Source organism: Xiphias gladius, chromosome 20 (assembly GCF_016859285.1).
Source record: "Xiphias gladius isolate SHS-SW01 ecotype Sanya breed wild chromosome 20, ASM1685928v1, whole genome shotgun sequence".
Classification (NCBI taxonomy): Eukaryota; Metazoa; Chordata; class Actinopteri; order Istiophoriformes; family Xiphiidae; genus Xiphias; species Xiphias gladius.
The window spans coordinates 10,177,187-10,305,926 of NC_053419.1; the positions used below are offsets into that span (position 1 = coordinate 10,177,187).

Genomic DNA, 128,740 nt, shown 5'->3' on the forward strand with positions numbered 1-128,740 from the left:
ATATTAAACTACCAGAGGAGGGCAGTAGAGGGCTGCAAAACGACCAGGTCTGGGTTTCACTGTTTTCAAATATTGGGATGAAAACAATTTAGAAAAACAAATAATCTTGAATCAATTTGTCATCTTGCCATTCATGCTATCTCACCCTTTGGATATTAGTTTTCCTCAGAAAAATGAACATGGCAGCATTCACACAGGAAATGTAAAATCACTATCGTGGAACAATTATACCTGGAAACATTGGGCAAAGGCCTTCAGGTGTTCACTCTGGTTAGAGAAGAGACTCAATAGGCAGCAGCGTACTTGCAAACTACATTCAAAACTGATGTAAGCTGTCTGTTAAATTAAAATTTAAATGTAATTTTGTAACACACACTACAGTATATGACACATATACAACTTTTGTATCTGCAACCAGACTGACATTCACATACACTAACACAGCTTTTCACACTTACTGTTCGCACGCACACACACACACACACACACACACACACACACACACACACACACACACACACACTCACACACACACACACACACACACACACACATACACACACTCACTACACATTTGCAGGTGTACCGGAACTCATCACGTCCATGCAAGGGCTTAATGACTTGTATTATCAAGGTGCACTGTGTGTGTAATGCATTTTAACAGTAGTGAACCCCACTAATGATAAATCAAGGACAATTATGCACGTGAAAAAGCACATGACTTTAGTTACAGATCAAAAACGACGTTATAATAATGATATAATGTATTGTGTTATAATGTTCTAATATTTTTTACAGTATATTGATATATTCTGTCTTTGGAACGAAATCAATGAAGTGTCCGTTGTGTGTGTGCTATGTGGAGACATTTTACCAGTTCACACAATGACATTGTGGGGACTAAACTCCCCAGGCGTTAGGTAAGGACAAAACCTAGTCTCCACATGAGAGAAGCAACTGTGTGAGAATGTGTGTTTGTGTGTGTGTGTGTGTGTGTGTGTGTGTGTGTGTGTGTGTGTGTGTGTGTGTGTGTGTGTGTGTGTGTGCATGTATGTAGGCCTGAGGGTAGTGTATGTGTATACCTCTTCATCTCGTCATCTAGTCTTTCATTTAAGCCATCTATCAAACTTGCTACTTTGACATTTACCATCTACTTTATTTTAGTTTGCTACGCACATGTTTGAAATAAACAAAACACTTTTTTGTGTTTTTATAGCTGTATTTTGCTGTGCCTCGTCACTGTAAACCACTTTCAGCTTACATACCTTGTTCATTATAAATCACGTTTAATATAAGAAAACTTTACCTCCACCAGCCATCTCTTCCAAGGTCAGCCTTCACTTAGCTAATACCAAGCACTGTGGCATTGTGCCCTGCTCATCTCTTCTGTCTAACATCAATGCATATACTATCCACTCGGTGAAAAAGTTGCACAGCTGAACAGTAGCCAACTTTTTCATGTAGATGGAAAGCTATAAATCTTGCCGTGAAGGTCACTGCTTTTTCAAACCCATCTCCACACTGAAGTGAACTTTCAAGACTTGATCAGCATAATAGTTTTGTCTGCACAATGCATTGCTATGCTCAAGTGTGGGATCCCCACCAATAGGTCATGCCAGATGATTAAACAGAGAAGCTGAGGGAAATTCAATACTCTATATTTCAACTGAGGGAGCCTTGGACTCAGGGGAGACTTTGTTATTCATAGACTGGATGTAAAGCTTTTCTAAAGCATCAAGTAGCTCTAACTCCCCCTGGAAACACAACTCATTAAATGTCTCAGTGCTGACTTCAGTTGTCGTAGATTACAGATCAGTAAAACATTACAGTAGCTGCATGAAGGGACACCATGATAAGTGCTTTCAAAACTGCTGATCGTTCTCCACAACCATTGACCTACTGTATTCTCAGTGACTAAGATGACAGACTCTTTTCATGCATTTATCTTCAATCAGTCTCAATATCCAGCAACTTGAGAATGGAGTTAGGAACGGGGTCAGATTCAACAAGAATTTGGGAGCTTTTATCTTGCCATAAATATGACCAAGTGCTTAATATTATTATTATAATGTCCAGATTATTATAATAATTTCAAGGATAGCAACTTGTATGTGCATGCTTACACACCTCTAAATTATTTAAATACAAACAAGTACACCTTGTTTGCTTTTAGGGCGTTCGAATTGTTACGTGTTGCTTAAATAACGAGAGCAATCAGCTTTAGAATGCCATGTGCTGCTGTTTTTATCTCGACTGGGTGAAGGGCTTTAGGGGCATTCACACAGTCATCACCTGATAAAATGTGTCAGTTTTTTCTGCAGAGAAAGGCCAGACTGATGGTCCAGACAGATCAGGAGTGTCTCTCCTCTAATAAAATCAACCTGAGTATTTTCTTTGCTCTCCTATACAGTGGAACTGTGACAGAATAATGATGAAATTACTGACATTAGGTTTAAGTCAAAAACAAAACTTTAAAAATTCTTTACGTACTGTGTATTCTGAAAGTGTAACTTACGGATTTGAAGCATTTTTTAAATTTGGTGCTATGAGATTTTGGCTTCATACATTGCTTATACACTGTGTCTATTGTTGCTGTTTTAGTCCACACATGTTCCATCAAGGTGAAGTCTCTCATGTCCTGCACTGTTACTTGGTCACGCCAGGCGTCAAGAGTGGAGGCAATGCTTTTGCGCAAACTTTGTACTGCACAGAAACGAACCGTCCTTACTGCCGGATCCCCTGGCTTGAGTGGACAAGAGTTGAGTTCAATATGACCTTGTGTGGAATGTGATGGCAGAGAGCTGCCAGAGACCAGTCTGACAAGTCTGTCAAATGATTCTCTCACCAAGCGAGCTGGCACGGCTCCGTCTGCTGACCCTCCCCTCAGCCTCACCGCCATGTATCAACTCTTGATACCGGGCTCTTGACAGGATCACTTTTCCAGAGTGCAGTGACTGCGAACACTAACTGTTTAACAGAGGACTCCACAGGTCAGTTCTTCTGCACAGGCTATTGGTATTGCATTTTATCTTAGTGTGGTGGTCGAAGTTTGTGAGTGTGGCATCTGTCAGCCAAGGGGCCTCACAAGGAAGATGAAAACTGCTGAGTGATCATGGTTTGAACACTTGACGGAAATTTTCCTTTGTTTGCTCTAGATGCCAATATATCAAACTTCATCCTCAGAGCTGTATCAGTGTTTTTTTTGCATAACATGATGATTACGGCTCATTTTTTCACGAAGCTCTCATGAAAAGTACCAGAATAAAAATAAGAAATATAATTTCTAATACAATGATTGTATGCATTGTGTGTATGTGTATGATACTTGTAAGGCAGCAGCACCAAGAACTCTTCAGGTAGTGATGTATTAATTAAATACAGTGAATGTAGAACTGCTGATAAAAATGAAGGGATTTTTGAAAAAGCCATAACCTTAAATTGAAGAAAAAATACAATTTACAAAATGCTCCTCACACTTCCCTCATCAAATAACAACAGTATACACACAGTTACATTTTTTCTATAAATTTGGTTTGTTTAAAGCAGCAGCTCAAATAGGATCAGTTGGACAAACTGCTGAAAAGTGACCTGTCTTGCTGCATTCGCCCCTGGGAGCGGGTGTTCGCCGAGCCACACCAGTTAATTAACACCACTCAAGTGTGTCAGGAGGAGGCAAGAAAAATTGCTGCTCTTAGTGGTGTCACACCTCGACCTGCGTGGCGTGACAAAAGGGAGATGCTTGTGGAATAACAATGAATTCATCTTAAACTAACCTGAGAACAAATTCTAAGAAATCTGGGAGAAAAGTATATTGAAAAGCAGAACAGTACAACTTATTACAATAAAACACAATTGCAGTCGTGTTTGTGCATATAATCTCAGAATACACTTGCAGGATAGAAAATGCTCTTGTAAATAGAAAACAATTAAGCAAGAGGCTCATCACAGCAGAAATAGGGGTTGATGTGTTTTAAGCCTATTTGACCTGAAAACAGTGAAATTTGGTTGTGCATAATTTGGTGGAGGTCACCTATAACCTCCTAGTTAATTGAACTGCTGTAATTTTGAAGTGAGAGTTAAGTCTCTGACTGACATCGAGTTCTTGCTCTTGTTCAGTGTTCACTTGTGCACTTGTCTGGGTTGCCGCCTACAGCTCACTTTGATCTCCAGCCAATCAGTATTTCAGCTGCTGAATATTTCTGGATCAGGTGACATCACTTCTCTAATGAATTTCCCTGAAAATAACTCTTCAATCCTCTGCCAGCAAATCTGTTCATAGAGCCACCCAGAGTGCGAGTGTGTGGTCTGATTGACATGATGTGGTTTGCATTCCTGATGAACAGCAGTGACCATAACAAGAGAAAACAAGAATAAGAACATCAGAGAGATGGAGAGCATCTCCCAGTTGGTGTCTGCAAGCTGTCATGTTACCTTCATCTGCCTTCAAGTCCAGGCTCTCTTTCTGTCACTAACTAATTACACTCTTGGCCCACACAGCCGAAAGACTGAGTACTCCAAATAATCTGTCCTGATACAAATTTCTGTGTCCACACTGAACCAAAAACGTCATTCAGATTCTTTTATTTTTCTACAAAAATATTTTACATTAGAAAACACAGCTTGAAATATACACAGTCCAATTGGTTTTTGCAGTAACCATGGAACATCTCGACTCAAATATATCTGTGTCTATATTTAAACTGTAGGTAAATATATCAGCAAGTATTAATCCTGTTGCTAAATTGTGAGGTCTAAGAAGGACGTCACTGGTAGAAGCTTGGATTAATGAAGAAAAGGCTCAGTGACCTATAATCTGATCAAAGCAATATGGAATCGCAATCTATCCATACTTATTACAAAAAATACAACAAAACCAATAGCGCTGTGATAATGGCAGGGAATGCTTCTGTACCAGCGGTGAAAATGATAAATTCATCGTGATAAATAAGCAGCAATACCTCAGAAAGCGTGGGAGTACAGGTAAGGGAATTTAAGCGAAGTAAATGACATTAAGCGACATTAAATAAGTCTGGGATCTTTACTTTCTGTATAGCAGGTAATCATTCATTTGTCTTACTCCCCACATCCCAGCCTGCCCTTTCCTCCATGTAGCTGTACTGGATGGTTTTCTGTCTACCTGTTTGGATGCCATTCATCTAGCTGTCCACATCCCAGCATGCCATTCATGTATCTTCCTGTCAACATCCCATGGGGCCATTCATGTGTAAACCTAACTATCAACACTACACCCCAGGGTACTTTTCACTTGTCTGCCTTGATATATGCCAGTGTGGCAGTCATCTGTCTAACTACAGTATCTATATTTATATAAATGTCATTCTTTGCCCTGGTTTAAGTCTTTCAGGCAGCTCCAAATGTCAGACTGAGTTAAAGTCCTGCCTCTTTCTGTGGAATTGGTGGACACAAACCTGTACCATGGCCGTTACAGTAACCTTTACTGTAAACAACCAATTAATTGGTGGAGAATGCTGGGAGGCAGTAAGCAGCTTGGCAGGAAGTTCTGCTTGCCAGGAGATATTCAAAGCAATAGTTTGACATTTTTGGGATTATGCTTATTTATGTCCTCGCCGAAAGTTATATGTCATTTAGATAAAAATAAGGCCACACCCAGGATCTGGTTAACTTGGCTTAACATAAAGAATGGAAACAAGGAGAAAGAGCCTGGCTCTGTCTGAAGGCAGCACCATCTGCCTACCAGCACCTAACTGCCTGTAAAACCACAAAATTTTACACTTCTGTTTGCACGGATTAAACAAACTGATCGTTAATAAGCTTTGATAACTAGTGATCTTTAGAGGTGCTGATAGGTCGACTGAGATACCGTACCTTTGGACAGAGCCAGGCTGGCTGTTTCCCCTTGTTTCCAGTCTTTATGCTAAGCTAAGCTAACCAGCTCTTGACTGTTGCTTCGTATTTAGCGTACAGACATGAGAGTTTTCTTTTCAGCAAGAGTTTTCTCCCAAAATGTGGGACTAGTCCTTTAAGGTAAAAACATAGCTTTTTACCAATGTCTATCTGCTTACATCCCATGATGCCATTCATTATTGCTGCAAACTTGTACATGAAAAAATAATTATCATCGGTACCGTTAGAATACTGTTGCAGTGTATGTGAACATATTATTGATCAGTCCCTCTCATCAGTTAGCTTTCCTTGCAGAGACAGTTTAGTCATTCAAGAGGCAAAAGAACAGAACTTAAAGTACGATACTAGCACTGTCATTGTCAGTGGACTGATGGCTACCAGGGATACCCTAGTATAATAACATAACTGTACGCACTACCCATACTGCAAGGCGCTTTAGATGACCACCGAATGGCATGTGAAATAAATAACAGCAAAATAATAGCAAAAACAGAGCAATTGATATTTATATGAACAAAATTTTAAAGTTTGTATTTAGTGTCCACTGGCCTCAGCTAGTGAGTCTCTTTCTTGCACCCAGCTTAAGAACTTTGTCCCATACTTTGGCATCATAGCAGTTCAGAGCGGAGGGCCAGCGAGAGCGTCCAGAGCGGTGGCAACAGCCAGATCGGAGATGGGGAGGGGCAAGCACCCAAAGGCGAGGCGGTGTCAGAGGTGCAGGAGCACACCTCGTATCCATTCTCTGCGTGGTCTGGGTGAAGGTGCACGTTGACTCTCGTCTCCTTGCTTTTGGGCTCTGTGTCTGGAGAGTCCGACTGCATCTCGGTGCACAGCAGCCAGTCCTTAGCGATGAGGCGGGGGTACCCTGCCTCCGCCTCCATGTCACTGCCCGGCACTCGCCAGTACTCTTCCCCTTGAAGAAATAGGACGAGCCTTAAGAGAGAGGGTTGCTATTAGTGTGTGCTATGAGATAGAGACAGAACACCACAACAATATATAGAAATACTAAACCTTACATTAGGCGGAAACTTGTCTTTGCCCTCAAGGCAGACAAAACCACAACAATGGATCAAATAAAGCATTAAAATACAGAAAACATAAATATATGAGCAGGCTTATAGAGAAAGAGAAATTTATAACTGACAATATGGATGCTCTTTTGCTCCTTCCTTCCAGCACTGTTTTTATCGTGCCAATTCTCTCCTCTCAACATCTTTCTTATCCATCTCTTAGACCTGAGATTTCTCTGTGGCTTCTGTCTCTCAACACTCTTCTTACTCACTGTTAACCATGAGTTTTCACCACGTCTTCTTGACTTCTCTCGCTCTATTTCACTGTTTTCTCTTCATCTTGGCCTTGTGGAAGCAGCCTAAAAGCAGATAAAGGCTTTGATGTGGCTCCAGTTCCTTGGTCCAAAGGTGTGCGTATACAGTATGTGAATTTGTGTGTTTCTTGTTTATATACAGTATATGCATGCATTTTTGTGCACAGACACGGGGATTTTATGGGGGACTGTCCCCTCTTTTGCTTTTGGCTCGCTCTAACTTACAAACACACACACACACACACACACACACACACACACACACACACACACACACACACACACACACACACACGCATCAAAGAGCTTGGAGAAGGACCTGTGAAGCTGGCGAAAGCTCAGTCACAACACAGACCTCTAAGCACCTAACAGGGAAAAGAGCCTCCACACATCCAGCTGGGAGTTGCCGCAGGGTACAGAGGTGATGTTGCTTGCTCCCATTGAGAGTGGCCTGAAATGAGGACTGAGTACCTCTTGCTGATTAGTTGTTTTTGTGCCAGTTTTCAACATCTACAAGTGCTTTATCAAAGCTTAATCTGGATAACTAGTGGAAGCATTCTTCAAAGGGGATTCGCTTGGTAAAGGCTGCCAAAACAATTCAATTTATAATAAACATTATTAATCTATGGGAGACCATGTCCTTAGCATTTGGCCTTTTATGATTGCTTAGGAACAGCAGGCAACATTTCTCCAGCACCTGGTGGACAACTACAGATCTGAGTATCTTATCTTAGTCAAAGGAAATGGCAGGAACATGCTGATGTCATAATTTTTAAGTCTTATTTTCTTAGAAAAAATTATCACAATATATGATATTGTCTCTATAATTGTTCAGCCATAAAATCCATTACATTACCCTAAACCCAAAAACTTTGTTTTTGAAAGTTTTCTATTTATGTGCTCTCATAGTTTGTCAGCAGCTTCAGTTTTGGCTGTATTGTGCATTTTCTTTTTTTTGTGGATGACTGCATTCAAGATTTATGGTAGAATTTAAGTTTGCTGTGAAATACTTCTTTAAAAAATGCATTTATGAAAATGTGTCAAATATGACAGCTCATTACAGAATAGTAGCACAACTAATCAATCTGAGGTCTGTAACTGACTGCAACTATGAGTTTATAAGAGCATTATAACCAATAAATAACAGGCAAAAACAGAAAAAGTACAATAAGAAAGTAGCTTTTACTCTGGTCTTAATCAAGACAAACCACATCACTGACCTTTCAGACTTCATAGGGTCAAGAGTCAACACGCTGACTATTAGTAGTTTACAAAAGCATCATAACCAATAAATAACACCAGCAACTATTTAATGAACTTCTTATGTCCTCATCCCTCACTAAAGAGGATGGATAACAACCTCACTTTAATGTGCACGTCACTTGGATAACCATAACAGCACGCAAGAAGGGGTTACACCCAAGCTTGATAGCTCATTTGACCTTTAACCACCAGAGCTATTGATGCTGACTGCTGGTGAGATACGGCATTTGGTTTGTGTGAGAGCCTCACTTAAAAAGGGGGGCCGGCACTGGTATTCTACTGGGACTGGTAGGGTTCAACCGGATTTATGAAGAACATATGTAAAAAAATGGGTTTAGATATTTAAATTTCAAATTTTAACAAAATATTGTACATCCAAGTAAGTAGTAATCATAAACCTATTGGCCTGTTTGAAAAGGTTAGTTCACACAAATCAATTTAACCCAATAATCTTGCTCGAAGCATTGAAAAAATATGTCCTTGCTGTGAAAATGGCCTTCATTACTTTTAATATTATTTGAAACTTTCAGAGACCAGGATAACAGCTGCCTTATTGATTGATTTCATATTTGGAGACTGATTAAGTATTGTCCTCCACATCCTCCTATGCTGCACAGCTGCACAAATTATGAAACAGGCTCTTGGTTATTGACTATTTAGTCAAACTGTCTGAATCTCAGTGAGCTTATTAATTAACTTTTTAAGTTCTGTGAGAAAAGCATCAAAACAAAAACTCTGCAGATGAGAAATGTACATACGGGTGACAAATTAAAGGAAAAACCTGAATAAATGAGAAGAAACATAATGAATGTACATGCTTCCACGCAGGTGCACTGCATGGTACAGTTATGCAATTAACATCCAGTCATGCTCTGTGCCACACATAAAAATGCTGAGCAGCCCCAGTTGATTCTGCTTTTGTATCAAGATGGCAAGTCGAAAAGATCTAAGTGACTTTGAAACAGTTTTTATTGTTGGGACACAGATGGCAGGAGCTCACAAAGACTGCTCGACTGGCTGGTGTGTCAGTACGAACAGTGACTAAACTGACACCTGCATTTAGATCTCTGGGAAAGACGTCAGTAAATAGGGCCGGATATTGTAGTCGACGGCGCACATTTGATGAACGCGATGCTCGTACATTACTGCGATCTGTAAGAAAAAACAGAAGAGCGACTCTTCCTCAGGTGACTGAGAAAGTCAAAGCAGGGCATGATCAGACTGCTTCAGCAAGAACAGCCCATTGACAATCACATAGGGAGGGATATTAAAGTAGCGTTGTAGTGCATAAACCCCTCATTACAAAGATGAATACACATTTGAGAGTTCAGTGGTTCAAAACCCATAGGCAGTGGTCTACAGAGATTTGGAAAAATGTGATATGGTCAGATGAGTTTACCTTCACCAGAGAACAGTACAGGCCCGACTGCTTGACCCCTACAGTGAGGGGATCCAGTGGCTCTGTTACTTGTCTTGGCCACTTGTCCCCTTAGAAGGAAGAGTCAGTGCAAATCACTTCAAACTTGTGCTGACTGATCACCTTTATCCCTATGATGAAACTCCTCTATCCTGATGGGAGTGGTCTCATCCAGGATGACAATGCCCCGATCCACAAGGCACAAAGTGTCACTGAATGGTTTGACGAGTATGAAAATCATACGAATTAAATGCTACGGCCGTCGCAGTCACCCAATTGAACATCAGTTTTAAAAGCGACGTGTTAGACAACGCTCTCCACCGCCACCATCATCAAAACACCAAATGAGGGCCTATCTTTTGGAAAAATGGCATCGATCCCTCCAGTAGAGTTCCAGACTTGTAGAATCAATGCCAATGCACACTGAAGCTGTTCGGGCGGCTCTTGGTGGCCCAACACCTTACTAAGGCACTTTTCCTTTAATTTGTCACCTGTCTGTACATATTATGTATAAAGTCGGAAAGAAGGAATCTGGAATTAAACGAAAGAAGTTTCCACAAAGAGAAAACATGCATCAAACTTTGTTAACTGGCGCATGCTTCATAAATAGAGCTATTCAATGAAACTTACACTACCTTACATCAACACATTCAACCTCTTGTGCAAAACCTTGTTCATAAAGTATAGTTCTAAGTGGTACATTTTGATGAATTTTTCCTAATATTGCAATTTATTTTCCAGTACACACTAATAATCGCTTCTCATAATGGGTAATGTTATGCTAATGGCACACATAATTATACTGGGCCAGCTGTGAGCTCACACACACACACAAACAAATACATTTTCATGCTGACGGGTATGTGCGTGGGCTTTATAGAAGGTACTACACGTTTTATAGAAGGTAAAAGACCAGAATTTTTTACAGGCAGAGATGCACGTAGCCTGTAAAGATTACAGACAGGGCAGATTCAGGCATGACATGCTCCAGTAATGATCACATTACCTCACTTCCACCTATAAAGCTAGCCACGTTCAGAGAACGAAGAGGAGTAAGAAGCGGGGGGGAGGTTAGGAGATTTAAAAGGTTTAAAGAGAGATGGGAAGGGAGGACAACACACACAACGACACGTACACTAACTGAATAATATAAGATAAATACGCATTCAAACTAAGCATTACGTTCCTGCATCAATTGTTTATTACAAATGTCGTTTGAAAATATCCCCTTTGGCTTTCTTAAATGACTGGTCCAATTTATATTAACTAAACTATTTCACTCAGTTGGACATTGTGGTAAATGTTTGATAGCATCATTTGTACATGGAGGAAATTAAAAAAGCATTATCTTCAATGTAATGTAACTAATATTTTCAAAAAATAAAACAAAGGTGTGTTCAGTACTTCAAAACTCCTGTGAAATATTCAACAAATGCAGGTCACAAACGTGTCATAGCTCTGAGACCTGATATTAATATCATACTGATCTACTCTGTGTCTGGCACAGAGTTGTCTAAGTAGGAAAACCATCTAGATCTTTAATAGCACTGCAAATGTATCACTTACGTCACATAATGTCTATCGAATCAATAATTTGTTTGCCATAGAAGGTTTGTGCTTACTGTGTATAATGTTAACTATGAAGTAGAACTGCACTGATCGCCGATCAAAGATAGTAAGGGACTGATTTCTATTTGAAAAAGGTCATCAGTGTCTGATGAAGACTTTTTCAAGTTACTGTCAATTCAGGTTTAGTGGTCGACTACATCTCACAAAAAGCATGAGCCAATTTGAGGCAGTTAGCAGAGAACAAGACTTGTGTCGTCCATCTGGCACTGACACTTCTTCCCTGATGTGTTTCAGAAATTACAGAGACGATAATCATATTCTGGAACCTGTTTAATTATATAGGAACAGAATGCACTGCCCATGCTGCCACAGTGAAACACCACAAATGTCTACTTTATTGAGATGAAATGTTTGAATGTAAAGTCATTCACAGACTCTAGTTGGCCCCATTTCCAACACATCACCACTTTTTGACTGATGTCATCATTTGTCCATGTCAAAGTTGAGAGCATGAATCGGGGATAACGTTTAAAGTGAAACAAACATAAATCTTAAAGCAGTATTATCTGATTATGTCCACTTGGAAGCAGCTAAACAAGCTATAAAAGCAAAATTAACGTATCATCTTATAAACCAAAACAATGTGGTATGTGTACTGGTGTGTGTATGAGAGAGAAAGCCACTGAGTGAGTGTTGGGGGTGGGCGGCCGAAGGGGGTTGATAGTTGCAAGGAAAGTAATTGATGCTGAGGCAGATAGTGTGAATCTGTATGCCAGAGGGCACACTGTAAAATGCATGGCTACCCAAAAGGGGTAAAACTGGCAGTTTTTTTTCATTGCCTTTTTTCTTGCTCTGGTACCATTCAGGTCAGAAGAAAACTACAAGCTGACTGACTGCTCTGCTGCGCAAATGGCAAATTTCCGTTCTATCTTGGAGCAAGGCAGAGCTTTATCAGGAGATGGATCTGCAGAACCGGATCAGGATCAACTGTGAGACATTGATCGTGCTGAGGTCAATGCAGGAGGAACGTTCTGTGTAGGACCTCCTTGATCAGATTAGTGATCTTGTCATGCTGTTTTAGTGTTATTCAAATGGGATGCCAGTCTTACAACCTCTTTCTGGTAGACTGACTCAGTGCCTATAATCTAAAAGGTCTGTTGTCTGGAAACCTGAGGAGCTGGCATCCAAAGGGTCCCTAAAGGCCCTAAAGGAAATTCTCAATAACCACAGCTCATGTTTTATGGGTCACTTATTATTCTTTATTGTGTAGGCTATGTATACATCATATTTTTCAAGTCTGTATATCTGTGTTTGTGAGTTTGTTGTGGCCATATGTGTGAGTGTGCAGTTAGTGTATAATGTTCACTTGCATGATAAAATACTTAACTGATGCTGTTATTTATGAAACACAACACTTTAAGTGTGTTTTTCAAATAAAAATTGTTGTCTCCAACTCCAAGTTAATATTAACTGAGTGATGCAATGCTTCACAATTCCCGTTAGAACTATAGAAGAATTTATAAAACTGTTCTTCAAATTTTTAGTACTTCTCCAGTGATAAGGAAATTTATCTTTATGACTCTGTTTCAGTTTTGGTTTATTTTAAAACCAATGTCACTCTATAGGTGCAGACCATAAAGGTTAAAATGTTTTTTTTTTAATTTCTCTGTGACTCCATGAATTTGTCTGTTAGAACGAAGGGTTCATTCTTAAGACTACTCACCATCAGACCACCTCATGGCGTCGTCCAGGTGTGGTGGCAACCCCTTCCAAAGCGTGCTGTCTTTAGGGTAGCCCAGGTCCATACGCCTCAGGTGGTCATCGTAGCGCCAGTAGTAGTTGTCCTTGAAGAAATAGGTTTTGTCGTTGTGTAGCCAAACAAAAGCTGCATCCACTCCTTCCGAGGGCAGGCCAAAGTCACTGATCGGACGAGGGTAACCCTCTTCCACATTATTGTCTTTAAATACCCAGTACTTTAGACCTGAGGAGGAAACAGATACAATAATTAAATGGAGAAACAACGCATTTATAGTTTGGAATATATCCACCCAATTATAAAAGAAACACCTAGAAATTAAATAAATGTCATGTCATGCAAAGATATGCCTAGACAGTCAACTAAATCCACACAGACAAATACAAAATATAAGAGAAACTTGAAGTCAGAGGGATATTTACCTTTAAAAAAGACTATTTTGTGGTCCCCTGGCCTCTCATACACAGCATCGACACTGTCTAGACTGGGTGGGAGGCCCCTCCAGAATCGATGGATCTGAGCAGGGCGAAGAGACACCAGGTGCTTCTCTCGAGTTAGTCGCCAAAAGTACTTCCCTGTGACAGACATGAACAGGTCAGAGCTTGGAACTTCTCCACAATATCCTTTAGGAGTCTATTACAAGAAAAGCCATGTTTAGTTTGTACACAATCTGCTGTGTCCGCAGTAATCATATCAAGTCCTACCACTCCTACATGTCAACTGGGCTTTAAAAAAAATAAAGCTCAAAAGTGATTTAAAATTTATATTTAAAAATAATAAATTTTGTTACCTTGTTACTTTTGTTTGGCTACATTTGTCTGCCTGTGAACAAACAATAGGCAATAAGGTTGGAGTTGGGCAGTTGGGTTTATGCTTAGGAGGAGAGTGGTGCCACTGTTTACAAAGAAGGGGAACCTTAGCTGATACACATCGTGTAAGGTTATGTTATTAAAATAAGTTTCCATTTGACTTTACTAAACATGTTGTAGGTAATGAAAGTTCTCTATACTAGCCAGACTCGCCAATGAGCCAAAAAGATCAATTTCAAACTCGGCAGATAATATGTATAGAGCAAGACAGCCTGGCCACTAAAGGAACATTTTGTTTAGACTGCACAATATGTGATGGTGTGTGAGCCTGTGATATGAGCCCTAGGAGCCACAAATGACTTGGCTTTCAATTGATCGCTGGAGCCACGAATCTGTCTCGTGCCCAGCCCTTTACTCCTTTGCTCTTTCACTTTATTTCTTCTCCATTCACCTCCTTTTCTCCCTTCTCTCTCACTGTCACTCTCTAGCTGTCTGTCCGTCTCTCTCTCTTGTTCACTTTCTCCTTTTAGGTTTGAATACCTTTGAAAAAGAAGGCCTCCCCTCGTATTTGGGCCACGGCATCAAAGTGACTGGTGCACCTGTCCGGGGCATCTCGTGCCAGCCTGAGAGAGGAAATTTGAAGGAAGGAGGAAAGAAAAGTTGAATAGAGCAGTATAGAGAAAGAGGAAGGCAGAAAATTTCAATTTGTTCAAAAACCCAGGAAGACATTATGTTCAAATTCATATTCTGAACATTGGGTGTCCAAGGTTAAATGAACACATACCTCATTCTTTTTTACATAAAACACAAAACAACCTCACTTATTGTAAGGTATGCACGAAAAAAGAACAAACCCAGTTAAATCCATTTGCATAAAAATACAAAAAACAACTGTGATAATTGCAGGCACCTACTGAGAGAGTTTGAATGCGTGGATGCATGTGCATCTTTCCTTCAATTTAACAGGCTAAACATTAGGTGAGATGCTCTCAAGCTGACACAGTGAGGTCCCCAAGTGCATTTATCCTCAGGGCTAATAAGTGATTTAAAGCACTGACGTGGTAGGCCTGCCAATGATGAAGGCATTAGCACCACAGGGCTGCTACTGTGAGTGGGAGGCTGCCAACCCTTGTATTATCAACAAAGATCTCCATTGAGAGCTCTATTAACACAACACCGCTGCCTAGTGGTCAGCATTCGTGACCCTTGTCAAGCATAATCCAGCTTTAACACACTTCATGCCCTGACCAAAGTGGTGAAAAATAAGTAATGAGGGCACTGAAAAGCTGAAACTATTGCGGGTAGGTCGATTTTACATGTATATGCCTGTTTAGTTTAGCTGTGTAGTGTCTGCATGTTAGTGTGAGTGTGTGCATGGAGGTCAGCAAGCAATAGGCACTGTTGTCAATGTAGTCTGAAGCTTTAGTTTGATCACACCCCAAGGAAACGGCCCTTTGTTGATTCCATGAATTCAAGAGACCATCAGAGTACAGTTAACTCACTCTGCTTATGTTATATCTTTAAAGTTAGCACAATGGTTAGTTGACAAAAAATACAAAGTTGTTGTTTTCTGTCTGAATAATCAAAAATTTACTGTGCGGGATAAAAAAAGGAGTGATAGTCTTTTTTGTCCCATGAGTTTCACAATAATCACATATTTGAGTCACAGTCCCAGCAATATAAAGACCAAACAAATAAGATATCTCCTCGTGGCTCCTACTGAAAGGAATCATCTGAAATAGCAGACAAAAGACTCCTGAATCCAGGGTCATCCCTCAACATTCACTCATGGTTCATGTGCTGTGTAGTCCTCACTGATGTGTTGCACAGCTCTGCATTTAGGCTGGATCTGTTGGACTGTCCAAGTCTTCGGTCCAGAGTGAAATATCTTTGCAACTACTTAACAGATTGTGATGGATTTTTACATTGACATTCATGATCCTCAGAGGATGAGCCCTAATGATTTTGATGTCTATCCTCTTTTCTGTAGTGCCACCCTCATGTCAAACTGGTCCATGGAGGATGAGCCCTGTGGTGATCTTTCTTCAATCACCTGTCTGTCCTATATATATATCCACTAATCAAATTTATGCTCTTTTGACTATTTTTGATCATTTTGACTATTACATTATCTCTCCTCTGATGCCCAACTGAAGCTGAATAAGTTAATGCCGAGATGATCATGGATTTTTTAGTCATGGTGGCCAGAGGATAAAACCTACTTATTATGGTGACCCTATTGCTTTTAGCACCAGCACACTGCCATGACACTGAGCACACTCATGGCCTCAACTTGAAAAGCTCTTGAATTTGGTGATTTCATGACCCGTGTCTGTGCCAATCTTCATATTACATTTTTAGTTCTCATAGAGTAGTGACTCCCAACTGGGGGTACTTGTACCACAGAGGGTACTTTTGCCGACACAGTGGAATACATGGAAAGATTGTGGAGTTTGAAAACAAATATTTCAACGTTGACCATTATATCTACCTCTATATCATTAATAGTTGAACAATGTGCACTTTAAAATCAGTTCAATTGAACACCTTTGGAAAATGACAGGTTGTGTTGATGAAGGGGACTTTAGTTCAGCTGGGGACCACTGTCCCAGAGGCTCGACACAGTGTGAAGGAAAAGTTGGTTTTTAATTTCTTCACTTTTGGTGATGCTCCTACAGAAGTTTCAAGGTCTCTCCCAGGGGCCTTAGACAGATGTTTTATGAGTCCAGTGGGGCCAACCTATGGAGCAGCCTGTCACCTTACCATAAATGGAAATGAGCCAAGCTATGCCTGTCTAAGGTTTAATTTATGGCCAGCGCATGGGCGGTGCGTGAACATTATATATGTTAATAGCTTATTGGAAGATGTGTTTGGGTTGAAGTAAAGATAACCAATTGGGACTAAGTTCTTTGTCTCAAGAAGCACTACAAAGATAATTGTAAGACTCTTTTTATTGAGAGACTCTCCTTTGAGTTCTTGTGATAATGTTTGTTTGTCTCCTATGTTGTAACTTACAATGTGTTTCACTTCAACCCTATCAGTGTTTTGTGTGTTTAATTGTGTTCAGAGTCTTTTGTAGACAATCTTCCACAACAGCTGCAGCATTTAGGGTCCGTTAGAGGGTCTTTTAATTTTGCCTGTCTGTGTTAATCTATAAGGGAAATATTTGACAGCCTCTGCTCCGACGTTTCTATTAAGGCACTGAACAGGAGCTTGGAAAATAATGAACCATGAGTGTATGTGTTTGAGAAGCCAAGAAAAGAGGAGAAAGAAAAAAGAAGAGGATGAAACATTATTGATAAAGACCCTGAAAAGGATAATTTCATGCGTTTGCCTACCAGAACAGATACACTAAAAAGACACCACATCTTGCACTTACAAGAGAGTCGATCTGTTTTCAGGAAGGTCCAGCAGGACGGGAGGTTCAGCTGTCTGGGAGGGGTTGCCTGGTCGATTGGTGTGGGACACTGAGTCTCTGACACCTAGGGAGGATATGTGATTGAAGATCAAATGAATATACAATTGACAAGACAATCAACTGCATAATTCACATATCAAGAAAACACAGTCTGACACAGTCTGATTCTTCTTTTTTTTCCATTCCAAATAAACAATTCGTCTGTTAATCAAAAAATGAACCAATTTTAATTTTATAGCTTTTTTAGACTCTGGAAAAGTGGCAGAAAATGGATGGATGGAGCTTAGTTACCTCCTCTTTGGCATTATAAACATTCATTGTAACACAGTGTAGCACCTTTGTCCTAGTGTCTCTGTTTAATTCAGTTCAATTTATCTCCCTCCCTTGCAGTCCTGTCCCTCAGCATTCAATCCTGCAAGTCATTCTTGCCTTCACGATCATTACCCACACACTGCTACTCTCTGTACCAGGCAAGGGTGTGATAAGATCATGCGCCATAAAGGTCAAATTAACTCCATCTGTGTTTTCATTAATCAATATCCTTGCTCTACAGAGCTCATCGTTTGCTCTCTCTCTCTCTGTTCCATATACAGCAGTGGATGGATGTTCCCTCGTACCGTAGAGTTGCCAGACGCGGACCTTGTCTTCATACGGCAGGTCATATTTCAGAGGGTCTCCCACAGGACCCTGGTAGTATGGTCTCATGATGGACTCCATGGCTGAGGTGTGGACCAGACCGATGGCATGACCAAACTCATGGACTGCAACTGCGAACAGGTCCATCCCATGGGAGTCTGAAGGAGACAGAGAGAGAGAGAAGTCATCATCAAGCTTTTTAAAACTATACTATAACTTTAATAGCTTTTACTCTGTTCGAGGGGATAGATAAATGGAAGCAACTCAAAATCGATCATAAACACGATTGTTTTTAACTCAAGGTGACACCGTAATTTAAGGACAACCACAGATCTGGTGCCTTTTGTTAGGGATTTATCATGTTTTTGTTATAGTCAAGTCAAGTTTTATTTCTCTAGCACATTTCATACACAAGGCAAAGTGGTGTGCTTTACATAAAATGACAATGCAATCGCAACACAATCATAGAAGTGCAAGTGCCGAAGAAAAAAAATCTATTCAAAAATAAATAAATAAATATATATATATATATATATATACATACATATATATAAAATATACAAAGTACACACACAAATGTCCTCACCTTCCCAAGTGTAACAACTCAAACTGGTCCTCACAAGGACAGAAGTACAAGTGTACACACACACACACACACACACACACACACACACACACACACACACACACACACACACACACACACACACACACACACACTCTCTCTAAAAGAAATTAGAAAAAAAAAAAAATGTTGTGAAGTGTAAGGTTTTGAACCTGCTTTTCAAAGTGTTCAGTATGGTGGACACTAAGTCATCCACTTGGGGCATAAATACAAATGATAGCCTCCCCTACTGTAGAGTACGAGTAATGTTTAAAGACCACTGCCTCTGAACCTGAGAGCTCTTGCTGGTTTGTATCTAATTAACATATATTTTATATACTGAGGTGCAAGGCCATTTAGAGCTTTGTATATCAGTAGCTTTGCCTTCCAATATTACAGTTTGTGTTTAGGATGTTTTTTCCTGTTCAGCAATACTGTATGTGAATGTAAATCTGGCATTAGTTGATATCTAATAATAAACAATCAATAAATAAATAAATTAAACTTTGAATAAATAAATAAAATGCTCTATTATATCCCTTGATTTTGTATGTATATTAACCGTTCATGTACATACACCATATTTGAACTTGAGGAAGACTCATCCTCCACTTTTAAACTTGAGTTACTTAGGAGAGCAGTCAATTCAATTAAAGAAGCAGCTACAGAATGCTGCACAAAGCATCACTGTCTTCCCTACAATCGTTGCTGTCCTACATGGTAGTAAATTACATTACTCAAAATCTAAGACACAGCTTCTCTTCCCTTGCTCGCAACATTTCAAAATGAACTCACATCCTTTTGTGCAGGAGGAGGAAAGAAAAAGGTTTTCACTTTGAAAACATGCCACAGCATTATGACCTTTTATATATCAAATATATAACATCAAATACTTTTAGTTTAACCGTTAGTGTCTCAGCTTCAGGTTTGACAGAGATCACCTTGCTGCTTAACTTTTGTAGAACCAACACGACCCCTGTTTGCATGTTTGTCCCTTTTATGAGTGAACTCTATAAGTTGTAAGTTAAGAGGCATGTCAGACAGCTCTGGTGGCCTTGGTTGTTGTTAGGTGTGTAGTGTAGTGAGATAAATGGTAACACTGCCTGAGTCCCTGGGCTGCCAATCAAAACCTGAGTGTGGAAAGACACTTATAGCCTGAAGGCTATTAGAGCACATTCCCCTACATGTTCAACCGAAAAAGAAAAGAAAGAGCCACTAAAACCTCCTTGTCTGGCTCTTCGAAGCAAGACAAAACCTAGGGCTTGGAGATTTATATTGAAAAAATGTGAGTGCTAGGGCGCCATGGATGCGCCAAGTCAAGCTAGCTTAGAGTTCCTCAATGGCAGGGCTCAAGTCTGCATTCTGTTAACCTAATGTTGGCGTCGACCTGGGAACATGTCAGTGCTGTGCTCTGTCAAAGGAAAAAGAACAATTGAAGGCATGCACTTGTGCCTCCAACACCTCGGAGATTCAGAAGCCAAATGCCAACTCTAATCTACAGGAGCACACGGTGCGGAGAGGAAAGGTTGATCAAAGGAGGCATCGAAGGGGACAGAACAAGGATTCAGAAAAAATTAGGTACCGTCACTGTATTTACAGTCCATCTGAGGCTGACAGAAAGAAATCATAATTCGTGTGGACAAAGTCAAAACTGAGAGATTTGGGCAGATGAATGAGACTGATTGAGTCAGACATCCAAGGCAGAAAAAGAGAGAGCAGGAAAGAAAGATAGAGAAAGCCAGAAAGATAGCTTTAGTGTAAACAGAGAAGCATTGTAGAGGGTATGATCAGTAACATATATAAAACCAACAGAACTGTGTTCAGGGTTTTGTAAGGTACTGTATTAAAAAAATGTAGTGAATACAATATATCAAGGGGTACCTCTACTTTGGCTATAGCATGATGTATCCAGAATGCTACAAACATAGCCTGTAGCATTTGGTCAAAAGTTTAATAAGGACGGTGTACCATACGGAGATGGAAAGAAGCAGGAGCACAACTAGCTGAGGGCTATCCTTTTCATTTGATGTGAATCCCTGTAGGATTGTGACCTTGCATTACCTTGTGCTGGAATGGCTCTGGAATCAACATTTTTATCAGAATATTTGAGGTTTATAATTGTTGTTACTATGTTTAAAGCAGGCAACAACTATGGTAAAATTGCTGGGATGAAACAACACACTCACTTAATTTGTTCATGAGCATCTTCAACTGATTGCATTTTGGAATTCATTTAATCTACAACAAACATTGATTTTCAGAGTTCAGCATAGTGCAAATAGCCGAGGATAAACATTAAGGGCTCTTAACTTTTATGGAAGGACTGTTCGATCAGAAGAACTGATGTATTGATTGAGCTTTTTCTTGCGAGACACATGTACAAGAGTGCTGGAAAGTACAGTGAAGTCTTAATTTTTATTCCATGCTCCTGTACAGCTCAGACCCGAACCTTTACTCACATATGGGAAGCTGCTCATGACATTAATTTTCCTGAGGAGAAATGGACCTTTTTCCACATAGAAATACGATGGGGTCCAAAAGTCTGGGACCACCACAGATTGATGTGAAAATTAGATTTCTGAAATATTTATCAAATTTCTTTCAACTCCATCTAGGCTCCAAGTAGTGAAGCATAAATTGAAGTCAGATTCTTGAACTCCCATTCATATGCTATGGAGTTATGGTACCATACATTTGGAAATCAAAGAATTGCAACCAAAATATGTATTGGGCAGGACATTTTATAGTTAAGAAATAAACTTGTCGGTGCTCTCTAGTGGACAAATTATGTAATGGCAACACTGTTTCAAAATGACCTCAATCATATCTTTGGAATCTGCAATTTCTTGTAACAGACAATTGGCCAATAATATCCCCTCTGCCAAAGTTTTGGTCAGGCTCTGTTAAATTAAATGTAACTTTCCCTTTTCACCTGGTCATTTATGTGTTTTGGAGACAACTTCCCTTGTTGTGATTTTGGCCTGCCCAAGGCAAAGTGGATACAAAGAGCTATTATGTCATGTCAAGAATTAATTGAAAGGAATGGAAATCAGCATCAGCTCCTTTTGTGAATATTGAGTGTGTTAAATAAGGCAAGTTGGCAGCTCTAGAAAAATGTGTCCTTCAAGCTATTGAGCAAGCTGAATGGCTGCTATACAAAACAGGAGATGTAGGACTGTCACATCCATGGTCCAGATTTCATTGATACATTGTCAGTTTGTTACAAAGGGCAACAATCAACATGTGGGCACATTTGGCTCAAAATCATCAATGGGCAAACACAGAGGAGGAAGTAAGAATGCAGCGAGTTTTTTTTCCCCTGACCAACAGCCTCTGGAAACATGTCTGTAAGGTACAGTATGTTCTGATAAAGAGAAAAGCTGCAGCAAAAAAAAAACAACAACAACAATTTTTCTTTACTGAAAAAACACTTATTTATAATTCTTTAGAATTGAGTATGAATCAACTGTTCTTCATGGTCCAGTATCATAAAAGTAACCAGAACTCATCATTACTATTTCAATATGAAATTACATTTGAAACATTTTAAATTATCTCTTTAAAGCTGCTAGAATCAATATTTCAATTTACCCATTGGATCATATAACTACTACTTGGACATGTTTTTAGCATTTTTTCTGCTTTTGGTTTCGTTTTAATGGCAGGCAACAGTCTCCCTTTTCTCAACAGCATCATTTTTGGCCGTAGCAGGTACTTGTTTTCAGTGAAAAGTTCTAAAGACTCAATGTACACTACCTGCCCAACACCGAACGGCGCCCAGACAAAGCTAGCGACAATAGCTAGTGACCACAGTGGAGAATTTAGCAAATAGGAGCCGTATATTTCCCTCAGGAGTTAGCGGAGACATGGAACATGGAGACATTAGTCGTATCAACTTTATCATAAGTTGTTGGTGTTGTGTTTATAAGCTTATCTCTGTGCTGCCCCCAAGTGGCCAAAAATCGGTTAATGCAGGTTTAAGAAACAGAGAAGGCAAATTAGTAGATGATTTTCACAGCATAAAAGGCTACACAAATATAGAACTAAAATTCAGAGTTTGTAGGTGCTGCTTGCAGTAGGCCACTTTTCAAACTGCATTCTTGGTGCCTTGAAATTACCTAAACTTCAGGCTGAAACATTTGAACACCACATTGCTTTAGAGTTACACAGTTAATTGCTCTTATCCCCAGCTATTATTTTTTCCAGCACATTGCAAAAAAAGAAGAAATTTGAAACTCTAGAAATAGTTAGGACCTTACTGGCCTCGAGGTAAGTCCCAAATTGCTAAAGGCACTTGAGTAGCCAGTTTCAAGCTGCAAGTATGAGAAAGATCACAAGGGCATATGCAAAAGTTTCAAGGAGAGGATCAATATCTTGCATTGATTGTCCATAGGAAACAGGGGGCTGTAGTGCCTTTACTGAGTACAGCCAAAGATATAGAGGCAGATGCCTGATGTTCAAATGAAAAAGTCTGATATGTTTTTTTTGCTTTAGATTTCACCCTTCATCGTGGTGAGTGAAAGAAGTAGCCTTTAAAGCAGAAACATCTAACAAGGTAAAATGATTAACATTCAGCATCTTTTCACTCCTGCTCAAAGTACTGTTTTTTTGTTTTTTTTGTTTTGAAACACCTTGGTTGTCTTCATCAGACTGTCACCAATGTTGAGTCATTTATGACAAAAAAGCATATTTTATTTGTTTGTTTTTCTCTGTTTAAATCAACATTTTGTCCATGTTGCAAATTATGTTGTTTGAAGAGAGAAATAGATCGGCACCATGAGAATAAGAAATCACCTCCTTCACTGCCCTGCTCCCATTAACCAAACTCCCATCTATGCAGAAATTGCTGTAAACTACTACAGCATCATGCCATCATGTCCTGCCACTGCCGCAGCCTGCTGGGAGATGTAATTGGAGCAGACTGAGCTGCTGTGACATATGGTCCACAGCTTTAACAGAGCAAAAGCAAAGAATGGAAATAAATACAGGACCTGGCTGCATCATAGACTCTGGCACAGTAAGCCTCATCCACACCAATGCTGCAACTGTAGAAATAAGAGCCTGATCTGGGCCATTATGTGATACCTAACCAGTGGTGCAAGAAGTCTTCAGATCCTTTATTTAAAGAAAAAGTTTGACATTTTGGGAAATTCACTTAACAGCTTTCTTGCTTAGAGTTAGATGGGAAGATTGATACCACTCACCAGCCTGTGTGCTACAGACTGCAGCCAACTAACTTAGCTTAGCGTAAAGACTGTAAACTGAAGCAACATCTAGCTTAGCTCAAGATAATGAAATCCACCTCCCAGCACATGTAAAGCTCACTAAATAACAAATTGTATGTTGTTTGTTTAATCCGTATAAGGTCTGCTTCTGTTGCCAGGCTCGCTGTTTCCCTCTGTTTCCAGTCTTTGTACAAAGCTAAGTTAGTATGCTACTGGTGATAGCTTTATATTTACAGTAAATGCTGTGTAAAATTATAGTTATACACTACAGTTTAAAATTAATCCATTACTCTATTTAAAAAATGACTTCAGTAACGTACGAACAGAAGTATTAGAAAAACAAATGTACTTACGCAGAATATATTATAGCATATTAATAGGTTATTTTTACTGACTCATTAATGTATATACAACTTTTTAATACTGTGGCTGCTTGAAGTGGAGGTAATATTAACCATTTTATAGTTTAATCTGAACCATAAATTATATTTTAAAAGATATGTTTTGTGTAAACGTTAACCAGTAACTACAGCTGTTAAAAAAAGAGCGATAGCCTATCTCTCTCTAAAATGTAGTGGGGTGGCAGTAAAAGTAGTACGAAATGGAGATGAGTACTAGTACTTTGAAACCGCACTTGAGGACAGTTCTTGACTACATGACTTTCCACCACTGCTTCTCACTATGAAGACAGACTGATATTTCTGCACAAAACGCTGCGGCCACATCTCTGCAAATCTAATCACTGCCTCTGTGTCCAAATCACTCGCTTATCGATCGTCGCCGTGGCAGCTGTTAGCTGACATCACAGATTATAGTACCGCTTCGAGGTCTTGTAGACACACATTCCCTTTCAGCTTTTTATCACCATAAATCAAACGAAAGACTTTTCTGTCAGGTAGATATACTTTAATCATTCTAAATATTCTGCATTTCTCTGTCCCTTTTCTTCCCAATCATTCATCTGTTAAGAACTTTAAAAGACTCAATTGTTCTGAAAAACCTATGGCATAATTTAACAATCATGTGGGATCAATATAAGTCAACAGTAAAATTAAATTTCTTTTGTTAATTGAGACTTCATGGGTATCAGTGACATATTAGAGTGGATTGTTTATGGCAGTTGGAGGAAATGAAAGGACGCCTTTTATGCCTCCTAATAAGCTTGTGGTAACAATTACCACTGCGCTAGTCACTACTCTGAGTCCTGTATCTGAAGCCACTGTATGTTATATTGATAGTTCGAACGCATTAAATATTAATTACAGAATCTGGAACATGAACAAAGGGTGGAAGCACAGCTTGGCTCCAAAATACAGTCAGTGTTCTAGTTTTGGATAAAGAAACTTTGGCAAGCATGGAAGTTCAAAACTGTGTTCACGCTTTTTTCATTTTCTAGACACTGAATGTTTAAATCTCCTCCTTTAATAGTACTCTGGGACTCTCTGAGAAATCTTTCCGTGAGTTGCTTCCCAGAATATCACTCAATATCCATTTTCCTTCATCACCCTTCCAACTTCTCCCTGGCTTTCAATACTTAATATAATACACACATATTCCACATATTGAAGGTGTACAGCACGTGACATTTACAGGCAAAGTTCCTTACCTGGTGATCTGAAGGTCCACGCCTCATCATCATCGAAGTGTGTATCCCCAGCCGTGAACCTCTCTCCAGGGAAAAATGCGTGTGCCACGGTGCCCCCTGGCCCGTCAAAGGGGTATCCGTCATTGTGGTCGGCCTTAGTGAAGTCGATTTGAATGTCTGCATCACTGCCGGCCACCTCGTGAAAGTTAAGTGGTGCGATGTCGCTCCAGACCTTCAAGGCGTAGTACATCAGGGCTCGAACGGTGTCCCTGCCCAGTAAGGCCGAATCCTTAGGGAAGGTCCTGACTCTGAGAGAAGAAAGAGAAAGAAAAGGAGTTTATCACAGTTAATATATACCAACATGAACCACTTTGTCAGCATGCCCCTATTAAGTGGACAAGTGATGAAGCATATATTACTGAAGCAAATGATTGTATATTATTACTCTACGTAATCCACTGGACTCCACTGACAAGACAAATAAACACAGGAAACCTACCCAACAATGTTTACACCTCATAAGACGTTTTCTCACCCATCTTAAAACCTTGGCTATATTGATGACCTGCTGCTGTTTTTCTCTTTTTTTTTTTTTTTTTTAAAGATATCAAAGTGTTTTACTGATAACTTCTGAGTCACAACAACCCTCGCCACCAGCTACATTTCAGACCTTTCATCCCCACATGAGCTGGAGCAGCACCTGTATCAACGACTCAGCTTGTAGATGAGGGTGACTGGAACTTCACTGTCAGTGTCAAACTTCTGAGGATGTGCCAGAGGAGCTCACACCGGCAAGATCTCTTTATTCTTTTAAATCATTTCTCCAGGTACATTTGTACAGGTAAGCAAGTTCTGCCTTGTTTTATTTCTGTTTTGCTATCATTCATCACTGCTTACTATTCATTTACTTTTCATTGTATTTGGTCATTTATCTTATTACCTCTGCCAGGGGGATATGTGATAACCTGTGTCTATTTATTTGCCAGCAGGATTACGCAAAATCTACTGAACCGATTTCCACCGAACTTGGTGGAGAGATGGGGCATGGGAAGAACCCATTAACTCTTGGGGCAGATCTGGATCATTTGCTATGAATTGGAATTTTTTCCCTTGAAGTCTGGTGTATGTTGTTTGACACTGGCCTTGATGGAGGTCTGTGCTCTACTAAGCGAATTTTCTGGTTTGTTTTGTATTCTGTTATATAATAGTTTTAATTCAATACCACCACATAGATAAATAGATATCTAATATCTTTACTCTCACGCTGTCTTTTTTCCTTTTTCAACCCTTCTGTTCAGTTTCTTCTTTATGTTATTCTTCTCTCCTTCACTCTTCTATATTTTTCTCTCTAGAATTTTGGTTTCCCCTTTCTCCTTTTAAACGGTCACCTCTCAAGATAGGTCTTTTCAGTAAAATGCTTTCAAGGTTTTCTCAGTCGCCTGCTAACATCCACAGTTGCAGCCTACATAAGTTATTTTCACCTGCCCCTCACTGCACTAAACACTTGAGCTGCATGTTGTTCTGCTGTTACCACAATGCCTTTAACAAACCCAGTGATGCGAATGAGTTGTTTAGTGTGGCTAATTAAGGGATTAATTAGCAAATATGTCTATGTCAACATGTTGTCACAAAACACATGGACAGTATTAGCAATGTTAGCTTAAAGCAATGAGGAGGCAGTAGTTAGAAAATGGGATTTCTTCATTAATATGGAAATTTATGCCACAAGTCAAAAACAAAGCAGATTACCTATTCTAAGGGGAGACCTGTGGTATACAGTGAGTATGAATTTTTCTTGTGTTGATTTGCTCACAAAAATTTGTCTAAGCAGTCCACTTATTTATACTGCCTGAATGCATGACCCTCGCTGCTAACCACACTTAGCCAAGGTCACTGAAAATGGCTCAACCTTAGCAGACAATTCTCCCGCTTATTAGTCCTAATTCAGACAGATGAGGGTGGGCAATTGCGTATATCTGTGTGTGTGTGTGTGTGTGTGTGTGTGTGTTAGAATGCTGATGAGGAAGAAAGATGGAGAGGCTGAGTGCATGGTTTGGTCAGTGTGCAAGTATCTACTTGCACCCAAAACGTGCGTGTCAGCTTGTGAGCGTGTGTGTGTGTGTGTGTGTGTGTGTGTGTGTGTCTATGTAACTGTAGGTAAGTCCGCCAAGGTCAGAGCATTCCTGCCCTGCATCTCATATGAACTGAACAGTCCCAGGGAACTGCCTGTGTTTACATAAGGAGATCATGAGTGCATGCAAAATTAAGCAGGTGTCATTGCTCTGTGGTACCTCCTGCAACTTTGATTAACTTTACAGACCGTGGCAGGGATTTCGACAGTTTGTCTTACACCTCCATTTTAACAAACTCATTGCTTATATTTTAATTAAGCGACCAACTGCGGTAACATCTGATGTTTATTAAACAAGTCATCCTCATCAAGTCTATGCCAGTCTATATTTATTATGTTTTTTATGATCTAGTAGTTCTCCTTTAATTTTTTTTCTCTCGACATTGACTATGAAGAAAAATTCTGTCCATTACAATATTAGAACAAATTGTTCTATTCTGTTGTTGACAAAAATAAATTAAGACAGAAAACACTGAGCAGTTGTTCAGTGACACCAGTTCTTGTTTTTTTTCTCATTATTTATGCTTAACCTGTTAAATATTTAGAGTTTCTGAACCAAAACATTTAGTTTTATATATATATATATATATATATATATATATATATATATATATATATATATATATATACAGTTTGAGTTTTGGCATTTCTATGTATTCCAAGGTGAACTGAGCAGATATATCTACCTTATTACCTTATACCTTATTATTTTACTTGACATACTGTGGCTGTGGAGAAGAAGTACTGCCTATACAATACTAACCCTGCCAATATGCTGATAACCTGTTGGTTCCACAGCAAATTTACAAACTACCCACATTTCTTAATACAATTTGATCAATTCTCATGTCAATAAATGCATTTCAGTTATACATGCCGTATATGCAGCTGAAGTTTTCAGCGTCTGATGAAACAAAACCTATGAGTTAGGTCAGGCAGTCAACTCTTGTCCACTGCTACACTCACAATCTCACAGCAACATCTATCAAATGCAACTTTTTAAAATCAAGGCAGTAAATATTTTCATATTTTCGGAATACATTTATTCGTTTTCTTGCAATTCTCTGCTTATTGCTACCTTACGGGGGTGACAAGACTCCAGGAAGACATAATAATGATAATAATGATAATAATGATCTTTATTTATAGAGTACTTTTTTTTTTTAAAACCACCCACATTACAAAGTGCTTCACACAAGGCAACAACTCCAAATCAAGCAATCATAAAAACAAGTTCCAATAGAGTAATAAGCAAATAAAACAAAAACAAAAAAACCCCCAAACTATTACAACGCTGCAGCAACGGTGCAGACAATAAAAATCAAGTAAAGCTCTCCAGGTCACTGATTCTGCTGAACTGATTTCCTCAGGTAGCTCCTTCCATAGCTTCTGGGCTCTGACTGAGAATGCTCTGTCACCTCTCATTTTCAGCCGCACCCCGGGAACAGATAAAAGACCTCAGCCCAAGGATCTCGGGATAAATACTGGCTTGTATGTGACAAAGAGGTCAGATATCTAGTATGGGAAGAAGCCATGAGGAGCCTTAGAAGTCTACAGTAGGAGTTTAAAAATCTATTCTAAAACATACTGGGAACCAGTGGAAAGGCATGGAGGCATGTAAAATGGGCTATGTGTTTCTTTGTGTAGGCTTTGACCTGACTTTAAGGGGAGCTTTTTTATTCAATATGGACACACGGACACAGTTAAAACAGTCTTTCAATTCGTTGGTATGATAGTGTTCAGACAGGAGTGGGCTATGATAACTAAAAAGTGTACAGAACCTTGAGACCCATTGTCCATTAAAAAAGCACGTAGAGTAGGTTTGGGCAGCTAAAAACTATGCATTTATGGTCAGATACACTAGTGATTCCACTGTGGGAACTCTCACACTCTGGGTAAAAACAAGGTCCAAGGTATTGTAACGGTTATGTGTTTGTCCACGAACGTACTGTTTAAGGTTAAAGGATGTAGTGATGTTCAAAAAAAAAAAAATCAGCAATGTGAATGTTTGAGGAGTCATCAACGTGAACATTAAAATCACTAAAAAACAATTCTATCATACTTTAAAACAATGCGGATAAGAATTCAGGGAGTTCTACTAAAAAGCTCCTAACAGAGTTTGGGCGACAAATTAAAGCAAATATGATTGGGTGAAGACCACCTAGTTTACACAGGAGAACTTCAGAGGAAGAAAATTAATTACATGTTAACTGATGGTATTTGAGATGGTTCCTAAAGCCACTCACAAGGCCACCACTGCGACCACTGTTCCTGGGTTTGCTAAAATAATCACAGTGTGGAGGACACAGTTCAACAAGCTGGTAGTGATCCTGAGTTCGTAACCAAGACTCAGTTAAAAACATAACATAACATTCAAGTTGGCAGATAAAATAAAATAATTTAAGTTTTAATGGTAAGAGATCTCACCTTGAAAAGAGCCTTTAGAAGTGTAATTGTTGTGGGAGCCATAAATGATGGAGAAGGTGTTGGTGGTACAGTGGTACATTTTTTTTACTGGAGCTATTTTTAACCTGCTTAGTGGACGAGTAACCCTACTCGTTACAACAGTCTTAATAGGGAGATGAACTGTCGAAGGTGTTGGGGACAGGGATGGACAATAGGATGTGTTGGCACCCAGGTCAGTAGACTGAGGTGGAATCATAGAGGAAGAAGAGGGGGTTTCTGATGGGAGTGAAATGTAATCACGTGGAGGAGAAAGCACCGTGTGCTGTATGTTAGCAGTAAGCATCCGAGTACCCGATTTGTTTGGTTGGATACCATCCCTGTTAAAAAGAGACAGACGATTCCAGAACAGGTTAAAATTGTCAATAAAACCCACATTCTGAGCTCTACAAGGTGACTGCAGCCAAGTAGGAAGACTAAGGAGTCTGCTGAAATGACCAGAACCGAGCCCTGCTGTGAGAATGGGACCTGAGATTAAAAAAAAGACTTTCCACAATGCTTCAAGAAACAAAAAAGATGGTTGAAACCAGATTTGACCAACTCGGACTGTTAAAGAACTATGTAATTTGTTCCCGCGTGGACTATTACTCTTCTAGTAGTGGACAGGAGTGATGGCAGTAAACCCTGGAGCTCGTTCAGAAGCTGGTTGGGGGGAGTGTTAGGCTCTGTCAGGACAAAATAGAGCACATTCAGCATCCACAGTGCGCGCCGCATAATACACCGACTGTGGATCCTAAACGGAGACTGGCTAGGACCATCACTGCACCACTGCATCAGGCCAAGAAACAGTTCCAGTGCATAATTCCCCGTAAAAAAAACACAACTTGTCCCGTTTTTCACTTTGTTTTTTGTAAGGATTAAACAATCAAGATACAATGTTTCAGCTTTAGAGGTACTGGAGGGCTGGGTTTCATGTGAGCCAGGCTATCTGTTTCTCTTTGCTTCCAGTCTTTATGCTAATCTAAACTAACTTGCTGCTGGCTCTAGATTAGTATTTAGCATACAGACACAAGAGGGGTACCGATCCTCTCATTTAGCTCTCAGCAAGAAACTGAATAACCAAATTTCCCAACCACTGTGCATATTCGTTGTTCATGTAATAATCCATTCTAGTTGGCTGACTTTGAGTGACTTTTTTGATTACTACAAATGGAACTTTTATTCATGAAACTGTTGTCACCTCAGTGGGAAGTTGCTTATAGTCACAAATTGTGGTCAAGTTCTTGTGGACAACGACGCAGTCACATGTTATATTTTGGTGCACGGTTTTCTCAGCTCAGATCAAAAAGGTTAAAAATGTGGCTCATCAAGCTAATGGCTGTGTGATCACAGCATAAATGTTTATTTTCTAGAAATTTCACGACTGCGACTGATGAGCTATTGGAGAGTTATCAGCAAGAGAGCCAGCAGAGTTTTGAGAAAAAAAGTGCAGATCTAAGTCTTTTTGGCTGCAGTATAAAGCAGGAGTCATCAGTGGTTCAGTGGCTGTTTAGCAGCAACAGAGCTCCTGAGTGGGCATCATTGCCTAACAGATAAATACCAGAGAACATAGTGTACTGTCAGACGTTTCCACATCAATCACATATAATACCTATTTAAAGAACTGCTTACATCAAAGAACACCCTGACACTACTGAGCAGGCAGTCCTGGACAGACTGGGAATCTTTCTCCATGTTGCTTAACTGACAAACAGTGGATGGAGGAGGAGGAAGTAGCGTGGGTAAGAAAGAGAGGAAAGCGAAAGGGGTATTGTTACAACTGATGGGAATTTGAAATGTAGGCCGTATGAGAGAGAGTAAGCATAAAGAGAGATGAAATATACAATGTCACAGTGCTCTTCTACACCTATTTACAAAAGTTACATTAAATTTAAACCAGACTATTAACTATGTTCTTGATTGTCAAAAACTGACTGAAATCATTCTTTGCAATCTTGCTGTATTATATTTGTTTAAATCAAAAGATCAATTAGAACTTTTCTAGCCATTGTATTTGGGTTGGACATTTTTGGTAATGCTAGTTCTGGACGTGTTCTCACTCTTTTTCCCTAAGTAGACAATCAAGGTTGAATATACTAGAGAGAACAAGTTGAATATAATGAGTTTTGTAATTTCAGTACCACAGTAGTAACTTCATTCTTGATTTAATATCACACAACTGTTAAATGTTTTGCAGATACTGAATTTTTTTTAAATTTTTTCTTTTACAAATACTATGCCAACAGGGCTGATCAGAATGTAGATGATAACTTGCTTTTAATTTGAAAGTAGCTAATTACTTGGCTTCTTTCAAAGCTGGGTATGCTTGTTCCTCAGAAATTGGAAATGGTACATTTTTGGCCTCTCGTAATTTCCCCCGTCTAAAAACCACTATGTTGTGGGAAAAGAAAAGCATTTAATGGACATAAATATAGCTTTTGGAAACAGTTCAAATCTGCTTTCAAATTGATAAGAAGAGGGACAAGTTTTGCAAAGTGTTTTTTGGGTAATGCATCATTTCGTCAAATGAATGTCTGTCCAGCATAACACAGACTAAAATCACAAAAAAAATTCATGCTGCTGAAGTAACGGTTCATGGAGGGGCAGGAAGAATGGCAAATAAAGCTTTACATGTGCACATATAATAATACACAGTAAATCTTTTCAATAGAGTGCATTACTGTTGCACTTGGACAGAGCGAGATGAATTTCCCAAGAGTCCAGATAATGAAAGGAAAATAACGAAATTATTCCAAGTTAATGCAATAAACCCTCTAGTTACCATCTTAATCAAATGGCTGTGGGGAGCTGGGATCCTAAAGCCAGGCTAGCTGTAGAGAGGCTGTGTGCTTATAGTAAGTTTCACATGTTATCTGACAGATGTAAAACTTCCTTTTGTGAAAATCTCTATGAAATCATATCCTTGCATGGTCTTTAGCCAAACTAAGCTATTAAGAGGGAAATTAGTTTTGCCGCTACAGACTCTATTGCGCAATACTTTCTCACAGTAATCCTGGTTGGTGAAAATCTGAGGGAAACAAACAGTCCAATTACAACATATTGCTTTTTTATATTGGGATACTGCTTCCACACCTCTAGAAAATGTACAAATTTAAGGCAATGTCTTTAGAGGTGTCTTCCATCTAAGGTAACTGTTAAATAACGTAAAAGTATTTGAGCACAGCTAAGTACCTATCTGCTTCATCTGTTGCAGATGAATATGAATGTTCTCTGTGTGGCGTCAACATTACAGGGACCTTGGAGCTACATAAAGGCACAGTACACTAGAGAGGAGAAAAAGTGTGAGATTGTTTTTGATGTGTGTAAGTGATGATTTTCCACGTCAGAAATCCGTTAAGAACCGGTATATTAGTTCAAATATCGTTAATAAAGACACAAGTAAGCAAGTCCATAACGAAGCAAGCAAGGAATTATATATTTTCCACATTAAACAAAATAAAGCTTTCATTAAATTACACCGTAACACTCCTGAGGCGGAAGGTCTGTATAGAATATCAATGCTTTCTATGTTGCTTTATTGATAAACCACACCATATGGAAACCTCCCAAAATGTGACTGAATATGAAATCAACAAATAATCCACAAGTGTTTATAATAAAAGCACAATAAATTCACCATCTGTTTCTTGGCAGGAATTCCAGGCTGAAAAACTCTACAAAAAACCCAAGGTTCGTATATCTCCGTTTCCAGTAAGTCTTGGCCCGCTTTTCGTCTGTTATACAAATGTGAGAGCTGTGAGTAGAAAGGTGGCTTCACTGGACTGAAAAGACAGGCTGCCTTATTTCACAAAGCTGAGTGGGGCCAAGCTGAAGGCAGCGTAAGGCGTAATGATTGGCAGTAGTAGGTTGGCAGGAGTAGGATAGAGAGAGGGAGAGAGAGAAAGCAAAATGTTCCAGTCATAAAACAGCCGGTCCTCACAGCAAGTGTGCATGCTAGTCCCGTGAAGCAGATGTTGACTCTCTACAACCGTTTCTGTGCATTCTGATGCTGGATTGCTGCTGTCTGGTTTTTCCGGGTCAGCTGACGCTTTATGAGAGCCCCCACACAATCACATCTTGACCCTCCATAAAAATTCTGTATCTGTGACTGAAAGCCTCCAGTGGGTGGGTGTGGGGGATTATTTCACAAGGCAACGCCAAGGGGACAAAGTCACCAGGTGTCAATAAGCCATAACCCTCCTGCCTCTGGTGACAAGTGATTCATCCCTCTTACACTCTGAGTTGTTACTTCTGCAGCTGCGAAACTGGTGTGAAGCAGTAAACTCTCTCCAGTCCCTTTGCTGAAGAAGCCTGTTCTTCCTAGTTAATCCTGGCGAGATGAACCAGCCCAGCATCCCAGGGAAATAGGTATATATTGGACGATCCTGCACCTAACAATTTACATTCAATGATAAACTTCAGTCACCACCTTCATTTATTATCCTTTATTGAGATATTTGAGTCTAGATGTGAGGACCGGCCAACTATGGACTGACAGACCTACTTCGCCATCCCTAAAGCCATCAGTGTTCTGTTTAATAACAGGTTTGGGGCAAAGCACTCATCATTACACAACGAACGACAGTGATAACCGAATTTACTCACAACAGACTTTACACACACACACACACACACACACACACACACACACACACACACACACACACACACACACACACACACACACACACGCACGTATTGATATTGTATGTATATTGTGCTGTGGACTGTGCTGGATGTGGATTCTGAGTTCTGTTTGATTTTCTGTTCTGCTTTTACAGTAACTACTACAGCCCCTCGCCCCTCTTGCTCCCCCAGCCTTCTCATCAGCTGAGAGTTCCTGCTTATCGACCTGTTTTTCTTCAATTCTCCAGTGCCCCGATATCCTGCTTTCCCTTGGCATCTTGCTTCATTCCTTTTTCCCTCTGTCCTTCCTTACATCTATTAGCCTCCTCACTTCATCATTCTTTGCCTCATCTGACTTGTGTGTCCCATTCTCCTTAACTGCAGGTTGATCTGGCCGAATAAAACCTATCCCCAGGTACATAAATGCTTGTTTAACCAGTACTTGTCCACCAAATAGATTACGGCTACCATGATTTGTGCTTACATACATTCTGCTACTTATAATTTCATATTGAAACTTACAGATGCAATTTGTGGGTTTTTTCTCTCTCTTTCTTTCTTTTTATAAATAAGCAGGTTTGTATTGTTTACTTCGGCTTTCTCCTCAATGGAGACTCTTTTCAGCAACAAATTGGCAAACCCACCTCAAATCACTTAGCTTTTATCCTGTGTTTGGAAATTTAAAAAAAATGTCATTTCATCTCAGTAAACCAAAGAAAAATACCTTTTACCCATATAAGCAGCTGGTGATGTTGTTAGTTTACAGTATCAGCATCTTTTTCACTCCAACTGAAACACTGTGCATACACTTGCAAACAAAACTTAGACTCTTGACAAACAGTATCTCAGCATCACATATCCTGAAGAATTGCCAAGATTTTCACAGCCCACCTGTCTATTGCAGTGCATTCCTGCTGTCAGGTACACACTGCAACTCATGGCAAAGCAACACCCCACTAAGCTGGGATGCCGCGCTGACCTGTCAGCTGTAAACATCCCGTTCCTCATCTGAACTAAAGCAATTTAACCATTTACATTACTGAACAAAGCAGATCAACACTAATGTGTTCGATATGAGAATAATAATAAAACTAAATCAGAGAGATGACATTACAGTCTTTCTGTGCAGAGCAACATCAAATGTTGATGTGGTTCCTAAATGCACATAGGTTTCATTTGAACATTTGAGGGGAGACAAATTTTGACTGTCACACACTTAGATTCCTGTATTCTGCGCCATTTTGTGCCTTTTCTGCATCAATTTATGGTGGAAATATTTATAGAGTAAAACAGGAAATTCAGACACGATTCTTTTTATGTTTATAAAGAAGCAATTGCACTTGATAATTAATAACAGACATATAATAACAGACATATATCCCCTTATCCATTTATACCATCCCTAGGCCTGAAAAACACTTTAAAATGACAAGCTGTTTCCATGACCATGGGAATCCTGACTATAGTTTATAAACTCGTACCTGTTTGTCTGCCTCTTCCTCTCTCTCCCTCAATGACTGGCACTTTCTCCATGAAGTTCACATTTTAAAAAGATTTAAATTGCCACTATTCACATGGTCATTTTATCCATGAGTAGTTTAATGTAACCCATGAACAAATCAGATGAAAGGGAGAGAGAGAGAGAATTCTGTTAATTGTTTCACTCACTTGAACTGCACTCTCCCTGCCTCCAGTGGAGTCCTCATGGAAGGATGAATGAATTAACCAACAAATAACTACAATTGTTTCATCACTACCTGTGGTCAGACTGAACTAAATAAAAGTATTCCATAGTTGTAGACCTAACTCACAAACTCTCCGTTTTCTAATCTCAGATTGCACCAAGATGCCTCATGTTCATGTTGAAAACATCTATTGTTTTATTATTGAGTTTATTATATTTAAATGAATTACAATTGATGAAATTCAAATTCAAATGTTGCATGCTTACCTTGTGGCTCACAACTTACTTGGTTCTGAGACTTTTTGACAAAAAATGGCCTAATTTCGGGATTCCTGCCCCTTTTCCCTTCTGGCTCCTCCATGGTTATCAAACTCTTGTTTTTTCATGTTATTTTCTTGTTAGCGTACCTACATGCAATACATTCTGCAGCTGTTGGGTATCCTAAGGAATACTTATAACATTTACCAGTTTCTCTTTTCATGCCTAATATAAACTTGGCAGCTTTAAAATTTACAGCCAAAACCGTGTCACTGGGTGAGCAATAAGCACTCAATGTAAGCTGAAACAGCTTGGTGATGGAACAAATTATGGATGGGCAACTGAGCAACTGTCAAGATGCGTCCAGGTGCAATGCTACTCAAAGTGTCAATGTGTGCGGTGAGGCACTTACTAGTAGTGACTGTACGGTAGAATATATCATTTCGATCGGGTAATGAGATAATAATTGGTCAATCGCGCCACTAAACAATTTAGCTCAAAACTGACTCATCTCTTTGGCAACAATACAGCTGGGAGAAATCTGGGAGAGGCCACTGCCCATGAATGGGCAAAGAGAGCAACGTGGAGATTTTATCAGAAGTTGTGAGCTGTCATTACTTGTGTCTGAAGCACTGACCCTTTACAACCACCTCTCACCAGCTGGGAGAGAGAGAAAAAAAGAGAGAAATACAAGCTATCATGTGGGAGGGGGATCCCTGTTTGAATGTTGGGGCTGATCGGTGTATTTGTGTTATTTTCTGTGTGTTCCTCTTTGTGCATGTGTGCATGTGTAGTGCTCATGCCTTTTGTTGTATGTTTGCATGTGCACATGTGTTTGTATCTACTGCATTAACGCGTAGGTCGTTGTCTTTTTTGCACATCATTTTGTGCGCATAGATACAGACGAAACGTACAAACCAGACAGCACACCAGATTCAAATCATGTCATTGTTGGATAATGTGTGTGAATCAGCAGAGGCAAACCATATGTTTCACTGCCTCCTCCCCTGCTGTCTAGCACTAAGCTGTATCCCCGACAGATGGTCTAGCTGCACTTAACATGACCGTATTATTTTGTAATGCACTGTATAAACTGCAGAATGCACTTTTTTTTAAATCAAGCACTGTAAACACTGTATAAACTGCAAAGGCTTCAACCGTGATGAAGCCTTTGCTCTTCAGGCATCATACAGGTGACCGGTCTGTGAGTAGGACTGCAAGGACCTGGAGATGCAATTACTATGCGTGTGCAATAACCTCTTTATTTCATCCATTACTCTTACTGAATTTTCACCAGTGTTTTAAATCATCACACGTCTCATACACAGCAACAGGTTTGTTTTTTTGTATATTGTCTGAGAGGCGGGAAGCACTTGCTGTTTCTCTGCGTGCCGCTGGTCTCACTAATCAGCATGCCACTTTAAGACGGGGCTCTTCCTCTGAGCCAAAATCAATCCAGAAAACCAAAAGATTTACGCCTTGAGGAAGTGTCACCAAATGTAATATATCAAGGGATGCACAGACGCAGAAAAAAAAATGTAATGGTTTATGACTTCTAGTTGCCTGTAGTGTACTAATGCGATGTACTGAGCTGGAGTGAACAGAACTGTGTTCGGTTTAGATAAATCCTATTAGAGATTGATGGAACTATAGTGAAACACAAACACTGAAACATTGTAGTATGTATTTGTATAATATCATACTCATAAAATACTATGCAGCCTGATATAAAAATATTAACTCACAAATCTCGGAGAACTTTCAAGAAAACATAGCACTTGTTGCTAACAACTCAGGGCGGCAATCTCACAGACAGATAGTATTACAACAAAAACAAATATCATGTGTATAGTAAAAGCAGATTATTATATAATGACTGAGATTTCAGATTTACAGTATTTGCCTATTACTACAATATTTGTGGTGGTCTGAACATCAGTGCTGTTGATTGTTATGGTCAATGATGAAAGAGGTGCTTAGGTCTTTCTCTCAGGTCTTTCAATACCACAGCATAGAAATGTTACAAGTAAAAGTATTTTATTATATTATTGGATTATAATCATCAATGGATTCATGTGCACTTCAATGTTGCAGCTGGTAAAGTAATTATAACTACTTTGTACCCTGTGGGGTAGCTTCATCTATAATTGTACATCATAATTTATTTGTTAATTAGATTTTGTATTAATAAGAGGAATCTGCAATGCAACTAGTAACTAAAACTTTAAATGTAGTGATGTAAAAAGTTTGAAATGTTCTAGAGTAGAAGTATAAAGTAGCATGAAATGGAAATACTCAAGTAAAGTACAAGTACCTCAAAACAGTACTGTACAAGGGTCTATATTCCTATGACAACAAATTGCTGTTCATATATAGGCTATGGAGAGACCAGAGGGATCATTGAGTTTCTGCCTTGGTTCTGACACAGATGATGGGTTGATATTTGTTTTATGAGCTGCTGTTCTGATCTGTGTTTCCATGGTGTCTTATGAACAATAATTTGTCCATATGTGAGAGACGAGACTGCAGTGAAAGTAAAAAGATTAGATAACTTATGTTCAAGATCATTTTCTTATTTTCTTATTTTCTATTTTCTAGATCACAATTTTTGAGGTAACTCAAAACTGTGCAGTACTTGAGTAGATGTACTTAGTTACTTTCCACGACTATTCATGACTAACATGCACACAACACATACAAGTGACTGAGCTTATATTGTGGTTGCCAAGCAACAGCAAGATGCCTCTTTCTGCCAAAAACACACCATTGTGATCAGGATAAAAACTCATTCTTAGTCCATTGACTCAATGGTCTCATCCATGTGAAGCACCAAGCATTCAGCAATGCTGCAGACGTAAATGGTGAATGATTTTGGCTCAACGTGGGGTTCAATGTGCTTAACAATGTTAAATATGATTCGGGATATTCTGATCATTTTATTCTTTTGAAGTGTAACCTCAAAAGAACAAAATGAATAGCGTCTTGCAGACTGGTACGTAATTGTTCCCTACCTCCACGATAGATGCCTCTTATTCCATTTGTTCTGAGGGTTCAAGCCTCGTTTCCTGCGGCCCGTTGTCCCCTCAGCCTCAGACACATCTGGTAGAGAACATCTGGGTGTTTTCATGAGACCCAGTGTGGCTTGGTCTAAAGAGGAGCAGTGAGGAAAGGAGACAAGAGAAGAGATTATTGTAATGTAAACTAATGGAAGTATATTTATTAAAACTAATATTAATATTACACCATAATTACGAGTTTTTGACTTTATTTTTAATACAGCTGGAAGACAGTTAAAACATGAGTACAGATTATGTTAAACATAAACTGAATATATAAAGTGGAAAACATCCGATCCACCACCATGGTTCAACAACAGTAGTTGTAAATCATATTGTATGTCCTCATTTGCATACATATATGTGCACATACGGTGGGTTATGAGAGGCCATTTGGGCCAAAAATCATTTGTTTTCTAAATTACCCGCAGATACACTCCCACTAAGATAGTAACACACACACCACTGCACTGTTTTAAAATCAATCACACATAGTATCATGCTTTCTGTCCTCTATACTCGTGTACATGAGATGGAGAAAGAATGTTTGTTTGTAGAGGATGATTGCGGTGTGTATGCATGTGTGAATAGCTACTGTAGAAAAATTATGTGTACAGTATATGTGAGAAAAAAATAGTAGAAGGTATACTAATCAATACACTGTTATTCTGTATTACACATACCAATATTATCAGTCACATAGTGCGCTGCACTGTCATTCTACCATATGTGTGTGTGTGTGTGAGATAGCAAGTATAATTTATGTTTACAAGTTGTCTCATGGTGTGTAGACATCTTTGCAAGAAGTGAAATAAATATGACCTTTCTAATTTTCAGTGGTTGTGGATGTCAGAATGATATTGATTCAACTCAGTGGCAGTTTCTAAAGCCAGACTGTGTGTTTTTCTTGGCTGGATTGCATTATATTGTTGCATTTTTTCCCTGGGTACACTTCAAATTGAAATACAACTCACTCTCTCACTCCCACACACTGTAGTAACACAGTAAACAGATATACACACATTGCTTCCATCAAGCCAAAGTAACAACTCTCTCACAAGATCCCCTCAAACAACAAACAAACACAGCCACATACCCAAGACTCCGGTCTCCTTCAGCCCTCCAAACTTCTGCATGGCTTTGATGGCCTTGGTCAGCGCCTCCTTGGTCTGAAGCTGACCAGTCACTGGGTCAGGGGGCGGGAGGTAGCCAAACCTGCTCAGCCAGTCCTGGAGGGGAAACAGTAGACACAGAGTTCAAGAGTCACCCCAGGCATTTCAAGGACTCCAAGCATCCCAAAGCGGCTGGGAGGGTCTGACACCTGTTCATGTTTACTGTCTGTGGATTCTGTGTGTCTGTACACATATGTGCATTCACGATGTTCAAGAGCTTTGTGTCTGTATGCAATAGTTCGTTCACATATTTCTAAAACAACTGTATATTGGTCAATTTGCAGTTGATGGAGTTTTGTATTTTGAATGATAGTTCCATATTTGAACACATAGAGTAGGTTTTGTACTAAATGACCTTTGCAAATTGCAGAAGCATTCACAAGTTTTTCCTTTGGTTGCTTATATTAAAATTACTGATATTTATTCACAGAAGCTGTGTTAATTTGATAGTGAAAACTATTACTTTCCTGTAAGATTCATTTTCATCACCAGTCAGTTATCTGTTCCAATTTCAGCCAGATCCACTCCCTTCCTTCTTATAATTGATTCTGTCTGTTTCTCTTTGTATGGCTCTCTCTCCCTCTTGCTGTTTCTGTTTCGCTATCTCTTGCTCTCTCTGTTCTTCATCTATCTCAGCTGTATCCCTCCAAGATCTGATAGCCAGTCTGACAAGTCTATTTTTGATTGGTTTTTGATCAGTGCTCATTGGAGATAAGTGACACAGATCAATAACAAGGCAACCATTTCCTACTGACAACACTGGGAAAGTTCCATTAACTAAATCATTTACTTCAGTTCTAACACAGCTATCTATGACTGATATTTGCCCCCTCATCCTTGACTCGGCTTAACAAAGAGGGAAAGTTTACAGAATACAGATGGCCCCAAATATCATATGTGATTATGAGAAAGAAAAGCAATTCTGGAAGATGCCTAAAAATGTAGGAGTTAGAATGTCAGACTGAATAACAATTTGGACAATAAGAAATGATCATTATTTTAAATATTTATTTTTCTAAATAAAAAACAAATCTCTTTACAGTGGCGGTGAAATGTATTTGGCTGAATTGGTCACACACACACACACACACGCACATGCACACGCACACACACACACACACACACACACACACACACACATGCACACGCACACACATATATACATAATTATATGTATATCTATATATTTTGTATTTAAAAGGTTAGAAAGATGAGGGGGAAAAAAAAAAGAAAATATGTGGCGGAAAAATGTAGTAGTTGTAGGAAAACTGGAAAGATAAAAAGAAACAGCGGATTTAGAATTCCGAAACAACATCAAAGTTTCAGCCCGATAGAGCTGACATGTAGTACACTGTATGTGGTCTGTGTCAAAAGCACTGGGATACCGGGGCATGTAATGCTGAGCTGGAGGTTCTAGCTCGGCACTTCAAGGTTCAAAAGTCGCCCGGCCCACTTTCAGGGACTGAATGATATGTCAGCATACTGAATGCTCTGGCAGAATGTACAGAAAAAATGATGACACCGTATAAGGCAATATTGATCCCTCGTTAAATTTCCATGTCAGTTTTTTCTCCATTCACAGGGCTTTCGCAGCGGAGGGTTAGGGTTATAGAATAACGACCCTGCAGCTGCTATGGATTCAGCATCTTGCTCAAGGGATGACTTGCTAATACTTGAACCAATCCCCTTAGTGGCAGGATGAGTTCACTTCACCACCCTGCTACTGCTAAACAGGCTGTATTTTTACTGTATGTAGTCAAGAAAAAGAAAAACTTGGATGTTATATCAGCTAAAACCAGGGTCTGCATATCCACACAACCGCCTCTGTGGTTCACACAAATGAAAGAAAAAAATAGAAATACCGTGAATACAAAAACACTAGGTGTGTATGTATTAGTGGACCTTTTAACTATACTTGAGCAATTTTCTGCTCACCAGTTGGTGCTGCAACCACTAAGAGAGCATCAAACCAAAGTGCAGTCTTTGTCCAATTTAAGGCACCAAAATGCAAGAAAATATGCGTAGCAAATTGCAAATGTCTGCAATTCAATGTGCCTTACATAAGGCACAGAAATGCAATGGAACATTAGACATACCGAAGAGGAAAATAATCAGTTAAAGTAAGTAGAAATAAAATAAAATAAAATAAAAAAGATTATTGCTAGTTGAAAATAAAAAGTCAATACAGTACAGGTAATGGTAACATTTCAGATGATCTGCTGCTGAATATAATTAGGTTTTGTATCATCTTTATGAAAGACTATTGAAAGGCAGTTTTTATTATATACTGTATGTATGTATTAATACTGTATATAGTGGTAGCCAATCTAGAAACAATGGAGGGACATATTCAGTATGTAACAAGCCACATTGCAACAATCAGCAGCATGTGTGAGCTTCTTTACTCGCAGATCAAGCGTTAGGGGCACCACCGGTGCTTGGATGCTGTGCAACAAATGCTCAGGTGTAAAATGCATTCACTAAGGGTCACATTTGATTACAGTAAACTCCCAAAGAAAAAGAAGAACAGAGAAAGGTAGGGCAAACACCTCTCTCTCATGCAGAGACAGAAGAGGATGCATATGATGAAAGAGCTGAAGCTGCCCATGCGAGTGTATTCTCTCTAAATCTGTGACTAACTGCGACACGAGGGGGCTGACGCAGATGGCTCAGACTCAAGTCTTCTTCAATCATCAATTATTAAGACACACAGACACAGAAAACGACAGCACAAAACGATGTCTCCCACTCCACCATTTCCATGTTCTTGTGTCTCATATGAGAGACTTATTCGGAAAACACACCATGCCAAGCCAGCTGCCACTGTGGTGAGCCTCTTTGTCTGTGCAATTAAATCTCTTTGCAGTACGCTATCGTGTTTCAGTGACTTTGCTGTGGTCGGCACAAAAGTGTAGATTCTCCACTTTTCTTTTTCAAGAGTTGTAGAGCAGAACCAAAGAACAGCTGAGTGGACAAACAAGTAGCTGAAACAACTGGCTCAAAAACTTAAAAGGCTCTTGTGTTACATTTATTCAAAAGGCTGTAAGGAAAAAAATGTCGAGGTTAACAGAAGGTTAAATGCTTTTCAAACATTATCACTCGGTAAAAGAAATGTATAAAGACTGCCCATTCTTACATTTAACCACTTCTTGTATTTCTTTTTTTCTAAATGAAGCAGAAGAAAAGCTAGTTTAGGAACACATTGTTTCATGACACCAACAAAGTTTTTTGATTTGTTCGATACTGTTGATACCGTTCTGTAGTTATCAATTTCACTGTCTTCCAGCTGCCCCTCAGACTAGAAGACGTCAATTTTCACATTGTGTCTGTAAAACTGTCTCTGTGTACACAGCATGGGTGTCATCATGGCTCCCAAGTTGCTAATAAATGAATGTATTTTGGTCTAGATGCCTTGTGGGCTTTTTCTACAAGGGAAAGGGGTTTAACTCTTCTTTGGATGAGCTTTCCTGATGGATTAAAGAGTTGGACATCAACCATGCTAATGGATCTGGGAGGGTGTACTGAGGCACAGGGATGCTTTGAGCTAAATGCTAATATCAGCATGCTAACAGGCTCACAATAATGAAGCTAACATACTGATGATTAACAGGTGATGTCTACTGTGGTCACCCTCTTAGTTTAGCACGTTAGCATGATTACATTTCCTGATAGTTAACTATCAATGACGACATTAGTTCCAACTGCTGACTCCTATGGAAACTACATTTTATCAGCCGTCCAATACGCCAATTAATTATTGTTATATTCAACATTTCTGTGGCACACAATTTTCATTCAGTGCCAGCATTCAGTGCCAATGAAAGAACCTGTGTGACCTTTATTTAACAAGGCAAGAAAGTACAGTTAGAGTGTGGAAGTCAAGATAGAAAAGGCCAGCACCGAATGTTAAAAACGTTGACATTGAACAAAATCTGAAGTTATTTGCAGATTTGCCAAATGTCAACGTTCTGTTTTGCAATGGAGCTGTTTATTAGGAAGTGGCATTATTGTTAATGTGCTCGTGAAAAGACAGCAAGGTTGTCCTAAACTGTCAAGAGCCCCAGACTCTGTCATCTATCTCACTGTCAGGGCTGCCTACTGTTCAGAAAGGTGACTGTACAGTGGAAGTGTGTGTGTGTGAAAGCGAAGTATAGTCAGAACATAACCCACAGAAAACAACTCTCTCAAGAACAGACAAAACAGAGAAGAAAGGTGACAAAGTAAAAAGAAGACAGAGAAAGACACTGAGGCAGATAGAGGGAGACCTCTAATGAGAAGGTTTTCCTGAGTCTTGAGATCTACTCATCCTCGAGGGAGCCTTCAGTTGTACAGCCTTGTAAACATCAAACCAAACCACTGGCTATGATTTCACACCCCACACGAGAGAGAGGGGGAGTGTGTAAATGTGAGTCATGCATGAGCTGCATGAATAACACTGACCAAAAAAAAAAAGAAAAAAAAGAAAAGAAGAAAAAACAGATGCACATACACACACATAAGCGGTATCTCGAGCTTCCCGTTGGCCTTATTCCAACTTGACCTTCCTAAATACTGATATATGTTCCTTCAGAAAAAGGGCCATATACAGTGCGAGACAGGTAACTGCATCACCTCATGTGCTTTTTAATACCAGCTGTGAGTGTGTAATCCATAAAAGCAGACTGTTTAGGTAGAGTCTATCGCCAGACTGGTTTTATGAGTTCCTTTGGGCATTTCACTACTTTTTTCCACCATAAAAACATGTTTCCGATTCAACTGACAACTGAATTCAAGGTGACCGCAATTGCTGTTTTATAATAAGGACAAAACACCCAACTTTTCAACAGCCACTTTCCAAGCCGACAAACAAAAATGACCATATCTTAGATGTAAATGGATCAATCTGGTATTTATTACAGAGAAATATCTTAAAACTGAGAAAGCATTTAGATTTTTAAAGGCGTTTATTGTGCCTGCACCAATAAAGACTGGCTTCTTTACAAGGAAAGAAAAGAGTGTTGGGTAGCAGGAGGGACTAATCATCTTAACAGGATATTTTTATCAAGTGATGGATTGATTCCTTGACAGAAGAAGCTACAAGGGATCATCATGCAAAAGGAGAGTGAGACAGCCCAAATTCTGGCTGAGGATGTGTGTGTAACTGATATCTTGAGATCAGCAAATGAGAAAAAACAAAAAAAAAAAATACACTTTTTCATACGCTGATATGGATACAACTAATTTACTCACTTTTTAGGAATATAGATGCAATGTTGGTCTGTCAGTCCACCACTTTAGTCCAACTATCCAATTAACCTCAGTTGTTTTGTGCTAATTAGGAAATGTTAGCATGTACCACGATAAATTATTATAGTAGACAGTAGTATATTAGTAGTATATTAGTAGTAGTAGTATATTATAGTAGACACTGTAAACATTATACCTGTTTTACCTCAGCATGCTAGCATTGTCATTGTCAGCGTTTAGCTCAGATTGCTGCTGTACCTAAGTACAGCCTCATAGAGATGTTATGGCTGTAGAAGAGTCTTATTAACACCTATGTGGGACCGCTAATTTGGCACAACAGCTTTATGCAGTCCTAATACCTTTACACAGATTTAAACACAGTTGTAGACAAGAAGGAAAATGAACACTTCACTGTTACATTGCGATGTTTTTCTGGGGTATTAGTTGAATACTGCTAGCTGAGAATGACAAAAGTCTAAAAAGTAGATATGAGGCAATGCAGTATTCTTTAATAAACGGGAAAGAATGACAAAATAAATGATTCAGAATACTAATATGCATGGCAAGTGTTTACATGATAGGAGGGGTCACATCAAAAACTATATATCATTTGGGATGGAATTTTTGCACAAAACCTTGAGTGCAGGATGAGTCCTCACAAAAACACAAGACAGATTTTGTAGAAACACACAAAATTGCATTTCTCAACATATACTTTACACCAACCAATACTTAGTAGAGAAATAACTACATAGAAAAGGCTTTTTGATTAACTTCAAAGCTTTACAAAGGAAAGGAGAAAGAGGAGACCTCCTTAAAAATGTGATACATGTCAACATACAGCATCATACAAAAAGACCAGTGGGTTTTACGGAGACCAAACAACCAGTGTTTAGTGTAAGATTGGAGGCCCATAATTGACACATGTTCATGTAATTTAATTATGTCATTAATTTATTACTGTGGTTTTCTCTTTCACACATCACCTGGTCATTTTTCAGTGTCATATGGTTTGTTTTTTCTGGCCGTTTTCTTGTTTTTGTTTCAGTTTTATTCTTATTTTTACAGTGCTTGGCTGAACAAGGTAATGTGCCATAATAATCAAAATGATAAAAACTTGAATTACAAAGAGAAACAGAATCCATCATTTTACTTCTACCTCAGGCCTCCGTCTAGTTCATCCTCAGCTCCTTCCCTCATTCCATATCATCTCTTTCTCCCTCTACCATACTGACTCGGAGTCTTGCTCCCGCACATTTTGACGAGGAGGTCAGCCACTGAACATGATCTGAATCAGTGTCCTACAAAACAGAGGCACGGGACAGAGATAAAAAAGAAAACAGTAGAAAAGGAGTAGATTGAAGAGAAAAGAGCAAGTTAGCGAGAGCAGCTGAGAGACAGGAACCTAGATCTGACTTTGTCAGCTGCTCCTCCTTATCACCCACAGGGCAAAGAGCCAGATGGACAAAAGAACCAGTAGATTAGTGAGACACTTTGATTCTCCACAGTTGTTAAAATTTAGAAAATTAAGCGGTATGGAGGAACTTAAGGAATAGCAGGGTAAAGATGAAAGAATGTGACATACATAAATGCACACAGAATCAATTTATTTAAGAGAAAAAAGTAATTAAAAGTTTAACTTCAAAAACAAACAAATTTGAATTTTAATACACAGCAGCAGAAGTAAATTTATTGTTCCTGGTATTATCATATCTATTCCTATATGTCTGTTCATACATTTCACTAATTTATCTTGTACAGTGGTTCTTTCGAAATTTCCTATTTGCATGCATCATTATATTTGGTAGTTTATGTGCGGCCGTCTGTAACACATCAAACCTCTTAGTTCTCAGATTAGTAAAACAATTATGCAATGATACACAGAATTCAAAAAGGATTAGTAACAGCAGTGAATGAAAATAGCTGGAGTGAAAAAACTTGGCAAAGTGTTTGCTGATATTGATTGGGATTATGTAACGTAATTATATTTCCCATTTCTGGGAAAACTGCTCACTGCTTCAGTAAGATACACTGCTTTTCCCAGGGTGGCTATTTACTGCCATAATCTTGCAAGGAGCTACACTGGACGTTGTACATACTACAGCAGAGAGCTAGATTATACAGTATATTGCAAACCTGTAGACAGGATGTGCCACCTGAGCACGCAGCCACATACTGTACAAATGCAAAGGCGTTCACAGGTAAAGTCATGGCAATACAGCATGTAATTGCTCATTTATCATGCTCTGAGCAAATGTGTTTTCAGGAGGACAGTTGACTGCCTCTTTAGTACTTGTGCTACTTTATCTTTGGTAAAGTGTCATCCACAGAGATAGTACACTCGCTAACACGAACGCCTGGAAACAGATACACAGCATACTGGCCAAGGACTGGTCTAACAGAAACAAACTAAGACCTGTATGATCTGCTGAAAACTTACATTTTTACAGAAAGTAGAAAAGAATTACACTATAGAAAAGGGCATTGGACATATGTAGAAGGAGTGTGAGTTGGGCATGTTTTCCATCTGGATGTGAGGTATATACAATACTGTCCAAAGTTTTCTGCACTTCATATGTTTAGATTCATATCCATACCCTCGGGGAGGCATTCACTCATTCACGCAGGATGGCAATGACCCCAAACATACAGTCAGAGTCGTAAAGAACTATCTTCAGTAAAAAGAAGAACGCGGCATCCTGCCACAGATGCTCTGGCATCAACATCATGGAGTCAGTCTGGGATTACATGAACAGACAGAAGACACTGACACAGCCTATATCCACAGGAAAGCTTTGCTAAAGTCTCCAAGATGCTTGGAACAAACTACCTGCCAAGTACCTTGAAAAACTGTTAGCAAGTGTACCGCAGAGAACTGACGCTGTTTCAATGAAAAAGGGCGGTCACACCAAATACTGCTTCGATTTAGTTTTTTCCGTTTACTGCCTTTGTATGCACATCAATGTATATCCTGGAGCCCTTGCTTACGGTGTCAATAATACATGCAACAAGTCCTTCAACCCAAGCAACCATTAAGGTTGTTTGTCCCTACCCTCTGATACAACCCATATGAGCCTCTCCTGAAATAGCGCCACTATGGTGGCAGGCATACAAGACCTCCGTCGTCATGGTTACTATAATAAACATGCGATTCATTTTATCAAATTTTGTTCGATAAAACACAAAAGTTTGGTTGGGTTAGGCATGAAAACAACTTGGCTAGGTTTAAGCTTGACAACTACTTGTTTAGCTTTAGGAAAAGATCGTGGTTTGAGTTACAGTAAGTACTTCCTGAAGGTTAAAGGACCTTCGTCGTCATGGTTACAATAATAAACATGCCGTTACGGATGTGGAGTGGTAATGGCTAAAAGATACAGCACTGACTATCAGTTTCAAGCGAGAAATGAACAGCGGTCTCCCGTGTCTAAATCTAGTGCATCGCTGAATCATCCAACCACCCGACAGTCTCGTACATGTGTTTTTGCTATATTCAGTCTGTACATATCCACATTTATGAATTAAAACAACCTCACCTAGCTGAGTGTCAAGAGCCCCAAGGCCTCGCATCTCTTTTAGCCAAAGCGTGTAGGTGTCAACCATGCAATATTAAAGACATTTTATTATACTCAGGTAACAGATTACCTTTGAATCTCTTTTTTGTGGTTCTACGATAAATATAAGAGGTCACAATATGATTATCAAGATTCATTAAGAAATGAGAAAAAAAGGCTTTCATTCTGAAATGACTTCTTCTAGCCCTGCAAACTATTCAAATGTAAGAATCTACGAAGGGGAGGTAAATCTAGACATTCTGCAACCTGTGACAACCTCAGCACAGAAGCCAAGAATTTCTGAGAACCACTACACTGGAGGATACTGCCACTTACATTATTTGCTCAGAAACATTACTGGAACTCATGCAGGTGTCAGTCCAGGTCTCACCCTTTTAAAGATCCCAGAAAATGCAAAGCAACAAATAAGTCACCAGACTGTACAGTGTAACAAAATTCTGAAGTCTTTTGATACCGTTCAGGACAACTCCCCTGAAAACAACAAATCCAGTTTGTATTTTATCCACACTTCTTCATAAAGGTAGCTGAAAATCAGTCCATGCAATATTTGCACTTTTGTCCTGCTATAATATAATAGTTCACACATACATATGCACACATTCTCTATGCTTCTCAGCCTCTCTCACACGCGTACAAATTGTCAATGGATATTAAAGTGGGCATTAAATCATCCAAGGTTGTTTGTTCTATTTCATGCTACATTATCTGTGAAATAAACTTTGCTTTCAACTGAAATGTTAAGACCTGGTCACTGTAATCCTATTATACAGTAAGGACTACAGCAGGTAATCTACAGCTACAGTAGACATTTTCTTGCTCTATTTTACCTCGCCGTCTATTTCATCAATCCGTTTTTTTCTTTTTATACCTCTAGTTCTCATTTTCAATTCTGTTTTTCTCCATGGACTCACACCCTTTCTCCCCACCTCTTTTGGGCAATGCTTCCTGTGTACTGGCATGTTGTGATGAAAAATAAGAATGATACTCCCCGTAGAGATTAAAGAATAGAGAGGGAATAGAAAAAAAGTGTGGACACTGAGACAAAAACCCAGAGAGGGATGAAAGCAGATGGCCCATAAACAATGCTATCTGTAGTTAACTCAACTATATTTCCTCATCCTCCTGTTACAGATTAAAGTCATTCGAACATCATACAACACATCCTATCAGATGGGACGAACTCCCTTCCCAATTCCCCAAAAGGTCAGAGTTCACCTCAGCCTCTATATAAAGCTCAATCTGTTTCATCCCTCCTGCTTGTGAGCTCCTGTTTGACAAAACCTCCCTCTGTTTTTCTGATGAACAGCTGCTGAGCCCCTCCAACCTCAGCCTTATTGACAAGAAATGAGTCACTGGGAGACGTTTAACCCCACAACCTCCCTGTCTCAGAGTTCAATGAGCTAGCAGTGGCCACTTCAGTGTTTACATTGTTCTTTAATGCCTCTGGGACGAGGGGCGGACCTTTTCTTTCCTGTCTGCTAGCTCTGTGCAGTAAAGTGTTAATACAATGCAGACAGAAAAGGGTTCATATCAAATAGCACTTACATGAAGTTTGGCTGGACGTTTTCATTCTCTACATTGCTCCTTTATAACAACATACATAAGATCTGGGGCTATATTTATGAAAGTGCTGTGAATTACATTTCGGAAATTCTCTAAAGGTCCGACTAAGGAGTAAAAAAAGTTCTGAGGGAAAATTTTCAATATAGTGTAGGAGTAACCATTAAGAACAACTCTAAAGTGATCGAATGATAAATCACATGTACGCTCAGAGAGGAAAAGCCAATTAGACAAGGATTTAACCTACTTCTGCCCCATTTTTCCTTCTCACAGAAAATCCTTACATCTTTTCAGTGATTATTCTACAAACACATTTTGGGTGAGTGTTTCAATTAATGTGTTGGAAAATTTCTAAAATCTTCAGTAGAAATTAAAGATGCCCTGTGGTGTTTCTTGTAAACAAGCTTTAGTTTGTTTACAAGAAACAAACTATAGTTAGTTTACAAAATGCAATGTGTGTATCGTTGAGGTCTTGCAAACTTGTTAAGTATATTTCCTTAGTTATTTTCAAAAATATCTTAAATCACACATTGTTTACATAAATATACTACGTTTGTTGGGGCGTTACTGCCATCAACTGTCATCAGCGGAACAGCGTGAAACTGACGGCAGGATGCGAATCGGGCGACACACTCCTAAAAACATTGCTCCGTAGCGCTACAAGTGATAAAATACTCCACAGGGTACCCTTAACAAGTGAAATCATGAACAAGTATCCTCCAATCACATACTGTACACTAAATAAGGATAATATGCTAGATCATTGGCTAAACTGGCAAAAAAGAAAAAAAAAACAGGAGCAAAGCTGCAGGAAAAGATTGCTGCTGGTTGAGAAAATACATCAGTAAAAATGTACTTTTAATAAGATAAAATAATAGACAGTGACGAGTGCAGACAAAAAGAGATGCAAGCAAAGCAAACTAAATCAACAACAGTTTTATTCTCTCTCTTTTTACTCCCAATAAATGCAAAGGAAAAAAAAAAAAAAAAAAAAGCAGTGTCACGTCCTATTCAAAGTACACTTAGTACCAACAGCGTGTACCAAAAAGCACCAGCTGCAACCGGTAAGGTAAATCTACACAATTCTGAATTATACATATTGCTTCAGATGTTGCAGATGTTTTGCTCATCTTGATGAATGCTTTGATTGCAGCTATTCCAAGACATGCCCCAGAGGGAGTGTGCTAACCTCTATCTATGTAACCACAGCCAATCAGGACACAAATCAACTTAAGAGACCTCTGGAGCTCTCCTAAATCGAATCACGTTTTGTAAATCAAAAGAAATATGATAAATAGTCTATATTCTTGATATTTTTATGTTTATTTTTTAACTAAATTTAAAACTTCTTATAGCAGTTTGATAAATGCAGGCCTAAATCATCTAAATGACATACTGTATGTGATATGGTATTATTCTAAAATGGCGCACACATAAGATATCAGAACAAATACCCACAGTCCCACACATAAAAGATTGACTGTTGTCTTCAAAAAACAACTCCTAGTCCACCTAAAACAAAAACAAAACTTGCCCCTTCAGTGTCATATCAATCAACCCAAAAATCTCTGCTCTCAGCCAAGCCGATTTCTCTAAACCGTCTCTCACGTTAACACCACGGGAGTGTATGCAATAGCTGCAGCGATGCTATCATTCTCCAAAGCAGCTGGAGCAGCTTTCCATTTTATATCACCAGCTTATTCTGCAAAATCGTTTACTTAAAGCATTACACTGGGATGATATAACAGGCAGGCACTGACAGCTTGTGTGTTTGACTAAGGAGCCCATAAAAACCAAAACCAATGGCAAACTTTTAAAGCAAACACTCTGTTTCCTGAAGAAAAGAAGGATTTAGACTCACCTGTGCAAACAGAGGAGGTGAAAGACGCGGGATATAAGAAACAGCAGGAGAGAGAGACATTGCTGCTGACATACACGGACGGCTGCACAGCCTTAGAAACATGCTTGATCACAAAACATTACTCCCAGGGAGCAGAAAGTGAGAATTAAACTGAGCTTAGGTATTATATGTTATCTGTGATGCATTTCCCACACCTTTTGTTTCACTTCTCACAATAAAATAAAACTTCCTTATTTTTTGCACTAGAGAGCCAGACTCTTTAGACAGAGAGAGAAGAACTAGACTCTCTGCCAGACCACATCTGCGATATAACACCCAGCAGATGACTGGACTGATCTACAACGAGGATGAGGGTGCTTACAGGCCGAAGTAAAGGACTTTTCTCTGTGGTGTAAACATGATCTCTTCTCAGCGCCAACAAACCTTGAGAGATCATCACTGACTGCAAATAGAAAGTTTCCAGCAACTCGCAGTGTGCAGTAGAAATGATCAATTACAGACTGACCTTAGCTATATGGAATGTGCAAATTACATATAAGGGCTCACTAAACAATTTTGTGCCTTAAAAGCACTTTGTATGTTGTAAAAAGAGCTTTTTTAGCTTAATTTGACAGGTTTTCGAGTGAAATGGAATATGCAAGCTATGTACTTTTAGAGGGATTTGATCAAATTGTTCTGGGATTCACTCAACAGAGGGCGTGAGTTAGCCAGCACCAAGTCTTTGTCAAAGCACAAAGATTTATTAATGAAGATATCTTTTCACCTCAAGACACACCTCTTAGATCGGGAGGCAAAGGACACAGAGGACAAGGGAGGAATTCATACATTAAACCACAATCATACTTCGTTTTTGCCAACTGATATACACACACCTCCACCTCTTGCTTTGACCTAAGAACTAACAAAGTCAAGAAATTCAATTTTATCAGTGGGGCAGGTTGGCTGGTCACCAAAAATCCCTTTCAGCTGCATAAATGTATGTACATACCCCCCCCGAGTGCTGAATGCGTCATCAAAAATGAGGAGAGAGATGCTGATTTATAGGTAACCCAAATTTTTTTTTTTTTTTTTTTTTAATAATTAATAGCTTCCACTGATATATTTTCTCTACTGTGTGAGGCAACATCAAAAGGAACATTCACACAGGTCTTTTTTTAAAAATCATTATCACCATCTTTAATCATAGTTTTGGGCCATAACTTTTAGTTTACCCACAGGCAGTAACGCTTAGTAATATCAAGCCAAAAGGTTCACAGATGTAATTCAACACTAGTCAACTCACAGTAGACTGCAGTATTATTTTTATCTACTATAAGTTGTGTATTTTTAACCTCTACTTAATGTGTAATGTTACTCTCTGAAATTGGGTTGCAAATGGGTTGGCTGTGATTCAGGATGAGACAGACCGGATATTTGTGGACATACAGCATATGGTGATTGCGTTTTCCGTAGCCAATATACTGAAAAGTTGTGCTGTCTTTGGACAGTCTAAAACCTCTTCTTCGATCACTTGTATGTTGTCCTTGAGAGCAACCACGGCACAAGTTTTTCATCAGCTTGATTTGTACTGCTGTAGTTATAATGTAGATGATAATATATTGTCTAAACTTGAACTTAAACTCCCTTCCCTCCATTTCCTTGCTCAGAATGGGGGTCATTTTCTTTCATGGCCAAGTCTGGAAAAAATATAGGTCGACAATTCACAAAGGCCCTTATGACTGAGTGTACGGCAGCGGTACAGACTGTGGTTTTATTAATTGCAATACATCACTTTATCTTCCATAATCATCTTTATAGTCATTTATTCGCTCTGTAGCACCAGCACTCTTGATTGTCCTGTTATTCTAAATGTACATTTTCATGTAAGTATATCTTCAAACCAATAAATGCCTCAAATGTAAATGAAAATGATCCCCTGAAGGCTCCCGGATGCCTCGTGTGTAGCTGGTTAGAGAGTGTGATACAGTGTGTCGAGAGAGCAACTGAAAGAGTAGTGCCGTGTGTGCACTACACTAACGGCATATGTTGACCCCCGGGTCATGCTTAATCCAAGATGTTCCTGCAGAATGTGACTCTATTTGAGTGTGTGTGTGTGTGTGTGTGTGTGTGTGAGTGACATTCACACTAGCAAGTATGATGTCAGAGGGGGCAAGAGGGACAAGTTACATGGAAACGTGGGGAGAAGTGCATCATTTCTCTCTTCATCTAATGGTATGTGTGCTTTAGAGGCTAGAAACCCTGCACGAAGAGAATCAGTGAGGATGATTAGAGGGACTGTAGTGCAGAGACTGTTCACCTCTTTGAACTAGTGGACGAATATTATTAGGGCGTTTGCACTGATGTTAAATTTGCTGCTATTACCAGTTTTCTCTTTTTAAGAACTAAACTGTTAAGCTCCAGTAATCAATATTTCTATATTAACACTGGATCAAATGCCATTTGAGCTTAAACAACAAATAAACTCAATGTTAGCTGGTAATCATAGTGAGCCAAAGCACCTAAGAAAGAGTGCCAGATATTTTCTAACGAATTAGTGGAGCCAGAGAAGGAATATTGAACAGAAGGGGCAAACATCTGATTTACATTCATCATGTTGCCAGAACCATGACTCCAAATGAATGCTAATGTAGGTCTTTGTCTGCTGGATGTGTAAATGGACAATTGTTTGCAATTCACTTTCACCACAACCCTATAAAGTGATGATATTGTGGCTGCATGTTCAGCTTGCTGTGGAGTTCCTCTGCCTCAAAGGGGCCAAGAGAAAATAAATTACTGCTACTTTGGCAGATTTATATTCAGCATTTGCCTTGATTTTAAATCACTTTCCATTTCAATTCCTTTGCTGTCTTTCTACCTATGCTGTCCTCTTCTACTGGTGAGCTGACTGTCCTCACACTGGGGCCCTCCCAATGTCTAAAGACTCAAACTGAGTGAACAGTGAGATTTACATTTACGTTTACTCATTTGGCAGACGCTTTTATCCAAATTGATTTACAAGTGAGGGACAAGACTAAAGCTTCAGTACAGTGGGAGACCTTCGAGTAAGTACTAAGTACTAAATCTGTTCAATCAGAAAGTGCAAGGAGATCAGGTAAAGAAATTCACCGAAAGTTCACAGTAAGTGCTAGTTAGGCATGTTAGGGTGTTGGAGGTGTTAGGAGAGCTGCAGAGATGGGTCTTCAAGAGATTCTTGAAGATAGAGAGGGACGCCCCCTGTTCAGATAACATTTGATACCTCGTTCCGCCCTCGGGGAACCACAAACGAGAACGGTCTGGACTGTGACTGCCTTGTGTGAAGGCATGGCAATGCCAGAGGATGTTCCTTGGAGGAGCGCGGTTGGCGAGAAGGAGCACAAGCCTGTATGACTGAGTTCAAGTAGATGTGTGCAGGTAGAAATGGAAGAGGAAAGGTGCAAAGGTGAAAGGGACTGACAGAAGATTTAAAGTGCACCTTCCATCCAATGTTTTGGGCATTATATATGAAGTTCAGAAAGATAGTGAGGAAGATGGATGAGTTCTCTGCCTTGGTCAGGACACAATGGGAATATTAGAAATTCAGTTTTATCTACTTCAGAGAAAAGGCTCCAGGAGAATACAAGACACTCTAGAACTGAACTGGCAATTTTTCAAAAAGTGCGAGAAGACGGGAGGAAAGAATGATAAGAATAAAAGACCCCAGCTTTTTTTAAACCAGCAAGTTGCAGCAAGATCACAGACACAACTGCCTTACCAGTGACCCCCTGCTCCCTCTTCTTCACTCTGGCCAATATCAAAGACTTCAAAGTCTACAAACCAAAAGTGATGACAAGCAGTTAAATGAGACCTTTAACTTCTACCTGAGCCTGAGAGAGGGAGACAAAATATCAAATTTACATGCTATGGTTAAAATGAAGTATCAATTTATTTCTTTTCTTTTTTTGTTCATATTTTGTTTTAGAAGTGATGAATTTGCTTTTTTTTTTACAGTTTATACAATTAATACAACTTGCTGTTCTGAGGTTTTTTTTTGCAAAAATAAATCACTGTTACAGATACAATATCTACTGTTAACGTATTAACACAGCACAGGGTTAGTATGACTGTATATGATGAAAACCAAGTCTATTATCATGCATCTGTCACACACTGTATCACTGTAGCCTAACGTTTTTTTTCCTCAGGTAGATACCCTCGACTGCACGAAAATTAAGGTATTTTGGGCACAGATTGAGGAGTGTCCCATAAGGAAGACATGAATAGGCATAACTAAATGTTGAAAAATGGGTTAGAAACAGATGGCTGGTATTTATTTTGTCAGATATGATCAAAAGACTTTGAAGTTGGCAAGTTGAAAATTCACCTAGTCTGAAAATAAAAGAATTCCCCGGTCAGCTTCGTAGATGTGCACTTTGCAGTGGATACTAGTGATGGGGATTCGATAGCATTTTATTGAATTTAATTCCTTTCGAGTCCCTTATCAAATGTTTTTGGGTAGTTTGTCTGGTGGGAAATGAAGACATCTTAGTTGAAAAAAAAAATTATATACCGTTTTTATTTCACTCAGCATCATCCTTGAGTGAAATACTGAAATGTTGTAGCATTTTTTGTCGCTGCACTGTGACATTCATTAACCCTGTCCTGACTTACTCTTCCTTTCGCTGTGTGGGAAATGGTGTTCCCTTCTCACTGGCTGGCTGTGCTGCAGCTGTACAAGTAAAAACAATACGGTGGGAATAATATTATTGTACTTTATAAGTCAGCAAATATCAACTCAATAAATCACAGATTTCTCTGCATGCCACAATGTACTTAATGCAATCTGAAGGCTAAATCTAAGATCTAATCCAAACAGGAAATGTCATGTTACATAAAGTGCTGTTTGTTTAATAGCTATAGGCAGTGTCAAGTCATTTCGCATCTGTTGTATTCACAGAAACTTGTAACCATTTATGTTGTGGTGTTGTGGGCAAAACTTGAAACCTTTCAAAGTGCCTGTACAAATTTCATTGAGACATGAATTCTATCAGTGCATATGTTTTACCTGTACTCTCTCAAAGTTTGTTGAGTGGGTGTATTTTTGTTTGTGTCAGTCCATGTCACCCTCAAAATGTAGATCTTATTGAAATACATGGGAAATTGTCAGTTACTGAAATGGTGATTTGAAAGCTGCCTTGGAGACACATTAAGCTCTACAAAAATTGGAGCAGGCAACAAAAAGTGTTAATGCCTGTCTAGACATTATCTGTCTCTTTGCACTTTTCCATCAATCCTCTGTTCAAAAATAGTGAGTCTCTCTTGACATCTCACAGGCTCATTTTAGGAAGGTGTATGACTGATGTACCACATTAAAATAGAATAAGCACTTTTGAAAGAACACTTTGGTTGCTGATGACGATGGAGGTGTTCTCCATCCATCCATCCAAAAAGTTATTCCCAAAGTGCAATATTTTAGACTCAACTCTTATAAACAGTATAAAAAGCATGTTTTTGATGATGATTAAGAAAGTTTAAAAAGCTGCACTACTTTTTTCATTTTGAGTTCTAAAGCCTTTCATCCCTCATATCTGTCAGGAAGAACAGCCAGATGTGCAAAAGCCCTTTTGTTTAAATCCTTTAAATTTGATGATTCTGATTCACCAAACTTTTTCTTTAATTGCTCTTACTTTTGCGTTTGAGGAACGTGTCACCAAAAAAACCTGCACGGGATTGGAGAAATTTATATGGACCCTCAATTTCATGCATACACCTGGTGTAGCGGATGAAGAATGACAACTGTTCCAAAAGTGCATGGCCATTCAACTTATCACACTTACATACTGTATAATAAGGTACTTGCAGCTCTTGAAAAGCCATGCTGACCTCAACATCTTGGATTGTAGTTTAGTTCTTTCTCAAAGAAAGACCTTTTTCAAAACCATTCCAGAAATAAAAGACGGTGCGGTGAGTATCGGCAAGGCCGTGTACAGTACATAAAATTAAGTAAGAAACAGTTATATCGAACAGAAGGGAAAAAAGGAATAAAAATAAATGACACAGCCTGTTGGCTACGGATTGAGGGCAACTCACTTCTAGCTTTGAAAGGGACAAACACAAAAGAGGAATTATTGGTAATGGACTGCAATGTCAGGCATTCATTCAGGAAAGGATATGAACTCTGGCCTGATTTCAACTTCATCTTCATTTCACTTAAATATTAAGTCCATTTATAACATACATGATAATAATCGCACTTTGAGACCAAAGCACTTTCAAGTTTTAACACACACGTTTTTTTTTACTTTATACTCTATATACTAAGATATAATTCAGCTAAGGTCCACTAAGATTCATGCTTCACAAAGGATGCGTTCAGCATCCATGCAGAGCTCAGCAATCTGACATATTGGATTCAATTTGGATGATTTTCCCATAAGAAGTGTTCAAGTCATCATTCATCAACATGATCTTACTTTTCATTTGTTCACAGGTAAGGACAAAATTTTAAGGATCCTAATGACTACACTGGTTTCAGCAGGTATGAGTCATGTTGCACACTGTGCCATAAATGTAAGTATGTATCTTTTTAAATAAAGCTATTTTACATTATGAAATGACAAGTTTCCTTCAACTGCTGCTTAATGAACTATGCTCATCTCCTTTTAATCGGAGTATAAGAATAATAAACTAATTTCAAAAAGGACATGTAAAGTACAGAGCAAGTGGGCAAGCCAAATTCCACTCAGAGGCTTCATTGTTTGGATTTCTTCTTGCAATCACTTTAATTTTCCTCATCATTTTTTCATCATTTTGTATTGTAGTTGTTGTGTTGCCAATCCAGGGGGCAACTGGAGTTCACACCGATCAATGCAACCTCTTCAAATGTGCGTCGTCCATCTCTCATCCATTTCTCATGTGCAGACCTTCTCCTGTCCTCTCTTGGCTGTGAGACATATACATAAAATTTTTAAATCAAATCATTTCTTTATTCATCAGTTCACTTCTTTGTGCCGTTTCCAGCTTATGCAGCATTAACTGCGTGAGGATTTCATTCCATGGTTTGTGCTTATCTGGGCCTTATTAATTTTTTTTTGATCCAAACTTTAAATGATATGATCCCTCTCTCTGATGAAGTTATTATTATTTAAGGAGTCATCCTGTTGCAGGGAGAGTGGTCTAGTTTTTGTCTATTTCTGCCAAATTCAGCGTTCAGGTTTGTTGCTGTCGACATGATACTAACATCTGTGGCTATTATTTGGGCTTACTGGGGTGTTGACTGAAACTAATTGCAAAGTGTTCAGCACACTGTTAGAATTTCAGATGAAGCGTGGAGTTTTGCTCATAACAGGGGGTCTTGACATGTTCCAGGGTCTTATTATTTTTAATTTTTCTCTTTGTTTTATGTAAATGCACGAGGACTGCTGTCTGTTACTTTGCTATTGTTCTTGGCAGTAAAAATGTGCATGACGGTCATATTTCATGAATTAACCAAATAAATAAATAAAATGTTACCTCCCATGTAGGCGGACTGCAACACTGTCAACCTATTACTTTCTGAAATTACATAGAGAAACACTGATAATGTGTTTGCTGGAGCACAAAACAAAGGGCAAGTTGGGAGGATTCTTTCCCTAAGTGTGCTTACCCACATGAAGCAAATATTACACTGGGGTGAATCTGCAGAGGAAACTGATTGTAGGCAGAGGACACTTACACGCGTGTGCTTATATACTACCAGTAGCCGTAGTGCTCTCACAGTCCGAATCTGATATATTACAGTCATTATTGAGTGAAATGCAGGCATCAGAGAAGATACATATAAGCTCTTATGTGCACTTACAAGTGGACAATAGAGAGCAAATAATGACTAAACACTGCAGTGAGAATTTGCACTACCTGTGCCTTCCAGTAAAATGGAAAACATAGGAGGGATGCAATAATCTTACTGCCATTCCGTACATGAATTATTGATTAGGTCCTGATTAAATCCTCAACGATCTTGGTGATCGTAGATCTGTGACAGATCTTAAAGTTATTTGTGCCAAGAGGCTAAAGAGGAATACGGGCTGGGCAAATTTTGAAAGAGTTTTGTAACCAGATAATGATCCAAATAAGCGATTCATGCAGGATTAAACATTTTAAAATTATCGCTTTCGCTGGACCACGTGCTCTATTCTACTGTAAGAGTTGCAATGAATACAATTAATCTTGACATGACAGCGTGTCCGTTGATAAGATTTCATTTTATCTTAGCTGGCTTGCGGAGTTAAGAGACAAAATTGGATAAGGAGCTGTTGATGTGTTAGATGTTGCTGGCTGAGATAGAACAGTATAATTTTCCTGAGGGAGCTTTCAGAAACAGATGGTTTCCTGGGTGGGAAGGGTCAGCTGAACACTTTCTTGCTTATTTCTTGGCTCGGCCTTCATGCAGATTCTCAGCTGAGAGCAGTTGGTGGCCAGTTAGCCTCTTTGCCTTCTGAGCAACAGCACATGCTCTCGCTGTCCTTGGTGCAAGGGCAGGTTATGAGAAGCCACACAGTTAACGGAGGTCGTGAACTGGCTTCCTCCCATAATAGAGAGCTGGAAGTGTTGATTTCCAGAAATAAGAAGTCTACCACATTCACAGCTGTGCCGCTGATTTATAAAGGGAAAGATGATGTGAAAAGTTACCTCAGAAGTCAAACCTCAACTCAAGTGTTTTATGTGCATTGAGTTTTACAAAGCACCGCAATTGAGCCACCTCACATCTGTAAGGCCAGTAGGGTTAAATCTTCTGCAAACTTTGCCAGATGTGACATACAGTGTTATCAGTAGTGTACAGGGGGAAGCGACAGTAAATAGTCCTGTGGCGCAGCAGAACTGCACCCAGAGCTGCAGTTCTGCTTTATGTGGCATCTGAACAATATGCCCCAAAGACCACATGAAATCTTTTTCTTCTCTAATTTTCTGCAGCGGTGAAGAGCACTGCCATTCTTTCTTCTCTCTCTTCTTTGTCTTTTATTCCTCTTCACCAAATGTGCTGGGTTTAGTCATATAATATCCTTGGGACAGCACAGAAAAGCAAAAGCCATGCAAGCCGGCCCATTCAAAAGCTCATACTGAATGAGTAAGAAGCACATGGCACAGAGTTAAAACAAACAAGGAAATGATGAATAAGCTGGAGCACCAAAAGACTGGAAGCCAAGGTTGGCACCACTGTGAGTCAGGGTTTCAATGTTTCTCTTTCTCTTCAGCAAGAAACTATTTAGTCAGAAGATAATGGTAAACTCTCGATTAAAGATGTCATATCCATTTTTTTTTTTTTTCTCCACAGGTTTTTAGGGCTGAAAATAACTATTTGAATTATTGACAGCCTAGGAGTGACATATAGTAATAGTCAGCTGATGAATTCAAAGCCACAATACTGCAAGCAGATGGCACACACCCCAGCCTGCTGAAGCACTCAATCACCCCATTAGACAAGTACTTCCACCTAATGTGCTTATAATGGAACACATGGCTGATTTGTTGTAAGGATACGTTCTGCTGGATGTGCTTGCTTAACACCCAGTTACCACTCTCAGCCAAATGCCAGTGTTTAATTACATATATCTAACTCTCAGATATAATTCAAATATAATTCAATTTGCTGGACCCACGTGAAGCAACAAAGTGTTTGTGTGTGTGTGTGTGTGTGTGTGTGTGTGTGTGTGTGTGTGTGTGTGTGTGTGTGTGTGTGTGTGTGTGTGCGTGTGCGTGTGCGTGTGCGTATGTGAGAAATTGAGAGTGTGACAGCGAGGATTAAAAATGCGGCTGGTAAGTGAATCATTTAATCCCTGGTTCAGAGAAAGCTGGTTCTGCAGAGCGCTGAGACACAACTCCTGTCTGTTGAGGAGAGAAAGAGAGACAGACAGACAGTGAGAGAGAAGGACAGAGAGATTAAGAATTTGTACCTCCCTCTCCCTAGATCCTCAACACTAAGTGACCTACACATGCCAGGTTAATGGAGGCCGTCATTTGTTCAATCCTGTTATATATGGAACAGTGAAAGAAGGATGGATGGATTGAAGGACAACTATGGATAGGGGGAATTGATCTGAAAGGCAGCAATGCTGGAGGTGATTGACAAAGACACCACATAACATAATGCACGTTACCAATCTCACGCTGTGAACATAAGGCAGAGTGACCTAGTGGTTATACAGGCTGTTGCATGTGTCCCATGGTTTTAAACCCAACTTCCATGTAGTAGTCATAGGGGCAGCAAGTCATATGTTGTATACGGTCAGTGTCACTACAAATGGTAATTAGAGCATTTTTCTGGCTGAGCAGGATAAAGCTCTTCACGGCACCTTTCATATAATCCCAAACAGTCATACACTGACGGGGGCTGAGCAGCCATGCAATGCACTATGCCTGCTCTTGGGGAGTGATTCGGGGGCGCGTCTTGCTCAAGAGCACCTAAATCTACCACCCAAGCCACACCAACCAACAGCAACCCAGCTGTAGGAGAGGATATCCACCGTCCACTGGTTTCGGATGCCAACAGAAGAGGTAAATCATCTGAGGTTGTCCCTCTTTTACAATTTACATCTAATTAAACAAAGCTTTTGTTATACATGTGCTAAATAGAGATTTTTACTTCTAAAACCTGGAATCCTTTTGCGTCCAAAAAGGATGTTTCTGCATATCCCTCTTTGCCCTCCTTGACTTCATTACATCGGCGTGTTTGTTTTGAAGACAGAGATAGAAAAGAGCCCCTTTTAGCAGTGGATATGTATTTCTGTGAGGTTATTTAAAAGTAAAAAGTGCCGTCAAGTTAGTGAAATCAATACATTTGTATGTTACTTGCAAGTAGAAATTTAGGTAAAGAAGTAAAATCCTTTGAGTTATGTCTCTGAGCTTGCGTGGGTTTATAAATTGTCCTTATGGTCCTATCAAAGTGTACAGCACAACATAAACACTATAAAAGTGGCCGTCTCTTCACAGCTGTCAGTGTTGTGGACTTCTGAGGAAAACTGGATAAAATTAACCACAAATACCATATTTCATGTTAGCTCCAGAGGGGATTCACACAGAGTGCGCACGGTAAAAGTAACTCAGTCTAGGTTTAAAAGATAAACAAACTGATGGCTTTTGGAGCCAATTAGGACATGCCCCTGTAACTGGAGTTTATTTTAACAGGCAGACGATTCAGTGGCTCCACTTGGGGAATAAGCTTCCAAACCTTCTTTGAAGTTCCCCTTTCTGTGGGCGGTAATGTGGCATGGCACCCAGCCCAAAGCCCACAGACACAAGGATTGAATAACGCCTGCCCGGTGTCCTTGCCGTGGCATTCATACCATATGACATGATAAAGAAGAAATATACATAGTCGCACATATGCAGATATGCATATAAACAAAAGTACACACACACACACACACACACACACACACACATGCTTTATTGCGTGACAGATCTGCTCAACTGTCACATATGCAATCCTCTGACTCCTCTGAAGTGTTTCCAAGAGAGTGAATTTGTGAGTGGATTTTAGGATCGACAAAGTTTTATGTGTGACAGTCAAAATAAATCCAGCGAATTAAGACAAATGTGTTTCTTTTCTATTTAGTTTTTCTTTTAGGTTTATTGGCTTGTATTGCAATCCAGTAAAGTTATGAGAGATGGCATCTCTGTCGGCTCCAAGTTCAAACAAGCTGTAGGAATATATACGATTGCATTTATGGGTCCTGTATGTAATTTACAGGTCCAAAGGTTTAGCTATGAGTCCAGTACATGACAACCCACTGAGAGGTGATGGCAACTGGTCTGAAACACACAAACCCACCCTATCCAGATTTCTTCCCAATTTGGATTTTGGAAGCCATGGTTTGGTCTAAATATTTACAATTCTGGATCGTTACAATGACAGCAGTTATTTGCTAGTCCACCCCAAAGCTTGTCTGGTAAAGAGTAGAACTAGTCCAATGGTCCATGGTACATGCCACAAAGTAATCTGCCTGGAATTTGCACAATACTTCCTATTGAATTTGTCCTGTGAATTGAACCTATAAAGTTGAACAAGTTTAAATTTGAAATTTTTTGCCTGTTCTCTTTCAGGCTACAATCAGAGATATTGTCACTCTGAATAAGGCCTAACATTCTGTATGTGTGTATGTGTCTATGTGATACTTCCTGTGTGGTGATGTGTCTGAGAACAAAAGCAAAGCAAACGTCTCCTTACCTAACAAACAAGGCTACAAGGCTTCAAATTTTAGTGAGTCCATTTTCACACAAAAACCATTAACCCTCCATCCCCCCAGAAAAAGGTCATCAAAAAAAAAAAAAACAAACAAACAAACAAACAACAACAACAACAACAAAGTCAGGATTTTGTTTAGAAACCCCCACAGCTCCAAGCTGTGAAAAGCACAAAAATTTACCACTTGGCGATGAGCAATTATTGTGGCACTGAAGGATTATCTGAGAAAAGAGGAATAGTACCAGAAGGGAAAAGGTGAGGTGAGTTGTTGGTGTGTGCACGTGTGTGCTGCACCTGCAGAAAGACATGGGCTGCCTGGATATGTGCTGTTTCATCAGACAAGAGAAGCTGAAAAGGAAGTGTACTGGACCTACAGCAATAAAACAGCTGCGCAGAGACGGCAGCCCCACTGTGGATCCGCTGATTCCTCTACAGCCAGACACTGAAACTTGCAGTAGTGAAATTCATACTGCAACAAAGGCTAGGTTCAAGTCTGAATCATGGAGAGTTGAATTGCACAAAATGAGATGCAGAGGGAGTTGGTGTGGTTTGCAATCTGACACGACTGTAGCAAGAAAATGGGTTAAAGTTCAGACTGTAGCAGTGCTTCTGGCCTGGGGATGAAATGGGGTGCTGTAACATAACCACACCTCCACACTGTGACAAGCAGCCTTCCATGTGTGTGAGTGTATTAACCAATTTATTTCAGTCTTCTACGTCTTCATTCCTAATGCATATCTTTCTCCACGCTGGATGTCAGGGGGATGGTGCTGTGAGTGTGTTTTCAACTCACCTCCTGCGGATAAAGCTGTGATGCTATATGGTGATAAGATGCTTTATGGGCAGAGCACAGCCCAGCTGCATAGCTAAGTGTGAAACTCTATACCGGGACAATCCTAGCCAGTAGTTGGGGGAAAAATCCAAATAGAGCTCATGTTACACTCTTGACAGTCTGGTGGTCAGGGATAAAAAATATTCGAGCCCAATAACTTTTTTTATTTTTTATTTTTACAATGTCTGTAGAGGGTAAAAAAGCACTAAAAGAGCACAGTTGAAATAGCACATTTACAGTCTGTAACTATTCACTATTTCAATGGCAAAACGAACACACAGATGTACCCTTAGAAATGTACTTGTGGCACTGAAAATCACTGACAGTATTAATCAACTATTATGCATAGTCCAATAGTAAAAATGTAACTAGAAATCCCCAAAAATAATCCCACGATATTATAAAATAACAAATCATAATGCATATTGCATTGGCACTTTAACGATCAATATCTAGGACATCCCTGCTGATTACTTTCACTTGTGCAACAGCCACAAAACAACTGTTGCCACAGTAAAAGGCTGCGAAACTATGACGGGCAAAAAAATAACAACTAACTCAAGCAAGAGAGACAACAAAACTAAAGCAACTAATCAACCAACTCACAAATCAACAGCTACGATACATGCATAAGCAAGCACACAAACATGTACTGTATGCATAGAAACAGACTATCGTCACAGAACGGCTCGTTATCGCCGCCTTTGGCAGGAATTCTTTGTCTATCGAAATCTGCTCGATAATCTAACAGGGGATACACAAAGGTAAAGCATTGGGCCTAGTCCACATGTACACATATATTTATTAAAACAGGTGTAATTCGGGTGTTCCAAATAAAAATTTAAAAAAGCAAAAGCAAAAACACACAGTCAAGAGCATACCAAACCAACAAGCTCAATATAACCATATAGCCTTAAAAGCCTTGTTAGCCAATCAGAAGCCTGAAAAAAGGTTATTACCAGTTCCGGTAGGCTAACAACAGTAACATCACAAGCAAAAAACTCAATTTTCCCCATCCACACATCAACGCTGAAAACTGAGTTTCTGAACATCTTCATCCTGGGAGGAATTTTCAAAAAAAGTCAGTTTTCAGTGACATAAAATGCAGTTTGCATGTTGATGAAAGGCAGAAATGCATAGAAAAATCTACTTTTTAAAAAAAAATACCCCTGTATGTGGACAAGGTGTCACACTGAGCCTCTGTTCATGGTACACAGACAGACAGAGCCAGATAAAGTAGAGAGAAAGCCCTACAGGTCTGGAATATAATGAATATATTTTTTTTATCATGCTGCCACAATCAGATTAAACTACTTGATAGAAGTGGGGAGAAATGTGGAAGTCTAAGAAGTTTAAGTGAGTTTGTGGAGATTCAGGGTTTGTGTTTACCTCAGCTGTACTTAGAGCAGCTTTAAACATGCAGAGTTAGAGTATCTGTAGAGTTATATAAAAATGCACCTTCATTGTAATTTTTACATTCAAATTCATTTTCATTACAAATGCATTAAAAATTGCAATGCACTTCAGCAACTCACCTTTGATACGGACAAGTGCTTCTAGCATACCCAGAAATACAGAGTATATAGTGTTGTCTTTGAAATTGAATGGCCGATTAAGCAACTAGTTGTCTGAGGATAAATTAATTTAATTTTTTTTTTTTTTTAAAACTTAAAAAAAAAAAAACATTTTTTACTTATTTTAAGTAATTTATCATTAAAAATGACGAACATTTATTCTCCCTAAGGAAATCATTTGCAGCTTCCCATTTATTTTAGCTCATTAAAAACAGAATTTGAGTTTTATGACTTTGTTGAGACAAAATAAGTGAAACAGCACCGTAGGCTTTTGGGAACATGCAACGACCATTTGTGCATATATATTTGATATATCAAAGAATAAATAATTAATTGCTTAATTGTATGAAAGATAAACTGTCAGTTTGATCAAAAAACTACTGTATACTGTAGCTCAAACCATCACAATCAAAAAACATTGGCTAATAAATACGAAAAAATGTAAAATCTATAAAATAAGAACAGACACACAGTGCTTCTACATATCTAACTTATGCTTTCATTTGTTGGTCTTGTCACTTCTACTGCCTCACTGCTCTTCAGCCTGAGCAGGGCAGTATGTACACAGCACACATTGGCTACAGGCCAATGTGTGCTGTGTACATACTGCCCTGCCATCCTTGCAACTGTGTAGCGTCAATTCTGTACCTATATTAATGACTGAGAGTGTCAAAGCAACCACGGATTATAAACAGGCTGTCAGATCTGAAGATTTGCTTCAGACCTACAAGTTTAAAAAGCGTCAGCATCTAAAATAAAACCTATACACACTCATAGCCTCTGTTAGATGCTCAGATTTCTTTTAAATTTATGTTAAAATAAAATTAACTAAAGTACCTTAAGATGTGATTTCAATGAATGGTGCTGCCACCCAACAACAAAGAGATATTGAAGTTTTGATTTCCATACAGTACTTTTGCTAACTGTATGATCACAGTCATAAGTGATAAGAATAAAAATAAACTCACTAGTAGTTACTGCAGTTATCATTTAAAAAACACAGCAAAAAGTAACTTGCAGGTTGTGTGCTGCTTTGACACCCACTCAAGGGTTCTCTGCTTATCACCTGCTTCTCCAGGTGGAAATCTGAAATGTGAATGTTAGTCGATTGCTGAAATGTGTGATCTTTCCATGACCCAGTTCACTTACTGTATTGCTCTTATCCAGTCCAAGATGTGTCCATTAGGCTTGCTGAAAAATTAAAAAAAGACAGCTTAGACTCAGCCAGAAAGAAACGGCTGCAGACTGTTCTGGCGTTGGCTTTAATTTGCATTCAGTCAAAAACTCACCAGAGTGAAAAATGGGAGCTATTTGATGAGTCCACGTTGTGAGACTCTGAATAACTTGGGTCCAAATATATAAAATAACAACAAAAGAAATAATTAAGTGTTAATTTATCTAGAAAGTCTATGTCATAAGCTTAATCAAACCATTATCATGATGCCTATGCACAGAGTGACGTTAGGAGGATAATAATGAATAGAGTCTTTGGAAGTGCCATAGAACACTTATCAGGATCAGTTAATTAAACTTGGTTAAACTAAACAGGATCAAGGAGCAGAACTGCTGCGACTTATTAATATTACATTAATCACAATCATTTAATAACTCTGTTTTAGACTCTCTCCTCCTCCCCTAGAATTGTGAATCATCCTGGTATATTAAAATAATCTGACAGACTGAGGGGAGTAGATGTCTGTTTAGTCAGCAGCCAGTGCTTAGGGAGCTCTTTCAATTCTGACGGGAGAGTTTTCTGCAAAGATGAGGCGATCGATCAAAATAGAATCAAAACAAAGAATCGGTATTTTTTTTCCCACTCCTAAAAATACGCAACTCACTGTTCTTGGGTCCTTTCAGATCATGTTTTTTTTTCCCCTTTTGAAAATAAATGTATGTACATCCAGTTAAGGTAGGTTTTCACACTGATATATTCTGGACCCGCAAAGACCTCTATCGAGAATAAAATGTCCAGTGTTGCTGTCTTATTCTGATGTAATCATCAATTTATTGATTGAAGATCAGTCAAGGTCAAACAGAATTTTACTTTGCTTATGCAGCAAGTGTATGCTGGCTTACTTCCACAAACGATTTCTGTTCTTCAGTCATGATCTTGAGCTTTGATGCCATTTCTCCTCATTCAAGTAGAGTTTACAGTCTGATCATTCAATTACTTTATCTTTTGTCGAGGATATGTAATTAGTTTAAGTGTCATTTAGAGAGAGACATATTAAGAAATAACTCTTTTTGTTTGTCTTCCATGGGCTGGAGAGACAAAAAACACTGCAGATACCTAATTAGTCAATGAATAATTGCTGAGCTAATAGGCACCTTGAAGATGCAATCTTGAACGTAATCAAGTCATTTTCCCAATTAATGTGGCTGTGTATTATGCTGTGGGACAAAATAAGTCTGCTCTCAGAAGCAGAGTATTATTTTTAGGCATTAATGCTTATTGCATCTAAGCTTTAATTATTATTCTATAAAACACACTACTCACAGACATTGGTTAAACATTGTCTCCCAGTTGTGCAATTTGTCTTTCTCCCGCTTTCTTCGTTTTACTCAGACATAAAGACAAATGTGCCCTCATTTTGAGAGCATACAGTACTGAAAGTTAATTCCAAAGCATACATCAAATGTTCCCTCAGTTATTCTTTCCCTTTTCCTACCTTACTCGCACAAACTGTCCTTCAGTTTGATATGAACTCTACTAAAAGTCAGCACTGCCCATCCCTCCTGTGCCAATGTCAGATATGAAAATCAGTATGTCAGTGTCTCGCTTTGCAGAGGCAACCGCCTTTTTCGTTATCCTTGCACGCGTACAAACACACATACATACTGCATTTATCACAATTCTGCCAGTTTCTGAAGGCAATTTCAGTGGAGCTCTGTTGTTGCTTTGGGGTTTCCTTCAGTTCAGTCGGCGGGCCTCTGCACATACACGCAGCAAAACTCTAGTATCCACCATAATTACAAGATCTGCTAAGTCCTTTGAATAGCATTGGCAACCAAAACCTTGATCTGGTATATGACTAGAGGGGGCGGGATGCCTCTGTTAAAATAGGATGGCCACATGGAGTTGATTTCGGGTTTTCTACATGGAAAGCCTGCGAGTGAGCCAGTTTGCTTCTAACCTACAGTTAAAGTAAGTCATGAAACCATTAAGAGCCAATGGGAGATTGGAACGATCATATGCTGCTGAGGAAAACAGTTTGGTCCAATACTTCTGTAAACTCACCTACTCTGATATTTGGTTGTGCCATAACTGTGTAGCCAGGATTAAATCTCTGAAAAAGCAGGAATTTGCAAACGCATTCTTTTTGTTAGATTTCTAAAGCCATGCATATGCATGGTTCTGTTTTATAAATCTCACTCATTGTGAAACTGGGCGCACTTGCACAAGCCTGGTTTCCACTCCCACAGTTAGCCATAGATGGATGTGCATGCCTTCAAGCAATTGTTTGCATATGAAATACCTCTATCTGCTCCTCCGGTCTCTCAGTGAAATATAATTTACCAGAATAGCATTGGCTAAGTCTTCAATCAACACCAGAGCAGCAATTTCTATAAATGGCTGTGAGAAGTTATAAAACCCATAAGGCCCTATTTTCATGGGGTTACACTGACCAGCACAAGCTGCACTCAGACAGTTTGGTATTCCCCTGACTTTGAAATTTGCTTTGCTCATTTGTGTGGTATTTTGGTGCCAAGCGCAGCACAGGTTCATTCAGGTGAGGCAGTGCTAAACGAGTTGCAAGTTTTGGTGAAAAATGTGTCTTTGACACTGGACTGAGAATAGACGTCTCAGAATGTCCACAATAAATGAACTATATTTTGCACAGTATCGTACAGCTGCTTTTTACTGTTTGGAAACCTTCTTCTCCAGTACATTAAAGCCCTGCGGCCATCCGAAGGAACCTTGACTGGTACGTTGATAAATCTGCAGCCTCTGATTGGAAAAGTGTCGTAGCAGAGTGCAACTCCATTATGCACAACTATTTACTTTGATTAAATCACATGCAAACGACACCGAGCTCCTACAGAATAAGCAAGATATCGGATTACTGGGAGCTATCAATTCTGTGCATCGTTGCCTTTTTTCTTTTCCATAGGTGCTTTTTCAATTTTTATTCTTGAAACGAAAACAAACACTTCTGAATCACATCAAGTACGATTTGATGTGACCCTTTAAGATTTACGGTAGCATTATGACTGAAATAGCTTTGGATCGATGCGATTATATAATCATCAAATGATTTATTACTTCTTACTACAGTCGTTTTGCAGTTTGCACTGCTGCACATACATGAACTGAAAAAGCAGGTGTGCTTGAAAAATAGGAAATAGGGTCCATAGTGTCATTAATTCACTAATTCTGTGGCGGCAATACTGTATATACACACACACACATATGCATATACACACACACACACACACACACACACACACAAATATATATATATATATATATATATATATATATATATATATATATATATATATATATATATATATAGATCCACACACACATATACATATAGACTCAAGAGTCAACATGAAAATTGCCTATAGTCAGTTAAGTTCTGGATTCATGTTGTCAGGCTTTATTTGGAAACAGATGTGTTGTCATTGTCTGAAAAAAGTCATGCAGAAGTTTTGCAGCTGCCACACATCAGTCCCACACCACCATGCTACAGTGGCAGTCAATGAGGTGTCAGGGCTCTTGAGACCCATGTTGAATAGGTTTCTGAGCAAATCATAAACTCCTCAGTAATGCTGACAGTCTTCTCAGAAACTTGCAAGTCTCTTGAGAACTTTTAGGCTTAACAAGGCTGAGGTGACAGATTGGATAGGAGGGGAATGAATGACTGGTTTCCCTCTTCCCGAGAAGCTGACAATGTGCTATATATTACCAGCTGAACATTTACTCTCTGTCAGTCGCTATGGAGAAATATAGTCTCTCCAACATCCAAGTCCTCTCACACATGACATTGTTCCTGAAATAATCTCGTTGCCCTGAATATGAGTCCCGCAATGCATTTCTACAGACAGAAGGTCACACTGCTTGATGGAAGTGGGACAGCAGTGCTAAAAGTATCCTAATGATCCAGGCTCAGAGCGTAATAACAGATTTACATGGAAACTAACATCCACAGTGTTTTCTGATGTGGTTTAAAATTCCTGCATTCATCATCACGTACTAAACTACTGTTAATAATCAACCAATCAATCCCAAAGGTATGAACCACCTGGGTCATTATTCTCACAGTGACTGATAATACAAAGAAATATTTCGGATTTCATGTCCTTTGTGGAAGAATCCTTTTCATTTAGCATATGTCCTCTTTTTCTGACCCTTAGATATTTCACTGCAGCAATCCCTCCATCGTACCTTCCCATGACTGTCACTGTATCCAGTTCCCTTTTTGAGCCCCCTCTATCCATGGGCCCCTGGGTGCAGTCAGAAGAACCATGATGTGTGGTAGAATGAAAGCCTCCTACTTGAGAAGAGAGACTAAGAGAATGAAGGGGGTTGAATACAATGCCGGTGAAATGCAAACATTTCTGACAAACACTGTACTAATGAGCAAGGTGGTAATGTTGGCAGCCAGACTGGCTGTATGAGAATCATGGCTTGGAAATTAAATGATTAAACATTTTCCAACTTGCAATTCTAAAATTGGGATTCAAACCGAAGACTGTGTGGATGTTCTTCCATGAATATGTTTGGAGCGCCTACCGCTCCAGAGGAATTGATGCCAGATGGCGTTCCAACTGAGGAAATTGAGCATCAAAACGAAAGTGAGAAAGAAACTGGTGGGCTCTAGTTGTCCTTCCAGGTGCACACACTTGCACAATCTTAAGGTTTTAGGATCACCACTCAAACATGTAATGGTTTTGTTTCTTTAAAGAACTCCACAGGTGGCTGAACATACAGTAATTTAGGTAATTTATCATCTGCTAATCTAGTCAGCACACTCAGCCCAGAATGTTCAGGTGAGTAGTTCCCTTGGCAAATATTGGCGGCTCTGTTTTGGTGGAGAAAATACTCCTCAAGAGAAACATAATATAATGAGCAGAACACAGGGTGTATTACATTTGAATCATGACTCAGTTCCCTCAAGTGCTGCTATGCGGTGGTATATCAAGCCAGAGATTAGCAAAGCTATAAAATGAAACCTTCTGATCTGTGCTTGAGTGTGTGGTTCCGTTACTTAAGGACTCTTTATAGTTGTTATAAAGACACATTCCATATATAAGATTCACAATCTCAAATAAATGCCAAGTGATGGAGCATCGCGGCAATGAAGTGTAATGGGACTGGATAGGAGCAAATGACAGATCAGAGGATTGTTTTGTGGTTGTTTTTTTTTTCCTGGTTCAAGTCCTGAGTGTATAGAAGTTATGATCAGATTCACACTGGCATACATGCATACACACACACACACACACACACACACATATATCCACTGTGGTGAAAGAATGACATGTACAATCATCCGATCCTATCTGTACATTACAGAGGCACAGAATGATGCTCTCTGTGTGTCCTCTGGCGCTGCAGTGAAATCAATCAGTCATTGGCCAATTAATCATCATTGGAGCTGTCTGCACTCATACTCTCTTTCGGCCCTTCATGATGAACTAGGAGCTCTAGTTAGTTTATACTGTCTAGATCAATTGTCTTTGCTATCAGTGATCAAACACAGGAATCTATGTTTTTAGAATGAATAGAGAAAGAAAACTTTGTGTCTCTCAAGTAACTGAGAACAATAGATATCTGAATTACATTTCCCCACCTTTATCAGGTATATGCTCTTCCAAAAAGATACTGCAAAGGGCGCTACTTCATTCATGCTTTCCCTTCTAACAGGACTTTTCATTATATAGTATGTTTGCTTATTTTAGTGGAATAGTGGAATAGTTAAGACTATGACCCCCCCCCCAAAAAAAAAAATCTCTAGTGTGTCACATGTGGCTTCTGAACAGCAGGCAGGATGACACCCATCACGTGGAGCTTCAGGAGATTCCACAAAGAGAATTTATTTCTGTGCCTTCTCTTGAGGAAAGAAGAAAGAGTCTGTATTCTGACTATTGCTTGGCACCCAAAAAAATGGAAAAAAGTGAGACCTTTCCTGGACCTGCGGGCACCGTACAAAGATCATCCCAAATGCTTACTCATAAGAACTGGTCAAGCTGGGCAACTGGTAAGAAATGATTAACTTGAAAGGCACTTTCATGTCCTTGTGGTTTCTAGGCATTGGAAGTTCCAACATTTTGCCTTTTAGAGTGGACTTTCAGAGTACAGCAAGTTACTTTCAAGATGCTCTCAAAACTCTCAAAGTGAAAAGTCACTAAGGCTGCTTTTCTTCTAGAAGAAGTAAACTACAAACACATTACAGCCACTACACAAGCCTAAAGGCTGCGGGGTGTTTGATATTCAAATTAGATTTTGGTTTGGGTATACAAATGTCAAACTGGAAATCTTCCCTTAAACAAAGATGTACTAGAGGATTTGATATTTTTCGTTGCTTTGGTACAAAGATGCTCAAATCCTAAGCGCAGGGAGCAGATTTTAGCAGATCATATAGATATTTTTACATTAAAGTGTCATGTTCAGGACTTTACATGCCAGTGTGATAGCCCCAGTGTGAAATTATTGTTGTTTGAGAGGGTTTATTTTAAAAAAAAAACAAACAAAAAAAAAAAAACTGGCAGTTTTTAACAGTACAAACTGCGTGATCCGCACCAATAGGTGTACTTAGTGCAAGTCTATAGAACAAATGTGGACATTTCCAGCTGTGTATCCATCACTGGGCTGGCATTGTGGCTTTTGATTTACTAGCACATGAAGTGGGGCAAGGCATCACAACAAGAGTAATGGCCCTCAGTCTACAGGCTGCATGGAGGCTGCAGGACCACTTTGGACTGTGTGTATCATACAGCTCTATCTAAAAATACAGGAAAGCTTCCACCTTGTGTATTATTTTGTCTTTCATGGTTTACGGAAGAAAATTGCTGCTCCTACCGCAGCTTTTCAGCTGTGGTAAGAGCTTTTCGATACTGCTGTGGTTGTAGTGTCGGAGGTCACCCACATCTCCAGAAGAGAAAATGAAAAGTTTGTGCTAGAGTTACTATACAAAACTATCCACAAAAGTAAAACTTATTATTTTTACCCAGGATGATGTGTCCGCCGAAGTGCATTCGTGCAATTTCATTTTGGTGTTCTTTAGTAAAATCCACAATGAAAGAAGAAAGCTAACAATGCCCAGTGGTAATCACTGACTGATCATGGTCCTGCAGACACTGACATGGATTAATTGTCTGCAACAGGTCCAATCGACTACAGACAGACAAACTGTTCCTTTTTTTTTTTCAAACTTTCACTCATAAAAATCCTCAACTGTACTGATTTGGTTTTCTACTGTGCTGGATCTTCTCCATTTGAAATGCAAAGTGGTGCGTGTCACTGAGAAAAACAAAGAAAAAGGTAAGTAAAATACACAAAAGAAAACAAGTTCAAAATGATGAGTTGAGTTGCTATGTCTTCTTTTTTTCCTTTTCGATTCCAAAATGATCAGACGAAGCTAGAAAACAAATGGTTTCCGCTCAGAGCAGCATAGTTTTACATTGCAACCAGAAAATATAACAAGACAAGAAATTGAAGTCCAACGATGGGAGGGCTGTTCTGTTAATGGAATGGCCTGTTCCAAGTCTTTGGTTGTTTGTAGCCGAAGCTACACAGCAAGGAGAAAGTGTGTACAGGTCCTGATGAAAACCCTGCTAGAAGGACCCAAACTGACCTTTTGGAAAACCAGAAAAAATTGATTCAGAGCTGAGGTGCAACAGACCATGTCCTGATGTCAGGATTGTTGGCAACCACCTGAGCACTGAGCCTGGGTATTTTTTCCAGAGAAAACACGGATAATCTAAGTTTGGTGGGCTCGTTGTGTATGTTGTTTTGGTTTAAGAACAGTATCTTAAATTATGTAACTTCTACTTTGTATTTGTTTAAATTCAAACTCTCTCAGTCTCGCCCAAACGCAGTCTTAGTTAGATTAAAAATCATGGCCCATACAAGCTCACAATTAAATGTGTCTGGTGTGCAAGATGTGCCAGAATGTAGCAAGTCAAAAAAAATAAAAAAATAAAAAAATAAAATAAAGACAGCACTTCAAGGTGGTAGAAAAGCCTGAAGCAAAGAATAAGTAGAGGAATAGAAACTGAACCATTTTAGTGCTTTTGTTCTAGTCTTTGTTAAACCCAGGTTTTGCAGGTTTCAGAAAGATGAGTTTGAGCGTTAAAAGAAATTAACACAAAGAGACAGAAATTGGGATTAGCAACGACATAAAAATTGATGTTTCCCCCGAGGAGTGAGTCTGGAGAAAACTGCAGCTTTAGTGGTGTTGAAATTCCGCAGATGATAATCAGTTTTTACAGGACAAGAATCAAAACTTTTCTAAGAAAATGCTCTCACATTTATGTACGATACACGTAATGTATGATCCATCTATCTGGATAAATGGCAAGAGTATACACACACATACGGTCTAAGCCCACACACTGTATGTCAGTTCACTGACAGCTCTTGGGTTTGGAAGGTGCCCTGCTCCTTTAACCTCGGTCTGGACCGCGTGACACACATGCTGTGGGTCTGTGATGATGATGGTGATGATGATGATGATGATGTACCGCCCCTGACCACTTTACAGTCCGTGCGGGTCTCTGAAGGCTTCCTTCATTACTCATGCCAAACACATTAAAATTTTAAGTTATAATATTCACTCTCGATCAGATGGTTGGGTCTGCTTTGATCTGCTACACGATCAATAAGGGCTTAGATTTTTTTTTGTTTTTGTTTTTTTTTGCCATAACCAGTCACAGTTCACATGCGTTGGTTTGTATCCTTCAGATGGTCAAGTTGCCTGGATTCTTGGAGTTGAATGTGCTGCCACACCACAGACTACAGCACAGGATCCTCTGTTTAAAACACACCAATTGTCTGAACTTGACACCGGCCTTTTCAGAGGCATGACTGACATAGTAACCTGTAATGCCTCATGGATGTAGTCTGACACAGTGGTCGTCTTAGTAGCGCGGGACATGTACTATGTCAGCATACTGTGGACGAGGTCCATACAATGTCAAGGCAAATCCCTTCACGTGCATTTATTTATTAAAGGCCACTTTATCGTTGTTGATGTTTTTTTTTTTTTTTTTTTTTTTTCTTAAATGGGATTATTCCTCAGAAGAACGAACTCCTCCACACATTTTTATTTTTTTTCGTCATGCCTCGCGCAACGCCACTCTGCCTCATGCCTCGGACCGCAGAGCGGCGTTAACATTCAGAGCAAGTATTTGGAGCAGACAGCGCTCGCGCTCTCGCGGACGTCCAAGAGTGGCCCAAGTAGGACGGTGGTGGTGGTGGGGGGGGGGGACCTGCCACCCCGCTGCCCCACGGTAAGCCAGGGCATGGCAGGAAAAAGAAAGAAAAGAGAAGAAAAAAAAAGAAAGAAAAAAACACACACACACACACACACCGCCCTGTATTCACCGGTGCCAGCAGGCAGGAAAACTTCCGAGCCCCCCCTTGCCCTCACGTAGGCGAGGCAGAAACGGTGGAAAAACTTACCACCCCCGTGTCCAGCTGCTCGGTAGACAGCGAAGGAGCCGCTCCAGTCACAGGTAAAAGCCACGACGTCGGCACCAGCAGCAGCAGCAGCAGCAGCAGCAGCATCTCCGGAGAAATATTCCTCATCCACTCGCGAAGAACTCGAGAAATCCTGATGCCCTATGACAGGCTGGTCCTGCAGGGCTCAGACGCCGACCCCGACGGCCGCATCCACGGGGTAAATCACACGCGCCGACGCGCCTGTAAAATGTGCCCGAGTAAGTCTACCTCACTGTTGAGCGCAAACACGCAAAACACATTCAAACCGCTGCGGGTAGAAGCACTCGGGACCATTAGAGCAGTTTATTTCCCGCAAAAGTGCACTTTTCAACTTACACCTAAGTGGTGATAATCAGACAAACTGCGTATCCTTGTCTAAGATCGAGTCCATCAGCGGCAGTATGCCTGGAGCAGGACGCGCGAGCTCCCCTCCTCGGCGGTCGCGTCTCGAGCTCTGGTTTAATGAAAGCAGCTGCGTGCGGTTGTGTCGCGAGCGGCAGAGATCAAGCCTCAAGCCAGCCACAATACCCTGTCCGACTTCCGGGCGCAATTACCAAAATAAGATCCTCACTACTGGACCTTGGGCAGTTACGATCAATGATGCGGGCGCAATATAACTAAACCTTTTAGGACTTTAAGCCCCCGATTCTATCAATATCACGGATAACGCTTCCAAGCATGATTCACGACGTGGCTTGCCAGATCTGATAACATTTCTGACCATCGTGGTAATTGTTAGCTGTTAAAAGTTAATAGTGCTGAAATGATTTATTAAAAATAATTGCAGTTTTGAGACTCATTGTATTTGTGTAGGCCACATTATACCAAAGTTTCTGATCAAAGTAATGAGAATATGAAATATTATTACTACCAATATATATTAAATACATTTGGTTTTGTTTACTGTTTGTTCTCAACATAAACACTCTAATAAAAACATCACCTCAGATTGTGATCATCCGTGATGGACATGAATCTACTTTTGACATTTTATTGACTAAATGATTTAATTAATTGATTAAATTGTTTATGTGTAAATCTGTTTATGTATATATTTACACCAGGTTACATTTACATCCACATTCCTTGATCTTTTCCACAAACATCATGTCAAAAGAAATGAAAGAACATGATGTAAAAGAACCTGTAAAACCATGCCCAACAGCCTTTTATGTATTCGTTTACAAAATGACTCTTCTACTATAAATTAACCAAATTTCCATGTTGTCACAGAGATTATATCATCAACTGCCCACTCCGATCCACTGCAAATGTAGGTTCGTGCTTTTATTTTGAAGTTTGATTTTAAGACTTCCAGTATGCTGCTACTTGAGTTTTTGTCTGACTTTACTTAAACAGCTGTGACAGATTTTGAACTCGGCCTTTTAACATGATTCATGAAAAAGATAAAACAGTTAATGTCCTAATGAAGGTAATTAAAGAATGGTCATGTTGTAGAAATGGACGTAATATGATGCTGGAAAATAGATGGCACATCAATGATTAAAAACTGTTGCTACTGCTGACTGATAATTTTGGTTTCATAATAAAAGATTACTACTGTTTCATCCCCAACCACACAGTTTTGCTCAGCAGTTTTAGTGGAGTTTTGTTCCCTGGATATGACTCAGGCTTGATTGCCATGCCCAAGGTTAAACAAACATCCTTCAATCCTCATTCAAAGTAAATGAAGTCAAAGGAAGCCTGACGTTAGATAAAAGTCTAAAGATAGAAGTACTTGAACAACAAGCAAGAATATTTATTTTCTCAGTTTGAAATGTAGCACATCATGGCTGCTTAATGACAAGCAAGATTCTTCAACTGGAGTTACCAAGTTCACGCCCCCAATGTGGCAATTATCCACCCTCACGAAATGTCCTCCGCCAGACTCTGAATCCTTATTAGTTCTCGCGGCGCTGACCTGGAGATGACCCTGCACCACTGTGCTCAGACCTCCCCCGTGGAGGGTATGTGTAAAAAAACATTTTCCACTAGGAATTTTGAAGATTAAAACATGATATTTAGCACTGTTGAGAATCACAGTTAACTGCCTCCACAACATCAAGGTGAATTATCCATTTAAATCTTGAATCATAATGCAGATACACACACACTCCCACACACACACACTTCAGTGCCCGACCATGTGCAGGCACCCACATGAAAGCATCTTAATTATTCTGTGTCTGCTTTGATAGACATTCTCCTTAACCTTAATGCACTGTCACTAATGAGTCACAGCTCTCCGTTATTATACCACAGCCTCATGACTCAACTGCAAAGAAATGCATAATGAAGGCATGGGCATTGGCACCCACATACACAAATTAAGCTTAGCCAGTTGATCTACTGCTGGAACCATTACATTTCCATTTCAAATAGCTTTCTATGTAATATTTAATAGATATATCATTATTTTCCACCGGCCGGCCTAGACAACTGATGCCACATGACGTGGCTGTTTGTGACATGAAAGTCCAGAAGCCCCAGAATGTGCTCGGAAACAGTTAGGAACGAACTGACACACTATTAAATGCACATATCAGCAGAAAGTTGCTCCTTTAAGTGAAGAAAGTGCACAGTTCTCTGAAATGCAAAGATTACACTTCTATTCTCACTATATTTGAGAAAACACCAAAGAAAAGCACAGAATTTGCTGAACTGCAGAGATAATTCACATGAAAATTACAATGTGGAAAACAATGCATAATACAACTCTGTCAGCCCACTCTTTTCTTCCTCTGAGGAGAGTTTAATACAGTTATTAGTATAAATTATGTTAATACGTGTCACCAGATAAGCCAGAAACTTTTTATGGTCAATCAGTTGATCAATCAGTCAATCCACAAAAAGGCGATAGATGCATAAAATCTTCCTCAGCTGGTCCCATTTCTTAGTAGGATTCATTACAGCAGTCGTTCATCACTGGTCCAGAGGAGAAAGACATCAGAAATATGTTTTTTGCTCTGCAGCATTAAGTCCTGCTGTCTTAGTGCTGAAGGTTTAAATCTTCTCAGCTTTACTGCTTCCAGCAGTTGGACTTGTCGTAGCCACAACATGATGATAATGGTAGCATTTGAATATTGTATCTCACAGCATGTTTTCTTGCAAAATGAAGCTTCAGTCATTCAGTTTTAATATTAACAGAAGGTTAAAACACCCATTTACTCATCTCAGTCTGCTGTGCACATTTTACCTGACGTGTTTTAACATCTTCACTCTATTTCTCAAAGAAATTTAGCAAATTTTCTATGGTCAGATTGTGTAATTATAGGAAAACCCATTGCCCAGCGTGGACGTGGACTGAATTGAGTTTGTCGGCTGCTATTGTAACACATGCAGTTTAATATTTGTTGTAGCATGTGATGCCAAGTTGGCTGTAGACTTCTTGCATTGCTGAGGTTAAAATCCTGAATACAAATGGTCAAATATATTTTTATACCATCAACTCATGTCATAAAGTTTCACTGGATATCGGTGTGAATGCTTTTGTGTGGCTTAGCGGGGTGTTGTTTGATTATGGAGACAGTGTTTGATTGTAATTATTAATAACATAATTAATACCTCATGTATATTGGACTCACACTGTCAGCTCTGCAAAATGGGCTTCCCCATTATTCAGGTTAACATTGTGATGTTGAAAACCAACATAGCATTCATTAATCTTTGTAATATCTACATTGCGTGTGTGTGTTAATTTGTATATAATACTGCAAAATCTTAGAGACTTTTATACTTGATAAATTGAAACTCATCGCTTTTCTCATGTTGGTGAGGAGTAATTGAAATAATCTTCAACAGAGACAGCAGAGCATCCAATATCATGATTATGATGACGTCTTACCTCACCTACATAACCAGGTAACATCCTCCATAATTTGTTATTATCTCCGCCTTTCACTCATGTCTGTCTTTCGGTTTGTTTATATGCCAGCAGGATGATGCAAAAGAGTACTGAACCAATTTGCGCCAAACTTGGTGGAGGGAGGGGGCATGGGCCAAATAAGAACCCATTACATTTTGGTGCAGATCTGGTTAAAAGACTAGATCCAGGAATTTTTCATTTTGTATGCAGTCTACTGAGTGATATGTAGTTCTTTAAAGGGATGAAAATACACACAAAATACACGCAATACACACAAACCATGTACAACACTTGTTACTTTTCATGAATTTCTTCCAGTAATTGGTGTTTGTGGTGCTTCTAATAATATCAGTTATAATTATTATTATCATCATTATTATAAAGATCATAAAAAAAATATTTTAAAAAATTGTAAAAAGTAATAGAAATTAAAATGATTCAATTCAAAGGCTTGTTTATAAAGGAAGGTTATGCAGTGTCATGACCAACCAATACAAGGAGACAATGCAACTATAAGGACTTGAACCAGCACCAGCTCCCTGCCCTCCCAGGAATTGTATCCCAGGCCTCTGCGGACCTGGACACTTTACCCCTGTAAAACTAAACTGTAAAACTGATCTGGTTTTAAGATCTTAGATTTGGCTGTAAGCTATGCAAACTGTTACAAAGATTAGGGGCTCTAACTGCGAATGTGCTATCACCCTTTTGGGAAAGACATTACTGGCAGAATTAAAATGTTACTACTTATAGTAGCACTATCCATTGGCAAAAAAAAATAAAAAAAAAAATCTTTTTTTATAACTATTTGTATTTTGTATTTTCAGTTTAACAGAAGCACAGGTAGCTGATGCCTGTAGGGATCAGCATGATTGAAAACCATCTTTGACCACATAGAGCAGGTTTCCTAAATGGTGTCTAAGCTTTAAGAATGTCTAGTCGGAAAGATTGTCTAGTCATTTGTCAGTGTTTTTGAATGTCACATGCCATGCTTTATGAAAAAAACTTCTGAATATAGTAAGAATCTGTGATTGTGCATTAATTCATAAAGAGGCACTGATGGGCAAGGCTTTTTATCTCAACTTTGTTTCAAAATATAATTAAAGAGTGTAATTTCTTCAAGACTATAAATATTTAACTAAAATAATTCTTAAAATTATTATCATCTAAGTAATAAAAACGTGACTTAGCCGACTTCCAATTTTCTTCACACACCTTCAAACCTAAGAATAGAATAGAAAAAAGTTTGTCTCTGGTCTCACCTAAGACACAGCAAATAATCAACATGTATAAAAACACATTACAGTACAGTACACCGCAATTCAATACAGTGCACATGCATAAACACTGGTAAAGCTCCTAAAGCATGTTGTGATAAATCTCTCCCTTCAAGACCTGTCATTCGCCACAACACTTCACGATTGACTAGAAAATCACCTCAGCTTCCTGGCATAATATACCGTGTCAGTCATATGTGAGTGCCTCGAGGGTCAAAGCAAATATAAAACAATCGTTTTGTTTGTTTGTTTTTTTATTTATTTATACAGATGGAAGACAGGATTTATTAAAATGCGTCTCCCCCACTCATCCTCAGAAACCAAGTCTTATTGTCTAAACTCTTTTTCAAATATTCAATTCCAAAAGTCTGTGCATGTTTTGTCATATTTCGGAGCATATTCTACAGCTCTATTCACATTCAATCTTGTGTAGCAGCAAAGAAAAAAATACACGTTGCTCTTATAAAAAAGAGTCTTCTTTAGTTCCTTTAGAAAGCAGTTTTTCTTCTGTCCTCTATAACTTTACAAAAGGAGTGCAGGACATTAAAAAACAAAATTCTATCTATTCATCCCAGCATGCATTGGTCAGAATGCTGAAAAAACCCCTGGATACGTCATTGGTCTATCATTGATCAAGAGAAATTCAATTTTGATAAATGCAAATCCAACATCTGGTACCCTGGGGAAGTTTGAATGAAGGAAATTCTTCTTTGTTTGCCACTCCGCAAATGCATCTATGTAAAATGGTTGGATTTTACTTTTTACCTTCAGCTTAAAGTGCTCCTGATTAAATGAGAGCAATAATAAGTGGTAAATGTTACACGGTGAAAGGGCCAGACAGTAAATCAGTATCTATTGCCCAAGGACTGATGCTGTATGAGCTGAGAATCTGTTACGTATTTGTACGACTTCCAGTTGCCAGTACTTGTTGTCCAAATCAGAAAAACTGCTCTATTCAGACAGAAAAGCTGAAATTATGCTGGGCTGGAGAGGTGCCACTTCACTATGTGGAGTACTGTACTCCTCTTAAGGTAAGGGCCTCATTCTAAAAGCCCCTCTAGAGCTGTATTCCACCACCAGATTGTTTTACATGTGTTACAGTGATGAGAGTGTGTGTGTGAGTGTGTGTGTGTGTATGTGTGTGTGAGTGTGTGTCTTCCAACAACAAGATTTGAGCTGCACTGAACTGCTGTAGCTGCTGTATCTCCATTACCATAATGATAAGGCATTATCGTTATTCTTACCACCAGCATAAAAAACTATCAGTTTGGGTATTAACTGCATCTATATCCTCGTCCCCTGCAAATGCCAGGGTATCCATTGAAGTTCTACACAAGGATCACTTTTAAAATCTCACCTTGCGGGATCAATAAAGTTTATGTCATATTTTATAGAGGAAAAGCCTTTTGGATTTTTTCATCACTTTAAAACTACGACACTTTGATACCTGCTCCTGTTCCAAAGACAGTCAGGGTCAATCAGGTTCAGAAGACCTTTGTCTGTTGAAATACAGATTTTTGTTACATTTATTTATTCTGGAAATCTCCTTATAAAATAAAATATTTGGAGATTAAGTAAGTTAAAGGAAAAGTTCAACATTTTTGAGTCCTACGCTTATGCACTGTCTTGCCATGAGATAGATAAGAGGGTCGATACCAGTCTGATATCTGTCTGTTAAATATGAAGCTGGAGCTGGCAGAGAGTTAATCTAGCTGAGTGTAACAACTGGTGGGAAAAGCCCTCACCTGGCTCTGTCCAAAGGTAAAAACCATCCGGAGCTAACTAATTAACACGTTATATCTCCTTTGTTTAATACATACCAAAAATGAAGACTTCTGTGATGTTTCCAGGCAACCGGCGGAGACTGCAGGAAGCCCCAGTCAGGTGCATTTAACTGTCCATAAACCTAAACCTATTTTTTTTTTTTTTTTTTAATGAAAAAAAAAAAAGACATAACATGTTAATAAGTGAGCTTTAGAGGTGCTGTTAGGCAGATATTTTTACATTCAAACCTGGCCAGGCTAACTGCCTCAAGTCTTTATGCCAAGCTCAGCTAACCGTGTAGCTAAGTAAGCTAGAGCCTGCTGGAAGAGTTGATGTTGCTAGATTACATCACACGGCAATTTGCATATCTGTAATCATTATCACATCACTATTTACAAATATACAATATTTAAAAATGGAAAAAAGTCAAGCTATTGTAAACCTTACCGATTAACAAAGTAAGTCTTATGAAGACTGGGGGTTGTATAGATTGTGGACTGGGCCATCATGACTAGAGACACTGGAATAAATTCACTCTAGAAACCCTGTAAACTCTGTGTATTTTAAGGAAATAGCCAAGTTAAATCATTTAAAACTGAATATGCTGCTGCTTCCCCCCACTCACTAAACAAAGTCCCAAAAAGTCATTTTTGAAAAAAAGTTGCTAAAGTGAGAAAGTCGATGGTAACACTGACCATCTCCTGGTTCCAGCTTCATACTAAGGGGATATATATGAGAGTAGGATCAGCTAAGACATAGCAAGAAAGCAATAAGCACAAATTGCTAAACTATTATTTTAAGTACTTCTATTAAAAACACATACATATTGACACATCACTTACATCACAAAGAACTTCAAGACCTGCAACACATGATACATTACAAAACCAAAAAGGGAAATAATCATTCTCCATGTAGGCATGATGTAAAACCAGAGAGGAGGAAATATGTGAGGTGTATGTCTGTGAGAGAAACAACGCTTGTATCTTCAGAACAAGTTTTTCCTCCTTGTCCTCTAAAGATGGTGTCTATTACCATCAGCGTTACACTGGTTGAAGCAACGAAAACAGCCCCATACTTGCTCCCACCTTGTTACAGTGAGTGCTCTAATAGAAAACGTGCTCTGTGTTAAGAACTTGTTCATCTCATCGGTGGGACCTCAGCATGAGCCATCAGTGAGAGTCATCAATGATTTATATCAACAGCACCATCCTCAGTCCTTAACAGGATCCGCAGGTGTGCTGGCATTATCATTCATCACTAAAACATTATCATTTCTCTTCCAGTTTCCTACAGTGGCACTACAAGCTAAGGTCCCTCACTTCACTCTCTCTCTCTCTGATTCCCGAACATTGTGTAACATCTTTTCATCAATCAGACTCAAGGCCTGGTAAACTATGCTAAGAGAAGTGTAATTAGTAAGCTGTAATAAAAAAAGACTTTTCTTTTGATAGATTCTTTTGGTTAGATTCTAGTCAGTTTTCACAGAATACTGGACACCAGTGGTCAAATTGTTTCTATTTTGCTTCTATTTAATTGTGGACACTAGATAGACTTTGGAAACAGGGGGAGGAAAAGATCAAAATGCCATCTGACAACAGTTGATCTTAAACTGGGGGCATCAAGTTTACACACTATGCATCTTAGATTGTTCACCTTACCTAACCCTAAACCCTAAAGGTTTGTTCAGACAGAGAGCAAAGTGGATTTTTTGCCTCGTGTTATTTACAGGCATTTCGCTGCTGGACCATTAATAATAAAATTGAATTTCCGTTTTGTTTCACTTCATTCATTCAGCCTGACATTGCATTCATGGAGGTATTGTGTTTTGTCTCTGGTAGTGGTTTCAAGAAAATTAAGATGTCGATTTAACAGTTGTTATTTCTGTATGTAGACTAACAACAACTTGTATTGCATTAATCTCATCCACACTGGTCACCATTTTCCTGTCACTATCTTTCTTTAGCGTAGCTAGGTAGCTGCTTAGGAAGATGAAGTCATCATTCTGAATACCACCTCGGTTGACTGTGTCTTCAACTGGCAGGAACAGCTGTCAGTGGGCACAACACTCAACCTATTTGAATCACTGAACAAATTTGTGATGTGGGTGGCAATTCAGAGGGCTGCAACCATGGCCAGAGTTGAGAGAGGAATGACAGCACCTCCCCAATGAACCAAACATCTCAATAGTCCTGGACATAGTCAAATGAAATTTTAGCAATACATTTTTGAGGTACTAAAATCTGGTTTCCTTTTTCCCTTTCAAAACAGCATAAGAAGTAAGGCACACAGACCACCAGGTCTGAGTCAGGTAGATAGTCCAGCAGTTCCTGCGTGGCAGCCAGGTTAAGTGGGATTTGTTGGTTCAGCCTGACTTCCTGTACAGTGGCATCTTCTAATCCTATGCTGAGAAGATGCTAGGGTCCAGAGTGGTGACTTGCGCCAGCGTGACCAGTTAAATATTGGGTTTTAGTGTAGCTGCTGAGGATATAGTTATCACTTTTTGCCTTCTAAGCCTAAAGAGCTCCATTAGATGGCTGTGACTGTTTTGAAAGGGAACATTACTTATGCAGTGCAACTCTAGTTCTCTGAGCACAGGTGGACCCCTCTAACCAGCTTCCCTGCTGTTCAATGAGCTAAGAGAGACTTACAAATGGTCAGAGGGACTCATTTATTTTCCGTAACCTTAACTTTTATAAACTTGTTTTTCTCCTTTGTGCTTCAAGTATATTTTACAAACTTGGACACTTTGCAAATATGGGCCAGACAGTTTTCCAACACCCATGAAGTGCTTCAAATCCATTCGCTGGTTTGGGGTTTACTCCACTGTATGCATTATGGTCTTGTGCTGTTTCACCTTTTCATATTTTGCTGATTGCTGATATTCAGCTGATTTACGTTACGTTACATTACGTCACGTTATTTTACATTACACTATGTTAGTAAGGCATGTAAGTATTAATTGGACAGACTGCACTCGACATTAATCTGTATAGCACTTGCTTGACTCTCTGTGTATATGTTTAAGTGCTGGGTGGTCTATTAAGCTACATTTATTCAATGTTATTTAGTGTCCGCACAGGGCGGGCTAGTTAGCATTACTTGCCCCCCCCCCCAGTTTGACAGTGCTGTGTCTCTGACTGATAAACAGCTGCACCATAGGGGATGCGGCAAAGCAAGGGATCATAGAAGCAATGGTCTAGTCACCCTGCCCTCCTTCCTCTCTATATTCTGCTTTCATCTGCTCTTCACGCATCCGGCTATTCCATCGCCATGTCATTCCCACAATTGGTATTTGTCAGTGTACACTGCTTGCCTTTGAAGGCCTGCTGTGTCTTGCCTGCAAGACAATAAAAAACATTGACAACTTGTGTTTAGTAAGTAGAGCAGTTCAAAGAAAAGATCAATCCTACCTCATTTGCATAGTCTCTGTATGTGAGGCAGTGCCTAAGTGCTACAATGTTACAAGCTATTCTACAACCAAAGTAGTCATGCTGCCTGATAAGTACTCAGATGAACAAGAATAACCACTAAAAAACTTAAAAGAATATTTAAGAAAGAAAAAAAATATGGAAAGGAAAACAAAACCCTCTGTTTAATGAGTCTATTATTAATATAAGCACAGAACTAAATACACGGTCCCCTAAAAGGCTTGCTTATAATTTAACGTGGTAGCTTCTTACATGACTTTCTACACTAAAGTGCTTTCTCACTTTCTATGGAACAGACAGAATTAGGCCATGGAAACACCCTAAGGAGTCCAATTAAAGGCTCTAATATTATCAAGTAACAGTAAAACAGTAGGGTTAATAGCTATTTAGTTATCCAGCTTAATTAGCAGCCTGCAGCTTATTGCGAGTCCTACAGAGCCCAGGTTTGCACAGTGGCATGTTGAAAGACCTATGATTCTATCAAGTTCATTGTTTCTTCTCCTGGTATATTATGCAGGAGGTGCAGATATGGTCAAAAATTAAAATTTCAACCCTCCAAATAGTTTATTAACTTTCTTAAAATTATTTTTTGAGAGCGGAAGGGAGATAATGTGACACATTTAGGAAAAGGAGTGAAATACTAAATGGAGAGCGATAGGGAAAAGGAATGAGCTTGAGATACTTTAGAGATTGTTTTTAAGAGAACCCATAAGGCGTTGCCCATTACTTACTCAGCGGAGTTTACTATGCCAAATGTTTTGACTTTGACAGTTTTGCAGGCTGTGTTAAAGGCTTGACACGTCCTCTGGGATTTTAGCAAATGCTGATAAAGGTAAAGACACCAGGACGTTCTGACTGTACTGTACTGGCTGCCAGTGCCTTGCTACTGTATGTGTCCTTTTCTAAATGTGTGAGAGTTGGAGAAGTGACATCGTTGAAGGATAATAGTACTGTACTTAGGTACAATAAAATGCCTGAAAAGAGGGCGCTGAACAAGTTTCTTTCTGCGATGTAATCTTGGAAGACTTATCACTCTGGCCAGCTCATCTTGGACATATAGACACTCAGACATAAACAACTGGCAAAATAAGGGAAAAAAATGAATTAATTCATTTATTACAGTCAATTCTCCTAAGTACAGCCCATACCCTTCTACTTAGTTTTTGTATTCCATCTTTGGTTTTCTGATGTGTGAGATACAATAATGTTATATTACTTCATTAGTTAAAGCTCATGAACATTCAGTGAAAAACACAAGTGCATTTATCTCTTCGAAGCTCTTGGAATTGGGAACATTGTACAGTGAAATCTTGAACCCAGTTCATGAATGTTAAACCTGCTACGACCTGTTCCCACCTGAATATCAACTCATTAGTAACTAATTGAATGGCAGCCAGTGACTCACAATGTGGTAATCACAAAATAAAATTTGCATAACAAGATTTTGTCACAGAAAGGCCCAAGATATTATACAAAGTCAGGTCTGCAAATGGCCTCCAAGGGATTAATACAGGGAAAAATGATATTTAGCAGACTTTAATAGTTACGTGCCCCCTGCAATGGGTAGGACCTCTGTCTTAACAGCATCATTCAGTTTCTGCATATTTTTCAATTTTACATTTATACTACAAGGCCCCTTCTTCCACCTCAATCTGTAGGTGCTGTGTTGGTTGAGTCTTGATTCCTTTTCAGGCCACTGCATCATCTTGAAATGATGAATTCATTTTGCCAGAAACATCCTAAAAGGAACACTGTGACCATGAAGGGATCGACCCAGTCTAAAATGCTGAGTTACACTGTGGCATTTAAATGATCCTCACCAGGTGTGAAGGAGTCCAGTGTGCCAAGAACCACTCCCACACCATCACAAGGAAAGATGGATTCATGTTGCTTATGCCACATTCTGAACCCGCAAAATGTGAACATTTTCAGGGGATGTGCTTAAGCTGCCAAGAGTGGGGTGTATGTTCTACAGCTGTTGTAGCAAACCAACTTCAAATTTCACTGAGTTATGTATGGTGAGTGTTTGGATCACACATCCCACCCTGATGTAATGTTTAGTGAAATTAAAAGGCAGTATTTTTGCACGATGTGATACATTCTCTTAAGTAAATCATTCTGCTGGGACTCTGCTCTAATTAGCTGGATTATTAAACCTTCCATTTTTAAAATGAGACCTCATTGATTTTGTAATTAGAGGCTGCTGTTCTTTGAGTCCGAAAATGTTTCAATTTCTTGTGTACTGATACCTGTAATTAAAGTCGTTGCCTTTACTGAATTAAAAACCTTGTGTTTTTTAAAGATTTATCTGTTGGCAGTCGGGTTCACAAAGGTTTTCAGAACTGGTACAAAAATCATTACAATTTTGATAAGAAAACGTTACACATGTTTATAAAAACGGCCTGCTCATTGGAGATACAAGACACTCTCCCAGCAACACTGGGTCTTATCATTGATATGATTGTCACTTAAGAAAACTGTCAGTCTGATCTTTGAGATTCATCCCATGCACACAAGTATAACCGGTCTTAACCTTTCCCTGATTACTTATTCATATGAATACAAGTTTAGATAAAAAATGCCCTGCACTGGGCTTTCTAAAATATTCCATTTCCTCTTTTGATTTCTCCTTTAAATTAACATTAATGGAATCATTAGAGTGCAAGTAAACAGAGTGCAGCGTTTCTGTGCTGCTTGAGTGCACACAGATCTGTTCCCAGTATTTCTACTGTTTATCATCGTAGTGTCCACTATGCTTTAAAAAAGTAACTTTATTTGATGAGCTTTTATGATTTTTTTGACACAGGGATACTGACCAGCCATCAACTCAGCTCTTCATTTTGAAATTCCATTTGGCTCGATAAATAAATAATGTTATTCTCAAAACCGTCCTCCTCTCCCTCCAAGTCCAGCTTACATATTTTAGCTTTTTTATGTGTTTGTGTGCATGTTCAGTGGATGTGTTTGTCTCAGGCTGCTCAGGGGAATGAATAAAGAGCAAAGAGAAATAAAGAGAAAAAATATTTTGGCTGTTTCAGTCAATTGTAGCAAGACAGAAATCATCCTGGAGCCTAGAAAGCCTGCTTTGTGGAATTAGTGCTTCAACAGCATCAGCAACATCCACAGCAACTTTTGAAAGTATTTAGATCCTTTACCTTTTCCCATACTTCACACAGTTGTTCCCCTTTGCCTTTGTCAGAGTGGCCTTGGAAGTCTATAAGTCCAGGCTTTAACAGTCCCACTCAAAGACGTTCAGAGACTTGTCCCTAAGCTTGTCCATAACTGCTGTTGGAGTGCTAAGGGGAACTCCACTGGGCAATTTCAGAGTAGGTCCTCCTTTCTGTTTGAGGGTCTGTAGATCCGTCATACTTCCAACATAGAGATTGTACCATTCAGGGATGCGTGGTCCATGACTTTAGCGAGATGTATTGTTGGCACTCCAGCCAGAAATAATTTCCCCCCTGCTCCAAGTCCTAAAGTGCCTCACAAATCTCAGTTGCTCTGTCATATGCCAGTGAGTTTTCAAAACCTTACCACTCTACTGCAATTTCTTGATTGATTCAGTTTCAGAGGAGCCCAGATGGTCTCTTAGCGTGACTATTGGGGTCGTGGTTTCTTCTCTGATCAACACTCTTCTTATCTTGTTAGAGCTAGAGACACGATTCCAGCAAGAATTCTGGAGGGTTCACACTTTCTACATAATTATGATCATCACACTAATGAACTCCACTGTGTTCCTGACAGCCTTTTATGCTGTAGCAGTTTCTTTATTCCCTTTGTTTGTTATGATCTCTGCTTCACATCAGAGATCTACCAAGAATTCCTTGACTTCAAGACATGTTTTAGATCTGAAATGCATTGTGAACTTTGCCTTTATTTAGTTACTTTATACCTTTCCAAATCATATCCTGTAAACTCAATATACCTTTTTTTAGTGGATATTATGCGCTTATTGGTGGCAAATAATGCTTTTTGATTAAGTTGGATATATATCAAATTGTGTAAAAAAGTAAAGAGTCTGAATTAAATCTGAGGTCATTATATATAGTAATAAGTCACCCAAATTGAATGGCCAGTTCTTTGATAAAAACCCTTTAAAAGACAACATTTATAAGAGCTGCATCTTCAAGAGGATCCCATTATTACCTGACATGAGATAGAGAGCACCTTGGCCCCACAATTGTGTGTGATTCTTTTGGAAAGATAAATGTATCCTTCAGAAGGGTCAGACTTTCAAAATGTCAGTTCTTAGATTTAGTAAAGTATCACCCTCTGGCAATCTTTAAGTAGCTTCTCGAAGAAGTTGCTGTCCCCCATAAATCTAGAAAATGTCCTCTGTGCTTTCTTTGACGCACAAATAAGTGCAGACTATATTTAGTAAGGCAAAGGTTTCTGTTGAGATATAGCCAGGGGCACCCTATGGGGGGATGGGGTGAGGGGGGAAGTTATGATGATTTTAAGTGCCTGTGACTGACACAGGCCCCTAAAAATTATTAAAACATTTTTAGGATGGTAAATTTTGACTAGAACATGGTATTTTATTTTTCAAAATTAAATTATTAGCCAATAATCATTTGTCATCATGGTTTCTTTTTTCTTTTCTTGTTTTTGGTGAAAGGTAAAAATCCAGAGTGGGTGTAGTCCATGAGTTGTGGAAATTAACCTGTAAGCTTAGTCCATAGTGAAATAGGCTGCTCTGCTCTCCTTAAAATTAGTTACATAATATCTTCACAGAAAATTCTAAGTGTTTACATTTCACTTCAATGCAGACAAACTTTTAGCAAGCCATTCATACTAAATCAGTTGTCCCTGCCTGTGCCTGGTGCCAGGCCCAACAGATGCAGCCTCAGGCTCTGCAGCCTTGTCTCTCCATCTCCATCCCCCTACCAATGAACCAGGCCTACTCCCAAACTGAAGGAGGTGAGCAGCATTCTGTTGAAAGACATGTCAGTTGGCATATTGCCAGGGGTCAGTGGGATTTTTTTTTTTTTTTACTGTGAAAAAAAAGAAAAATTATTAAATCCTTTTCAATAATAAGAATTCAAACACTGTAATTATTTTTCCACATAATGACCATCATATGAGACAAAATCAGCCTAATATCTGTTCTGGATGCTGGACAGTTTGAATCACTGTGTGACTCAGTCTGTATTAAAGTGATAACCAATGTTAAAGTAATACCTTCAAGTCATATGGCCTCCAGAATGAGAACAACATATATCTCAAAGTAATGGCTGGATTTCCATAAAATTTGTTGTGCGCAATCAAGATCCCAAGTGGGAGAAACCTATTGATTTGGTGACCACTTGACCTGTGCTCTAGTGTCACCATGAAGACTTTTCATTTCCATTTTGTTTTCCATTTTCCATTTCCACTTTTAAAGCTGCTTCTTTTCTAGTTGGTAAGTAGACTTACTTCAAAGATCTGCTGCTGATTTTATTCTTTTGTTTGCTGTATTATTCTATAGATGATAATGTTCATTTATTTTAATTGAAGAGGTTAATGTATATTTAAGCGATATTGATTTTAAGTTATTCATTAATGTTAAGAAACATTTCCTTTCAAGAATTTTACCATTAACTTAACACATTTAAGCTGTAAAAGAGGGACTTTATTTCATTTTTATAGAACGTAACAGTACTGCATCAAATACTGAATTCCACCATATGCAGAATGTTGCATGGATGTCTGCACAGTGTTATATTTTCAGGGTTGGAGTGCCCTGTGGTGATGGGGTGATGGGGGCCAATGTGATATCTCTTCATCAGGCCCTAAATCCCTGGTGGTGCCCCTGAATATACAGTAGCTCATAACCTTCAGCTACTTTGTAGCAACATCTCTACTTTGTAGCAACATCTCATTTTTATCATTCTAAAATCTCGATTAGTATTTCCCTCTTTGGATGATGGAAGAAATTAATAATGATTTACAAAACAGTACCAAATTTTTAACATTTTTTAAAACAAGTAATGTTTTCAATATGTCTCTCTACCAAGGTAAAGATCTCTACATTTAATCCATCAGATACATGTCTAGTACATTTATTCTTGCATTGGTAATGTACACCTAATATTTTCCCCTATTTATTACCTCAATTTTGAATTTTGAATTTTGAATTTGAAGCTTCAGTGTTTCGTTTAAATTGAGACTTCTTTGCCTGAACCCTTGGTGCTTAGCACGAACTTGCATCTTCCCATGTCCATTATCGTTTTTGTATTGATTGCATATGCGGGAACACAACCTTGAAATTTGCTTTACGTTCATCTTTAACATGTTTACAAAAGGAGCTAGCAAATTACATAGATTTATCACATTCCTCAGTGCTCAAAACAAAAATAATCCATCAGACACTCTGAGAATTCTTGTAACTACACAAAAAATGGCTTCTACACTTGCAATAGTAAAAATACTGTATATTATTCTCGCACTTTGAAGGGAACCAACACCAATGCATTTTACCACTAATACTTGACAAGTTTTACTTTGGCTACTTTTACAATTGCCATAACCGTAGCCTAACCCCAACAAAGACACGTTTTCGCTGACTGTATGCTGAATACAATAGCAGTGACAGCAAATTGGGTATTCTGGTTTTGCCCCCAATTACACTTTCCCCAATCAACTGATTGAGTCCAAAATTGGTAACACACAAAACAGACAGAACACACACTCACACACACACGCACACACACACACACACACACACACACACACACACACACACACACACACACACACACACACACACACACGCACGCACGCACACACACGACACACACACACACACACACAATAGCTCTCTTGTCGGTCCCAGTGACACAACAGTTTCATTAAACACTATAGGGCCTACAAAATGTAATGATTTAATTATTGCCAAGCATCACTGACGCACACTTTAAGCCCTGCTTTACAAACACAGGCCTATTTTGTTGAATTTACAGCTTGAAAGAAATGTTCATTTGTACGTCACAGGGCAGTGAGTAGTATTTCAGCAGGGCAGCACTAGGGGAAGTATTATCCTCAGTCATTCCTAATCATATAAACTATCTGGCTGAATGAATGTAAGAAAGGATTAATTACAGGATGAACGAGGATCCATAGACATTCCCATTTTTCAATTTAACTGGATTATCATCATCTTCTTTAGCTCCATGAAATTGCCTAAGCTGCCCAGACTCTGATACACATTTGCTCAGACACTGTGCCCTTCAGTGAGCAATAGAGGAGAGAGGAGAGGGGAGCCATTATCCTCTACAAGAAGAGCCCACATCCATATCCCCCTTCCTTCTTTCTGTCTTACTTTTATTCTTCCTCTGCTGCCTACCTGTTTTCACCCTTTCTTTCTGTCTCTGCCTCCCATGAGCCTGTCCTCCTTCCTTGCTATTTCCCAGCATTGCTCTTTATTTAAATATTTCTCTGTTTCTTTTTTCTCTGAGTCGCTTTACTGTCCCACACAGCTGTCTATCATTCTCTTTGCCCATCTCATCCTCCTTTTCCCTCTTTGCTGTCATAGTTGCTGTCCCCTCTCTCTTCATCCATCCTTCCAAGTTCATTCAATCTCTCAAATTAATCTGGTTAATGGGCCCAGCCTTTGTGCAACCAAGCAGAGCAAGTGCCACAAAGATGTGTATGTACCAACCTCCAAAACAAAGAAACAAACTGGAAAACAGAAAGCACAAACATGCACCTTTGCACCAACACATGCATGCACATGCCCATGTATATGCAGACTGTGAGCAGCTTTGCAAATAGAAACATTCCTGTTCTCAAGTACACTCTCAAGAGCTTTCAAACACATGTAAGTAACTCAGTAAAAACTAACTCAACATTGTTTATCTCTTTGCTGAATGGTTTTGCTGATGGTACTGCCAGTATCCCACATAAAAAAGAGAAAGGCTTTGATTTTTGTGTCCAGTGATTTGATTGAGTAACCCTTTCATGGCACTTCATTAATTAGCAGCTGGATACAAATAAATGGCAGGGCGGAGCATACCAGAAAGGACTCGTGGGGGGTTGATGCTTTTCCCTTAATTAACCCACTAACTCTGGTATCTGAGGAGACAGGAGGGGCATCAAAGAGCATGTGTAATAAAGTCGATAACCTACACAAGCCAAGCAGTAGGCAGAGAATTTCTCTATCCTTGTAACTTTTCTGCAGCTACTTTATCTCTCTATGTTGCAGAGGCCCCTGTACCTCAACTCAGTTTACATGTCTACAATAGAACTCGGTAGACAAATAGTCAAGGATGAAATTTACAGTACATTACTTTTGTTCCAGTAACAGAATCTCAGTGTTTTTGCTGTGTGTTCGAACTTTGAATAATTGCTAGTGTTTAACTTGCTTTTTCCTGTTTTGCATTTTCTATGAGCCACTACATACATTGCAATTCATTTGCCCTATACAGTAGACATTTGGGGATAATTGAGGGTAAAGCCAAAGTGCTATGTAACTGCTCCGAGCTTGACAGGATAAGAAAAAAAAGGTGAAGGAAAGACTTCCCATTGATCAATTTTCTGGCGCTTATCTCAGGTGAGGTTGTGTTGGCAGCAGGTTAAGTTAGGTAGTCCAGATGTCCATCTTCCCAAGCAAAGTCTTTCTGCTCCTCCTGGGGAATCTCAAGGTATTCACAAGCAAGATGCCATTTAATCATGCCCCGCAAACCCAAAGCCACCCTTATCAGATGCCTTAATCACCTCAACTGGCTGCTTTTGACATGAAGGAGCAGCAGTCTCTAAGGGTGAGCCCAGACACCCCAAACAACTTCTGCCACTTGTACTTGCAATTTTATTCTTTCAGTCACTACCCAAAGCTCATGACCATAAGTTGAATAATGAAACATAGATCCACCAGTAAATTGAGAGTTTTGCCTTCAAGCTCATCTTCCCTTTTGGATCAGCTGTATGTCTTGGACATTAATGTGAAGAAAATCAGATGATCATCCCCTGTTGGTGAGTTGTTGGGTAAACCAAAATGTGTACTGAGGGTAGACCGGGAATGTCTGGGAGAGGCCCCTGTACCTCAACTCAGTTTACATGTCTACAATAGAACTCGGTAGACAAATAGTCAAGGATGAAATTTACAGTACATTACTTTTGTTCCAGTAACAGAATCTCAGTGTTTTTGCTGTGTGTTCGAACTTTGAATAATTGCTAGTGTTTAACTTGCTTTTTCCTGTTTTGCATTTTCTATGAGCCACTACATACATTGCAATTCATTTGCCCTATACAGTAGACATTTGGGGATAATTGAGGGTAAAGCCAAAGTGCTATGTAACTGCTCCGAGCTTGACAGGATAAGAAAAAAAAGGTGAAGGAAAGACTTCCCATTGATCAATTTTCCGGCGCTTATCTCAGGTGAGGTTGTGTTGGCAGCAGGTTAAGTTAGGTAGTCCAGATGTCCATCTTCCCAAGCAAAGTCTTTCTGCTCCTCCTGGGGAATCTCAAGGTATTCACAAGCAAGATGCCATTTAATCATGCCCCGCAAACCCAAAGCCACCCTTATCAGATGCCTTAATCACCTCAACTGGCTGCTTTTGACATGAAGGAGCAGCAGTCTCTAAGGGTGAGCCCAGACACCCCAAACAACTTCTGCCACTTGTACTTGCAATTTTATTCTTTCAGTCACTACCCAAAGCTCATGACCATAAGTTGAATAATGAAACATAGATCCACCAGTAAATTGAGAGTTTTGCCTTCAAGCTCATCTTCCCTTTTGGATCAGCTGTATGTCTTGGACATTAATGTGAAGAAAATCAGATGATCATCCCCTGTTGGTGAGTTGTTGGGTAAACCAAAATGTGTACTGAGGGTAGACCGGGAATGTCTGGGAGAGGCCCCTGTACCGAAACTCTTTAACGCCTACCTCCACAGGAGTTTATCATGCATTCCTGGGAGGGTTGGGGACATGCAATCCGAGGGATACAATCCTCACATTACTACTGATGTCGCACTGATCTGCCTTTCCAAAATTATTATTTATTATTATTATTATTATAGCTTTTAAAATCTGTTTTACTGTATTTCATTGTCAGCCTTTTTATTTGTTTTGTCTTTTTTATCTATTTAATCTATTTTTTTAAATCTAGTTTTTATTTCACTCTTTTACGTACTACATTTGTTATCGGCTTATCAGTCATCTATGAATCGCTTTGAAATGCACTAACCTCTATGAAAGGAGCTATGCAAATAAAGTTTCATTTAGTGATTGATTGATTTTGGTCTGCTTCCCCTAGATCTAAGGTTCTACAATATATTGACGCCTCGCCACAAAAGAGGAGTGTCAATTAGGGCTGCCACTTTTTCAGAAAGCTGGCTTTAAAGGAATTCCCGTAGGGTGTCATACAATTGCACTAATGCTATGTGTCTTAAATTGGCAGTCAGATGAGGATTTACACTTAATGTAACTCCAGTTATTTCAGGTGCCTCTGCAGCTACTGGGCTGACAAACTAGCAGGTGATTCCAAGTGAGTCATTGTAAAGTAAGGCAGTGTGGGAAATATTTACCTGTTCAAACTATTCAGTAATTCCATGAAAGCAGTAATCAAATCACTCTATGTAAACAGTAATCATAATAATTGAAGTGTCAAATGATCATTTAAGTATTTTTTTTTTCATTAATCAACACTGTGAAATGTTACACCATTGAACTACGATATCTAGTAGTAGAGTGAGAGACAATATTATACTTTTTTTAATGAGATCCAGCAAAGCGCGCATAAAAAAGAAAAAGCACTGGAACCTAGGAGGAGTAAGATTGTTAGTCCCACAAAGGGCAGGATAAGGGACACGATATAAATATGAGTAATTTCACATTCAGTTTAAGTTGCTCCCGGGATCAGCTCGGTTTATTGTGTGATTTCAATTATGTGCAATAAATCTAAATCAAATACATCAGACCAAGAGATTTCATTTGATTATTTCTTTGATTAAAGAATTTGTTGATTAAGCATTAAGCTGTATGGTGGAGGGGCCTAGGCCTGTCAGGCTCTGGTATGGGCCTTCTCATCCTACGACAGCAGCTGCTTTTTACAGAATGGACAAACAGCCTTATCTTTGTTGGTTCTTTGTTGGTGTAGAACACACAATACTTTCCCACTGCTTCTCACATGCTTTGGTGCTGAGATTATCCAATCAGCTCAGCTCTACTTGCTGGTGTCCTCCAGCTTACTTTACTGATAATAGGGCAAGACAATAGATCGAGCTGAAAGGAAATTATAAGAAAACTTTTGCTAGACCATAAAGCAAATTTATTCAAAATTCGAAAAGGTCATTATTGTTTGAAAATTTAATTTTTTCCTATGCTCGAACGAAAGATTGAATTACAAAGTGACGGCCTTAGTGTCAACCAAGACAGCCCAACAATTTACCGTAACTCAGGGTGAATCTCATCGACACCCAGCACTTTGCCACAGACAAGCTTCTTAACATACTCAGAAACCTCTACCAGGGATATGGATAACACTTCCCCTGAGTATTCCAACTCTTCCTCCTCCACAGAGGAAATGTTGGTCGGGTTCAGGAGTTCCTCAAAGTGCTCTTTCCACTTCCCTGATGATATCCTTAGTTGGGGTCAGTAGTTCTTCTCCTATTGGTGAACATAGAATGGGCCCAGCCCTGCTTCCTCTTCCTGAGTCATCGGTAGGTTTGCAAGAACGTGTTTGATGTGAATTGAATGGCCATCTTACTGGCATCGCTGAACTCCCCCAACTCCTCAGCTCGACAACCTCCTTCCCCACCAATGTCCATCATTGGGTTCTAAGGTTACCATCGATGACCTCCTGATCACAAGTCTAAGCAACCGCTTCAAAAATGGAAGTTTGACATATGGCTGACACAGATTCTATGTTCCCAACCTCCCAAAGGAATTAATGATAAACTCCTATGGAGGTGACCATTAAAAACCTTGTGGACAGGGGCTAACCCATGACTTGCAAAGAAGTCCACTAACTGAGCACCACTCAGTCTCAGATCGGGCGGGCCATTCCTCCCAGTTGCCCCCTCCAGGTTTCTCCATCATTGCCCACATTAGCGTTGTAGTTCACCAGCAGAACATGGGGGAAAGCAGTGACAAACAACAGTCAGAGCCTTCCTCTCAGCGACACATAGTCACATACAGGCAACCCTCTCATTCAGCAAAAAGTCCAAGAGAGCAACACGCACTTGGGAGAAAAGTGTGAAATTTAATGCGCTTTGTTACATTTCAACACTGAAACTGAAACCTCTAGACTGAAAATCACCAATGCTTATTGGACGAGGTGTCATGTAGAGTGTCCGTCATTTCTGAGAAATGCTGTTGAAACAACATTAACTGTGAATTTTTTTAGACCTCCCCAGCCTTACTGGGAAAGACAGGAAGCCTCTCAGAAAGCCCGACCACAGTTGTGGAAAATGAGAAAAATGTGAAAGAATTATGACCATACTATGCTGTCGGTCTAATATTACTGTATCTGACTGTTTGCAGATGCTTTGACTGGTGTTTTTGCAACAGTCCGCCTTGAGCTTTAGCGCTTCATAGCTACCCAGGTGTCCTTTAGATTTTGAGGTTTTGAGTGGGTCTTAGACGTTAATTAAGACCTCTTGTATTCTACACACTAGATAACTGATACCAAAGACCTCTACAGATTATAATGCAGATTCTCAGATCTCAGTTTGTTAAGACCGAAAGTATGGTGAGTAGGAAGTGTGATTAAGACCTTGTTTACAAGCACTTGCTATCTTTTTTTATGATAAAGATTAATTCCAGTAATTGTACTCATTTTTAAACCTTTGAATAATGCATAATGTTATTTACTATTATTTATGATAATTGATTTAGGGTGTAGCACATAATACATCATGTAGTGGATAAATATCTCATGTAAGTAATAAAAGTTTCAAGTTTTTCTCTGAGTCTATGAATAATCCATCAGAGTGGTATCATCATTCACTAGCTGCCGCTTAATCAAATGTTACAGACCAAGCATGTCACTGATTATATTGATGTTACCAATGAATGTACGTAATCCCCTTTATTACTTTCTATTGTCAACAATAGAAAGGATAACTCACATCATCCCGCAAGTGGATATCGGTAACTATTAGTAAAATGGCAGCTTAGCAAACCAAAGCCTGAAAACGTATACTGTATATTTAAATGGCATTAATAAATTATCTGTGGCTATTTTCATCTGAATATCTTCTGTGTGTGCTTGTGTGAATGCTTTGGTTTGTTTATAACATGACCAAAAAATCTAACAAAAGGATTATCCTACGGCTCATGATCCTCTCTAAATTTACAAAATTGCTTACAACATGCATTATGTTCACGCATTACGTCTGCCCACCTCCAAGTTGAATTTTCTGAGTTAGCATCCTCAGAACGTAACAAATGAAATTTACAATTTACAAAGGCTACACACTGTTCATTTATATTTCATAAGATTTCTCCAAATTGAATTGCATCATTGCTGAAAAAAACAACAGGGGAGTTTTACAAACAATCTCTCTCAGATTTGGAGAAACTGCGCACCAGAATATTATTCTGTTGAGTGACAAAAAAAGACAGTGCCTCTGCAAATGGCTACATCTTTTTATATCCGTCCCTCTCAGTGTCTTTTATGTGGTGATGTGGATGAGCTTTGTGGCATCCATACCGCTTCACTGAAAGCACAGGTCAGATGACAACTAAACTTCTGTCATCAGTCCCGGTATGACTGCTGTCTAAAGAGCCTGGAGACAGCTGCTAACACATGGTTTCTTGAATAATAGATGTGATGGGCTGGTGGCTCCAACACCAGTCTGGCATCACTGGCCATGTGTGGAATGGATCTGAGATAAAATAACAACTACATGATGCATCTGCTGAGAACTAAATTGGAGAGGAAGTCGTCGATGCTCCACAGATGCTCAAAGAATCAGAATTTACAGTATCTGGTCTTAATCTGTGATAAGATATGAAGGTGATGTCAGGTCTGTGGCGTGTGATGCTGCCTTACATGTCATGCTATCTTACGTGTGCTCACTCACAACCTTTGATCCCTTAAACCCTTAATCCCAAAATGAGTTGTTGTTAGGTTCACTGGACAAGGGCCTTAATTTCTAACATGTGTCTTTTCATGTTTGAGTGCACGTGTACCCAATTACTGTGACTTTATTTTAAAATAAGCAAGTTCATGAATGCATCTGTGCTTTCCTCTCAGTAGGATCAGTGGCCCACGGGCTCTATGATGAATACATCCTCCTGTATCCCATTCCCTGGTGCTGGCACTGCTGGCAGCACACAGAGTCAATCCATATTCCACGGATCTAGTCATTGTGATTAAGTGTCTTTTTGCACACTGTGTACAGGAGTTCTTTTTCCAGTCGAGAGCAACAATGGAAATCCCTAATCGGTGAGAAGTTGTTAAATGAAGCTCTGTCAATTATGTACCTGTGAAGCAAAAGACATTTCTTCTGTAATAATTGAGTCTTGTGTGGGAATTTAGTGTTCCTGTGCTGCACATGTTCATGTTCAATTGGCAGAACAGAGGAGTGCTCGGTTGCCATATGAATTTTTCAAAGCATTTGTCAAGAAGTCGTTAAAAATTTCTCCTGCTTAATATTATCAAACTGATTGGGCTTTTTTTTAAATTATTTTTTAGTTTATCCATTATTTATTATTTTCCTGGGCAACATGTGTCATTTAAAACAATATGAGGTTAATAAAATGACAGGAAATAATTAAAATCTCAGAGAACAATGATTTTTTTTTTTTTGTTTAGACCAGAATGTGCCCAGAAAAAGAGTATGTTTGTGAAAATGAACATCACATAGAAATGATACAAAAAGTCCTCATACCTAAACATCCCATATGATCACAAACTCTTCATATGAGTGCTTTCTAATTTGCCATCACTAGTTTTAAAGGACAACTACAGTTTATTACAATTTGGGTTTACTTCTCATAGCTCAGGCCTTCGGTTCTATCGGTGACTATAACACGTCACCAATAGAACTGGAGTAATTGCTGAGGTTTCCAGATGCTGCAGCATCGCTAAAATCATTTCAACTGGTCAACAAACAGTAGAGGCCAGATGATCATACAGGTTGAAAAAAAGCCAAACGTGACACAACATAACAAATGACATACATGATTTATTTGTCATGTCAGTAAGTCAGTAAGTGCAACTGTGTGTGTAGTGCAGATTCAGCAATTTTCTCCCACCACATCCAGATTATTATCTGGATCTGCACCAATTGCACAAACTCACAGATCTCAATACCATAAACAGGTCTGATTTTTTTACATCAAGATCCATCCATTCTTTCCTGAGAAACTGAGAAAGCAGCTCCCTTTCTCTTTCACTCCATCATGAATCTAAACCCACAAGCATTAGTAAACCCCAAACAGAAACAAAACCTCTTCAAGCTCCACACACTCTGCCGCTGCAATCTAACCAAATCACCATGAATGTCAACAGGCAGCACCTGAAAATCAACAAGCAGCAGCACAAACTCCCACAGCACCACATGGAACAGCCATGCCTTTATACCGACATGTTATTAGTAAGCTCATTCATCTGTGACTCAGTGCCAACCTCAGTAGGGATCTCGCTAAAAAGACTATGTGTTTCTCTTCAATAGCAGTAAACACAGAAAACTCATTCGGTTACTTCATTTTCTAAAATATATCAATCCCTTGATCCCCACGAGCCCACGTGACCAATCCATCAGAAGTTATTGAGATTGTTCAACCCAAATAACAATTGATCCTTTAAAGGTTGACTGCAAGACACCAGTGAGTAAAGGACATTTTTTTCCAGCTCAAGGAGAGCTGCTTAAGTGAGTAATATAGGAGGGACTCATACTCTGTCAAGTGAGCACCTCCTCAATTAGAGTTAAGCTTAGACATCAATGGGATCAGAGGAGAGGATCTGACTGCTCTTCTCCCTTCCCTCTGTTCCTGCGGGGTGTTCTCTTGGCAGCCAACTTCTGCATGCAGCCCTGTTTCACAGAGGAGATAAGAGCCATTGTAGCAGAGGCTAGTCATTGGTCTTATGCATCTGCAAGGACATTCGAAGGACTATCTGTATAAAAAGATGCACTTATCTGTCTGCATTAAAACCAAGGTATTCATTTCTGCCCAAGGCTTTGCAATTACCATTCTGAAACAACTATTTAAGAGACAACACATGCTTTAAATGAGGCACAATTCTTACAGCAAACTGCTTCCTGCTCTCATAAAACCTGCTTATAAGTCAAGTTGAATTATGAAAATAACACCATTTTTATTCTCAGTGTGCTGTTAATCCAATGCACCATGAACACAAGTTTGAAATGCAGATTGATTCATACAAAGACTAGTGATGCTTGCATTATCTTTTGTTTACATTTTGATTACTTAGGTCTTAGTACTAAACATTGTTGTTTTTGTGGTGGGATGGGGATATCAAGAGAGATTTAAAGTAGTCCACTCTGTCCACCACTTTGGTGCAGACTGAAATATCTCATCAACTGCTGGATGTATTGAAATTTTATACAAATGTTCCTGGTACCCAGAGGATGAATCCTAATGACTTTGGTGATCCCCTCTCTTAGCCTCTAGCACCACCATGTGGTTGACATTTATGATTTTGAGTGAAATATCTCAACAACAAAAAAATATGTATTATACATTTCACTTTGAGAAACCTGTGACAACTTTTTAAGCATCAGTTTTAGGAGGATAATCTGTCAGAGTAGATGTCAGAGACACCTTGGATGTACTTCCAACTTCCTTCCAATCTTATTGTTACAACAATAACAATCACTTCATATTAAGGAGGCGGTTCATCGTCTCTGGTACTCAGACTTGATAAAGAAAGCTTTACTTTATCCTTTTAGCACAGGGTCAGTAAGGTAAAGTGAGCAGAAATACAGTTTTGTGAACATAATATTTTAAATCAGACATATTAAAGTGTACCATGAATGTTAAGAATCATATTCTAAAATATATATACACTTGATGAGGAGTATTATTCTTTACAACTGACATCCTTCATTATACCCACTCCCCCCTACGTAAAACAACATTAATAAAGAATAGCCTTAAAAATCTTTAATTGAATGTATCGACTCCTTTCGCTCTTCAAGAACACTGCCGCATGTCAGTCTTTTATCACCTCCCTTGTTTCTACCACATCCTCTCTCCACTGGCTGCTTGTGTCACCTTTAGACCTCTGGTTCTGGCATATTCCCAAACCTCCAGGCTATGGTGCAGTCTTAAACACCAGCATTCTGTTACCGTCGGCCACTTGTATCCCTCTCCTCTGCGATGAATTGATCGGTCGGCTCTGGTCGTTCTTCCTCGTGGTTCCCCCATGACCTTTTTTACTCTATTCACAGCAGCACAGTCTCTCCTCATCTTCCATTGTAAACTGAAAACATTTCAAGTTCCACACATCCCCCTTTCTCTACTCAATGAAATAAACTTTTTTTCAAAATCTAACTGCTGTTAAAAAAATCCTCTCTACGTCTCTCTGTAGCTTATTCAATTTCACCTCATAGCTCTAACGTTATCTCTCTATGATTGTGACCATTGAACTCCCATAAGCGAACTAAAATGTTAGTGTTCTCAGTTTAATCAGTTTAAACGTATTCCACAGCTTTACTTATTTAAAATTGCTTTACCTGAGAGGATCATTTGGATGCTACCGACAGAGATAAAAATGTATAGATAATGAGTCTGTAGTGTGTAGTCTCCTGTACAGCTGCACAGCAATTCCTTTCTGAAATGCCCACCGTTCTGTCAAGTATCCAAATTGAATTAAAACAGCTAAAAGCCATCCATAGTGGGTATTTGTGCTAAATCCTATGATGAATGTCAATCATGTCATTAGTCAGCTGGGACTTAAATAATTAAGGGTTTTTTTGTGAGAAAAAAATGCCCCATGTGAGCTTAATACAAATTAGGATCATCAGGTTTCAGGGTGGAATAATGTTCCAAAATCTCAAAGTGTCCATGGCACTGGCATCAATTATCCTAAAAGAGAAGATACATAAATAGATAAATAGATAGATAGATAGATAGATAGATAGATGTAGGATCTTACATATTTACAAAGCCTTTCCCTGTTTTAACCATGAATGAAACAACACCGATACCAACTTGAACACAACTGTGGTTTTGGAAGAGAACCAAGATGACATCCCAGAGGCATCCCAGATTAAAAGTTTTACGATTCTTTGTCTGTGTTCGTCTGGTGGATCCAACTGACTGCACAGGCTCGATCAGGCTGGCAAAATAAAACACCCCAGGGAAGGTGGAGACGGATCAGCAGAGAGTAAGACGACAGTGGGTCATTCCACACAACAATTGTCCTGTGGGCCATGGAGCTACAGTGGAGATGTTCTATCAGAGAGGCAAATGTGTGTGAGGGTGTGTAGCATGATCACTCTTCAGCAAAAATGTGTGCATCATGGTTGCTTGTTAGCATGTTTTTTGTCATTGCCCAAAACTAATGAACTCTACTCTTGAATCAAACTGTGCTCACTAAGTGCACTTTTTCATGCATTAGTTAGCCACTGTAAACACATACTGGGGAAGCTGATACTCAGTTAATGGCACCACAAACACAAACAGTAGTTTGCCGTTCATATAATGCAGTGAAAAGTGAGTGCTCAGAAGTTGGCACAGTCATCTCCAATAGCTGTCTGTAGTTATAAACATTTTTATTATCTATGACCATGATCTTTTGCTTAATCCATTGGTGTTACATAAATAAGTAATTCTCAGACACATTTAAACAATACTTACTGTAAGTGCTACTTGCAGATATTGTTGGAATATAGAGATGAGCTTAAAAGTGAACATTTGTCAGATACAGTCAATATGAACAATCTGTGATATTTTCAAGACAATAAAAGTGAATATATATATATATGTGTGTGAATATGAGTATTTGTTTATATAAAGGTATATACTTAGAACTTTGAAAGTATATTCTTCATGTATTCAAATTAGTTTCCAAATTTGTGTTATTTTGTTTAAATTATACATTTATTTTAAAAGAGCTGACCTCACAAAAGCTATTTCTGAGCACTGCTTACACATCACAGATCATCACAGAGTCCATGTTTTCCAAAAAAAAAACAAACAAAATTGCAAATTGCAGATAAATGTCCTACGGGACTCTTGCATGCTTGTGCATATGAGTATTCAAAGGATTCAAGGATTTCAATCAATCAAGGATTTCATTTGGAACATATATTATGTTATGAAGAACGAACGGAATTAGGTAATCAGGTCCCAGTTCAGAAAAAAAACACAACAACAAAAAAAATAAATAAAAATAAAATAAAATAAAATAAAATAACAAATATAATAAATACAATATATATAATATATATAATAAATAATAATAATATATACATAGTTAGCCAAGTTGTCTCGATTGCATGTGCTCATTAATGACAGGTAATAAGCAGCATCGCTCAGTGAGGTGCAGCATTTAAAAACTAATTTGTTAGTGTGTTACAGCAGCGTGATGCAGAGTTCATCAGTCTCACAACTTCTGGAAAGAAGCTGTTCTTTAGCCTGTTGGTTCTGGCCCTGATCCCTTCGCAACCTCCTGCCTGACGGGAGGGGGCAAACAGTCCATTTGGCAAGGTGGGTGGAGTCCTTCATAATGCAGGAAGCCTCATTCCCGCACCTGTTGATGTAAATTTCACTAATAGTGGGTAGGCTGCTCTCTGTGCTGCTGTGGCTCTCCACCACACACCTGTTGAAGGAAGCAAGAACTGAGTTGCCAAGGTGGGCCTTCTTTACTACGCTGGCTGTGTTGTCCTCCAGGTGAGGTTGTCAGCGATGTGCAGTCCCACGTATTTGAAGCTGGAGACCCTCTCAACAGCTGCTCCTCTGATATAGAGGGGGAGGGAGGTTGTTTGCTGTGCACCAAGCCTACAGTTGTTCCACCTCCTGCCTGCGCTCTGACTTATCGTTGTGAGTCAGGAGTCCCGCCACTGCTGCATAGTCTGCAGACTTCACAATATGATTGCTCGGATGCTTGGCTGAGCAGTCATAGGTCCGTAGGGTGTACAGCAGGGAGCTTAGGACACATCCCTGGAGAGAACCGGTGTTAGGGATAATGGGGGAGGATGAGTTGTTGCGGATTCGAACAGACTGTGGCCTATTTGTTAAAAAGTCCAGTACCTAGGTGCATAAGGATGAGCTCAGTCCAAGTAATTTCAGTTTAATGGGGGTACAAGTATGGCATTTGTTTTTATTAAGAAAATGTATCATGATTGTAATTGAGAAAGCATATCATAATTAGCATGAGTGGAAATTCTATCATGTTGTAAACCACAGTTTCAATGCTGTAAATTTGATGGAACAGACTCTTGGGTATTTTACAAAAATAGTATACCGCCTGTGCTTAAAGTGTATTCATAGTTAACCTCTGAACTGTATCTGCTTTCATACAGAGAGTATGGAGATTAAACTGCACAGTCCTCTAATATTTTTTTAAAATATATAGAATTTTTAATCAGCATCTGGATTTCATTTGAAAATAGACACTTAACACATGCATAATGTTCTAGACTCAATCAATAGTCAGTACCAGCATTCTTAAACATCTTATTTCAGTAATGAGGGGAAAGTAATGTGAATCCTCAGGTGTATACAGATTCAGAAATTCAGAAATACACTATGTGCTGATTTGATGTGTATATGCACTGATTTTTCGGGGATAACTCGAGTGACCATGATGATATTTGTCTCACATCATCGTCGACTCTACTCAATTCGTCAGACGTAATCTCAGCCAGTGAATAATAAAACCTGCTACCAATAGACACATGCCTCAGCCAAAACTCAGGAAACATGTACAGGAAACTTCATCATCCCAGTCTGACCCACTCACCCCCGGACTGTCTGCGAAGTGAGCTTATGGCCTTCAGCGTGTTTAACAAGGAACATGAGCTGTTTCCTTTGGTCTGGCTCTCTAATTAAGCGCTGACACCGCTGTTAAACTCTCAGTGGTCGTGTCTGCCTGAAACCACAGCTGGTCGCAGAAATACTCTTGCTGTGGGACTCTGAGTTTTGCTCGCTTCATTCTGTCACGGACACTGCAGTTCTGAGGATTTGTCAAGAGGAGCAATTGCAGCCATAATATTTAAAGTGTGGACAACAGGGTGTATTTATACAACAATAATATACAGGGAGCGCAGCAGGTTAACAGGTCAATACAGCTGTCATCAGACTGAAAAAGAAAAAAACAGAAAATCCATACCCTCTGTAGAAAACACAGGGGTATTCTGTGACACAGTTCTGTTATTGCTTTGCTGCTGCGTAGGTGGTAGAGCTTTGGCTGTTATACACACACACATACACACACACACACACACATACGTGGCTGGTTGGTCAAAAGCCGGATGAAATGCATGCTGCTAAAATTAAGAGGACACCTGACAGAGCCGTCGTGCCTGCCGGTCAGAATGAATCTCAGACAGGTTGCGACCTCACTCTTTGCTGAGTGTGGAGAGGCTGGCGTGTAATATCAGGCCAAGCAGGAGACTGCAGCTGCTCAGCTTTGAAAGAGAGAAGCTTGAACATAGAGAGGTTGGAAATCTGATACACGCGAGGAGAAAGTCTGGTGTTTCGCTTTAATCGTTTGGCAGCCAAGAGAAAATTTATGGGATGACACAATATTTAGGGTCAGAGAACAACAGGGGACATGAACACATGGCCCCCATTGGCTCCTTAGTGTTCCCTCAGGAGTAATATTGCCCCTAATTAAGAGGCATTCCGCTCCCACCTCTCCAACAAGTCTGAGCTGAATAGGATAGGATGGAGGGAGGAAGCAACCACTCTCCTTTTATTATGAGATATTAGATGTGACTGGGCTGTTCTGCTGACTGGAAGCTCATTATCAAAAAAAAATGCACTACCTCAGCAAGCTGTCCTTAACCACATCTATTCATGGAGAAGGGAGGGAATCAGAATGGGAATTTAAAAAAAAGTCTTTGATAAAATTAAAAAAAAAAAAAAGGATTTGCACGTGTGTTCCAAGAAAGGTAGTTAGGATGCACAGAGAGACCAGTGAACAGATCAGTGAATAGGAGTGTAGCCTTTAGTCTGAATGCAAATCAGGCAAGACCAAAGGATAGGATGTGCACTGTGGGAATGATCCACCCTCCCAAATGAATATTCTCACAGTAAATCCTCACATGCAAGCAGACACACACGGTCAATTCCAAAATGGTCTCATCCAAAGCCTTCAGAGGAGAAAGACAATAGAAACTCCCAGGCTTTAGGCTCAGTGGCCCATGGTCAGGCATTCAGCCTCACTCATTAGAGGTCTTTTCCAATTACAGTGGAACTGTCTGCACATCCAGTGTCACGGTTATTCAGGGGCCATTGTTTAGAGAGCTCTGCCTGTCCTCCAGAGTTGGGAGCCTGAGAGGATGGATATGAAGGAGTTTATGCTTTAGGGGGAACAATGGCTGCTCTGCACTGAGTGAGGTCCAGAGAAGCAGGGCTGTATGTCTGTGAGAACATGCCGAGAGATTGCATTAGACACTAAGAGAAGACAGAAGTGGGCTAAAAGCAGGAACGGAACCGTTGTTGCTGCCGCTGCTGATGTCCTTGCACTCAAAAAACCCAAGTGTTACTTCCCCTGTGTTCTCCCACAGTTTGATTGGCCTTATCGCATGAGAAAGGGAAGAGGGGATGAGAAAGATGACAAAAGCCACCCACAAATAGGATACATGGCAAGATCACATCTAGCTGAAACCGTTAGGAAAAAAACGTCGAAGATAAAAATGCATTGCAGCCATCCAGAATCACATTAGGATGGATTGGGCTGCATCCTCCTGTAGAATACAAAGGAGTGAAGACACAGACAGAGAGAGAGAAGGAGAGGGAAACAGGAAAATACAAAGATAGACAAAGTACCATAGAGAGACAAATTGTCAGAAAGATACAAAGGAACAGAAAAAAGAAGACTAAAGTTAGAAAATGTATTGAACATGATAAGAAAGAGGACAGTTCAAGGATAATGAGAGTTAAAAGAGCATACTAGTATGTGAAGGACTAAAACTAATGGCTAACAAAGTTCTACAGTTATGTGTACAGAGTGCACAAGTTCGTAAGTGGTTTTGAAAGCAGCAGGGAAGATGTCTCCTGGCTGTGTTACACCACAAAGAAGAGTGAAACAATTGCATGCACTTGAAGGCACTCAGACATTTTCAGCTGGCCGTAAAATAGATGCTGAACAGAGAGAAGGTGAAGAAAATAAAAGAGGAGATGAAGCTCAGTCCATAGCTGTACTTACATGTATCAGTGTACCAGGGTGTGCATATGCAACGGTGCATCTGTGTCTATGTTTAGTACATTTGTGACGGCATCGCTGTGGCATGAGTGTCTAGAATGAATGGGGTTTCTTCCCATGCTGATTTGATGTATAGTGGCATGGCGGCAGTGTAAAACAGCCCAGCAGTATACTGTATGACACATAGGTTCCACTGGATCCCAAATGAGGCTAAAATAACAATTCATCATATGATTGCACAGTTAAGACAAAAAAATCACATAAAAATACCTTTGGAAAATATTTATAACAGTCACATTAATTCAAACTGCCATAACATTGATTTATGACTATACTATATCATTGTTTTGATTTTCAGCGTGCTCATTCATCCTTTCTTCCATTCAGCCCAGTAGTTTGTGCATACATGTTCTAATTCTGATCTCATTTCAGACCCTGCCACTCCCACCTGCCTTCCTTTCCCGCCAGGAGAATCACCTGACCTGTTCCTCCTCCCCACTCACTTTGCGTGTCTTTGTGCCATGTAGCTTAGCTTTCCAGCACTCTGTTCTTTGCCTGCCTGTTTTGATCCTGATCCCGTTTTTGTCTTTGCCTGTGTTTTTTGGATTTGGTTTGCCTGGTTAGATTTTTGTATCCTTGTTTTTTTGAGTAAAGTCTATTCATTTTTACATCTGCCTGCTGTGTCGTGCTCTTGGGTTCCTTTCCTGTGAACCGTGACACTACAGTATATTTACACAGAAGTCTGGTTTTTCTGTTGGCAGCTGTGTCAACACCTTGTCAGCATCAATATGTTAGCTGGGATTTCTTTGTGGTAATTTGGCAACATGTGGAGGAGTGGAAAGAGAGCGGATTTGTGTCGGATAGGGGGCAGGTAAAGACGCTAAGCCTTGGCCAGGGTGTAAGGGAAAGGGACAGGGGAGGCAGATGTCCTGGCAGCTTTAGAGATCCCCTTAGTTTAAACCTATGGGGAGACAAAGCAAGTCTGGATAAATCCAAGAAGTCTAAACCTAAACAACAGAATAGGTCTTTCTTTGTTACCATTCAAAATATGTCTTACGGCTGCTTCAAGAATGACTCATATGAACATTTTGTGACGTGCTTATGTTGTAGTTAAGAAAGGGATAGGAAAAGATCCTCCTCATGGTCAAAAGATATCCATGTGGGCTGTTGATAGAAGACAGGACACAAACCAAGTTCTTTGGTGTCAAAGTCACACTTTGTTCGCCAAGCCATCCTCTCCAAACTCTTCCCGAAGGCTTTCTTGGCAGTATGACACTATCATGCTACTTCTGCCTTTGCAATTTCGAGAACAGTCAATATTTACCTTAGTTTCTTGTGGGAAAAAAAGTAGCCATTGGTAATTCCAAAGGAATAGTTAACCATTTTGGTAAATACACTTTTTGGCTTTCTTTACGGGAGTCAGGTGAGATTAATGCCACTCTCATGTCCACAGGCTAACTATGAAGCTACAGCCAGCTGCCAGTTAGCTTAGTATAGCATAAAAACTGGATGCAGTGACGCAGTGACTCCCTTGAGATTGGTTGCCACCTATGTTATGACAACAGTCTGAGGGCTGGTTGTCTGGAATTTAGCTCTGCTGGTTACAAGCCAGGTTACAAGTTGATGAGATAACGTGCGTCCGCGCCGACGGATTACATAATTCATCGAAGGGGCTGATACATGAAAGAAAGCAAGTGGGGCTCATCTGGCAATAAATTTGGTTATAATTAGTGCAAGCATTATGTCAAATATAAATCCAGTCATGCAAGACTATGAGATAGTTTGTGTAACTTAGTGTTACATATGCTTCTGTCAAACAAAACTCACAATCACATTGTAGCATTCATCCTCCTAACATTAGGATAATGAATCACAGCCACAAACAGCAATGACGTAAAAATGTGATTCCCACACAAGACTGTCACTTCGGTGCAGTAACAAACTTTTGTTTTTATGAGAAAGAATTTACTTTTTGTTCATTTAAAAGTTACATAGTTTCACTTTAGGGGTTTTAAAACATAATCAATGTGTATTTTTGTTTTTTTTACAGACAATCTGAATTTATCACTTGTGTGGTTATATTCACGAAGTGTCCATTTATTATTCCAAAAACTAAACATATTATCAGATATAAATATATAACTTGAATATTAATCTAAGTAAGATACCATCATCCCACACTGTGATGCAGTCCAATGCAATAGCAATGCAACAAATAGTACTTTGTGACGTTCACAGTGTTCACTTGTGTCAGACATGAGTTTATTAATTTAATCTGCAGATGTAATTTGTCATGCTCTTGTATTGGATGGCATTATGCAATAAGACGTTTGTGTCCATCCCTGTGTATAGCCCTGCTCCCATCTCCCTGGAAGCCTAGGACAGCACTGGCCTCATGACTAATGTCACTGCAGCAGTGACATCAAGACATATCGCTGTAAATTTGCTGGACATTAAGCTAATTCTGACTAATAAGGTAGAATGTCTGAGCCAAATGTACCACTAATGAGGGATATATTTTCTTTATGAACATCTTTCTCCCATATCTAGAAAATTTCTCTCCATGTCCTGCATACCCCTCCTCCCCACCCTTCCCCCTCTATCTTAACTTGTGACTAAAGTAAGGAAAATCAATGCCAAAACAATGCTTTGCATTCTGCAGTGAAATCAGGTGCCACTCTGGATTGCATGTCAGCAGTCCTATCTGAAACTGGGACGAAAAATTGGTACGGGAAGTCAGCTCACTCACGCTTTTATTCTGTATCGTTGAAAATGATTGTTGTCTGCACCTATAGTATGCATAAGTATGCGTGCATGTGTCAGGGTAACAGATTGAGAAAGAAAGATGATGAGAGAGAAGGGCTTTGATTTAGTGGGATTGATGATATCAGATATTCCTACTACAGGGTTACTGAGACGCTTTATAGAAACACAAGCAGTGTACAATTGTATAATTGTAAAATGTACAATATGTATATGTTTGATGTGAAAATACAGTGTGTATGTATTTTGTCATGGATGACTGTACTCATTTTCATACCCATTTCATACCACATGAATCTTTCTAAATACGTATATGGTAGATCATTATGACCCCCACATACAGTACTAAAATATAATGACCTAAATGTCTTACCAGTGGTTGAAAGTAATTAAGTATATTTACTCAAGTACTCTAATAAAGTGAAATTTTAGGTCAGAGTATTTCTATTATATGCTACTTGATATTCTACTCCACTACATTTCTGAGGAAAATATTTTACTTTCACTCCACTATGTTTATTTGACAGCTGGAGTCACTAGTTACCTTTCAGAAGATTTTACATAAAAATCATATAATACTTTTATAAAGCATAATGCATTGTTAAAGTTTAAACAAGAGGTTCCCAACATTTTTTGGCTTGTGACCCCTCACAAAAAAAGCAATGTCTGGTTGGACTTCCCTGTAGTGTTTCAGATGCCTATGCGTTGTTAACAGGTCCACCAAAGAGGCACTTCCCCTCCTAATTTTGCATTTAAATAACTGAGGCTCAAAGATGTCAAAGTATCTATGATTTAGCAGAAAAGAAAAACAGACTTGTGCAGCAGAACTGTTTTTTCTTCTTTCCTCTCCTATTAATCATCTCACGACGCAACAGATTTATCAGGAAAACCTTAGGAACTAACAGTATACAAAATAGTTAAATCCAGCTTAACTACATAGCAATGTCATAAATAATAATTTATCAGACACAGAGTGACATTTTACTGCAGAATGAGTAGGTTTACTTTTGACACGTTTGGTACATTTTGCTGATAATACTTTGGTACTTTTACACAAGTAGGACTTTGAATGCAGAACTTGACTTGTAATGGAGTATTTTTACCTCGTCAAACTGGAACTTTTACTGAAATAAAGGATCTGAATACTTCATCCACCACTGTGTCTTACACAAAACAAACAGAATAGCCAGCGTTATGTACCCAGCAAAACAATTTTCAGTTTAGGGAACGTTCCCCTACACTCCGTTCAGGAAGTTGTTCTTAATGTTCCTTGAATGTTATTTAAAGTTTGTAAAAAAATTTAACACATAACCTCTTACTTGTTTGCTGGATAAGCATATTGCCGTGTGTTTATTGTTTATTCTTCAAAGTGGTCAAATTTAGAAAGTACAGATGGTATATAAATTGTATATATGGCAGCAGGTTTTGCAGCATTTTGCAGCATTATTGCTACAGAAAAAAAAAGGGGACTCCAGCCTCAAGTGCACAAAATACTTCCAACAGCATGGATGTGGTAAATGAAGGTTTTTGAAAATGCTATTATACACAGACCAAGCAGTTACAGTAATCATCAATGTTTGTCAAAATTGCCTGGTACATGGCTTTGGATTGCATTGGATTGGGGTTTCATTGTGGGCAAAGTACTTTGACAAAACAATTTGAAATTGCTTGTGTGGATATAAAACCTATGACAATGTCTGTCCAAGTTACAGCGTGTACATGACCCAAATCAGAGCACAGTTCCAAAAAGAGGGTATGAATGAGATTTCATCGGGTGATAATCTGATTGTCACAAATAGCACTGACTTTCAAAGAAAGCATTGACAAAAGTAGATGACATTTTATAACAATGTCCATACCATAATTTCAGTGAGTTACAGCTAGAAAATAAGAAACAGACCAACCTCAAACCTCTTTTACTTTGCAATCCTCAGCTTCCGAATAGCGACCTACTATATATTCACTGACAGCTTTCAATGACAGCAACTCTCAGCAGTAACAGTAGACTAGAATTTGCTTCATCTTCTCCCTTCACACATCATTACGACCACCAAATATTTTCCACGGCAAACACCCGAATTCTTTCTGACTACTGTGTCCGTGCCTTTCAGCAGCGAATGGGGCTGAAATTCACTTTGATGTCTCTCTAGAAGTTTCAGTTTTTCTGTGGCAGATGGGGATCGAAATGTTGGCCAGCAGAGAGAAACTGTCTGCCTTGTATCTTTGAATTGTTTCTCAAACTGTACGGAGGCATGGCTGGTGAACAAGGAGTGTGTGTCTGACAAGGCTGCTTCTTTGCACATTTAAATAAACCACAAAAGGTCAAACACTGGCTGAACAAAATGAACCCTCTTGGTTTCTTGCAGGCTGTCAATAAAATGTAGGCAAAGACTAGAGGAAGTAAATCTCCAGAGTTCTTCCTGCTCGTCGACTCTGAACACTGTCTCACCTCTCTGAATCTAGGGCCTCTACCAAACCCAACCAAATTTAAATTTGGAAAACAAAAAGCTGTTGACAGAATCAGCCTTTTCTAAAATTCAGTTTGCTAAAAGTCCGATTTTTCATTGCTCTCTTTTTCTTTCAGACACAGAAAGAGTAGAAGTGGCTCTATAACACTGCTTCCAACTGGGATTTTACAAAGATGTGTTATTGCACAGCTTTTTTCTATGGTAAATGGCACAAAATTCTATTGTGACTACATGATGGTTACTATGGAGGTATTTTAGGTTTACTTAAAACTCTATAAATCATAGTTGACAAAACAATCTCACCTAGAGCTTTCGATCACTTCACATGATCAACCTCAGCAGATGGAGTTAGTCCAGTTGTCGTGGAACTGTAGATGCTCAAATTTCCACTTCTCTGTGCATTTAAACACATTTAGTCCACATTGGCTTAAAAGTTGAGACTGAAAATTCATTCTATACTTTGGAAACATAGTTGACAAAGCAATTTCACCACAAGTCGACTTTCAACAACTCAACCGTTTCCACTCTTAAGATAGCAGGTAGGAGAATCTGTGAAGAATTGCTCAGAAAAATGTAACTACATCTGCTGATGAAGGTCATGTGATTCAGTCAAAAGGTGAAGAACAGCTACTAAATGGACTTTGTGGTGAGACTGTGTTGTCAGCTACTGCTTTCCAGGTCAAGAGTGAACTTCTGATCTCAATCTATGGAAGATACTGGTGGTAAACCGTAGCTCTCTAAAACATCTATTTTGCTTTACTCAATCGCAGTGATAGCTCAACATGAACACATAAAGTGAATTGCTGCATTCATTTTTCGTAAAGTGTGCAAATGAAAAAGAAAAATCCTAAAAGGTTGCACTGTAATAGTGAACCTGCAGCAGCCACTACGGTGAACTGAATGTCAGTATCTCTATTTAGCAAATATATTATATAAAATTAGTAGCCTAATTTAGCAGACTTTGATTATGTGTTATGGGAATAGCTCAATATTTTAGGAAATACTTTGCTTTCTTACCGAGGGTTAGATGAGAACATTTATACCACTCTCATATCTGTTTAAGCATAAAGCTACAAAGACATGAGAGCGGCATTGATCTTCTCGTCAAATTCTAGGCAAGGAACTATTCCTTTAATGCTGAACACCAGGAATTAACAGCAATCTATTGTGAGATGGTCAAACATGGGGCTAAATGAATTTAATTAATATCAGAGTATAGTATAGAGAATATAAACTATATATCTGACAAAATGGCAAATGTGGCAAAATCTACTGTATTGAACTGGAAGCAATTTTATGTGTGCTCATTACATCAGGCAAATAAATATATTTACAGTATATGAAGAGTGTAAATATGATCTATAATAGCTAGATACCTATTTACCATGGTTGACATGCTATGCCCAATGCCACTTGAATGAAATAAAACCATTACATCGTAATTTGAGGTAGTAGCATGATAGTGCATGATGACTTGTAGTCAGAGACTGCTCTAATTTGCATTCAGCCTGCTGAAAAGACAGACAAGAGAGTTGTAATAATAACGGTCGTCACTGCGGACAATAGCTACTAACTGTACAGCACCAGTAGAGCCAAGATTGGATCACAGGATTCAGGAAACGATTCAAGTTATAGTAATTACGCCGTACAATCAAGTGTGTCAGTGATGACAGTCCTCCAAATCCTCTATTCAAAGATAAGAACGGTTTTTGACTTAGATTCTTGGCACACACTCGTTTTTTCTCCACATTGTGGTTTTCTGTCTATTTTCTGACTGTTCAATCTGAAGAAAAGATCTGTTGACTTTCAGATCCCAGGGGCTATTATCCTGTTGTCGTTGCAGGGAGACAGGGATGTGATGGGACTAAATATAAATGGAAAAACGACAGGTGCGTTTGTGAATGTTGCACTGTTTGTCACAATGCTGGCAGTGAAATACATAATCTACACAAAGATCTGTGGCTCTACATATATTTGAGTGAATGATTTCAAACAAATGTTATAAGATTTCTGACAAATACAATACAAAGTGGTCAATAAGCCTCAAATATGCTGGATTTGAGTGTGCAATTGTGCATACAAACACAATTGCACTATCAAACCCCGCATATTTGAAACTTATTTGACAAATGCTGTACTGTTATTCCAGAAAAGAAAAGAAAACATTTTTTTCTACAATAACTGTCACAGAAACAGGAATAGGCAGTACTACCAAAGATCTGTGGTTCGGACTCAAGCTACAGGGTGGGTAATTGATATGTTTCTTTTCAGTCCCAAAGCAAAGCTAAACTCTGGCAGTAGCAGTGGGCCAGAAAATCTGGCTGTGAAAAGCAGAATGTAATCCGCATCCGTAATAGTCCACCATTTTCTCCTGAGCATTTCTCTTTCAGCAGCATCCACAGAGGTCTACAACTGACAGCAATCAGGTGTGGTGAACATGGAGTACTGCATGATGTACTCATGCCTTGCCACACAGGTTTTGATGTGAGATAGAATCTTCAAATATTTAAAACAACTTTTTTGACTGAAAGGAATATTGTGCAGGACCATTTGTGGATTTTAAACACCGCAGCCAAAGCAACAATTTTTGGTGCCCTACAAATTAGGCCCCCTTATATCCACCCCATTTTGTTGTGCAGTTTTGTTCAATACCTGCGACACTAAAAGATAACACAGAAGATCTCCTGCGAACTAAAAGCCCTTAATTGTTATTTGATTACAGCATCTTCCAAATGATTCTGATTGCATATGTCTGTTTGTATAAAAAAAAATATTCCCAGTGGTAATTTGTGCTAGCTATGAATTATTTCAGCCCCTTTGTCTCAGTGTCTTGTTATTTTTGATTCTACCAGCATAGTCAGACATGTTTTAATCTAAGACACATTGGCTTATTTCATAAAAACCTTTACATTTTACTTCTCAATGTGTAAATAAAAAAGAAATTAAGCTTTTAGTGCAAGTTCAAACAGGAAGACAGCTGTCAGCCAGCCTTAGCTCGTCATTACACCAAGGCTCCACCTCTCCACTATTATCCATTGATTTCACTGGGTTCTGTGCCCAGGCTTTCATATCATCCAATGATCATCTTAACTGAAGAAGAATTAAACCACCTTACCTCTGTTGTCTCTCTCCGCTGTTGTTGCGGTTTATGCTGCTCGCAATTTCGCCTCTCCAACACCCATCACCAGTGTCAACGCTCCATCTAAGGCTCCCTCAGGGCATCTCAGATTGGCTGCTATTCATAGGGCTCTATGCCTATACATCTCCCTAATCGATGGGGTCGATGGAAGTCTTTATTTATTAAAGTTTCACTCAGTGGTTATTAATTCAATTCAATTCAATTTTATTTATATTGCGCCATATCATAACAGATATTATCTCAGGGCACTTTTAGATATATAGCATATAGAGCAGGTCTAGACCGTACTCTTTATAGTTAGATTTACAGAGACCCAACATTTCCCAATGAGCAAGCACTTGGTGACAGTGGCAAAGGAAAAGCTCCCTTTTAACAGGTAGAAACCTTGAACAGAACTCGGCTCATGGTGGGCGGCTGTCTGCCTTGACTGGTTGGGTTGAGAGAGAAAGAGAGAGGGGGAGAGAGAGGGGATATAATACGATGTATAATAATAATAAGACTAAGAATAAAACTAATAATTATAATAATAGGGCTAATAATAACACTAGTAAGACTAAATATGTTAATAATGATAATAATAATAATAATAATAATAATAATAATAATAATTTAAGCAGTGCTTGTTGAGCAGGATCATGGGCCAGTAAGTTGTTTGCAGTCAGAGACACCAGCAGAAAGCGACAGGAGAGAGGAGAGAGACGAGAAAGCTAAAAGCTCCAGAAGTGAGAAGAAGCCAAGTTAGTAACAATTACTACATTATTACAGAAGTACTCAGTACTCATAGGTTGGACCACGCTCATCTTCAAACTCAGCCTTCATTTTGATCTCAACTACATGCCTGTAAAGTTTTGAGACTGTATCTTGCAGGGTTGTTATACTATCACGGTGACAAAATCTGTCCACTTCAAGACAGACAGACAGACAGACACCTGTGAAAATCGCCTCTGTGGTAGTTCCTGCTACAGTGGGTGACTCCAGGATCACATTTTGCCATGATGACACACACACACACACACACACAGACTCACAAGGTGAAAACAATACCAGCCCCACTGTCACGCCTGGTAAATAACTGAAGGAATGGCAGAAAAGTTTCTCCCCCTGAATTTGTTACATGGACGGTCGACTGCATCCTAAGATCCCCAAATGTCCCTGTGACTCAAGTCACTTCTGGTTAACTGGCTACACATTCTTGGATTCTAATATAGACACTGATACACAGCAGGAGGATTTAAAGGCTAGTAACAGACTTTACAGTTGGGAAATGGTCAGGAAGGTCAAAATCAGATTATCGGCTGATTATCATAAGTCATATTAGAAAAAACAGGTTTCAGACAAGCAACAGGCAGCAAAAAGGAATGGCTAAAATACTTGTGAATAAAGACAACACAGACCCTCTACTGGGCGGTTGATGAGGAAATGAGGGACAACTGAGTGGGCAGTTGTAATTTAGACCTTTTAGACAATTTAGACACTGAAGAAACAGTTAAGAAAACAGAATTATACATTACAAGAGGCATCTTGTTTGCAGATCAACATGCTTGTTAAAAATCATCTATGTTTTGGTTCAGATGTCTTTCTCTGTCTGCATTCTTCCCCTTATCCAACACACAAAAAAGAAATACTACATAGCACAAAAATAAGTAAGAGAAAAACAGGAAGAAAAGTAGAGACCTAGAAGGGCAGTGGAATTAGGCAGGTCAGACTGCAAACAACTCTAGTGATGATTGTTCAACCACATTGGTGACATGGATGCCAAAGTGTAGGCAAGCCGTGTTCTGCAAGCATTAGGGCTGTCAAAAAATATTCTAAATTCAATTATATCATCGAATTGTCAAAAAAAACAACAACCGGACATTCGATTGTGAAAATTAATATTCTATTGTGAAAAAAAAGGAGCACTACCACAGCAGTCTGCCTCGCAAGTTCTCGCATGGGCCTAGGCTGCGACACTGAATGTACCGCATGACGGACAGGAGTCACACGTCATTTTCATTGATTGAAAATGAAATGTAGGTCAAGCTGAAACAAGCGAATAGTTCTACATTAACCTTGTGGTAATGATGACAGAGAGTTCCCAATTGATCTCGGCTGCAGGGAGAGTGATTTTCACTTACTTGCAATCGTGGAGGCCCCCGTTTTGAAATACTTCAGATTTTGGTCAGTATACAGCAAAATTGTGGAACCTCGAGATAAAGTTATATGCAAGCTATGTTAGCTACAGCTAGCCTACCATTCCAGCACTTGCAACTTGAGGCCACATCTCGAAAATATGCACCCAAATAGTTATGTCTCTGATTGTGATGGTTTGCCCTCTTATAGACATAATGCACAACGATAGATATTCAAATTGTTTAAATCTACAATATGTGTGTTTTTTTTAGAAAGAATAAACAAACATCATTGGCCAATTTGACAGTGCTAGCAAGCATAAATATGAGGGCCTTAGTCTTGTTGACGTTGAGCACCAGATTATTGTCCATACACTAGCCCTCCAGGTATCTGACCTCCTCCCTTTATCCTGTTTCATCATTTCTGCTAATGAGGCCTGAGGCCTGTGGTTTCCTCCGCAAATATGATGATCTGGTTCCCCTCTAATCTAGTTGCATGTGTTAGCAATGTAAACAGCAGTGGGCCGAGCACACAGCCTTGGGGGGTTCCAGTGCTCAGCATGATGGAGCTTGAGGTTTTATTGCCAACACAAGCTGACTGCAGTCTCTCAGTCAGGAAATCCAGAATCCAGCGACAGATAGAGGTATTGAGGCCTGACCTTGTATACGTCTTCCAGACATCATTGTTTTTAAAATGGTTAAACAAACAGTTAGGTGGAGTTTTATTAAACCTTTGTGATGACGAAATGTTGACAATATGCAGAAGGTCAACACATACAAAATAAAATGGCCCTTTTAGCTCAACCTATCACAGAAGAATAATCAGGGCACTGCACTGAATGCAAATGCAGGAAGATCATTAACGACAGTAATCACATTAACAGGGTCTGACAGGAGCCATGAAGCAGATCATCTCCTCTGGTGACGGCGACTGGGACAGACTTAAGGCCATCAACTATAGAAGCTACATGAAGTGAAGAGTGAGGGCACCTTTGTCCCAGATAGATAGATATAAAAATTGATATATATATATATATAGATAGATAGATAGATAGAGTGTATTTACCAATGGGACTTCTGCCAGTCTGCTCTCTCTGTCCACATGTCTTAATTAGGCCACTGTGTCTCTGTCTGAGTCTGTGGCCATGGTGCACTAAGTCCTCACTCCATGTTTCGTAGCTCCTCTAGTTAGTGGTCAGACCACTTATGTCAAAGCCACTACAGTGCCCCGTGAAATACACTGGAGCTGTTAACCGTGATTACACTAAGGTAGAGCTGTATTTCTTCAAAATGAAACAAATAATTAAAAAATTGACATGCGCTGAAGATCATATGGTGGATCACCATCATGTCAAATGCTATCATGGATGTGTCACTTGAATTCAATATATCACTTGAATTAAATCCACTCTTCAGTATAAGCTCTACTTACTCACAAAAACATTAACCAGAATACTGAATCATCTAAATGTTTGGCTATAAAGTCATGAAAATAGGGCATTATTATTTTTAATCAAGATAAATTGTGTTCTGTAATGGACACCTCCTCTTTATTGCCCAGATCTTTTATTCCCCCCACCGTCCCCTCATGTCTCACTGACTTACGTTGCATTCAGGTCCCGTAAAGCAAACAAATCACTCCCCTGCCCTCATGTTTCTCTCTAACTACTTTCCTGAGTCACTCTCCCCTGCCCTGCACACTCTACCATTCTGCTTTCAATGTCTTACTCACACACACAATCTGTCCCTTCCAGCATGAGCTAATGAAACTGCAAATGCTGGGCAGCAATTTACTCTAGAATCTATCAGTGCAGATTTGATGAGCTTGATTTGATTACATATACAATTGTGATTTAATGTTTGGCTGGGGTCTTGTGGTTATTATAGTCACCAGTGACGGGTGTATGAACACGGAAGTGGCTATTCACATGACTTATTTGTTTTTTTGATGGGTTATTGGCACTAATGGGTCAGGGTAACAAGTACTGTATGTAGTATTTAAACTTGTGAATCTAAAGACTTTTGGAAGTATGTTACTATCTTCTAAATATGTAAGATGTAGAAAAATAAATATAACCTAAATTTAGTTCATCATGTGTCAACACCAACTCCAACAACTGTTTCAGACAAGTCTTGGTTTACTGTGTTTATACTGTATGTATACCTGTCAAAAGGCTCAAATTAAACTCTGCATTACTGTATTTCTGAATGAAATACAGTAGTTAGTAATTAGCTGTTAAAGAGATGTCCATTTTGATGCTTCTCCCAGTTTTTATGGGTATCAGGATTGTATGAATTGCAGAATTGGTTCAGTTCTGTTATACATATATGTGTCCTAATATAAGAAAATTGTGGATAAGGGGAAGGCAAATCCAGTATTTTCTATAACAGGACATCAGGATGTGTTATACTGTGGTCACTTACCACAGGGGGAAAAAAGTGCAGGTATTCAAAATGCCATTCATTAAAAAAAATATATGTTTAAACCTATATGAATTGATTTTAGTATTCTCTTTTGTTATCTTCAATATGTAAAATGTTTTAAAAAAAAAGGCTTAAAGTAAACTCTGTATTTCTGCATGAACTTTGAGCTGCAGAGGAAGATGACCACTTTGATGTTTCCCCGAGTTTCTGTGGGTATCAGGATAAACAAGATTGCAGCAATTGGTTTGTCTTTTTTTGATGAATGCTGGCAGTATTTATGTGAGTCATAACGTCCTGTAGTTGGAAACATTGCTGATGAGAACAGTGAAAAAAACGGTACAGTTGATGGCCGTAAAACCAAAACAGTGAGCTGAAAGATGCAGAAACACCCCACAGAGCTCAGGGGAACTGCTGAGTTGGGTGGTAATTTTCAGTGGGTTTATCACTATCACAAAAAGTGAAGAATCCAGGCCAGGATGACCTTGTTTGTCCATTGCTAAGAGCTACTCCCCTCAATTTCGCCAGCTTTTTGCCAGCATATCACAATTAACTCTGCAATCATATTTTAACCTTGTAGGCCATATTATCCCTGATTTATAATGAGAGTTACAGCAGAATAATCAGCACTATGCCATTTGCCAACTATGATGCTAAACATATAAAATGAGTAAGGGAGTAAGATATGCTGAGGCAAACACCAGTCTACTGTATCAGCAACGTTGTTCTCATCTCCTTTTGACATCTGGAAAATGGACCAAAAGAGCTGAATGTTACACAAACTTCATATGTACTTAGCAGGAGTATGAGAATATGTGCTTTGGTAATAAAGGGATACAGGCTCATCCCTCATATAAATCTTCCTCACTAGACTCTGCTCAACCCATACATACCTACTCCTCAGTGGTAGCACACAATTACCCGTTGAAATATGCTGCATAAGGCATTACTCACCTGCCTTATCAAAGCCAGTGCAGCTGTACAGACAGATAAACTTCAAAAATAAAAAAATAAGTGTCACTTCCTAGCTCTGGATTTGGCCAGATGAACTGCTTGCTGAATTTTTGACCCATGCGTCGTACAGTATCAAGGCAAGACACTCGCTGATGGGAGGGAGGAATGCCAAAAATCTGGTTTATTTTATTTATCAGCTCATAAACTTATAATTAAGTTTCTTTTTCTAAGTCTGGTGCAGTCATCCATGAGCAAGAACACAGTGCATACTGTCCATTTGTCTGTCTACCTTCACAAAGCTGTACAGCTGAGACTTGATTTGGACTCATCTGCTGTAAAACTTGACTAACTTCAGATATTTAGAGTTTGCCTTTTATAAATTAATCCAATAATGGCTCAATGATTCCTTATTTATGTGCACCTTTTCTTTATTCATAGAGCTGTTCCTTATTTATAATAAATATTGGAGATTACAATTGATACCTTTTCATCTGTATATTGTACCACTAAACATATTATCCATGGTCTTTGCCCAAATGTGATAAAATGATCAATCTGTGATAATGCAAGCATATCCTTAAAAATAAAGGACCATGATAAGCAAAAGGAATTCTTGATAGTAACGCAAGGGAACCTTGAAAAATAAAAGTCTTGGGTAAGAGAACAGTTCATTAAATGTGGTAAAAAATGTGAGACAAGCTACATCCAATCACACACAGCGAAAAACGATTGAATATTATGCACTATTCGTTCTAATGATCAAGGCTGTTGCAAATCTGGCTGTACCACAATCATTGATTTAAAAACAGATGTTTTGTTTATGACAGCTGGTGGATAAAACCTGTTTATGAGATTCTTTTAAGAACTCGGTACTGAGCAGTCTTTGAAAAACCAATGCGTTGGCCAAAAGTTGTTTGTAGCACTTCAAAACAATCTCCTCCTATGGCATCGCTATGAAAGACCACTTTTTTGAGTGTGTGAATTACGGGCCAGGCAAGCCATTGTATAGAAACACAATCTTTGTTGTGTGAATTAAATTAAATTATAGTCAGTATGTTTTAGGGATAATGAAGCTATCTTTGCTTTACTAATGTAGGTTAAGCTTAAAGTTTTATTTTACTAGCCATGCCCATGTTCACAATTTGAACATACACCGATCGACCACAACATTTAAACACCCTTATACTGTGTAGGTGCCCCTTGTGTCACCAAAACGGCTCTGATCCAGCTAGGTATGGACTCCACAAGTACCTCTGAGGGTCTCCTGTGGTATCAGGCACCAAGATGTTACCAGCAGATCCTTTAAGTCCTATAAGTTACGAGGTGTAGCCTCCATGGATCAAACTTGTTTTTCCAGCACATCTCACGGATCTCATCATTAGCCTTGGGGGCCCATTATCCTGTCACTGGTTCGCCGGTTTTCCTTTCTTGGGCCACTTTTGGTAGGTAGTGACCACTACATACTGGGAAACCAGTTGGGAACACCCCCCAAGATCTCCAAATGGCAGGTCTTGGGGGGGTGTTCCTGACTGGGTCAGAGTTTTTCCCATCTAGCCATCATAGTTTGGCCAGTGTAAAAGTCGCTCAGATTCTTATGCTTGCACATCAACTTCAAGAACTTACTGTTCACTTGCTGCCTAATATATCCCACCTCTTGACTGGTGCCATTGCAATGTTATTCACTACACCTGTAACTGGTTTTAAAGTTGTGGCTGATCAGTGGTCATCTTGCTGTTGTTGCAAATGCAATTACTGTATATTGTCATTGTGATTAAAATGATTATATATAAGATGTGCAGCCACCTGGCGGACAAATACATATGGCACATCATACAGGTTTTTTTTGTAATTTTAAGATTTTCATCTATGCATGAAGGGCCTGAGACTTGACTTGTGACTTGCCCTCAAGGACTTGTAACCTGACTTGAGAGACATACTTCAGTTGATGAAATTTGACCTGTTTCACATGACTTGTTAATTTACTTGGACCTGCTCTACAATACTTAAAAACAGCTCCGCAATTATTTAACAGTCCGGTATGAAATCAATAAAGAATCTTTCAGCTTGCCCTGAGTATCCCTAATAGAAAGGAAAATCTAAGACTGTTGTTGGCTTTCACCGGTATTGCTGTTCCTCGTTTCGACCTTTTCTTTAAGATGTTCAGCTCCCTCACTCAAAAGTGAAGAAACCCAGGAAGACAAGTATAGCAAGGGCTCTAAAACCTCCAGCTGAACTAAAATGTTTTTCAGGCACACTGCTACACGGCATCCAGCCTTCAGGTGCTGTTGCCTGGCAGGAGGCACTAATCTCTCCCTCCACCCTGCAGTATTTCCAACATGCTTCAGTGTGTGTGTGTGTGTGTGTGTGTGTGTGTGTCAGAAAAGTAGAAAAGTGTGTTTACTGTTTGTGAGTGACTGTGAGTTTGGACTTAATAATAGTAATATGCAGATGTATTGCAAAGATTAAAGTGATAATGTTGGCTGTCAAATGCCATACTATCAGCTTCATCTGTAGAATAGATTCAATTAATTGTGTTTTGAATGATGTTAACCCCTGAATTTCTTTTTTTCCCTTATATTTCATTCAACACATGTTCTGCCTTGACTGCAAATCTTGTGTTCTTTGAGACAGCAAAATGTTGCAATATCTACATTTTCTATCATCATAGAAAATCTGTTACATAACTGGATACATGGTCTTGGTAGAATACCCATTTCCTTCCAATCCACTTCTCATGAAAATTTTAGTTGCAACTGTTGTTGTCAAATAGACTCTTGATTTTTAAGTTCAGCTGATCATTGACTGAGCCTTTGCCTTTTTATGTCCCATTCATAAATAAAGAAGTAAAAGCTTTTTCCTTTTTTAATATCTTCTCTCCAAACTTCTTTCTATATAACTGCACTAATTTTCGTCTACTTCATTGTTGTGGATTGGGGGCAACTGTTGC

The 128,740-nt window shown here is 39.2% G+C and overlaps 1 protein-coding gene across 1 annotated transcript; it reads right to left on the reverse strand.

Moving 5' to 3' along the window:
* Positions 1–3,730: 3,730 nt before the first annotated feature.
* Positions 3,731–78,775, reverse strand: LOC120806872 (matrix metalloproteinase-17-like). The gene is given in 11 exon segments (XM_040158388.1): positions 3,731–6,802; positions 6,805–6,819; positions 13,183–13,440; positions 13,638–13,790; positions 14,565–14,647; positions 17,404–17,506; positions 18,060–18,236; positions 25,514–25,800; positions 39,645–39,780; positions 40,786–40,918; positions 78,298–78,775. Coding segments are annotated over 11 exon segments (1,779 nt in total). The 5' UTR covers positions 78,424–78,775; the 3' UTR covers positions 3,731–6,494.
* Positions 78,776–128,740: the final 49,965 nt, after the last annotated feature.